Here is a 128,443-nt window from a genome sequence, read left to right on the forward strand (position 1 = left end):
GTGAATGCGGTGCGGGGGTCTCCGGCGCCGCAGCTCGGCCTCCTGCGCTGGCAGTAGATGCCGTGGTGCCTGCAGGCCGCCGGGTGAGGTGTGTCTGCCGCTCGCCTTCCCTCGGCTGAGGGGCCGTGGGAATCTTACGTAATTTTTAACTAGGTTTTCAGGGTTTTCGAGCCCCCTCCCTCGCAAGTGTTCCTCACTTTCGAGAAGAAGGCTTCCACGTGCTGTGCGGAATGAGCTAGATTGCTTTTCTTTTCCCGGGGAAGAAAGAAAACTCCTAGCTGTCTCAGGATTTTCTTGGTTTCCCTTCCTGTCAGTAAGGCGGGCTGAGATCCCTCAGCAATGCGGGAGCGTCATGTCCCAGGGCTCACAGATTCCTTGGCATTCGAGCCGCATCTGACCTCGCAGCACCTTCTCCACGCAGTCCCTTGGCAGCCGGACACCTCGGCCTTTCCCCTCGCCCCGCCCGCGGGAGCGTTGCAGCCCGCGGGCTGCGCGCCTTGCGAAAGCTGCTGGGCAGGCTTGCTGGCCGGGGGAGGTGGTGTGTCACCGCCTCCCCTTCTCCAGCTGTATCTACTTAAAAATCTTCAGCCTTTTTTTTTTCAGGGCCTTTTTCTAGAAAAAGGAAGCTCTCACCAAAGCTGGATGCCCTTCTAAGATTTAGCTTCAGCTCAATTTATCTGTGTACTCTTGTCTGCAGCTAACTATACCATGACTAAACATATCTTTTAAATTTGCTTGTACAGGATACAACAAACAAGTATTTTTTTAGCGGTGGAATTTTACAGATTGCATTTCCTGAGGTCACAGATCTTTATAAAGCAGCGAGGAAAATGCAGTTCAGCACACAGCAGACCCCTGAAAAGCGTTGCTTTATTGCTGCACTGTACAAAAACCACTTGTGTTAGAGTGTGTCTACAGGATGTTGATGATTCATTTACGATCTAAATAGTCTGATATGCTATTACATAAGTACAGCCCCTGCCAAATCCAGGGGGAGGAAATAATCCAAACTATAAATTGTGATCAGATTCCAAGTAAAGCTTTAACTCGAGCAGTTTCTACTTGAAGCTTTAATTTACTCAATTTCTTATGTTTAGACTCAAAGTATTTAAAATTGTTTCATTAAATCATGTAATTCACTATTTTAATATTTTTAATTGATACTTAGAAATGCTAGTGCCCTGAGAAGCCAGTCAGGTCTGTGAACTTGTTGCTCTGGACATTGGTGCCAGATGACAGAATCCTTTGTTTTTTCAAAGCCTTTCAGTGGAAAATTGTACGTACTAGCAAGATGGGAATTGCTGACACCGTAACAGATAACATTTTTCCCCTATTGTGAATGCACATCGCGTTTGCCATCTTTCTTTGATGATCCCATTGCTTCTGGTACTCCAGGAAAAATGATTCAAACACTGGGACTTCTTTCCTGTTTAAAACATCAAATAGATACTAAACTGAAGAACATTGGAAGTAAAATTTTAAATCAGATTATTATGCAAAAAATGTTTTCCAAATCATCCAGAAAGAAAGGAGGAAAAGCACATACTGAAAGATGTAATTAAAGTATGTACCGCAATTTAAAAGCTGTACAGTAGATTCTAAATGCTGCAAGGGCTATCTCTTATTTTGGTGTAGTGGTTTGTATGGTGGAGCGTGAATCCTGGTTTGGCGTGTCTGTTGTTCAGTAATCACTCAGAGCCAAGGAGTCAGGCAGAGCCTGCTTCTGTGGATGTCTGACTTCTAATTAACCTGCTTTGTATTGTGTAGCCCCTCTGTGTTGCCCAAATGCAGATAAGCTGACAACACAGGTTAGGCAACATCTGACTCTTGCTAAATTCTCTACAGTTCCACTGTAAGGCGTACAACAAACAATTACAGCAATACAAATCTGCTCCATGTTTTTGCTTCTATTTAGTATGAGCACATGGCCTGCAGACGGTTCCCAGGACGCTGATACTGCAGCGAGCTCCCAGAGTTAGTATATGTCTCATTAAAAATAAAGAAGATAACTCTAATCAACTCAGTGTTGTGGAGCTCAAGCTTTCTGAACTGCTGCCAGAGTGAAATTTAAGGATTCATTAACTAGAGCACTTTGAAGTTGAAATATACTGCATAAGCGGTATTTGTTAGACTAGATTATCAGAAGACTCTTAGAGTGCCTGTTTTATGGTGTTCTTGGTTCCCCTCGGGGGTGATACTGCTGTTGTGAATGTGTTGGCTATTTTACTAAATGTTGAAACTGTCAGTGATGTCTAGTATCTGCTGACAATTTAATAGTCACCTACAAAGATGTCCACACCTAACAAAAAGCAGAACCTCTGCGTTCACTCAAGAAAACAAAGGGGCGTGTCTGAACGTTCCTTAGGACTCGCTCTATAAATGAGGCAACTCAGAACCTTTATTTGAAATAGTAAATTAGATTAATTTGCTGGAAAGAAAGCAAAGGATGAAAAATACCAGCATAAGTCACAACCCATATGTGTTCGGAGGAGAAAGGGTATTGGTAACTGGAACTCGGTGAGTAATCAAGGAAACGCTTGACACAGGGTTGAGGACAGCACTGCCAGAAACAGCTTCACTCCACAATGTACTGAGAAAGATAGCTGTAGACTGAAAATAGTTACTCTCTTCATGCATAGAGTATCCCCTATACATAATGTATAACTTCCTAAACCACATAAAATCTGCTCTGTCCTGGGAGCTTCTTTCTAAGCCCCTCCTGATACGGAGCATCTGCTGCACAATACTTTGCTCAGCAGAGAAAGAATGACAGAAGTGCTCCAGGTCCAGCTGGAGTTCACTTCAGCGGCTTTACCAGTGGGAGCAGCACTCTGTGCTTGGAGGCTATCGGCAGAATGAGGCAGGTACCCACAAGCTTTATATGAATTGGTTTTTGGAAAACTCAGAATATGAGTTCTTTCGAATTATAAGTGAGCCAAAGGAAAAGTGCTTTTCTGACCACCTGGAAGGAAACAAAATGTATTGACAATTACTAGGACAGCAGTGAAGTGGTCAGCTATATGAAGTCACTTCCTTCTGTGGGTGGTTGGATAGAATGTTTTAATTTTACCACATTGAAAGAGCAGTCTTCCCACAGCACAGAAACTTGTATTTGCTTCTTTTTTAAATCATGCCTAGATGGACTGATAGAGCACATGTCACATGGCTGAGTCATTGACACTGCCCATGCTTTGTAGACTGAGTCATGCTAATTGTCAGCAAGAGGAAGGAGGAAGAGACACAGAGGGATCCTACTCCTCAGAGCTTCTAGCTGAAAATTATCGAAAATGGGAGCATTAATCAATCAGTCATACATATAATTTCTTTATAAGTGCGGATTTAGAACCCTTTTCTCCTGCTTTCCCTTATTATTGTCTTCTTTCTGACCACCACACAGAAAACTGCATTGTTTTAACATTCTTATTTTATATAAATATGGCAAGAAATTACTCTGTTACAACTAGCAGTTTAAACTTTAGAATAAAACAGCTGATTTTGCTGTGCACAGAACAGGGAGCTATTTTGCTGGCATCACAGAGAGGGAGTAGCTTGCAAAAAAGTTGTAACAAAACTGAAAGGCAGATGACTCCAGAGCTCACCTCCCTGCCTGAGACCATTCCCAGGACGGTGATGGAGGGCCCAGCTGTCATATTTAGCTGGGCAACCTACCAGGTTCAGAGTGCTTGCTATTGCCCATGCCCCCTTGTAAGCCATCGCAGAGCCTGAACGCTGTTCCAACAGAAACGCGTGCAGAGAATGTGTGATAGGTCCCATCATTCCTTACATTTCTTGAAAAGGACTTGGCATACGTGCTTTCTTCCTGCTACTTCCTCCCAGGCCTGGCTAGGATTGGGGTGGACAAAGCCTGAAGCTTATGAGCACTCAGCCTATCGCCTCCGGTTGGTTTTGAGTCTGTCATGGCTCAGCGATGGTGCCAAGTTGTCTCTCATCATGGGTGCTTGGTGTTGCATGCCGAGGTGATAGTGACTTCCCAAACACAACAGTAATCCCAACGAAAGAGAAAGTACGTTGCTTGAACCAGTTCAGAAAGGAAGGTAGCCAGTCACCTTGCTCTTGGAGCGCAGATGCGGAAAGAAGCTGGCCAAGAGTCTGATACAGTTATTTGGAGGTAGCTACAAGAGGTCTGTAGTGCAGCAGTACATACACGCAGTACCCAGGCATCTGATGGAGTAAGACTGTCTTTTCAAAAGTTTTGAATGAAATTATACTGGCAGATCCATTTTAAATCAACAAAGGAATTTATATTCTGTGGCAGATGCATTGTTTTATTCCACCTTTGCTTTAAAAAAAGATTTACAGTCCTGTGAAACCTGTACCTGGGGTGTAAGCATTAACCAGTGGAATTACACCATTGTAATTCTCCAAGTTGTGCAGATGTTCTTGTTATATTAAAGATCTTTTCTCATGTTCACTGATAGCACTTGGGAAGGAAATCAACAAAATCCAATATACAACTACACTGATGTAACTGGTAAACTAATCCAAAGTGCACATGGCCTTAGTGATTTTTTTAACTTTTATTTAACCAACTTCAGCAAATTTGTTTAAAGATACCATCAGTATGGTATATGGGCATTGTTCCAAGAAGTTGGCAGTAATGTAACTAAAGCATGCCTACATTAATTATAGCTATATAGATGTTTATATATGGTTCATATATAAACAAGCTTTAACAGAGTTGAAATCGAGTCCACTTGTTCTCCTAAGTACGATTTTGCTGGAGTACAATTAAAAATGCTTGAGTACTGTGTAAAATAAGCAATACCTGTCAGAAATTAAACCTCTTAACATTTCTTTGCTGTCATTCCATCAAAATTCTAATTTAAAATTAAAAAGAACACCTATGTTCTTTGCAAGGAATGGGGTTTATTTATTTTGATGAGCTCATATTTCCATTAGTTATGATAAAAGAATTTGAGGGTGTAACTGGTAAATAAGGATCTGTACAGAAGACAAGTTAGGATGGAATGCACTGATTAAAATGAATAGAAAAATGTCACCAACAAGTGAGATAAATAGAAATAAGCACGTATTTGTAGCTGGATGGCTCTGTTTGTATGAATGAAGGATGAGAAATATCTTGGAGGCAGAAGGAGAGTTAATGAAAGCTTTTATTTATAGAAGTCCGTGCTCAAGGACAGAAGCTGAAAAATGAATTAAACAGCAAGTGAGAGCAAAACTTGTAAGCATTAAAATGAGTTGAATCTAAAGTCAGGAATCATAAATGTTCAGATTCATTTCTCTCCTGGTATTTTTTATGGAAGGTATGTTTCTGAACTCCTCTTGTCAGTTTTATGTACAAGTGTACATTTCATGTACATAGTGTACATATGTATATACAGTACATGTACACAGATGTACACAATGCAAACTTTTAATAGTATGTACCTATTTTCATTACTGCTTTATTAATTAGAAACACAGTAAAATAGATAGCTATGATGTTTCTATCCCAAAAGGTAAAATAAAAGGTGGAATCTTCAGTTCTGATGCAGCTCTCGTTCGTAATTAATAGTTCATAGATCACCTTAAATAACCAGCTACTTTTTTTTTTTTTTTTTGCTATTGCATGCGCCAATGGTATGCATGAAATAGGGAAAGAAGCTTCTGGTTAGTCTGCTCATATCCTATATTTCGATGCAAGAAGATGCAAATTAAAGGTTATTTTGTCTGTCTGCAAATTAGGAATGAACATACGCTGTAATAAGCTTGTGCCATCCCAACTTAAGGGTCATGAAAGCTCCATCAGGTTCCCTAAATGTAGTACCGACCTCCAGAGGCCTTACTTCTGATTCTTCCTCGCCACCGCAGACTCAGGAAGCACTTTCTCTAAAAAGCCAAAGCTCTTATTAAAAATACCTGGAAAAGAGGGAGTTCTCATCACAGTGCAGGGAATCTCAAGTGTCTTCCTGACAGAAATAACCTACTGTTTTTAACAGGAAGAGAGTTGAACAACTCCACCTCACTCTGTCGATTACCTCATCCCAACTCTTAGGCTAGCCTACAGCATCTGTGTTCTGGGAATGGGCTTGGGCAGAAAATGTGTTAAGAGTCCAGCCAATGTCAGCTCTTTTAAGACAAGTAGCAAGGGAAATAAAAATATTTCCAAAGCAAGAAAATCTTCCTCGGACTTTACTCTTGCTCAGCGTCTCCTTCTCCAAAGGTCTCTGCAGGCACCTGTAAAGCACAGCACCACCCACATGTAACAGAGCACAGTGCTGTAGGGGGAGGCCAGCATGAGCAGCAGGTCCAAATGGTGGACAGATGAAAGGGAGGCAGCGCAGGAGGAGAGTGAGTATGTGGAGCTGCAAGGAGAGTACTTGCTTGACTCAGAAACAGCTGTGCAAGACTTCAGCCATGAGCGATTGTCCACAGTTGAGGTACTTATGATCTGGCATTTATTACTTGTGATAACTATCACATTTGTAAGTTTCCCTGTGGAGAATGTATATGCCCTTATTCTGGGATACACCCATTAGTTGTGATTCATATTTAATACTAGGTTAGGGTTAAATGTAATGATCAAATTTATACCCTGTCTGCAGCTGAGTTTATACTAACGTAGCTGAAAATTCAAATATTCCTTCTAAGAAGAAATATGTACCTTCAAGGACTCCTTCTAATTTGTAGCAGTGAGGTAGCTGGACTTACTTTCTGCAGGGCAAAAGTTCCCAAATCCAAGTTATTCCATGCTGATAAAAACACTACCTTTGATCTGATCAAAGACCCATTTTGATTTCTGTTTAGATGCCATTATATACTTTTCAGACTGTTTTTTACAGACCCTGCCTCTAGAAATGCCGAACTGGAGTTTCAGCTCAATTAAACTGAGATTTAGGATATATATATATTGGGATGTTGGCAGAAGTTTCTGTCTTCTGGTTCTTGTTCGTGGGCACACACATTTCAAGAGGGAGGGGGCAAATAGGGAACCTACAGAGGGACCTTTGATCTCACTGAATATTACTCTTTCTGTAGTTCTTTTTGCTGGTTTATTCTTTGTTGGACTAGTTCCTGAACTGCCTCACTGTACAGCCACAGAGTTGTTCAAGAGTAATACTGGGAGTGATATACTGGTGGGAAAAAAACTGAAATGGAGATTTCCAGTGCCCATTTAAACAGCCTGCGTCTGAGGCTTATTCTATCCAGTCTCAACTTCATCATTCACTGTCACCTTTTTGTGGGCCATGTCAGTGTCCCCGATGTAACCACATCGCAGTGTCCTGCCGTATGGGCCCGTAACATGCCTTATCTGGGAAACTGGGGGTTCATGTGAAGGTAATTCACAGAGGTTGTTAGTCTGGACAGCCAGCTGCAGGGCACCTCCCAGTACTGAACACATGCTGGGGTGTGTACCTTTGACAGCATCTAATGTGCTGGAGTAATGACAGAAATCAATGCTGCAGAGTGCAATCAGGTGCTTTTAATCTGCGTTTTCCACTATCCTCACAAAAGCCCAAGCGGAGCCACGTGCTGTAACTCACCAAGACCTGAGTGATCTCCTTTTGCTGCCAGGTTCTTAAAAAGTAGGCAAGGGGTCAGATCATTCTAACTGTCTATTGGTGTTGCCCTTCTGCATTTTGCTTTCTCGCTGTAAGAAGGCTAAGCAGGTTACGCTAGGATAAAGAAAGCTTCCTTTTATTCTAATTTGCCCTGATTTGAGCTCCTAGCTCTGTCCCCTAATGCTAAGGAGGAAGCTAGAGGAGAAAATGTGTTTATAAAAAACAATTTAATCTAACAAGATACAAAGCAGATAGTAAACACTGTGAAAGACAAAAAATGATAATTTGTTGAGATCCGAACAGAAACCAGTTCATCTTCCTCATTTATTCTACAGCTCTCTTGGAACGTGGTCTTTACACAACACGCCACTTGGTCACCTGAACTGGGTTACCAGCAGAAAGGGTATGTCAACAGCCCATTGCCTAATGGTATTGCAGAGTCAAATGGTTAAATTATCAGTGATCATCTTCCGTGTCACGCTTTTGAGTGCAGTTTTAATCATCCTTTGGTGTTAAGCGGTAAACGCATTTTGCTTGGAAAAGGAGGAACAAATCAGCAGTACAGGCACATAGTTCTGAAAAACAGCCCAATAAAGCATAAAATTAACATTTGCTTCAGTGTTAGGAAGGATTTGCATGTCTTCTCATTAATTACCTAAATAACAGAATGACCTTAAGCAGTGTGACCCAGATAATGGCAACCATGCCTGGCAAAGGAGAAATTATAAAGACCGAGCTTTTCAGAAATGCTGAGTATCTGACTTCTGACCTCAGCTTCTCTGAAATTCAGGCTTAGAATGTCTCAGTGTAGCACAATGTTGTATGACACTGTGTTCCTAGAGTTTTGTGTTCTGGGAATACATTTCTCTCTTACCTACATAACTTGGTAAACAATGTTACGTCACGCAGCGGGGGCAGAGTTCTTGTCTAATGGCAGAAGCAGCCTGTTTGTATGACACAAGGCCTTACACACCATACTGGGTAGTGCTGTGAGTGGCAGGGGCACTAGTTTACTCATCCTTCTTCCAACCCTAATGAAATCATCAGCTTGAAGTTCTGCTGCTTTTAGTGTTGCCTCTGAATCTGTTCTCATCACCAATGTACCCGCAGGTCATAGCAGGTTGGATGGTCAAAGGCATTCACTGCTCATGCTCTGAGAGAGACTTGTTTTCATTGCTGAAGAGGATGGTTGCAGAGCCGTTAACCTGGAAAATAAGCATGTACTCATGTGGGATAAGAGAGTCATACAAACGCAGAGGGTCTTTCTCCTGCTCACAGCGGGCCATTTCTCACATCATTGATGCACAACATAGAGTGATCAAAAATGGCTGAAATTAGAGGCAGTGCCCCTGTTGAGGAGTGAAAGTGGATGACCTCAGAGTCTGTCAGAAAGCACCTCCTGTACGGGAATACTGCAGGGGAATGGTGTGGTCAGGTAGCTGCAAGTTTATTCTGCTGTTTGTCCCAATTTGCACTGGAAACGTGAATGAAGATTTTTGAAATTAAATGCACCTTACTTTTCAAGAATTAATAATTTTCAGATTTTAATAGCCTGACCAGCAGTTATTCACAGTCGTCGATGAACTGCTGGCTGGTGGCCAGCAGGCAGAAGACTGCAGGTTAGTTGATCCTTTGCTTTATTTCTAGGTGTTGCTCAAGGGTCTCAGAAGATCTGAAGAGGTCAGTCTCTACTTTCATTGAGAATTTCTTCTATCTTAGAGGAGGAAGAGAGGAAAAATCAGGGATCTTTGGAAGTGGAGACCAGACAGACAAAGATTGGGGAAAAAATTACGTAGTGCTTAGACATATGACTAAGGAAGAAAATGTCGAACAACAATTCTGATGGAGAAAGGAAGATGAAGTTCAAGTGTGTTCAGGTAATATGGGAGTGTAAAACAGATTGTTGAAGAAAGTAGGATAAGAAAAAAGGAAAAGTAGGAAAACACACTATTACTTTATTTAAAAAAAAAAAAAAGGCAAAACTTCCCATGGAAAAGTTTAGAACTCCTAAATGTTTCCAATACTGTAAGGAGTCCCTGCAACCTTCAGATAAATTGCATGAATTGCATTTGAGATTAGGAGGGGAAAGTTAATAGGATTATCTTTTTTCCCCTGTTATGACGTGTTTCACCATTCACAATTTAAGGACACATGGCCTAATCAGAATATGTGCAAATGTCATGCTGTATTTTCTTCTGGTTTGCTTTTCCTGTGAGATAGAATGTGTATGCAGTGAGAGTGCCCAGGATTTCTCCTGATAGGGCCTCTAAGGTCTCAGTTTTTCCAGAAAGTAACCATTTATAATGAATGGGCCCATAACCGGTCCACAAGGAACAAACCTTTCATCCTTGTCCTTGCTATATGGAACCACACACATAGTTTTTAAGAAATATATTCAGGTCATCATTAAACTGGTATTCTGCAATGGAAAATAATTAATATTCAGAGCAACGTCAAAAGAGTCAGGATGTGTTTAATTGAAACATTTTAGAAAAGCTGCCAGCATTCTGAGAAATGAATTGCTGTACATGTATTCCTATGGGAAATTACTAAATTAATTGGAAAAGCTATAATATGACTGATAGCACTTACTATCGTAATAAATGAGCATCACAGTTGTTAATCAGGATTAGAGATTAAATGGGGATGGTCTGATAAGTGTAGCCTTTGCACCTAAGGCAGTTCTGTGAAGGAAACCTCTTCTTTTCAGTCTTCAACGTTATTCACCCAGTCCTAGACAAGTTTCCTGTCAAACAGCTTAGCTGAATGCAGAAATCCAGAGCTACAAATAAGGAAATTTGCGCACATTTTCTGCTGCATACAATAACAGTTCCTTTTTGCCTGTGGATAGACTAGAGGATCAGGTTTTTTACCCTGCTTCCTGCAACAAAATAGGCTAAAACCAATGACAGCAGAGAAGAAATGTCAGATGCTTGTGTAAGACATTATTAATTGATTTGATGTAATAATTTCTGAATAAGCAAAGCTAATACAGAGAAAACAAAAGGAATCCACAGGAAGACTGGTAACTGGTTTTATAAGAACTAATAAAAGCTGGTATACCATTATTCTGTAGAAATCATTATTGTAGCTGAACCAGCATGTTTGCTTTTTTCAGGTGGAATTACTTGCTGTACTGGTGTACTGGTACAGTTTCGTGCAAATACTTTAATAACTTTCAGTTTGATTTAGCTGTAGCAATTCATTATTTTATCTTGTCAACCCAGCAGAAACATGAATGAAAATTCATTTCACATTCTGAAATGAGAAGTCCTGCTCAGGAAAGGCCAGGAGTGGAACAGCAGAATGCTGGCAAGCAGGAACCAAGGTGTACGAGGAGTGCTCAGGGAGAAGCTGACACAGCTTTTTGTTATCCGGAGAACATTATGTTGTCCTGCATGCATCATTCACCTGCCTTCAAAAGGTGAAATGAGGGGCAAATGTTTTCCACTTCATTACTTCACAAAACACATGGAAAAAACACGGAGTCTTGTTCAGCCAAAGACATGTGCACTGGCAGTATGGTTCTCATGTTTCCACACACATTCCCTGACTTGCTCTTGCAGCTACTGGAATTGGCATGCAGCAGTCATGAGGTGGTTTTGTCCCACAGGCCAGGCTAATGGAGCTAATTTTAATCTAGTTCTTGGCTAGCAAGAGCCTGGAAGCCACAGGAGTACAAATTCCTGGGCCGGCTCTGTACTAGCTCAGCTAGCCCCGGTCAGAGATAACGCTAATACATCTGGGCTGCTGCTTGTGCAGAAGCTAACGAAGATAAAGCAGTGTGTCCTATGTGTGTGTATGTCACAGGCAGATACCCAGCTGTGGCACGTACACACCCCAGGGCACCCACCTATCATTCCACGTGAACAGTTAGTGGTGCACCAGTGGTTATCAAGACACACAGACATGTGCCCGCAGGTAGAGTATAAAGTTGAATAGTACCAATTTCATCCCTTGTTTTAATAGCTGTATTCCCTTAGCGATTTACATACAGGTCAGAATGGTCCTATGTTTACCCTTCCTCAGCATTATAACTGCTTTTGTTAAATAAGAAAATACTAGCATTTAAAACAATATAACCCAGAAAATGTAACAGAAAACATATTCATCTGATTTGGACAGCAATACCGAATTGTAAAGACTTGCAAAAATAAACACTATGAGTCACCTAATAAAAGTGCTAGGCAGGTAACATCTAAAATGCAAGTAAAAGAATGAGATGAAAAGAATTTGGTCTTACAACACAAGAATGTATTTTTAATACATTCAAATTCTGATATTTATCTTTGCTCTATCTAGGAAATACACATCTCCACACTTTTCAACCCTGATTTTGTTATTTTTGACTCTTACCATAAGCAGCTATCTAAGGCTTATGATCTATAGAGCTATTTCTAATAGAAAAGTAATTTGGTGAAGGAGTAAGGTACTTTTATGGAATCCTATTTATTTAAAAAATGTGTAACAAAAGTTGCGCTTCACTTAGTGTAGCAGGAATCAAGCCGAAAGGGGTAATATGTTTCTTTTAGTATTCTAAGTAAACTTTCCAGCTAATTTGCTGCTCACAAACTCTGTATCTAATCTTAGTTTTTCTCCCAGTCAGCTGTAAGCACTTCCCTGCTTGCCTCTGGGTATTTCTTTGATGCCTTTATTATGCTTCCTCTCAAACAGAGACTTCACCAAGCAACAGTCAGTCTCCTTTTTTTGCAGCCAGACCCAAAGAAATGCACTTGGCTGCGTAACTCTGGTTCTTCACCTGCCTTGCGTGGGGCCTCTGCTTTTAACACAGTTCCAATTATTTCAGCTACACGTTTCATAAAGGAACCAAACTGGTTTTTGCATTTTTTCCTACATAAAAGGCTTCTTTTCTATCTGCCTGCTTCCCCTGTATTATGCAGAAATCTGGTAACTGTACTCTCCATGTACTTTACTTTTCTAAAAGAAAAAATGTTTACATATCAAACAGGGAAGGGAGTAGAGATAATGTACTAAATTGCTTGGCCTAAATTTTAATCTTAAAATTTTGGCACAGAATGGATTTTTAGGGTTATCTGTTTGGCATTGGACAACTGTCATCTTGAACTAGCTATTTATGAAAATTAAACAGGAAAGTTTTAAAAGGTTCAGTCTTTTATTTAAAGATAAACTCTTATACAGTATGTTGACTTAGTAGTATACATAACTGTCTCCTCAAGTTTAGAAAGGCCAGAGGGAAAGGTAGATCTGAAAAGCTAGAATAGTAAGAAAAAGAAATATTGTACCATGCCAGCAAAACCAAAAAGTGTTTTCTTTTTTATAATAAATGTATAATAAATCCCAAATGTGCAGTTAAGACTGTGGTCATCACTAGAGGTCAATCATATTTACTGATTTCTCATCCTTGGATGAATGTTACCACGGCCATTTGATGTCATTCATGTTGCAGAATAGTCATAACAGACTTCTTGACCAACTTCATCCCTTTTACCCCTACCTCTTCTCATATACCTTCTTTTCCTGTATCACTGCCTTCTTTTCCACTTCCGATATTCTTTCCCTCTCTTTTTTCCTTTTGTTGCCTCCATATTCTTTTTCTTTCCTCTCTCATCTACATCTCACTGCTACCGGTGACATCCATGCCGCTCACCGTCTGTGGAACACTGCATAGTGTAAATACCTACTGGCAATTGAAGGAAACGGAGCTCCCCAGCGTACTGGCTTGGGGTGTCACCTCACAGCAGTATTAGGAACTGATGGCCAGAGGTGTGGGCAGCCCTGAGCATACCGGAGGGTCTTCACCGCGGCTGTGACCACCCCTGGCTGCCTCAGCCTCCACTGCTTCCAGGACTCCAGAACTGCTCCAAAGGCGATCGTGCCTGCTGCTGAGGAGCCATGGTGCCACGCTTTCTCAACGCAGATGCGTTACGGAGGGAACTGCGTAGAGTTGTACAGACTGGAATGAGTTAATAAATAGAATGCTACATTACTAGATTACTAAGATTCTTAATGCGTGTATGTAGTTCCTTGCAAATGAAAAGCTTTTCCTAAGTGAGAATTTATTCCGGGTGAATTTTTAATACAATAAAATCCTAGTCCTGTTCTACTGTACTCATAGCTAGTTAATCAGTTTAAATGCAAACAGGATATGATTGTAAAGACTAAAATTATTCTAAATAGGACTAACTTGCACTCTGTCCTATTAAATAGAAAGAAACATTATACTTAGATAAATGGACATATAGCCTGCATAAGTCTCATTTGAACACACATGTAACAATACAACTAAAGTTATAGCTTAAATATACGTTTTTACTCCTAGGAAGCTTTAAAAATTTTTGCCTGTTCCCCAGCCTGAACATCTTCACAGCTATTTCTGAATAATTTCAGCTTATTGCTGCATCTTGGCTGTAAAAACTGCATTAGAAAGCTTGTGTTTTAAAAAATCAGCGTCTGCTTGAACACTGCTAAATCATGGATGCACATCCCCTATACTTAGATTTTCTATAAATTTGCTTCCTCAAAATTTAAAGTCCACATTACATTTGATCCACAGGTGTCAATTTTAGGAACAGTCATAAAAAATGAGATGAGCTTGGGGTCCTACTTAAGAAACGATAAGGAAAGGGCAGTCTTGTTTTCTTGCAAAAATAAAATAAAACCATGCCCATAATGCGTATAAAGAGAAAACATTCTTGGAGAACACAGTGATCACAGTCATTATTCTGAGGGTATGTTGTATTCGCTTGCAGCAATTCTGTCTTCTTCAGTGCTAGTTTTCATTTCACAATAATATAGCACATTCCGTTTGCTGCACTCGCCACTTCTGTGGTTGGGCAAGTGAATTAAATACATGAAAAAAACATAAAGTGTTAGTGCCATCTTGGTGCTGCAAGTACCAGTTACTATCCCCTGCTTATCTCTCCAGGGTGTCACAGATCCACCGTTCCGCAGCTTTGTAAATTTGGCGTTTTCCCTAAAGGCCATGAAATTCACTGTTTTTGCGCACAAAATTCACCTTTTCCTAGTGTCTGACATTCACTGTCTCTATCTATGTGCCACTGAGGTTTATTTGAAACTACCTCTTTCTGTTTCATTTTCCCTGCATGAAGCAACGTACATTTTCGCACAGTTTGGCAGAGGGTAGAATTACAGAGCTGGAGAGGACTCCGTATCACAAGAAGGGAAAGCTAAAAGCATAGATGCACGTACAGATAAACAGGGCAGAAAACAACACATGAGGGAGGAGGAGGTAAAATTGTGGTAGCTATAGGCACTGCTGCTCCACGGCCTGTCGCGCACAGCCTGAAGCAGGTTCTGGGCTGGGTTAGCTGGTCTGCCGCATCGCGGAAACTGAGCAGATACATCTCACTTGAAAGCGAACAGCAAAAACCAAACCATTGTGCAGTTTATGATCACATCATCTCTCCCAACATCCTGTACAGTACTGGCAATTCAACTTTTATGCTTTATTAGAGCCCTAATCTTGTCTGTTTGACTGAAGCTCCGAAATGGCATCCAGTCTCAGACAGAAGAGAGACAGAGTACTGATTACTGCCACGGAATTTGTTCCAGTGATTCTTTAATTTAATTTGTTATGCATCTGATCCTGTTGCACATTTCTTCACTAAAGAGCTGTTCAGTACCCAGGATTTTCTTCTTGAGGACATACTGTTGCTCTTTTTTCACAGCTTGCTGTGCACAGTTAACTGTTAAAAGTAAGAATTGATGAGGGAGTGCTGCAACTTTTAAGAGATGTTTATAAAAAACACAGTTGTAAGTCCAGTTTTTCTGAAGTCAGAAGAATCATATATCAGAATTGAGGGTTTTGTGGGTTTTTTGTTGTTGTTGTGGGGTTTTTTTGTGTGTGTGTGTGTTTTTAAATAAACCATTGGTCCAAAAGCTCTATAAAAGCTCTATCTCCTTGGCATTTAATCAGGACCTTAATATCATCGGCTCTATTGGTGACTGTTTCTTTGCTGCTTCATTTCTGTTCATTTCTATTCCTGCTGTTCCGCTTGCATCCACTTCCACCAGCTAATGGCTGAATCTTGTTTTCAGCCTCTGTCCCCTGGGAAACCTGTTTGAACATGGGGTTTAGCATCTGCTCAAGCCTTGCCATCTGGGTGGAGGGGGTGGGGGTGGCTTGTGCCTTTCTTTGGTGGGGTGGAGCGACTATTGAGCTCATGGCTACATAAAAGAGCTTAGTGGCTTCTTTATATCCATCCTGAACAAAATTTCAGCAAAGTTTACCTTAGGGGTGAAGTCACCTCCCAGCTGACTGCAGCACAGGATGGGCAGGCTGTGGCATCCTACTCTCTTGGCTAGAGCCAGCCTCGGAGCAGGGACTCCGTAGGGAACCTCCCTTACGCTGCCCACCACATCTGCTTAATTTACTCATTATAGTAGTGACATAATCAAGACTCATCACAACTTTTGTCTTAAACCTAACTCAAGACATTTCAAATAATAGTTCTCAACACAGGTGGAGATTAAACTCCTCATCTCAAATAACTTTTTTGGCTATTTATATAATCCAGTTTCTAAATAATTAAAAAACATAAAAGCTGTTCCCTGGCAATGATGTAGCATCTGTCCAGCACCAGATCGAGGGAGGGACAAATCACTTCCCCACTCCCCATTTTCAGTCCTGTTTTCAGCTCAAAGATTGTACTAAGTCTTTTGCCACAACATCCTGCTGGAGCCCATGTCGACCTGCGTGCCCATGGTATCCTTGACAATCCTTTCAGCCTGCAGAAACCTGCCTGCATTTTCTGTTCTTAAATGTGTAACTTCACATTTGGCTGCATTAAAGCACATTTCTGTTTGTTCAGGTTACCAGCTTGTCCCATCCCTATAGGACTGTTTGCTCATGTCATCCTCACAACGCTCTGCAGTGATTTTTGCATTTATTTCAAAACTGCTCAAAGTATCAAATAGCAAAGAGTCAGCTAGTGGTATCAGTAGAAATCTAATAGAAACCGGTCCCTTAAATAATCACTCTCCGCTTACCAACTTTCTACCAAGAATGGCAATTTAGCCAGTCCTCAATCCCCTCAATGTGTGCTCAGGGTTATAGCCTGCTATGGTATGTTAAAGCAAAGATTACTATTCTGAACCATTTTCCCAGCCAAACTAGAGAACTCCTCAAAGAATTAATCCCCTTTGTTTGACAATTTTACACCAAATCATGTTACTATCATCAGTTTCATTTTGTAGTTCTGTATCTGAAACTCATTTGGGCTTTTTCTTTTACGGCTAGTAGTAATAGTTTTTTGCAAACTTTGCATACGGGCACACTGTGCATACTTTTTCCTAGCTTCGGGTGCTGGCAATTCATTCACTCATTCCATGTCCAAACTCCCTTTGGATTTGTAGGATGGGTAGGTACCTTCACATGCAAGCATTTTTTTTCCAAATCCCAGGTTGATATTTTGAATGCTGTTGATGCTGGAGTACGCTTTCTTTGCATAGCTGGAGTCAGTTTGGCTGCTGTCAAATCTGTTCCAGCACAGAACAGCTGACAGCAGCATTTATCACTTACTGTATTCTTTTGGAATATGTAGATGGCATAAAAATGTATGCAAATTTTTTTTAGAGAGATATGGTGAAAGCACCCAAACTTGACAAGGTGTAAGAAGAACTTTCGATAGCTGTGCTCCCTTTATATGCAATTTTTGGCTTCTAGCTTTTCATTTACTGTGAAGAGAATGGCACCTCAGAAAGGCATACATGTTAAGCAGTGCTCTGCAGCCAGCTCCAAGGGAGTATACTACTTTATTAAAGCTGACAAATACTGTCTTCATTATTGTTCCAGCTTTTCAGGGGAAATACACATGACTGACTGCTAAACCCAAGACAGTCTATGAGAGTATGTATATCTTCAGAAGTAATTGTGACCAATCTGTATCCAGTGTTTGAAGCCTGGGCAATCCCACATCTGCCTTTTATGAAATAATTTGAGAAGCTCAGCTCTCCCATAGCAGCCCGAGGTTGTCTGTAAGTATTCATACACAACAGAGAACATTATTGGGCAGCTAATCTCTGCAGCATGTATACATTTTTTTCTGTTTTGAGACCAAGAATTTGATGAGGCTTGTCTGGCTAAGGGACACATTTCTTTCCAACGTTAACTCTTGTGATCTGACATGTGACTTAAAAATTAAATTGTTACATAAACTCATCTGTTGAATCTTGAAAGATATTTATGTATGCTTTGGTAGGATATTTTTTGCCTCCTCTGCTAAACAGTTTTGGCCAAAGTCCTCACTAGTTGCTCTGCTGTGATGGCTAGGCTTTAAGTCTCTTTTGTCTCCTGCTAATACTGTTGAAAGAAAGTATCTGACAAAAGCAGGTACATTTATTTAATCCTGACAAAATTTCAGTGTTCAAGTTGCCACAGTTCACCAGTCCCTTGTACTTTGATGTCAGTTGTCATCTGTCAGGTTGCTCCAGTCAAACTGCTAGTATGCCTGTTTCCTTTGATCTATACTGTTTCATCTCCCTCTAACACTAAACTACCTGTGGCAAATGTAATCCAGCAACAAATTGTTCAGATCTGTGATAAATTAATTCTTTTTTAAGCTCATGGACGTTTCTTCTTAAAGCTGATGTGCAGTGTATACAGAATGTCCATCTTGACTGAATCTTGCATTTATTATTTTCTGTGAATCATTTATGCAACTACTCCTGCTGTGAGTTTAGCTATTGTTATTATTTCTGGGCAAACAAAGATGCAAATGCAAACATGCTTGTGAATGCAAGCATTCCTTGACATACAAGGTTTCCTTTTCCAGAGCACTTGGGACTCTGGACAATTGCTTACACGTTCCTCTGCATAACTTTTTTTTTTTTGACTCCTTACTTTTGTATAGAAATGGTAACAGCTCTGGCGATAAGCTTCTTCAGCCACAGCACCTCTGCTGACAATGGTTTGCATCCCGTTGTGCTTTTCTTTGCAGCATTTCACATCTGTATATCTGACAAAGAGTATTATGTATAACCAGCACATCATGAGCCCTTTGTCCTCTGAAGTAGTTATTTTTCTTTTTAGAGAAGATATATTCTGTTTCATAAGTTGTTGGATCAGCTTAGCTGATCTACGTTCTCTATGGTTAGAGGTGTTATTGCTTTGCTCCTTTGATACAAAGAGCACTGAGGTTTGATCTTGTTATCTGTCCTGCGACACAAAAACACGGAAAAGACTTTGTCTAGCATTTTTTAATGGTATTGAATCTACAGTATTTCACCTTTTTTTTACATTTTGGGCAACATCTAGAGTTGGAGTGTGACTGCAGATCTGGGCAAGAACATGCTATGACATCACATCCTGAAATGATGCTACATTGCCACTTGGGTCTTCTGGGTCCGTATGTCTCCTGGGCTTATCTAGAAAGTCAGGCATTCGTTGCTGCTTTCCAGTTTAGTTCTTTAAATGAGGCACTCATTTTTATGCTTGCAACAAACATTACAAAAGCCCTATAGTGTAAATCACAGGTTTTAGCATTAAGTAAAAAACTCCCAAAACTCACCAACAAACCAGTAGCAAGAGAAACAGAGAAATCTGGTTTTCAGTCCAGCAGCAATCATGGAAAAGTTACTTATTTGGAAAATGTATATACACACCCAAGTCAGTTAGGTTGTTTCATATATGAGAAGCCACTCTAGATAAACCTGCCGAGGGCAGATTTTGCCAGCTGAGGTGGTACTGGTTAGCCTGCCTTAGGGAAGGTGGTGGGATGGTGGCCAGCTCAGAGAGGACGGACTTAGAAACCAAGCAGGCTCCATCCAGGTTACGCAGTGGTAATGCCACGCAGACTGCATGTATGGGGAATGTCTGCAAGGCCACTAGCACAGCAAAAGTGTGGTAATCAAGTTTTAATGTGGCATTTCCTGAAGCTTTAAGTTAACTAGTAAGGAGATAGTGTCCTTGATCAATTTTCTAAACAGTATCACTTTAGATTTGTTATTTTCTGTATGTACGTGCATTTCTGCTTTTCTATTTGATATGCAGTTTCTTTATTAATGTGCCTTCATGTCAGGGTTCTTACAGGATGGGCTGCTTGTGAAACTTTTTCTTGGTTGTTTTACCTGAGAGTTCAATGAATTCCTCTCACAGGAATGACTCAAAATTTCAAGTCCATCCCTGCATGTCACCCCCCAAACGAAGCCACAACAGTGAATGCCCCTACATGCGATCCATTAAATATTACAAATCACAATGCACCTACTTTATAAATAGCGTTGCTTATTTTACCGCGGCTACTCACATGAAGCGCAGTTACTTCCGAAATGCCTCACGGCTTGTAGGATGAAACCTGCAGAAGCGACTTAGGACCAGCCCAAGAAGCCCGACGCCTGACTTCGTGACCGAGCCTGCTGCCCCTGTCAGCGACAGCTGCGCTAACGTTGATTGTCTGTCACATTCCTGAAACATCTTCGGGAATTCCCACCCCCCGCAAACCAGCAGAACCAAACGCTGGCTTTTCCAAAAAGCCAGAGACCTGTTCGCAGCCTGCGCCCACCGCAAGGCAAAGCGCTTCCAAGGGACCCGCTCCTCCCTCACCGGCCAGCCGAGCCGCGGCGAAGGCGGGAAGCGTAAAGCGCGCGGCGCTCCCGCCACAACCGGGCCCCGCTGCATCTGAAGGCGGCGGCAGAGCGCGGCGCGCGGCCCAGGCAGCACCTGACGTGAGGCGGCGGCGCCCCGTAGGCCCTGCCCGCGGCCGGGCATCAGCCCCCGCGCCGGGGGAACAGCAAGCGGCGCAGCCCGCTCCCTCCCGCCCTGCGCTGCGCTGGGCTGCGCCGCGCCGCGCTCCCCTCAGGCGCGGAGGCGGCGGCGCCGCCGGCCTACAAGCGCGCCCGCCGCTTCGGCCCGGCCCGGCTCGGCTCGGCCCGGCGGGCGCCGGACTACAGGTCCCGTGGCGCCCCGCGGCGCGGGGGGCGGGGCGGGCCGGCGGAAGGGGCGCCGCTCCCTGGTGGCGGCGGGGGGCAGCTCTATCCGGGCCTTTGGCGCTCTCCCTTCCTTTCGCGCCGGCGGCCGCTGCGAGGCGGCGGGTCCATGTGCGCACGGCGCGGCGCGGCCCCGGCCCCGGCCCCTGCCCTCCGCCTCCTCCTCGTCCCGCCGCCGCCATGGACCCCAACACCATCATCGAGGCCCTGCGGGGCACCATGGACCCGGCGCTGCGGGAAGCCGCCGAGAGGCAGCTCAACGAGGTGAGGGCGCCGGCGGGGCCTGGGCCGGGGCCGCGGCCGCCGCCGTTCCGGGGAGCGGGGGGTGCGTGTGAGGGGAGGCGGTGGGGTCGGGGCGGGTCCGTGCGGGGGACGGCGAGGCGGCTTTCCCCGCGCCCCCGGCCCCTTCCCGCCGGCGGGCCCTGCCTGGTGTCACGGTGGCGGCAGGCCGGGCTCGGCCGCCCGGCGCGCATTGTCCCCGGCACATGGCAGCGGGGCCTCCGGCCGGGCCGGGCGGGGCGGGGGTTTCGCGGCAGAAACCGGCCGGCGCTGCGGAGGGGGCCCCCGCCGCCGTTCCTGTCGGTCGCCGATTATCTCCATTGTCTTCCAGCTCGGCCGGGGAAAGGCTGATCCGCGGGGGGATGTCCGGAGCGGCCGGGGCGCGGGCCCCAGTAGCCCCGCGGCTGCAGCCGGCCCAGGGGCAGCCCCGCTGTCAGCCGGGAGGGAGGCGGCCGGGCCCCGCCGCCGCGAGCAGCGCAGGCTGCGGTGCGAGCGTGGCCTGGGCCAGCCGAGGGACGGCGCTGACAGCCCGGCCTCGGTGCCGAGCGGAGCGCTGGGGCTGCGGGCCGGGCAGCGCCACCGGGGCCGGGGTCGGGGCCGGCTGCTCGGCGTGTGGCGCCGCCCGGGGCCGGGGGCTCCCAGCCGCCCCCCCAGCCCTGCCGGGCCCCGCTGGGATCGCAGCGCCCGCCGGCCCCGGCGCCGCGGGTTTCGGTTGCAGAAGAAGGGTATATTTTTGTTCCACTTGGCTCCACGCGGCAGGTGATAACTTTTCCCTATTGATGAGACACAGCCACGGGACTTCTAGACATTTTGGAGTTTGGGGAAAAAAAAAAAAAAAGAAAACGTGTTCTAGTGTTTGACTCGGAGAAGAGGTGGTAGGGGAAGATTTTGACTCGGAGAAGGAAGGATGAGCCCGTGGGGCAGCTCTGGTGGTGCCTGTAGTCGGCCTTGGCTACAGACGTTTCTCTTTGTTGCTCTGAAGCAGACTTTAGGCCGGGCAAAATACGTTTAATGCAACAGATGTTCAGCAGAGCTTAGATAAGGTGGGCCAAGTGTTCTGCTGGTGGTAGAGAAACTTTCAAAAACTAAAGGTATGGTTTCTCATTATAAAAGAGTGTAATTAAGCTGAATTCTCACCCCTCATGTAATAAGTGAACGGCAAATGAGTATTAGGTACAAATATATGAAATAGCTGTAAAACTACGTAATGTTTAGTTGAGGTTTGCATAAAGTAATTGGCTGTCTTTTCCATGTGCTTTGGTAAAAAGTATTTTAGCAGTTCTTATTTAAACGAAAAATTTTAAAATAATGTACTTGCCTATAAAGACAGTAATATATACTAATTTTGAGCTGGCCGTAAAATGCAATTTTTTTTTTTTGTTCTATGCATGTCAATATCTAAATATAGTAACTTGCTTGAAATCTCTTATAATTTTTTCTGCAGGTATTGAGTAGTTGAACGTGCAGGAAATTATGTTCTCTGCCAGTCGGGGTCTTCAGCAAATGGCTAACTCTGTTGCATGAAGGATCATGCTCACTGGCAACTGGCTTTTGTTAACACTTTTGAATCAGATCATCATGGTCCTTCATGTGCTGCAGAAGTATTAAACGGGTGTAAAATCCAAATACCTGTGCCCCTTTAAAAACACCAGACATTATTGGACCAGTGCATAAGAGTTCTTTGCAGTTGGAAACATAGCATCACTGATCTGTCACAGACGTTTTGTGATAAAAATACTTGTTAAACCCTAAATCTCCAAGCACTTGTACATATACATAGTTTTAGTCATATGCACGATCTTGGTTTAGCATGTGTTTATTGATGTCAGTTATGCGTTTACTTGCAAGGTACTGGTCTAAATTTGTTAACTGTTAGGGCAATTGTGTTACCAGTTAATGTTTTATTTCATTACAAATATGTGGGGGCCTCTTTCTCTGTAAAGATGAAATCATACAGCAGTGAACACTGTTCTTGCATGTGGCCAGGCGCACGCATGTTTTTATAATTTAAGTTTAATAGTTGTCCTTGGTTGACCTTTTAGCTTAACTTTAATTTGTCTGAAGTGGCTCTGTTGAGCTGATGAGACTGGTTTTCAGTGAAATGGTCGTTTTACCTTGTCAGAAAAGAATGTGTTTTAATCAGTAATTGATATTCCTAATTAATGGAGGAGTTAAGTATCTAGGTCTGCCTTCATCATACCCTATCAATCAACAAAGTTTCCACTGAACGGAGGAGGGAACCAGGGTGTATGATTCTTGATTTGTCCAGGCTTGGTTATTTTTCCTTTGACCTTGGCTCAGTCATGCATTGTTCTATGCTTTATTTCTTCTGTGACTAAATTCTATCAGGTTATATTGCCTGCACATAAATGTCTCTGAAAAATGTTAGAGTTGAGATATGCTTTAAAAAAAAAAAAAAAAAAGGCAGGTATTTCAGTCTCTTTGACTTTACTTTCCTTAGTGTGAAAATAAGTTGCAGGGAATGGTACCCCTAGGTCTCGTGTCCGACAGTTTCTCTTGTAATTTCCAGTTGATGATGTTTGCCCATCTCTGTCCCTGTCTTACAGAAGAAAGCTGTGTTTACCACAACAGAATCAGGATCTTCAAGTAAGCTACTGGAAAGCAGCAAGATGTTGTTGCCTTTTGAAACTGTCTTTGTACTGCGTGTATAAAGTGTTTCCCAGAAATGGTGATGAAAATAGATATTTTTAACTATGCAGCTATGGAATGACACTCTGAAAATAATACACAGTGTTGTTTCATCTTTTAATATCAACATATTTATAAAGGCACAGTTGCCAGATAATACTTTACTTTCAGGTTTCTTTGTAATTTCAGGAAATTTTTAACTTAACTGTTAAATATGTCTTGTGAGTTAAGTATCAGATTAACCACAGTGTGTATGATGTATTAAGACACCTTTTAGACTAACAACCCATTTTTTTTGTCTAAGAAAGTTTTAAAAAAAAAAGCAATCCCCAATAACTTATAATTTTTAAAAGTCAAAGCTTAACAGAGCTTGTTTAGGAAAATGTTATCCTGTTGCTGTACTGAAAAGTGCCTTTCAGAAGTTATGTTTAAGCTTTTTCACGTTCTAAGATAAGTGACAGGGAAAGGAAAAATGCTTTAACTTGTTGACTAGTCACCATAGCACGCCATTAGTTTAGCAGAATGCAGTAGGGCCTAGTTCAGTGCCTTTCATTGCCTACTGAATAGATAAAAATGTCAGAACGATGGAATGATTAAATGAAATGATTAGACTCTGACTACCCGGAGTTTTGGAGTGAAAGTTTGTCAAAGGGGAAAAAGCAAGCTGCTCATTATGTGGTGCCTTTCACCCAGGAATTTCCAAACACTGAAATGCTATGTTTTGGATATTTTGGGGCAGGTGTTTATAGTGTTTAATTTTTTTTCCACCTTTTTCTAATATGGTCTTCATGTATACACCTACGGCTATATACTGTAGCGTGAGTAAGAACAAGAACAGAGCATGAGTTTCCTGGCTCTGACTATCAGATCATGGGTTCTCTTTTTAAGTCGTTAGTGTGATATTTTACGGAAAGTACTCAATTATTTTCACTTCTCTTATCGTCCTATGTATTCTGGGGTGTGTATGCTAGATGAGATTCTTTGGGAAAGGATGGTTTTAAACTGTATTAAGCCTGGTCCAACACCAGAAATCCCCTTGGGGGCAGTAAGGAACCAAGGGAGCTTTGTCAGCGTTAGGAAGAAGTTACATTCTTGGTGCCTGTTAACCAGTACGAGGTAATGCATCCCAGGAGGCAGGGTGACTTGCCACTTTCTCATGACTTAGCAAATAGTTGCTGTCCATGCTTAGCTAGCCTTTGCTGAGACCACGTTACTTTTTCCTCATTGAACGGCAGAGCAAATAGGCTTCAGAACTTGCAGACAGTGTTCTGATCAAATGAGCATCAGGGATGCTTGCACAATCTGGTAGCGTGTATGTATTTTTTTGTGGGCCTTCAGCTGGATTTACATATTCATTGTAGCTGGGTAAGAGGGGGCAGCACTAGCTTGCAAAAACCTGAGGTCAGAATGACTTCCACACCTGCTGAGTTCTTAAAAAAGAATTGAAAGAGTGCTACAGGGCAGTTTGCTGATTCAGCCTGGCCTTACAGTTCCTGACCTTACCTTTCTATAAAAAAACCAAACTGTTTCACCTCACTCTAATAGTTGCATTTGTCTAGTCCTATTAAGGTCTAGATCAAAAATTGCATGCAGATTATTTTCAAAATTGGAATGGGGGAGGATATGCGTTGAATTCATATTTTTCCATCTTCTTTCAAAATAAACTGTAGCCTTTATTTAAATATGTGCTACTTTGAGTAATTATGTAAGTAACCTGGGGTTCTAGTTAAGCAACATATAGTAAGTATTACCCTCCTGTTTTGCTTTCTTGGTGACAGTAAAGGAGATACCTATAGTAGCGTGTTTGTTATGGTAGGTTAAGTTCTTAATGTCTAAGAAGAATGCATGGAGGTCTCTTTACTTGGCATGAAGCTTCTTGTTTTTATCATTTGGTGGCATGCAGACTTTGTGTGGGGTAGGAATAAATCTAGTGTTTAAGATGAATGTAACTGACTTGAGTGAGCATCATTACTGGTGGAAAAAGTGCTTTTCTGTATCATAATTAACTGTTGGTAGTTAATAAGCCATGAACTGGTCTCTTTAATGTTAACTTCAGATTTAATTTATATTTCAGAATTACGTAGCTGGCGTGACGCTTTCTCAGAAGCATGTTTTAGCATATGGCTAACAAACCAACTCTGCTAGGAAAAACTGCAATGAAATACACCAAAAAAAAAAAGTATGTTCTGGAACAGTGATTGATATTAACAGACAGTGGTGCAACGTTTGTGGTCTGATAGAATACATTCCTCAGCTAGTGAGGCTGCATAGCAAAGATTGCTCTTGGGAAAAGTCCCTGAATTCTTTGGCTCTCAGACAACAAAGTCATACCAGTGACACGGCATGTTGGAGGATTTGTAAGGGGGAAGGACTTGAGATGATTGTGGTGGTTTTTTTGTTTTTAAATGTTGAGTTACATGTTGGGAAACAGACTTTGATGGTGACAGAACCGTATTTTTTTGGTATCGTTTTAGTTCTCTAAATTTAGTATTTATTTTAAAAGGATATTTGTAAACAAGGAGCAAGAGAATCAAAGACAGAGTTTTACCGATAGCAGAATTTTAAAAGTCATAGAAATTGTTTCTATTCTCCATGCAGTTCAGAGTATGTAGTAGCAACCATTGTGAAATCCTGGTTTTTAAACCTTGCACACTGGAGCTGTGGAACTTCTGTGTAGAATAACGCTACTTGCTGGTGGTTTTCACTGAAGCGGCATAACTGCATCTCTGATTCTTCTGGAGATGGGGGTGCGTGTGGGCCAGCAGAATCCTCTACATTTGGATAGTTCCCTGATAGAGCTTTAACAAATCTTCATTTGCAGCTCACCTGTTCTGTAGTAAAGTTTTCTGCCTAATGGCGTGCACTAAGCCCAAAAGCTAGCGTTTGTATAGATAGTTGGGTTTTTGTTTGGTTGGGTGTTTTTGGCAGTGCTGTCAGTGAAGAGGAGCATCATGTCCTGAGAGGCAGCCATCTTTGGAGAGTGAAAATACTAAAGATTAAAATAACGAGTGGATGTGTGTTCAGTATTTTTTAATGCTGTAGATACAAAATCGGCACCTATGTGGTGTCTTACTGCAAGTTCAGTTGTTTTTTCCAGGTGACAATAAAAGATTGCATGTTATTTAAATAGTAAATCAAAACAAGGGAGCAAGTGACAGGTCACTGTAGTACCTGGGGTTTTATTTGGCCATTCAGTATGCACTGAACAAGTACCTTCATGTAGCTGCCCTTAGTTCTCCCGGCATCTTGGTTTCTTGGAAGTTACCTTCCTTCCAGTGGCATGGGAAGGGAGTCATTGTGAAAGAGTTTGTAAGTCCTTCATGTTCCTTATAGAATGCATAGAAGTGTTAATGTAGCTCTGTGTGAATTTAGTTATGAACTGAATGGATTAATAGGAGGTTTTGCTTGGAAAAGCACAAATTGTTTTTAGTCTGAATCTCTGCTTTGAACCACTAAGGGTGACGAAGTAGCTCATCCTCATGGTTGATTGGTGTCGGATGCTTCAGATGTTAGTAAGAATGGCACTTGTAAGATTTAGAAAAAACAAAATAATGGTATACATGTTTTGGTCCTATCTTTAAAACTTGTTACAGTTCAAAGAATCCAGTGAAAATACATTAATCCCACATAGTAATATAACTGACATTTATAGGGAGCTTCTGTAGCTTGCTATAGGCATAGGCTCAGTCCTGTGGTTTTTTTTAATGAAGGAAAGATTACTCTTTGGTATTTTTTTAAATTTCATTGTGTGGCAGTTTTTGTGCACTGCTGTCTATTTTTTTGTTGCTTTTTGCTTTTAAGGACAACATTTTTATTTTCATTTCATTTTGTTATTCCCATTAGTTCCTTGATAGTTCCACAGCAATTTCTGTCTTTTTTATTGAAATTGATAGCTTTTATTAAAAGAATAGTTGTCATTTACCATGAAAAAGGGAGAGTAATCCTTTGTTTTTAAAAACAGAGGATGAAATGCTTTTCAGTTTCCAAATGTAAAATACATTGCAAATGTTCATTATTGAAAATGTAGCTGTTAAGTTTATCATAGTCATTGTAGAAGGATGTCATTTGCACTTTTAAGTCTGTTTTATGCAGACTGTAATGTGACCTTATTCATAGGTGAGTTAAAGGTTGTTGAAACTGAAAGCTTTCTTCAGCAAGTTCATAATAACGTATATAAGTACAGGTGTACTTCCGTTGACGTTAATGTTAGGCATATAATTGAATATTGTGCTGAATTAGGGTCTAATATCATTTGGTATGTGTTGCAGGAGAAGTGTACCTATTAACGTTACGTAAGAAAAGAAGGAATTTAACAGACCTGGAGCTGTAGTAGAAATTAATAGCAGCAAGTAAATTGTATTTTCAATATACTTATTCAACCACTACTTGGCAATTGGAAGCAAATACACTTTCAAATGAATAAAAGTATTTGCTTCTTCACGACTTTGGGGTTACCAGAGGGTCGTGGGTCAGAAAGATGCATGCTCATATTGCAGTATCAGTTACTCCCAATTCATCAGGAGGCACTCTACAAATAAACTTCTTGGTTGGACCAGATGCGAGTGTTGCTTCTGTGGTTTTTCTGAAGCCTGTAGATTTTCAGTGCACAGGATGAATGTGTACAATAATGTTTTAACATTTTGGGGAGATTTGTAAGTCAAGTCCATTCTTCATTTAAAATATTTTTAAATAACAGGGGATAAAAAGCAAGCAACAATCATCAAGCCTTAGTCCAAATGCATGGGCAAATGTCATGTCCCAGGCTGTCCATTTTACACTTGTTTATACTAGAATGTATAGGAGATACTTGCTAGGGAAAGCTAATGTTGGCGGGAAGATCCTAGTGCTGTAGGAGTGAGCTGGGCAGTGTTACACACTTAGGAGGAACGTTCTCATCATTTCTTACCATCCAAAGAGCTTTTGGTCCTACTGAAAGAATAGAAAGCTATTTTCTGATAATTTTCTTTTTGATACTTATTTGCTTTGCTGGACTAACTGAGGCAATCATTTGTTTTTGATAAATGGATAGTGTAATTTCAGTGGTTTTCAAAGTATTAATATATTTGCTTTATATGGGGAGTAATAAACTGAGTAACAAGTAGGTAAGAGGTGTTTCCCTAAGAGTTTAACAGGTTAAGTTATGTAGATCTGTGCCGTTGTCTTTGACAGAAGTGCTACAAGGAACGTATGAAATAATACTGACATGTAAGTGAAGGTAAAGCAGAAATGTGTCTTGGCAATTTGAATCATGGAGTAATTAGAAGGGCCCCCTGCAGATCATCATCTAGTCCAGCCCCCTGAAGCAAAGCTGTTTCGAAGTTAGATGAAGTAGATCAGGAACTGAGTTATGAACATCTCAAAAGATGAGGTCCCACAGCCTTTGTGGACCGACTGTTCTAGACCTTGGCCACCGTTGTGAATTCTTTTTGTCCTTTTGTGAAATAGGTATTTCCCTTGCTGCAGCTCATGTCCATTGACTCTTGACCTTGAGGAAAATTAGGTTGTTTTCCAGTTGTAAAAAGTAGAGTTATTTTTTAAGGATTCCTTTTCCCAGCAAAATTAATGTCTCAAGCTTCTGATGCTTAGTAAAGGTGGGTGAAAGATTCTACAGTAATGTTAAGGTTAGTTTCCTTGCGTTGAAATTAACAATACAGTATTTAGTGTATCAATGACATTTCCCTTTTTTTGAAGAAAAAACATGTTTTGTTTTCCAAGTGAACTCTTGCAAACCCTTGCAAAGTTGCTACTCTGCAGATGTCACTCCACTTAGGTCTCCATACTGTTGGTTTGCGGTTGTGTAGTTACACTGACAGATGCTGCAGTAGTGCATAAATGGTCACTTGGAGCTGTTTTTTCAGAAAAATGAATTATGAGTTGGAAGGTCGGGCTTAGCTTTAAAACATAGTTGCCATCTGTTTTTTAGATTATTATATAATGAATTCATACCTTGTTAAAGGTCACTGTAAACTTGCTGCGCTTGGGGTTTTCTGGCTATTCAGATCTTTTCTCAAGTAAGTATTTGTTCTGAATGAACAATGTGTGTGTTGACTGTAAAATGCTGATTCCTGAAGCATGTTTAATGATTTCTTCAACTTTATTACCTTAAACGGTAGGATTTTTGCTTTCCCATGCTGTCTTTAAAATACAGTGAGCATGAAACTTTGGAATGCTTTGGTTGATTAGCTGACTACTGTGAAACTGTCGGGATTGCTGGTATTCTATTGATTGCATTACATCATTATAAAGATATTGTAATACTAACGGGAGTGTTCTAAAATGTAATAAACTATGACTAAATAATATGTGGGATTTTTTTCCTCTCTACAGGCTCATAAGTCAGGGAACTTTGTTTCAACTCTGCTTCAGATCACTATGTCCGAGCAACTGGATTTACCAGTGAGACAGGCAGGCAAGTTTTCAAATCTTTTTTCGTTGTATCTACTTTAATGGTGCAGACACACAAGTACATATGCAGATACTGTTGAAGAATTCTAATGGTTTTAGTCTTAAATACTCAAAAGTTGGGAGTTGCTGCAATTACAGTCATGAACTGTACTTAGCACCATACCCTGAATAGGGAAGACAGAAAGAAAAGGTGCTGGCTCTTCAGTGATTGGTTCCCTTCATTTCTAGTGAATAACAGTCTTTGGGGAAACAGAATGCTTTATGATGCTAGTACGCTGGGTCCGAGGGGGTAATTGAACTAGTAATGCTAATGTTTCTAAACATTTCAGGTGGAAGAAAACAAATCATGGCTTGTGCAAATCAGCAGGGTTCCAAAATACATCAGCAGTGTTGAATATTAGCAACTCCAGACATCACTTTAAGGCTGCCATGATTACTTGTTAGAGGCTTCTAATATGATACTTCAGTGGTTTTTCTGACAGTTCTGGCAGTGTGATCTTGATCGCTGAGATCTCCCACACAGTAGGCCATCCTAAGTTGTAGCATAAGCCTAAGTTGCATTTTTATGTTACTGCTTGGTGGTACCATTCAGATGATGGCTCACCAAAGTTACTGCTATACACGTATAAAGTGCAAGAAAAAGGGGAGGTTTGAAAAGAACCTCCAAAAATTCACCCTCTGTGTAAGCCACTTAAAAACCAAAGCAGTCTGTAGAAGAGTGGCAACAACTCATACAATGCATAGCTTACAAACAGCGCGTGTTTTGCAGAGCGATTAATGGCATGATAAATCCTGCTGAGGACAGTTTGGAGTCTGCATCACTTCAGTCGTGTAATAGCACATATCTGCTGAGTGTTTCTTACCTTTTGCAGACCCTTTCAGAAACCCTTTAGTTTCTGAATCTTCAGAAGATGCATATGAAATCTGGGAAGAGAAGTTGTTTTACGGTTTTCTACATAGATTAATAGTGACTTTGTTATTAGTTTGTCATTTGAGATTTCCTGTTGTATTTTGTAAGCCCTTTTCTTTCCAAGTGCTGTAATCTATATTCTGTCACTTTAGCAGTTTGGATTTGGTTGTCAATGGTACATGCAGGCATTTGTGCCAGCAGCCTGATTGCTACAAAGTGCTGTGGCCCATAACCTTGGTGTAAAGGAGCTCTGTTTCTCTTTAGCATTCACTCCTGTATCACAAACTTAGATCATTTTTTTTTGTGTACAAAGGATGTTTTAGATACTCATTGGTATTGTTTAGCTCTGTTTTAATGAAAATACTGAGAAACTAAGTGTAAAGGATTTTTTAGTGTGTTGCTAAAATGTTCCGCAACTACTTCTGTAGCACAAGGAAAAGCAATACATTTAGTATTTTTATATGAAAAAACATTCTTTACAGAACTAAAAATACAGACATCACAATAAATGGGCAGAAGAGTGTCAACCTAGTAAATTATTAGGTTATTAATTTGCATGGTTTATGTATTTTGGTTTTTCTACTCGGAAATGGTTAAAGAATTAGTCACTTCAGTTTTGTTCTAGAACAGATTTGTTTGCAAAGTGTGTGTTTTGTACTTCGAATGATTATCAGCTGATTTGCCACTTTTGTTTCACAGGGGTTATCTACTTGAAAAATATGATAACCCAGTATTGGCCAGATCGTGAAACTGCACCAGGAGAGATTCCACCTTACTCCATCCCAGAAGAAGATAGACACTGTATTCGTGAAAATATTGTAGAAGCCATTATTCACTCTCCTGAGTTGATTAGGTATGCACTTTTAGCTTGTTTATGAATTGGCTGTGGTTTCTGACTGTCGGGTTTCTTTCTTTTTCTTTTAACAACTAAGATCACCTGCACACTAAGCATCATTGTCATATGCTATATATCCTAAGCGTAGCATCAATGTAGATGGAAAACCAATTTTCAGCTTGTGCAGCATGTAGAAATGTAAAGTTCTTCAAATGGATAATATTAAGCAGAAAGTACAGAATCTAAACCACCTAAACAAAACGGAAATAAGTCTGTTTGGGCAATATTGGCTGTTTCAACACCGCAAGAATATTATTAAAATAACACTAGTAACTTATTTACTTATTTAGATAGTAATCATTGTGCATTTATTTCTAGAGTACAGCTTACTACTTGCATTCACCATATTATCAAGCATGATTATCCTAGTCGCTGGACTGCAGTTGTGGAGAAAATTGGATTTTATCTTCAGTCTGACAACAGTGCTTGTTGGCTTGGAATTCTTCTTTGTCTTTATCAACTTGTGAAAAACTATGAGTAAGTTTTTTCTATTGTATAAAACAGCAGAATTAATATTGATGTGTATTTTTTGTATTCTGTATGTATATTGTAACCATGTATAATTGCATGTGGGACTGTGCAAGGGTGGCAGAAATCTAATTTTAAAAAATATTTAGAAAATCTTATACGAGGTAACAACCGCATAGATTATCTTTGCGAAGAAATTAGAGGAAAAACTGCCTTCATTAAAGGTTTGAAATCAGAAAAAAGGTGTTTTAAAGTCTTAATTTGGTAGTTTTTTATGGATTGATAAAGTAAGAAGTATTAAAGAAGTAATGATTTAAGCAAAAAAATACTATTTATTTAAACCAGGTTTAGACTGTTAAACAAGTTGTGCTCTAGGTATCAGTGACTGTAATCATATAAAGGTTTTGAAGCGTGAAATCTTGAATGTTAGGAAGTTCAGAATTAGTTGACTGCCTTTGGTATGATCATTTTGATAGCCTCATCCAGCCCCTCAGGCAATTTTTATCAAAGCCCACTGTTCTCCTATATGCAAGGCATGGATTGCGTTAGGGTACACGTAAATGTTCTTTGCTCTGTGCCTGGTATTGTGCTCAGAGCTTTAAAGTTGAGGCTGCACTTTGAGAAATTACGCGGAGCTTTGCTGCTGCTGGGTGGCATGTGGGAAGCTCATTTAAGCTGGGTCAGAGAAAAGTGCAGTCCTGGAGTCAGGGAATTGTAGTAGTGGGACTAATGAAATCCACAACTTCATCTTTTAAGGCATTGTCATGCATAATGTTTTTGTTTCAGGTACTTGATTTAGTGTTGCATTGAAAAATTGCACTAATTCCATTAATTTTGTCTAAATTAGTGTAAAACAGGTGAATATCAGTTTCTTAAAAATCCTTTTTTACAGGAATGCTATAAAGACCTTTGTAGTCTCATGTTGGAGTTTTTTGGTGGCTGAAAAAATTGCAAGTCCTGCTAGGAAAGGAAATAAACTAATTTTTCACTTGATTTTCAATTTAAATGTCTTTAACCAAATATATAGCAGAGATCTGTGAGATATAAAGCATGAGTCATTCACTGGTAGTGTATTATCGTTATACCAATCCTTGTTTAGGGAAGAGTTTTGTTATGAGCACAGTCACAGTGTGATTAACTATAAGGTAGCAGGTGTATTCATAATCTTGGTTGATCAGTGTAGCTGAGGCCAGCAACTGCTCATACTTGTTTAGCTTTTTGGTGAAGTCAGCATGGGTCAGTTTAACAAATCCTTTAGGAATAGGTACATTTAATTGTGTAACAATATGGATACAAGCAGGTTTCTCAAATTTCTGAAATCGGTTATGTCTGTTTTTGAGGGGGGAAATCTGCATAATGTTATGACTTGAATCAAGTTTTTACTGCTTGAGTTGTAGGAATATTTAGCTATTGAATTTTTTTTTCCTTCAATGTGGAAGGTAAGTATCTTGGGGCTTTTCAACAGTTTGATTTTATTAATTTTTTCCCCACTCCCAATCTAGCCAGCAAGATTGAATGGCTGCTCTTTGCATAGGTGGTTTTTTTTTTCAACTGTTTCTTACTAAGTTTTCTTGAGCAATATTTAATCCATTTATTTAGTTTTCTTTTCAGAAAATACATGGAAACTATATTATTGAATGGGATTTTGGAGCTCAGTGTTCTGTAGTAGTTTTACAGAACATGCCATCTGGCAGCAGATTGAGTAGACGTTATCTTATATTCCTGTAAATTTGGTACTGTTTAAGAGTCTGAGCATTGATATTTAATACTAGTGAAAAGTCTACCAAAAATGTATTAAAACCCCAAATCCCAAACCCAATCCTTCTACCCAGAAATCTCCCACAAGAGTCCAAGAGTATTACAGTATTAATTACTTAATCAAAAAATAAAGCTGTGCAGTCTTAAAGTGATATTTTTCTTTGCTCTTATTGTCATCACCAGCATGGGTAAGATCCTGTTCTGCTGTCATAACTGTTGAGTCAATAAGGACTTTCTTCTTCGTAAGTTAAAAGTTGGGGGAAAGATTTGAAAATGCGGCTTCATTTCCTTTCAGGAATTTTGAGATGTTTTGAGAAAGGAAATGGAGCCTTGTTTTTAGCCTAGGCAAACTAGTGGACTGTCACCAGCATGGGCACTATTTCAAGGGGTGTTGCAGCTGAAGCCTGCTCAGTCTGGCACATAGCCTTGAAACCTACATTCTCTATCAAATCATTAATGGTAAGACGTGAGAGACTGCAGTGGTAAACTGCGGAGAATTCAGTTTACTACTTCAGTGTCAGTGAAGTAGACTAGCTTCTGGAAGTATTTTGGTAAATTGTGAACTCTGGTAAGTGCCTTAATGGAATTTTAGTGACTAGCTGAGCACCTGCCATTCTTGGCATTAAAGTGTGTGTACCTGTTGCTTGCAGTTTTTGTAGTGCTCTGATTGCTTTTCACTATAGTAATAGCGTGACCGAACACGATGTGGTATTCTAAGTGAGTAAGTTGGCAGAAGTGCATTACCAGCGGAAAACTGATGTGGATAGTTAGGGGAGTAATGGATGCTCGGTGGTTTTCTAATGCCTTTTACCTGTAATGAAGTCTGGCTATAGCTTTATTTCAAATTTTGTAACAAGAAAAGGCTAGGGTTCTTTTAATCATGTTGTTATGAACTGTAATATAACCTACTCGTGTGTACACTGGAGTAAGGTGGACTTTTAAAATTCAAAAGCTATCTGAAAGATCTACAAAATGGTTTTGTCTTACCTAAAGGTACAAGAAACCAGAGGAGCGGAGTCCTTTGATAGCCGCAATGCAACATTTTCTGCCAGTTCTGAAGGATAGATTCATTCAGCTCCTGAGTGATCCATCTGATCAGTCTGTCCTCATCCAGAAGCAGATCTTCAAAATATTTTATGCCCTTGTCCAGGTAAAAAATAAACTTGGGATATACTTGATCAGTAATTTCATTTAAAGCATTACGCTTCTCCTTAAAATAGTAAATGACAGAAATATTATGATAGTGGACATGATTCAGCTGCAATCTACTACTACTCAACTGTGGTTTGAATCACAGATTTTTGGTATGCTTGATTGTGCCGTACTTTTACTTTTGTACGGTGTTAATTCCTGGTTGGTGTTACATAGAAGTTATGCATGCCATCCTCTAAGGCAGAGCATTCGCTAGACAACAGATTAGAAGGTCAATTTTCTAATGACAGATGGTAGAGGCCAGCCTGTGTAGAATTACCAGTGTAAATGCAGTGGTTTTGAATGAAACTGTTAATATGCTGTTAATTGCTTCAGAAATTAGTGTCGCATTCATTTAAGTGGTGTCTTAGCATTGCATAAGCAGAATGACTTGGAGTAAAGATCTCTAGCACCTTTGAGGATATTGAGGATATAGACTACATTGTGTTATTTTCTTCAGACTGTTTTTCAGAATAATTTTCTAATTTTTCATGGTAGCTAAGTGTAGACAAATATTTGAAAGGGCTAAAATTCAAAGTGGAAGTGACTACTTTCAGATTGCTTTATCACAAATTTATTTTCTCTTTTTTGTTTGTTTTTTTTTTTTTAATAAGTACACGTTACCTTTGGAGTTGATAAATCAGCAAAACCTGACTGAATGGGTAGAAATCCTGAAGACTGTTGTTGATAGGGATGTACCGGCTGTAAGTGGATTTTGGCTATTTATGTCTTTAAGCTTAAATATTTTTCATTCATTAGAATGCTTAAAAGTTTAACTTCTTATTTCTGCATTCATTTCTGTCAATGCAAGAAAATAATTTTAAGCTAAATATGCTTTAGACAGACTAGATAAATTTTGAAAATACGTAGTTTGCGTGAGTTCTGTTGTTTTCAAATTATAGCATAACTTGTTTTGGCTTTTGTTGCAAGAATTTGTTGACCATTATGCAGCATATATCATGGCATTTATTTTAGATATGCTGTACTTTAGACTTCTGTGAAGCTAGAAGTGCAAATAGGTTAAAAGCAAAATAGGCTATATAGTGTTCAAAATACATGTATTTTGAACTTTTTGTGAATAGTTGGTAAATAATCTTTTTTTCTTTTTTCTTCCCCTCTAAAGGAAACCCTTCAAGTTGATGAAGATGATAGACCTGAGTTGCCTTGGTGGAAATGCAAGAAGTGGGCTTTGCATATCTTAGCTAGACTTTTTGAGAGGTATTTTCTCTTCCATTAGTATTTAAAAAAAAACCAAACGTCCAATTCAGTAATATTGTTGCACTCTTGAATTTGCATACTTGCTTCTGATTCTAGGTATGGAAGCCCTGGTAATGTTTCCAAGGAGTACAATGAGTTTGCTGAAGTGTTCCTGAAGGCCTTTGCTGTTGGTGTTCAGCAAGTAAGAAACTGAATGTGGGGGATGTTAGGATAGAGTTAGTGATTTCTTATTTGTTTTCTGAAAAGGCTTCTTACTCATCTTCACTCATACCAACGTTCTTACTCATCTTCACTCATGCCAACATTGGTATGGAAAGCACTGATGTCTGTGGGTTAAAAGAAAAGAATGATAAAGAATAATTTATTTGCCACATAGGACAATCCGCTGAAAATACCCTATGCAGCCCTGATAATCTGTAAATAGAGTAAATGCTTTCATATAACAGGCCCTCAGATGAACTTTGGATAAATGTTACCAATTTTTCTCTTTCTGGAAGAGGTAGGTATAATATTCATGTGGTTTGTTGACGTTCTTACCTTTTAACTCTGATGTAGTTCTTTGGCTCAAATCAGTAATACCAAGCCTTTCTAGCTTTCTGCCAAAGCCTGATCAAGCAGAGACTTGATTACAAACAGGCAAGTCTGATGGTCACTTTCCACTCATCTCCTGGTCTGGGGGTTGCCACTTCTGCAGGGTCTGTTACACACAAAGCATCTTCTGGTCTCTGGCAGTTTCTGAACTGATGTATTAATGTTATGCCAAACTAGCCCTGATTTACCTTTATTGCAGTAACTTAGATTCAGATTGTCCTACCACATGGCAGCAACCTACAGGTTTTCTTGAAGGCACAGAATGGATGGGTGGGGTAGGAATTGTCATCTGCCTCTCTTATAGTGCTTGTGTTTAAAATCAGTAATTTGAACTTTTTGAATTAGCAAGAAAACTGCTATGAATATTAGGAAACTTCTTTGATCTTCTCGCTGAACTGTGGACTTAGGTCCTTTTGAAACAAGTTTATTTACAAAATCTAGTTGAAGTTTTTTTATAAAATTTCCTTTTATTGGCTCATAAATCTGTTTACATTAAGGTGATTAAGTTGTAAATATAGACTCAGTTTATGATAATCTCAGGGAGAGGAATGTTGTCTTCAAAGCCTTTACTTTAATCAGAACAGGTCATAATTCAGTTTTTCTTAGTTTTTATTCCTAATGAAATTATAATGAATTACAGGGCTTCAAAAGAGGAAAAGTAGGGAAAGTATCTCCTAAATACATGGTTTTTGAAGGTCATCCAAGGTATTGCAAAGGAAAAGAACTTTTGTCACATTGAGTGTTAGGAAATACGTCCCAACATTCAGCTCGGTCAAGTAGAGTCAGCATCATCTTCTGAGGTGCTCATCTCGCGTATGGATGACATCAGACAGATAATTATTACGTGTTCTTTGGTTGCTTTGCACTTGCAAAATAAAATGAAGTTCTGACAAAAAAACTGTATGGGCAAAAGAAGTCTTTGAAAACAAATATAGAAAGTTCAACAAAATACTTTGTTTTTTCTTTAGAATTCTTTGAAGCACGTTTGATTCTTACTGTTATTACATCTTGATGCCAAAATAGCATAGAGTAACTGCTCAGTAATTAATTTTTGTGTTTAAGCAGAAGAGGTAATTATTTCATGCAACGTTGGGGAGGCTAGCCGGTTTGCACTGAACAAACTAGCTCCAAAGTTTTCAGTGAAAAGTCAGGTAATTTATACAGTTTTTGTGAGAGGTTACAACATGTTAACATACATATTCATGTAATTTTGACATCTAATCATCGTATTCATAATAGGCGGGGTTTAGGCAGAGCTTGAGGCGGAGTCTTCTGAATTAGTCTTTTGGGGAGACTTTGGGTGGTCGTTCTGTTCTTCAGCTGGAGCTTGCAAAATCTCCTGACTCGTGGCCTTCTCATCTCCTTCAAATGCCCACCCTACCTTTATTTATGACTGCTAGATTGCTCAGAGTATGTTCCTCTTCAATCTTACTTCAGTACCATCAGCGGAATAGAACAGGCAGTGCCGTCTGTGTTAAGAGCATCGCCCAGAGCGTGGTACCAAACCCATCCTGACTAATCCTTTAAGGCCTTGCTCTGTTTCAGTCTAGGAAACACCAAGAATTCAAGTCTTTAAAGAAAACAGCTGAAAAGCAAGACTTTAAAATGCTTACAGTTTCTTATACAGATTATTTTTAAGGTGCTGTTCTCTGTTTATAAGCAGAAGATAAATCTTGGATGTATGCTCAAGAAATGGAATCCTTTGGATAAAAATTATAGAAGATTTTTGAACAGGAGGTATCTCTTTAAAAAAGTTGGAAATCTGTGTAATACTGAAGAATAGAAATTCTGGTAATATGCTTCACTGAGTTCTCCTTAACTCTCCAAAGTGTACACACCCTTTCACTAAAGGACTAATAGATAGTACATGGTATGAGATTACAGATCATCCAAGTATAAACTGGAAGCATACTGCTAATATTATTCTGATACTTAATTCTCATGTATTATTCTTTTTATCTACTCTGTATATCTTCTTGTCACATGCATTACACACCGGCGTGCGCACACCACCCCCACCCCAAAAAAAACCACTAATCCGGTACATTCAGCATTAGTTCTAGCTAAACTTTAAGCTTGGCCAGAACAGGCTGAGCTGCATTACCTTGATTCTTACCCCCTGTGTTAGCAGCTGTTTTGCTCAAGACATTTTTCATTTTGAGAGACCCGATGAGACAGAACTGTGTCCTGGTCAAACACTACTGCCTGGTTGTTCCTTGATACAGCTGCAGAACTTACTTTATTTGTCCTGGAGCCTCTATCCTGCATCCTGCTTTCCCTCACTGCAATTCTTAAACCTGTTCTTAATCTTTTATTTTTTACTTGGTACATCTGATTCGTGAAACTGCTTCGGATTGTAAAAAGAGAAGACTAAAACACTTGTCCTGAGTAGCACGGCTGCAGTGGCCATTTGTTAGGCTTTGTCCTCATTTCCAAAGACTATTCCCCATACCTTCATTAACTGTTGATGAATTTAGGCTTTTCTGTGTGCTGTCCTGTTACTGTGAAGAATGTCTCTGTCTCAAAAAGGCCCTCAGATCCTTCTATAAGTCAAATAGACCAGCAAACTGGACCTTCTTGTATAACCTTTTTCTGCAGAGAAGCTGGTATTGCTATATGCTAACTTCTAGTTTGCTGCAGGACCTAGGACTGCTACTTCTGCCTAGAACAAAGAACTCCTGGTTTACTTTTTTTTTAAAGTATTTCTTGAGCTACCACCATGGAATTCCTTTTCAAAATAATGCATCTCATTTTCCCAAAATGTTTTCTTAGTGATATTACAGATTGATAGATATCTCTTCAGTTCCTTCAGTTCTGGATTTTTTAAAACTATTGCTTTATGTTGAAGAATTAAATGAAACCATGGAAATGGGATTTGTAATTTCTCTCTAGTTGATGCTGCTACTCTTGAAGACGCACTGTTGCCACTGGCCTAGATTGGGCTACAAGGAAACCCCCTTGCATTGCCAATACCAAACTTCCCAGTGACCTGGAATTTAATTCCTAGTAATGGTCCCATGTCCATTTCATGCCCTTATTCACAGAGAGCCAAGGACTTTTAACAAATATAAATCCCTGTGAATGGTTCTGAATGCCACCTCAGGAGAAGAATTGACGCCAGAAAGCCAAGGGGAGAGGCTAGGTCATTATTCTTCATACACATACATTCTTTGTACAGCATCATTGGTGTGAGGCTGCATGTAGGCAAGAATCAGTAGACTGCGTGAGTGTGTTTTACCAATCTAGTGTTCGGACATGAACTTCTGCTCCCGGAGCGTGGCAAGATGGAATAATAAACTTGGGAGGGAAGGGCCCTCTGGGCTATGTTGGTGATGAATTAGCATGTCTAAAGGACTGTATTTTTAAAAGATGTGCAGCACCTGACATGAGCTGCGAATTGCCTTATAAAATTAACAGGGACATTTAGTAGAAAGATTAGTCAGTACTCATTTTAGTCTAATGAATAAACAGGGGGGTTTTGTTGGATTTAAAGGGGCTTTTATGTAGGATTTTGAGGGAGGGTAGAATTCTTCTGGTTAAAGTGGGTATTTTATTATAAGCTATTGATGAGATCTGATTTTTCTAGGTGTTGTTGAAAGTGTTGTATCAATACAAGGAAAAGCAGTACATGGCTCCTAGAGTTCTACAGCAAACACTGAATTACATCAACCAAGGAGTGTCACATGCAGTCACCTGGAAGAATCTGAAACCTCACATTCAAGTAAACCATTTTTCAGGTTTATTACTTAGATGACTCAGTAGTACATTAGTCAGTCTGTTGTACAGTGTTTCTAGCCTTGTTTGAATTTGTTTTTTAGAGACCTCTATTATAAATGGCTGGTGGAAGGAGTTTAAGCCTTTTTGGTGAAGGTTACCATGATACACAAGCAAAGCTAGCTAATGGCTTTTTTTGCTGTCAGTCCTCTGTGCTTTAATACATTAAGGATTACAGTGTAACACAGCAACAGAAAAAAATTGGAGATGGTGTTAATTACTGAATTTATGGCATTAAATCTTCTTCACATACCTTTATCCAAAGCAAAACTAGTAACTTGCGCTGTATGTAGCTGTACCTTAGGTTAAAAGATTCTTTTTTTTTTTTTGTAAGATAGCACATAAAATCCACTATGTCCATATAGTTTTAGGATGTTACCATTTTATATGAGAAATGCAGGATGGATAAAATCTGTGAGATACAGGACAGAATACAGAGATTGATTTAGTAGTGCTAGTCTGTTTTCAATTATTTTTTTTTTATTGCAGGGAATTATCCAAGATGTTATTTTTCCATTGATGTGCTATACAGATGCTGATGAAGAGCTTTGGCAGGAAGATCCGTATGAGTATATTCGCATGAAATTCGGTGAGAATTTGAAATCTACTTGTGTTAAAATGTGACTTCACACAAAGATCGGGGGTTTACATCTTTTTTTATAAAAGTATTGGTGGCTTTAATCTTGATGAGAAAATGAAAAGAGAAAACCAGTTTACATTATCGAAATAATATAACTTCATATGGTTAACTTTTGGATATACTGGTAGAAATGACAGGTAACATGACAGTCAACAATAACACAGGTGTTTCTGCACTTGAATAAGGAGTTATTTTTGACAGTTATTCTTGTAAGTCAAACAGTCCAGGTCTTGCTAACAGTAATTACATAAGGTGAATGTTATTACAAGTTTATGTATTATTTCAGGCCCTGGAGTTTTTTTTATAGTCTGAAGGAATTTCACACATGGCACAGGTCAGAACAGATTTACCGTAACAGTAAATGAAACACTATGAAGTAAGCCTACAGACATCTAATTTCACCTCCTGTGGCTTGTTACTTTGTTGTTGTGGTTGACTGCGATTCTGTGCAGTCCTTTCAGGCTGGGGAAGAAAGAAGATACTTCAGACTTCCTGAACAGATTTGTCCCTTTACTGGGACTTTTATGTGCCTAGAACAAGGGATCCTGATGGGTTTGAGAGTTTCTTATCCCTCAGGTCAGAGGCAGACCTGTAACCAGTGCAGGTATTATACAAGGCTCTGATAATCCTTTTCTGCAGAGGAATAAGAAACTGACCATTTTTAACTCAATCAGTTATGTGTCCCTGTAAAGCAAATAACATACATGTAAAAATTCGACCTCTCTGTTTCTACCGTTGAAAAAGATTTATCTTAAAAATAAGGAAGACTTACAATTTCAAATTAGACATGTAGAGCCAGTGATCATGAAAAAGGTGAACCACATGTATCTGCGTATTTCCAACCATGTGTTACTGTTTTTTGGTCTTTGGAATACCTGTAGTAAGAAAGTGTGATTGACCACCAGAGAAAGGAAAACTGTTGCTCTTTAGTTTCATATTAAGTCACTGGATTGCGTTAGGATCATGAACCTTAAGGACCAAGATTTATAGCTGTTAATATATTTACTCTAATAGATGTATTTGAAGACTTCATTTCTCCAACAACTGCTGCTCAGACGTTATTGTTTACATCATGTAGTAAAAGGAAAGAGGTAAGCTATTAAAGGATTTTACTCAAATACATTTGCTAGATTTATAGTCCCCATTTGCTGAAAGAACTACTAATAGGTTTTACTTTTCTGTTCTCTGTCATGTCATACATGTCATGCACTAGTCTGTGTATTTCTTCATTTCCCAATTCCCCTATGACCTGTCTATTAAACATCTTCTGTGTTTATAACACATAAAACATTATCCAAATTCCAGACTTGGAGCAGATTATTAAGCATTTCTGGGCACTGAGAATGGTACCTGAGATGATTGACTGAAATACTTAGACTAACCTTGTCAACGTGTAATCTAGGTCTTGCAGAAGACGATGGGCTTCTGTTATCAGATTCTTACGGAGCCAAATGCTGACCCTCGTAAGAAAGATGGTGCTTTACATATGATCGGTTCTTTGGCTGAAATTCTCCTAAAAGTAAGCATAACAAATCTGGTGGGGTTCTGATTATTTTTTTAGTTTTCTTTCACATGCAGTGTCTTAGAAGAAAGGTGGATAGTTTTTTGGGTTTACGTGTTTTTGAATCACTACTAGTTTTTTTAAAGCTGTTGATCTTGAATTGTTTTGGTTTTGTTGTCAGCTTGATTACACTGTTTTTATTAGGTCATGCTTGAGTTAAAAAGGAACTTAAAACAATAATTTTAAGTTCTCCGCTTCTAGTAAGCGTTGCTACACCGTTTCCTGTGCTATACTTAACTACATTCCCTTTTTTGAGGAAGGAAGGAAGGAAAAAAAAAAATCCATCCAGTGAGAGTCTGTTGATTTAATTAGGTCTTCTCTGTGTATAGAAGAAAAGAAATAAAGTGAAATTAGGAAACTTGCTTAATTAGAATGGCACCAAAGAAAATGCAGAGCATGGACTTGTATCTGGACCATGGATCTGAGAAGTTTCCCTGACCACTTTTGCCTTTGATGCCAGAGTAGTGTACTGCCAAGCAAAAGGTATCTCTAGGAGTCAAAAAATGACAGGAAATACCACGTCACTATTTTGACTGAAAAGTATAAAGGCCCATGTAGAATCCAAGTTTAATTACTAATACAGGATTTCAGTGTTGCTTTAATGGGCTTTAATAAAGGGGAAGTTATGTCTGAGGGTTTTGTTTTGCTGTTTACACTTCTATATGTGAGATTTTTTTTACTGGATTAGAAATGCATTTTTATATGAAGTTCTTAACTGATGTGTTTCTATTCATATTCTGGCAGAAGAAGATCTATAAAGATCAGATGGAATACATGTTGCAGAATCACGTGTTCCCTCTCTTCAGCAGTGAGCTGGGTTACATGAGAGCACGGGTAAGAAAGCATAAGGTTTAGTGTTGAGATACACTGTCTAACTGAAGAGTTCAGGAATATTCTTTAAATTTTTCCCTCTAACAAATGCACTCCCTTTTGCACCTTTCCTGTAATAAATTGTATGCTTATTTGAGAGATCAGTATCAGTCTTCATGTATGATTGTAGATGGTTACTGTGTAGTTTTAAAATGGCTGCAGAATTGTGTGCATAGTTTACCATCTGTGTCTGGTGGTATGGTCTGTTTGTGTTTTGCATTTAGACTGTACTGCTCACGCAAAACCTGTGGCCAAAGATGAACTTGAGATCATAGTACTGGTCGAGTGATGTCTGACAGACAAGCCTCCCACTGGCCAGCCTCCATACTCTCAAACATCTTCATCTATTAAAAGTTTTACAGTATCTTCAGACTTCATAATTTTTGTAGGTTGGGTATACATGTCGATAATCCCGTTTGTAGGTTTTGTAACTCTGAATTTGTTCAATGTCTCTTTTTCAGGCTTGTTGGGTTCTTCATTATTTCTGTGAAGTCAAATTTAAGAGTGACCAGAACCTCCAGACAGCCTTAGAACTTACAAGACGGTGTCTGATAGATGATAGGGAAATGCCTGTGAAAGTGGAAGCTGCAATAGCACTTCAAGTTCTGATCAGTAATCAGGAGAAAGGTAGCCCTCTTTTCTTAAAGCTACAGCAAGGAGTAGGCATTAATGGAACAGGCGATGATTCTGATAATGGAATATTGCAACGTTCAGGGAGACTTGTTCTCTTCTTTCTTAATGTTAATTTACTTTGTGTAGTTGTAATCTGTAATGATTTATTGTAATTTTCTAGCTGATTTTTTTAATATATTTTTTAATAAATAGCATCACAATTTCATGGTACAATAAATCCAGTTTTCCATCACCTAATCATTAACTCATAAACACAGTGGCAATAAAAGCATATCTGTCTCAGTTTCATTCATATTAAATTTTTTTTAAAAAAAAAGTTGTCTTTATCCTGGCAGGCTTAACATTGCTTAGTATTCTTGAAGCGGGTATAAAATCCCCAAAATGAACATAAATTTCAAATTAAATACCTTGGCTAATGCACATGTACTCATTCATGTGCAATTAAAATTTGCGGTGATAAGTAATCTTGCATTCAATAAAGACTGTAGAACTCTGGTTATCATACTTAAGTTGTCATCCTTCTGGTATATATTTTAATTAAAAAAAGCTCAGAAAGTTAGTATTGCTATAATGATTTATACTACCCATAGTTTTGGCAGATTAATTTTCAAACAGTAAATATTAATTGATTACATGTTGGCTTTCTTATCATGATGCTGTAGTTCTGTAAGAATGTCAATTCAAATATTTCCACTTGCTTTACAGCGAAAGAATATATTACTCCATTCATTAGACCTGTAATGCAAGCTTTACTTCATATTATAAGAGAGACTGAAAACGATGATCTTACTAATGTGATTCAGAAGATGATCTGTGAATATAGTGAAGAAGTTACCCCAATTGCAGTAGAAATGACGCAGCATTTGGTAAGACTTTCTGGTGACTGAGGAAGATGTTTAATATGTGAAGGATTGGTATTTAAAATTAAGATAGGTATCCATTGATCAATAGGTGTTGTTACACTAGACTGCTTAAGTGGAATGGTATAAGGAATTTTTTTCTACATTTAGACTTTTTTCTCAGAAGTGGTTTAACAACTTTAAATGGAAATTTCTAAACAATTTTAGAAATGTTTGAGAAACCTTTGTATGTATTTTCTCCTGATGGTGTAATAATGAATTTTGGTAGCACATTTTAGGTAGCCTCTACAATGTGACATAGGTTTTCTGTTTTGAAATGGGAAAGAAAAAGAGCAGGCTTGTAAATAAGAAAATTAGTGTGAAAGTAACGTTATATTGTATGTAATGTGAAAGTTAAATTGAATCTCCAGGAGAAATTCCAAGCTTGAATGACCGTATCTAGCAAGCTGTACTAATGGTTTCAAAAGCAGAGGTCAGCTCAGTGCTTCCCTGTTAAAGGCCCTTGCCTCAGAGTTAAAACTAAATTGTTTGCATGTCCTCTCTGGAATGCCTGCAAAGTGGTCAGTCTAGTTCAGCTACCAGTTCAAGCCAGTGTCAGAAAAACTTGTAGAAAATGTGTTCTTTTACATAGAAAGTATTGTCATTTGTACCTTTTTATTCATGAATGGGTAAAGGATGACAGCTCAAATGGCTTAATGCTCAAATTTTATAAATCCTCAATACAGACCCTGGAATGGAGCAGTCTCCTCCTAAGATTCATGCATGTTTTCTTAGCAGAAGTCCTCCTTAAATTGTGTAGAAAACCAGACTTGCACTATTATCTTAATCTCCAAGCACATCCTCATTAACTGACATATTTATGGGTGGTTTTGCTGTTACATGCAGGCAATGACATTCAACCAGGTGATCCAGACTGGACCAGATGAGGAAGGCAGTGATGACAAAGCAGTGACAGCAATGGGGATCTTGAATACTATTGATACGCTTCTTAGTGTAGTTGAAGATCACAAGGAAGTAAGTAAAAATTACTTTAAAGCTGGTATGTATTGTCTAAGGCACTGAAAGTCTTTGGTAGTTCCAGTGTTTGTGACACTGTTATCTGAAAAAACTGTCCTTTCAGCCAAAAATGTCTTAAACCAGAAAATAATCAACACAAACAAGTTGTAGCAGAGTGGCTCACATTTCTAACACAACATGTAGTAATAGAGCATAAATGCCACAAGAATCCAGGTTCCTGTTCAGATAGGTGGAAGCAGCTTGCCTCTCACAGATGGAAGGGTTGGCTCAGCTGGAAAAACCCATCTGATTTGATGAGGTGTGCCCTTCAAAGAAAATAGGTAAAACTTTAGTTAGCTGTGAACGTCAACTCTGGCTGAATTGGTTTGCTCTCTGCAACAGAATCAATGTCTGTAAACACAGCTCTTGTGGCTGTGCTGAATGAGGGGGGTTTTTACCTGCCTAATCGGCACTGTAGAATTCTCCAATGTGATGAAAACTTCCATTATTTAGTTTTGTTGTACTGAATGGACTAACTTCTGTCCAGAGTACAGCTTGTTCAAAAGATGCTGTTGCTGATTAAAATCTTTCTTGACTTATTCAGTTACTGTTTTTTGATAAATACATGATAGTTTTTTGGTGATTAGACAGTTCAGTAATAATTTGGACTCTCAGGGCTCTGAAGACTTTACTATGGAAGCAGCGTAATACAAACTTTGAATGCCCAAGGGTGGAATCCGGTGCTGCCATGCAATAAACCAAGGACCAGTTTGGTTCATTTACTTGTTGCTAAAGCTGCTCAGCAAGCTTTTCCTGTGCTTATTTTTGTCAGCAAATTCTTCCTATCTAAGTGAAAAGTTTGTGTACCAATATGCTCGTCTTGAGGTACTCAACTCTAAAATGTTGATCAGTAAATGTTTATATTTAGAGACATGTCACGCAGGATGACCACTATTGCAAGAGTTAAATTATTTAGCTGGTTAGTCTCAAATCTTGGTCTGCATAGCTAAGACCAGAAACCCAACCCTTACTTGTCCATATGCAAGGTGAGTGCCCTAAATAGGTTAATGTCTGTTTTGTTAGCTGTTCCGTGAACTTAATAAATACTAATTGGGAAGAGTGTCTGAATCTGTAGACCAGTATTTAAACTGTCCACATACTTTATGAATATCCCAGGCTAGGTTTGGGAGGCGGTTTGATACTTGTTTGGTTTTGTGTGTGTTGTGTTTTGGTTGTTTTTGGTTTTTTTTTAAATTCACTTTTCTGGAACAGCAGATATTTCCTGCAACTTCTGTTGCTTACCCTTTTGATATATAAATTTACTTAATGTGTTTTAATGGGACTGAACTGTTGCGTAGGGTTACTGTCAGGCTTTTCTTTTTAAAGGAAACTGTATGATGAGATTCTGCAATAGTCAAAGAATATTCCCAAACCACCTTGTATTAGAAGTTATCTTACAAAACCTTAACTAAGAGTGCGGCTCCTTTTGCATTTAGTGCGCTAGAATATGAGAAATTTGGAATTGTTTTGAGAAGACTATATTGGATAACTAGAAACTGCTTTGAGGAATTTTATTTTAAAACGTGTTTCAACTCCAAAGTATTGAAAATAGTAACAAATTTTCTTTCAGATTACCCAGCAGCTGGAAGGGATCTGTTTGCAAGTGATTGGAACAGTTCTGCAGCAGCATGTATTAGGTATCTGTGTTTTTGTTGGTTTATTTTTTTAGGTGTATGGGATTGGCATTAAATTTACCTAGGTTATCTTTGTTTTAGAGTTCTACGAGGAGATCTTTTCCTTGGCTCATAGTCTGACCTGTCAGCAAGTTTCTGCGCAAATGTGGCAGCTTCTTCCTCTTGTTTTTGAAGTCTTTCAGCAGGATGGCTTTGATTATTTTACCGGTAAGTAATACAAATAAATCAGAAAGCCAAATGGTTTCATATATGTGATTTCCACCATACAGTGAACTGCATCTTGATTGAAATGTTAGGAGAGCACTGAAGTGAGCTTAGGCTTGAAGTATTTTATTCTGCTGTTGCTGCAACCAGACCTGTTTGGCTAAAGCATCTATGAGTAGATATGCACTTATCTTGGCAAACATTAAGCAAGAACTGTAATTAACTTTTAATACGTAGATGTCAACCTGATTTTAACAGCTCGTCTAATAAAACATGCAAACAATATCTAACTGATCATTCTTCTCTTGATGCAGACATGATGCCTCTCTTGCATAATTATGTTACTGTTGATACAGATACACTTCTGTCAGACACCAAATATCTTGAAATGATCTACAGTATGTGCAAGAAGGTAAGTAGATTCCTTTGTGATAAAGAAAACCTGTGATCTCTCAAGTAATACAGCTAAACTGGGTACTCTTCCACATCAGACTGTGAAACTGAAGAATTTTGATGTCTGCTCTTAAAGCATTATGCTTTAACATCCTCTGTGATTCTCTGCAAGTTGTTGCAGAGAAATTTAAAGAGATTGCACCACATTTCGGATAGATGCTTTTGCTGAAAGGGAAGAATAAATGATGCACAATAAAAGCAGATTAAACAACACAGGGTTTTGTGTATATGGGCATGCAAAACATACACGTATTGCAAAAGGTAGATGGTTTCTTTTATTTGAGATGTGTAGCCTCACTATGGCTAGGGTACCACATACTGTATTATGCTAAAGGTCTTAAATCTATTGGCTAAAACAAGTGAGGGAGGAAAGTAGAAGGATAGGAATAGGAAGTTATTTTCCCAAGTTCATCCCAAGTCAGTGATGAAAGCTGGGAGCAGAATGCAGTCATTCTGACTTGTTCCAGTCTCTTTTGGGCAGTGTTTCTGGTTTTAACTTAGCTTCTCAGCTCCTTGTGTGTTATAGGTAGCTGCCAACTGGGCTTTCATAATCCAATCAATATGTAGAATACAAAGCTTTCCAAAATGTTAGCCTGATGTGAGGAAATGAATGCTTCTTTATGATGGTGTTAATATTTTATAATCTCTAGTCGTCATCTGTGGGGATATCATGTGTTGTCTCTACGTAAGAACAATGGTGAACTGTTAGATACCCTGCCCTTGGTATTTCCCGAGTAATTCCTTTGAAGATGTTTAAATATTAAAGTGAATAATTCTTGCCAGCCTTTATTTGAAACCTGGGCTGATTGGCTGATTGTAAATACTTGAATGTTTTATTTATATGAAAAAGAAAATTAGTCTGTTATAACATCTTAGTGATTAGTGTTTTAATAGCTGAGCACAGTGAATTTTTAACACAGAAATTTTAGGTATTGTGTGGTCTCCCACTGGATATCCCAAATTTGTAACTATGATTTTTTACAAAATTCAGTACACGAATGCATAAGAAAATTTTGTTTTGTGTATTGAAGTAAACATTTGCAAAATGGCAGGTGATGCTTATACCATTACTCTTATAAGCTCTGCGTCCATGAAGTTATTGAGTATTTGTACATGTAAATTAGTTTCACCCGCATGCAGCAGTGTTTCAGTCTCTAGTCATGACACTGAGGCACTGCTATCGATTTGGCTGCTTCACTGATGGAAGCTTATTTTAGCATTGCATCAGGGTGGGTAGACTTAGATCAGCTTTTCAAAGCAAAGCCACTATATAAAAAATAGTTCTTGAAGGGATATCATCAACAGTAATTGTTATTTTTCAGGTCCTCACAGGAGTTGCTGGAGAAGATGCAGAATGTCATGCAGCAAAGCTGTTAGAAGTAATTATTCTTCAGTGTAAAGGGCGTGGCATTGATCAGGTTGGTAATAACTTTGGTTGCTATAACTAGTAATTAGTTTTTAAAAGGTTTTATTCTCCAATACAGATTGATTATGTGTTAATGTGAGTCCCATTCTGAGAAGTTTGTGTAGCGTGACTAATCATCCTGTCTTGTACTTCAGTGTTACTCAGTTGACAGCACTGCAGAGATACTGCACACTTTGTCTCCAGAGTTTAGGACTCTGTGCAACTCAAGTGTTTTCTTGAATCTTCAAGAGGACTGGTTTAGGAGCATCTTGATTTTAAAAAATAGATTAATTATATTCTAAGTAATTCTAGTGGATATTCATTAAAATTTTTCAATCTGTCAAGTTAATAGCCTTGAAATAAATAAGAATAAAAATGCAGTTCCTAGAATCCCAGTTAATGTCGTAGAGGAACCGGGGACTTAGTTGAAATTTGGGAGATTATTCTGCGTGCTTCTGCTGTGTACGTGACAAGCACTTCCTAATAGCTATTTAAACATTTTTTGCATGCTTTTAAATACTTGTGGATATGGTCCCTGGAAACTTTAATTTATGTGAAAGAAAAATCTTTTATAACAATTTTTTTCCAGTGTGGCATCTCTAAAGAGACGACTTCTTTGAATAGCTGTTTTCTTGGAATGTTAGTCGTATCTCTTGATTTTGTTGTGGATATCAAAAAAATGACTAAGTTGATTTTTCTGGACTCCATAGCGTACACATTTTCTCTATTTTTTTCATTTTTTTTAAACACAAGATTATAGAACCAGGATGTTCTATAGTGCATCTACACAATCTACAGTGCATGATGTCACAAAATCCATGTGCTCAGAGCAGATTGAATTTTTCACTTTTTTATTTCATTTTTGTATATGACTTCTGCTAGCAATCAAAAACTATTCCCGTTTTATGCCACCTGTATTTATATGCCAGACTGATTTTATGCTCTTTCTCAACTTCACTGTGACATAGAGAACAAAACACTATTTTTGACCACTAAATTTGCAACTGTTCTTGCTCTTCAGTGCATACCCTTATTTGTGGAAGCTGCATTAGAAAGATTGACCAGAGAAGTGAAAACCAGTGAACTGCGAACAATGTGCCTCCAGGTTGCCATAGCTGCTTTGTATTACAATCCTCATTTACTATTAAATACATTGGAAAATCTTCGTTTTCCCAATAATGTGGAGCCTGTCACTAATCACTTCATAACACAGTGGCTTAATGATGTGGACTGTTTCTTGGGGTAAGCATTTCTACTTGTGAAGATTTTGCTCTGTAATACACCTCTATATTACCTGGTTGTGAATCGTAACAAAACTTGCAACTTTTGTGCTCTTTTGTTTTGTAGACTTCATGACAGAAAGATGTGTGTGCTTGGCTTGTGTGCTCTTATTGATCTGGAGCAAATACCACAGGTTTTAAATCAAGTTGCTGGCCAGATCCTGCCAGCTTTTATCCTTTTATTTAATGGATTGAAAAGAGCATATGCCTGTCATGCAGAGCATGAAAATGACAGCGATGATGATGACGAAGCTGAAGAAGATGAGGAAACAGGTACGAAAACTGAAACACCACTGTTGCTTTGTAGTTTTCATTTTTTCTGATGGAGATGCAGAGTTCCTTTGTGGAATTCTTCAGAGTTCCCCAATTCCAAAAATCAAAAGCTGCAGTAGAACACTGGACATCTCTTAATGACTTTCAAGTATATCTGGCTTACTTTCCAGTCCCTCTTAAAAAAAACTAACTTCCTAGGCTGAGTTGCTGCAAAGTTACATCAAGCTAGCTTTTGTGTGAGGATGCTGTCATTGCTGAAAGGAGTTGTTACTGGGGCATGTTTCCCATTTGAGTGATGGTAAGAGTCAGTAGAAGGAGTTCCCAGGAATCCTTCTAATCCGTCGTACAGTTTGGACTACGCATTACGAACAGTCACATGAGCTACTGCTGTTTAGCTGTGTATTGAAGATTAAGGTTCTTGTGATTCCTCCCCCTGCCCCGGGCACCCCAAACCAAGATAGTCTCAACTTCATCAGCCTTTATCAACTTTCTTCTTCATACAGTTATTTCACAAACTGTCACATCTTTTGCCGTCTTCTTTATATGAAGTTCAGTATTACCTGCAACTTCCCCATACTTCTTTCTTCCACCTTGCCTATACTCTGCTTAAGCTTTGAGCTCTTGATCCCTCTTTCTATCTTCCTGTTATCAGCCTGGTGTCTTTGCTGAGTGATTGTTTGGAACAGTTTTCCACACTCAATACCTTTTGGCTTTCATCTATCTGCTTAAAACCCGGGTACTCTTTGATCACTGCTGTTGAATTCTGGACTCTCCAGACCGTTGTCATGGTACATTATTTGTACTGTTACATTTTCTATTTATCAAGCATTCTTTTCAACAGCCCTTTTGAATGTACCTTTAAAAATGCTTTCATCAAATTATTTCAAACTTTCTGTAGAGCATGAATATTGCTTTACTTAAAGTTTTATCAAGTGCTGTTCCAAACTATCTGTAAATACGTTTTTCTATACACGTTTTTATGACAATGAAATTTTCCTTTCCCACTTAACACAGTTGGCATAAGTGAGGGAAGAGGGTCTTGGGGGGGAGCCATGACACTAGGAGAGGAGTTGAATGAGCTTCCCCCTTTGCACTCTGCGTTACACTGTTACCAGTTCCAATGCCTGTTTTTCATAATTAGCCATCTTCCTAAAGAGTTGTTCTTCATATTCTTGAAACTTTTTTTGTGTATGATATTTAACTCAGAGGAATTGGGGAGTGATGAAGATGACATTGATGAAGATGGTCAAGAATATCTAGAAATTCTAGCAAAACAGGCAGGTGAAGATGGAGATGATGAAGACTGGGAAGAAGATGATGCTGAAGAGACTGCTTTAGAAGGCTATTCCACAATTATTGATGATGAAGACAACCCTATTGATGAATATCAGATATTTAAAACAATTTTTCAGAGTAAGTAACTATTTCCTTTTCTGGCCAGCAAGTTAAAATATAACTTAATTTTAGTGTATACTGTTGTCGGTTAGAACCTTTTGAAAGCTTCTGAATGAGCTTTCCAATATGCGCTTCAAACAAGTTCTTGCTTTGGGAAGGGGAAACATGGTTAAACTTACAGAGTAAGGGGGGACACCTGAATGAATTTATGGTGGGAGGGAAGAGGTCAGACCTTGTCTTAGTGTTTCTAAACATCTTGAATTATGTAACCCTAGCAGAATATTATTTGGATTAAAATGGCAGTGAGTTAGTAAGCTTTGAGTTACAGCATGTTTTAAAAAATGCTTTTTTGCTTATGTTTTCTTTTGCAGCAATTCAGAATCGTAACCCTGTATGGTACCAAGCTTTGACACAGGGTCTTAGTGAAGAACAAAGAAAACAATTGCAGGACATAGCAACTCTGGCAGATCAGAGGCGGGCAGCACATGGTATTTTCCCCCCTTTATACCATTAATTGCTTCTTTTGCTGTTTGAATGCTGTTTATAGACTCAAGAAGCATAATACAGAAAATGCGTATAATTCAAGCCTGATAATGTCTTCATCAAAGCAGGGTTGTTCTGCATTCCAGAGGTGTTTGAAAGCTCTTGAGATTGTCAGGTCACAAAGCCTCAATGCACAAATTGTATGACATACTGCAGATGTAAGGAATGATAGAAATGTCTTAAGTGGCCAAGTAAATAAAAGAATATTTGTCATAATTGTTTGGATTTGAAAACAATGGAATTGATAACCTGAAGGTGGATGGACTCTAGGTATGGTGACATACACATGAAGTGGCTGATAAATTATTTCCTGATATGACTTAGTCCACCTGGGATGGACCATGATTTTGTGGGTGGGGGAATGCCATTTATGGAAGTAGTATCCATCTGTAAAGCTACATCATTAAGCCTAGTAAATATTTCAGATTGTTTTTCTTTAATACAGATTTAAAAATATAGGAAGTGGGCAGTTCCTCAGTTTTTCTTTCGTTGTGCAAGTTTTCGCAGGTGTTTGAGAGTAAGTCAATATATGTCACTTGCTAAAGTCAAGGCTGATTGTTGAGTGACCAGTCCAGTCTCATATCCTGCATCTTGTTGAGCAATTACTACAAAATGTTTCAAAACAGAAGTTCAGAAATCTTTAAATAGAAAGATTGGTAGTAAGAATGTATGTTTTGTAAGTAGTTTTATGTCAGAAAACAGCCTAAATTACCTCACAAAGCTTGTAAGTGTCCAGAATGATCCACTTATAATGGGTATAAAATAGAGTTTCACTGTGACCCCTGTCAAGCACTAGATGTCATAGTGATGAGATTATATATGCGTGCATTTTATGAAAAAGAAGGGGGTTGGTGGTTGGGGTTTTTTTTGGTTTTTTTAGCTGCTTATTCATAGAGCAAGCTAGGTTCAAATTATGAAGTCTAACTTCAGCAACTAGATGCTTAGGAAATTAACGTGTGCTGTCCCAGCATACTGATACTCTGTTTAGGCTACCTAGCAAGCATGGAGACGTCCTGTTAGAAGGGTTTGGAATGTAATTATTTCATTAATGTAGCTAAGAAGAATTTCCATAAGCTAAGAGATAATGTCTTTTGTGTGCTGCGGAGCTGGGAAGGAACAAACGGATGCTCCCCAGGTCACGTTCTCCCCCTGTTCGCCATGAGCTATGGCAACATTTTCCTGGCCTGTTTCCAAAGAAACAGAGACAAAATGCAGATCCTCTAGATAATGAGCTGTCCTGTGTTCCCAGAAAGAGAGACTGTAGCTATTTTGAGGTAGAAGAAAGCTCTTAGACAAGAAGTAAGACTTGAGTAAGCATTGTTGTCTTGACCTGGGAATAATACAAACCTTTTTCTGCATTATCTAGATTGTAGTAAAGGTACAACCTAAATTACCAACCTAATTTTTAGTTGTTCATATATTAGAGCTTGTAAAAAGCAGTCTTACAGTACTCTGTGAAGGATGGGCTATGCAGCTAGTAAAACCAAATAGCTTAAGTATCACTGTAAGTTATAGGGATGGGTATGTGGACCTCAGATGCCTAAAGATCTTACTTAAGGTATAGTTGAAAATGAAAAATGATAAACTTAGTAGTTTTCTCTTAGAGTTACGTTATTTGATCTAGTAACCTAAACTCCCAATTACCTGCTTGCGTATGGGTGAGGAAATGCTTGTGTGATTCAGCTGGTATCTCTGTACTGCTTTTTTGTACATGTGCGCTGTTACTGATTTGACTAAAAAGTCTGTTAGTGTTAATCGGAAAGAATTAGGTGCCTGTTAGCAAGTTTAGAAGTCCAGCATTCATTCAGGTCCTGTTTCTGAAATACAAAAATTACATACCTGAGTCCAAAAGCTAGAGTGTGGGCTTTTTAAAATATAAATTCACTTAAGCATAGCTGTAACAATATTGAGAGATTAAAATAAAAAAGAAAACCAATCCGTCTGTTGTTTGGGGCCTGGCACATTTCCACTTTGTGGGTGCTGATTACTTTGTTGGGTAATCCCAGGTTAAACCTGCATCTCTGAAGACTCAGAATGGTCAGTCACGATCCTAATCTGTCTTCCCCCCTACACACACACTAAAATATCTTCCTTCTGTTTTTTTGTTTTGTTTTAGAATCCAAAATGATTGAAAAGCATGGAGGATACAAATTCAATGCTCCAGTTGTGCCAACTTCATTTAATTTTGGAGGCCCTGCCCCAGGAATGAATTGAATTATCACTTTTCCTGCTACTGTGTGATTGTAGTGAAGAGCTTGTGTTCCTCCCAATAGTGGTTCCAGAACTGGTTCATGTTATCTACAACTCACTCTAAACTAATTGATAAATAGATTGGACAAAAGCCCCAGAAGTGGGACCTGATCATGCAACCTAATACTGGAAAGCAAACCAGAGGTTTTTTTGAAGATAGGAAGAATCTGAATTTAAAGCTTCAAATGACACACTTTGGAAATCGGAAATCAAGAGGAGATGTCATGAACACAGCTTTTCTTTTTCTGAGGAAAAAAAATTAGGCATGGGCTGCAGGACTATTTAAAATGTCTCATTTACAGTACAAGCTAGAAGGCAGACTTAATTTTTACACCTGTGGCGGTATGAGTATTTGCCCGATTTATTTCCCTTTTCTCCCTTCCTATTGGGTGTCTATTCTTTTAATGTAAATAAGATAAGGTAATCAGATAGCCTTACTTAATCTTCATCATTTCCATATATCAAGATTGTTCATATGTAGAATATTGGACACTTAATGTAGCACTACATAACTGATAAATCTGTAAATGAATTAGCACTTTCATATTGAAACAAGCCTGCTAGCCTATGTACAAAAATAGCAAAATGTTTGCTGTTTATAAAAAATAAAAATAAAAAATAAGGGATGTATTGGGGAAAATAATTTCGAGTTATTAATTTAAAATGAACTAGCAGTTTTGTACCTGGTGACTTTGTGGTGCAGTCACCTCTGGTTGTGACTTGAATTCGGTTATGTAAAAAGGGGTTAGTGATATTTCATTGCTGCTAAAAAAAAAAATAGCAACACCCTCTGTGTCCTTTGTTTTTCTTAAAGATCTCACTGTACAAGGTGAAATTTGGATACAAATGTGTACTGTAAAAACTGAGGAATAAGTTACCTGAAGCAGGTAAATAAGGTGTGAAGTTCTGCTCTTGAGTCGACTGAAGTGTGTGGATGAAACATCTATATATATGCAACCTGTTAAAAACACAGTTTGATTTGGCTAATCTGGGCTATGACGTATGAATAGTTTCCCACACCTAATTTTGCAAAATAATCTTTCCAGCACGTGGTAGTGCAGGTGCACTACCCTGCATTTCATTGTCCCTCTTTTTGCACTCCCAGCATTAGTGTGTGCTGTTGTCTGCCTGATCCAGACTGTATTTGAAGTTTTGCCAATCTTTCATTTTTGAAGCCACAATTTTCTTCCTTCAAAGTTGCTATAGTAACTAGTATTTTAGCTAGAGAGGCAAAATACAGTTCCCTCTGGGACCACTATCAAAACCACTGTATGAAGAAGCCAGCAGGGAGATGCTGTGAACGGGTTGGCTTAAATGCCCCCTTTTTCTTTTCTAAAAGCAAAAATTCAAAGGTTTTTGATCTTGCCTTGAGATCATTGGTGTCAGGTCTTTTAAATCAAATGTTTGGTTTGTTGTATTTTGGGGTTTTTTTTTTCTTTTGGCTGTTTTTATATAAAAATGTCACCTGCTGTTACAATTGATATTAAACATCCTACCTTAATTTAATGTAAGCCTCCAAAATTTAAATACAGGTTAAAAATAAACTGAGTTTATATCTGTAAAAATGAAATGCACATATATATATATTATGATACTCAAAATGCAGTCTTGAGAAAATTGGTTTGTGTGGTGTGGTTTTTTTGCATCAGCAGAGTAGCAGGAGTTGGTGGTTTGGGGTTTCATTGATGAGCTGACCAGCACCATGCTCTGCTTTCCATTTGCTGCACACCCGCTAGCGCTTCTCTGGGCAGGTGTGTCATGGGCTTTTCCAGTCACTCCTCTCTGGTCTGCCTTCCTTCGGCAAAGAATTCCCTGCACACAGAGTGCTAATGTGAGAGACTGAGCCAGGACTGTAATGCCATGTTGCCCTAGCCAAATACCAAAGGGATACTTTAAAAGCAAATTGTGGATTTAAAAGGATGGATATTGCGCCTGATGTGAAAAAGCCTAAAAAAATTAAGCCTTGAATCAGAGTATCCATTATAGTAGTGGTATGAGAACCACGGTAGTAGTTTTGAATCTTTAACTGACTGGCCAAGTACATATAGCAGAACTGGGTTTTTTGTAAATGTGTAATTCATGAGCACGTACAGGTGTACTCCGGCCTCAAAGTAATCTCTAGACAAGGTTTTATTTTTATAGAAAAAGGTGACAGACATAATTACAGCATGCCTTTTCCTGTGCATTCCTTGACCTTGAAAAATGCCCAGTTTGACATAATTTTTTAACATCTGCTTGTTGGATATCTGCTCATCTTGTTATACATACCCCAAAAATGTAAGAGAACCTTTTAGTACAGATGAGACACTCCTGCCTCATGGCAGAAGATGTGATAGCAGCAGTGAGAAGGCTCTTACAGACAAAGCAGATGAAAAAAAGAGGGGAAAATCACCAACTGTAGTGCTGTTGTCATTTCTGGAACAGTTACATTTTTCAAGTCACAAGTCAAGGGAATAATTTTATCTTGGTGTGAGGAATACAGTCTTGCTTCAAGGGTGCTTTTATGTGTCGCTAGACTGGTTAGCAAGGAGCATCTTTTTTAAGAATGGATCTAGAACTTTGCTTTCCTTTGCTCCAAGAAATGTATTTATATAAATTGCAAAACAATTTTGCATTGTTGTTGGTGGTGATAGTGCATTTTGTGATGCAATATATCAATTTCAGTGATACACTCATGTCAAATTTAAAATTGATCTTCCTCCTAGAACTTGCACTTATCCGTTCCATTTTCAAGGATAATGCAACTCTAAAGGAAGAGCTGGGAAATTTAAAAGCCTCTGTTTTTTCTATTATGGAAGATCTCCTTGGATTAATAAACATCTAAAGCAAATCCTTATCTTCACTTATTTCAGTGTGGTGTTTTGAATGTAGCTGTATTCTTACAGTACTTTGGAGTCCTGTTGTAGTAGCTCTAAGGTTTGTACTTGCCTCCCTAGAATATTTCTTCCAGCAAATGTTAGGCATGACCACAGTTCTCTTAACTGCGTGAAAACATAAAAGGCTTATGTCATAGACTATTTTTTAACGTGTTGACATATTGGATAAATTTAATGCCCTTTTTTCCTAAATTGGTACATGAAAAGAATTATTAATAGGTGTCAGCGTAGTACAGCAGAGCTCTATTCAAATCTCTTGTAGCCTAGAATTACTACTGCAAGATTCAAGAAGGCTGCAATGGATTAATTACTGAATACCTGACAATAAACATGCAGATGATTTTACTTGTGCCTAGTAATTGATACCTGCTAAGTTTTATGGGTTGATTTTTTTCTAAGGGAAATTTTTTTCCTGTTGTTATCTTGATGATAAAAACATGAAGCTTCTCAGCATGTTTTATGTTTCCATGTTTCTGTCAGGTTCCCTTTCAGTCCTTGTAAGTAGTATCTCTTACTAACCATTTTCATTTCCTGCATCTGCATTTGTGCCCCTGTAACTCCCTTGGGATACTGCTCAAACTGTAAGCACTTTGTACTTAAGCAGTTCCTACCATAGGCAGCCACGCGCCTGCTGATGCTCCCTGTGTGCTTATTCAACTCCCAGCATTGTTTACCTGTAGGCTTTGATTTAAATAAATGTGGCCAAGTTCAGGTAACGCTGGTCCAAACTTTCTACGTGATTTAAGACTTTACCAGTCTTCCATGACTTGGGCTACCTAGTTTATATCTTTGGTGTAGGATCAGCAGTGGATGAATACTGCTTCTGAAAATGTGTGCAGAAGTGGGCATTTGGTTTATTTCAAGAAATGTAGTTGGGAAGAGTACTCGCTACACTTCCACATTTCTTTTCAATACACTATGCAAATTTTAACCTCAGTTTGTCAAAATGTGAGGAAACCTTGGAATGTCCAAGGTGCTCTATTAATGTTGTTGTGCACTATAAAAGCAAGAGCCAAGTTCTTCTCTTCCCTGTGCTCTGCAGGACCTTCCACATGCCCAGAACTAGGAGTGTGGAAAAGGTTGGGCTGGAGGTATGGTGCTGATTATTAGTTACTTTGTAATCAGCATGTACCTTATTTATCTTAAATGGCATGTCATTGCTTTGCACTTCAGAATGGGAAATACCAAGTTGTAGGATTTGACAGAGAGGGTAACAAGTAAACTATTGTAAAGGAGTTGGTAAAGGCAAAGCAGTTTTATCTTGGCTATTTCGCTGTTACTATACTTAAAATCAAAATGATGGCTGGAATTTGTATTTTGGGTGAAAGTTTCCAATTACAAAACAGGAAGGGAAACTATTAGGCCTGTTCAGGGAATACGCAATTTTTGGCTGTTTGTACAACTGCAAGAATTCACAACTATTATTCTGGAGTTTGAGCTAAAAATTCTTACATGCTTTTATATCAGCCATGATCAGAGAGGTCAAGTAAGCCCTACAGAGCTGGGCATGTTGTCCTGTCATGGTGATGGCTCATGTTAACAGCACGGGGGGTTTCTTGAAAAATCACCTACCAAAATAGCTGTAACGGCCTTTAATTGCCTGTGGAGCTGGTGTTGGACTGCTACACGTTGCGATACCTAAAACTCACGGAAGGATAAATATTCTCGGGCACAGCTCTAAGATCAGTCCTTAGCCGCAGGAGCTGGGCTGGAACGGCAGCCGCAGATACCGCGCCCGGCGGCTGGAGAGGGGCAGGGCGGCCGCCCCGCCGCGGGCAGCCCCTCCGCGGCCTCCGCGGCGTCTGGTCCGGGCTCAGCCCGAAGCCCCGGGGCCGCCCCTGGGGGCCGCGCCGGCGGGGCCGGAGCCTGCGGACAACTCGCGGCCGAGCCGGGAGGCCCTCCCCGCCGGCGCCCCAGCTCCAGACGGCCGCCTCCCCCGGGCCGCGCCGCTCCGTCCCCGCCGCAGGGGGCCGGCTGCACTGCCGGGGGCAGGCGCCTCGGGTCGCGTCCAGTCCCCCACCCTCGCTTCCTCCCTCCCCGCAGCCCCCGCCAAGGCACCGGTGGCGTGCCCGAGCGCCCCGCGGCCAGGCACCCTCCCCGGGGAAGGAAATGGCGCCCAGCTCTCTCGCTCCCCCGCTGACGCACTAACGCCTCACTCCCCGCGGTACAAAATGGCGGCGGCGGCGGCCCCGAACCCAGCATAACTGAGACGCCATGAAGCCGCGGGGCGGAGCCGCGGGCGCCTAGCCAATGGGCATTGGCGCGGGGCCTGGAGGCGCCCAATGGCGAGCGGAGGCGGTGACGCACGGCGCGGCGCGCCCAATAGGAGCGGAGGTAGCGCTGCGCGCCAGACCCGCCCGCACGGCTCGGGGCGGCGCTGAGGCGGGCGGGCGCTGAGGCGGCCGTTTCCTGTCCTGGTGCATGGTGGTCGGACGGAGGAATTGTTGGAAAATTTCTCGGCGAGGTTAGTATATAAATGTGTTTTTACCCAGTGTGCCTTATTCTAACCACCGCCATCTCCGGCTGGGGCCGCCGCGCCGGGCCGGGCCGCCGCGCCGGGCCTCGCCCGCCCAGCCGCGCGCAGGCAGGCGGTGCGGGGCAGCGAGCGGGGGCAGCCGGGCAGCGCCGGCACCGACCCACACGAATAAAGCCGCGGCTCCGCCGCCGCCCGCTCCGCGCCGCCCGGCCCCTCCCCCCGCGCCGGGCCTGCCCGCCGGCATGCCGGGCCGGGCCCCCGCCGCCCCCCGGGCCTCGGCCGCTTCACCCCCACCCCCACCCCCACTCTGGCCGCCCCCTCGCGGGCCCGGGCCCGTTAGCCGCTGCGTCACGGGCGGGGGCTGCCGGCGGCGGGCGGTGCGGCGAGGGGGCACTGGCATGCGCCCTGTCCCGCTCCCGCCCCGCCGCGGATCTGGGGTCTTGATTCATTTTTGGATTTTCTTCTTTTCCCTTTGAACGTGGGACTTAAGCCCTGGCGGCGGGTGGGCTTGCGGGGCGGCCTTAGAACAATTGCCCGCAGAGCTGCCGGGCCCGGCGCGCCCGCCGCTGGAGGAGCAGAGCGCCGGCCTGGCGCGGAGCCGCTGCTGCCGGCGGTGCTGAGCTCCGGTGCGGGCCTCGCCCCCGGCCGCTGGAATCGCCTGGTTTCGTTCGCCTCCTCTCTGCTCACCAGCATACCTTGCAGAGGCATTTTAAGCGGTTTATAGCCTGCTCTGATCGTTTCCTTCAGCTTTTCTTGGCTAGAACTTGTCTAGAACAGGATAGCGAGAAGCTGCTCTAGAAAAATCTGCAATAACGCAAAGTTCTTTTATTTTCTGTTAAGGTCTTATTTGCGGTGCTCGTTCATCAAGAAAAAAATGGGACTTCCATGCAACTTAAATTTTCTGTTAAAACAAGCCTATGGTTGAGCAGCTCAGGTTATGTATAAAATCTTTTAAGGGTTTATTTCAAACTGGCAAAGAAATACGTTTGACATTATATGCAGAGCGATACCAGTACATTTAAGGAATGCTATTCGTGTTTCTACTTCAACCTCACAATCTTTCAAAGAAAACATTTTCCCTTGTCATACTGTTTCCTCAGGGTTCTGCTTTGGGTGTTGTAAATCTGTTACAGCTTAGGGGACTATATAACAGATATTTCTGTCATAGCTTCAAGGTGATTGTACCTGAAAAATTAAATTTGTTTGTCCTTAAACCAGTAGCTTTTTCAGGGATGCAGTGTGTGCAGTAGTGTATTTTAGCTTCTGTCTGTGAGCATATTGCCATACAGCTTTATAATGGCACAGTACAATATAACCATATTTTCATGGCTTGTTTCTTTGTATTTCATGCATTAAAGATGTGAGCTTTTAAGCTGTATGTATGTCAGAAGCTATTCATCTGAATCACTGCAGAAAATGAAACTCGGGAATATGTAGTCAAGTAGTAGATCATTGTTTTGGTAATAATTGCAGCTTGAATGAGATGTAAAAATAAACATCTGAACAGCTTTGAGAAATTATTTCACATTGCATAATTTACATAAACCGCTGTCATTACTGTAACGAAATAATGTTTCATTTCTAGTATCCTATCTGAGGAAGAGTTATTTTGCCTTACATTAAAGGCTCAAATAAAGCAGATGCTTGAGCAAGTGTAAAAGTTTCCGTAGCTGGAAAGTCATGCAGGCTTTGCTCTGTCTTCATGCCTGTGTAGCATTTGATGCTTAAACATCAAAATACTTCTGTCATGAGCTGGCAGTCCCTTTTCTTGGAGGAGATGGGAGCAGCAGTAATAAAATGATGAATAGTCCCTGGTAACGGGTGCCAAAATTAGTCTGTAAATTTGTTTTTGTCTCTAGAGTATCTCAAATTATGTACTGCTTCAGCTCAGCAGCCTGCTGCTGGCGCGTGTTTTGCTGTCCAGGAGAAGGGAGTTGGTAGGAGTTTGGGCAGTGGACAGGTCTAAGCAGCAGCAGGCTGTTGCTTCTCTGCCTACTCACAGCCGTGCTGGCGGCACGGGGGCTGCCGGCTGGCCCACAGATCTGTGGGGTGTGCGGAGGGGTTAGGCTTGAGGGTTCCTCAGTTTAAGTTTGGTGGTGGTAATGGTCTCTCCTTGGACACCATCTTTTTCGGGCATTCCTTAAAACATTGTGTGTGTGTGCACCACTTACGTATTGGCCTCTATAAAATGTGTAGATTGTGTTGAAAAGATAACAGTTTTGGACTGGGTTGCTTCTCTTAACAGTGTACTTGGGATTCCTTTAGAGTGCAGGATTTTGAGCTTTCCTTGCTGTTGCATTAAGTCTTGGCCTTAAGAGTTTTGGGTTAAAACATGCTCAACATAGGTGGAGTCTTTGAGAAACACTGTTACTAAATTCTGAGGAGTCCTTAGTTGGCAAGTGTGAAACGATTTGTTTTCCAAAGCGTAGGGCTTAGCTGAATTTGGCCGAGTTTCCACACACAAAGCAAACAGCATACTCCTTATAATCGGGGCAATTCTTCCAGCTTCAGGCATTGTGATGGACGGAATGAAAATACTCACCAGGAAGATCTGACTTGTCTCAGTGCTTTTGTAGTCCAGCTCCTTCATTAGTCTTTCCTGCCTGCATTTTGACTTGTACCGTCTTCTTTGATCATCTCCGTGATTTCTGCTTCCCACGCCGTCTTTTGTAACTCCTGCTGCCTCTGACGTGTATGTACATACCATAGCATCCTAAGCCAACCTTTGTTTGCCTTTCCTTGCCACTGGCTTCTTTCCTGTGTTGTCACATCTCTTGCACATTTCTACAGCTTAACAGCATGCTTTCTGCTCTTTCTGCATTAATAGGTGGGCAGATTGTTTTTTCATATCTTCTGTGCTCCAAGGAAATTGGTGCACCTGGTAAACAGAGCATGAATTGGGTAGTCTATTCCTGTGCGTTTTGTCAGAAAAGATTCCAAAAAATTGAAGGAAAGTTTCTGCTTAGCTTATGGACCCCTCAGATGGATTGTGATCAGAAGAGTATCCACCTGTTCAGGAATTCGAGAATTCAGCTCTGAAATGCAAGTTCCTGTAAGTAGAGGTGTGCATAGGTATTGCGGAGTGAGGAATATGACGGGGGTGCCTGTCCATGGACACCGCATTTCTGGGGCAGGAGGAGAAGGAAGCCTTGCAAGCCATCTTGGCACAGTGGGGTTTATGGGGTTCTGCCTGTACCTTAAGGCTGTAATTTGACCTGCTCTTCATTGTATTTACTTAAGGGAATATGGTTTTGGTCCTCTCACTGTGCACCAGGAATTGTTGATCAGTTACCAAAAATGGAATTGGAGTAAATTGGTGAATGCTTTCAGTGGCTCAGTCTGCTAAAATTTTCTGGGTTACGCTGCTTTTTTAATTGTACGGTGGGATTGTACTTTGCTCCACCAAGATAACACTTGTTAAATAAACGTTCTCAGTTTTGAAGGGAATTTACAGTTCCAGCAATTTCTGTGACACTGAAAGTTGATGTCAGAGTTACACTTACAACTGCTTAGTGCTTCCCTTAGTTTATATTTTATTGTCCGCTGAATGTTTTTCTCTGTATATGCTTCATGAGTGGAAAATTGTGTTAGCTGCTTAATTCTCTTGGACTTCATTTCTGATGACAGACTTCTCTAGAGTTGGAAGATGGGTCTGTATTTGCAAGTTCGTTAGTGTTGTCCATATCTTAAGTATATTCCTAGTGAGCTAACTTAGTATTACGGTTTCTTAGAATATATGTCGATGTACAGTTTTTCAATTCACATTTGTAATTGGTTTATTTTTTAATTATTTTTTTTCTAATTCAGGGTGTAGTTTAGCAATTCAGTAGATTATGCGTTTAGTTCCTGAAATACAAGCATAGACTAAAACACTGTTGTTAACTGTCATGGCTAATACTGATACATCTGTAATGTAGTTATCAGCTTACTAATTAACTCATAACCACACAGAACAACCTACTCAAAATTCCCAGTTTTATTGGCAGTCTCAGTGGATTTGCAGGTTTTGAAGGGGCACAGCCAGGATTAATTGTTTTGGTGATGTACATGAGATACTTTTGTGATTTCTGACAATTAAAAGAGAAGTCTGTTTGACACGAAAGTAAAACATTGATAGAAATAGTTGGTCTCAATTTCCTTCAGTTTTTTAGCCCTTAAGTGTTCACCTGTTCACTATGTATACCTTGTTTTATTTTAAACGTTCAGCAATATAACCAGAGGTTTGATGATTTGAGGATTAAGCAGCCACCTGCAGTGCTTCAGAAGTTAACTGTCTCTTTTTTAAAAAATTTTGTTTTTACTGCAGATAGGCATTACTGCTCACTTCTAGGAGTAATTTGTTTAAAATTCTGACATGCATCATGTGGATGCCTCCTTTATATAGCCAGTATTTTGTGTTTATATACTTGATGGTAAAAAACAAACCCCAGAATTCAGTAGTTTTAAAAACACATAGGTTCATTGGTTAAGTGCTTTAAGTCTGTTTCTCACTTTGTGACTTCCAGGGAGAAAGTCCACTTTGAATGAAATCTAGTACTTTATCTCACTAATGTGTGCTGAAAAATTATTTAAAGTTGGTTGTTTTTTTTTCACCTTTGTTAAGTGTTCTAAATTTTTCAAGTATATAATAATAAATAAATTAAATAAAGCACAAAATCAGATGACCTGTCCTAGGTTCAGTTTTTTTCTGGTCTCAGGCCTAACATTCAGTTTCTGAGCACGCACATTATAATTATTTATTCTTAATTCTTTGGCTGTTAAACCAGGAATAACTTATTACCAGTCAGTCTGCAATAAAGAAGTGGCATTTGTTAGAGCAAAGAAGGTATGCCTGACCATTGATAATCCAAGTTTGGCTGAGAGAGAAGAAAAGTCTCTTAACTTTGAGCAAGGAATTCCATCTGAGCTGAGAGAAAGGTGCTGGCTTGTTTTGGTAGGTGAGTTCCATTGTTCCTGTTGTGGCATGCCTGCAGGCCATTCCAGGCACACACATGAGTATTCTGACTGATGCATGGGTGTTTTCGGTCATACTTGAATTTGATGTTTTGGTACAGATCATGTGGCCCTTTCTCATGCACAACCTGTATGACAGAAAAACTGTCTCATTAGTACCTTGATCCTTGACCAGGTGTATTAGTACACCTTTTTGTACCTTAATAAAACTTTTCAGAATCTTGGGTGTCTGTACACCTGTGTGGGTCTCAGTTGCTTGTTACCTTCTGTGCAGGATTTTTGAAATTGGATCTCTTGAAAGACTCCCAAATTGGTTTCAAATCTCTGGCTCAGGAAGCTGTGCTCATCGTTGGGGTGGTTGGTTAGAAGCAGCACTGCCCCAGGCAAATGTGATCATTGATGGGTGAGGTGCTTGTCCCAGAGATGTAGCATGAGTTTAATTAGCATATACTGATGGAGCTACTCTTTGTATGTAGAGCTCCATTGATAATATGTTCAAGAAACTTGTGAAGTGAGCAGTCATATTTGGCATCAACCTGAGTCTTCTCCACATATGTAGGACTTGGTGGGTGGCTTTCTGATCTGCCTGCATTTTGTAAAGTGCCATACATTTGAAAATCATAGCATCCTTAGCACTCCCGCTGTGCGAAATTGCACACGTGCATAATCTCATAATATTAGTTAGAGTAAGAATTTGTAAGCATTCTTTATTTGCATTGGTTAATTTTTTTTTAATAAAATGCAAGCATTGATCTTGGACAATACTTTCAACGTTCACAATTTGTAGATGGGATTCACAATGTAAACTGAATGTTATGATGACGACTTTGGGGGAAAAGACTGTCGGAACATAAAGTAATTATGTGAGGCTAAATTTGGTTCTCACTGCTCACACAGAAGTCAAAGAGTTGTACTTGGTTATGGCAGTGATAAATTTGGTCTTGCATTTATATGTTATTTCTGAAGAGATACCAAACTTTGTGGCAGTGAATTAGTCTTCAACTGCATTATGATCAGAATGTATCTCTGGTGGCGCAGAAAGGTTGAAATATGGCAAAAAGAGTAAAAAGGAGCCTTGAGTCTGACTGCAAACCTCTTCTTTGGGCAACATGAGTCTCTGCAAGTTAGCTGTGCTGCCACTCAGAGTGTATATGTCATGCTTACGCAGTTGACGGTGCTGTCAGTCTTGATCAGGTTCTTCTCCAGAACCAGGGTTTAGAGCCCGTGGTTCATAATTCACCACACTTCTTTTCTATCTAGACAAATACTTGTGTAATTTGCTATTAAACTGCATATATTATCCCTCTGTTTGAATCCAACAGTTGTTACCAGATTCTTTAGTAGAGGTTTATGTGTTCTGTATTTCAGCCTTGTTTCCATTTTATACGGTGCACGATTAATGTGGTGGAAATTACTGTTTAATTATGTTTTGCTTCCCTTTACAAGAGACTGGAAAAACAGTAAAATAAGTTAAGGTTATAGGAGAAAGCATGTAGAAGTGTGTAACATTTAGTTTATGTTTATTCACTCAAAGTCAGTGTGGATTATAGCATGAAATCAATGTTTAAATACAATGCTAAAATACTGGAAAGGGTAGGGGCTGTTGATGAAGAAAGAAATCCATGTCTTGTCTATTTGAAGCATTTGATCAAGCATCCACAGGATCTAGATTTCGTTTCTGACCCAGCAACAGATTTCTGGTGTATTAGTAGAAAAGTTTGTTACACAGGTACATGTGGGAACAGAAGTAAGGTTTAGAGAGCCTTAGTTCTGCTATGTTTTTATTTCTCAGCTTACAACTGTCAAATGACTTCATGTAATCGGTAAGCTATATGCTTGTGTCCTTTAAAAAAAACTTTATCTGGACTAGTCAGTTTTTCAGTCTGTCAGTTATGGTTTGCATGGAGACTGTAATGCATATTCATTTTCAGTTGAGGTATATTTAACCAGAATGTTAATTATACGTACTAATTTTGATTTTTCACGTATGTTTGCTAATAAGGCTAGTTTGGGGAAATTACTGGCATTTGCCGTCATATCAGTTGTTAAGCACACTAATGCAGCTCGTATTTAATTCAGGAAGACCTTAGTTATGTTACTGTGCTACACACTTGAACTGATTTTTGGGCTCCAGCTTTGTTAAACATGAGAATGCCGTTTCCTGGAATTCCTTAATGAAAGTTTCATTGTTGCAGGGTTATGTGTCATTTGCTGTTTTACTCTGCTTGACGAGTTTTTATATGTTGTTTTTATGAAGTTTATAAAATTACAATGGTTTTGTACATTATTTAGAAGTTAAAAATAAAAGTGGTGTTTATTTTCAAATGAAATAAATGGGTATTATTTCAACCTTCTCAGAGCTGTCTGTGCAAGGAAGGCGAACAATCATAAGGTTGCTGAATGTGTGGAGCAGCTTTTTTCCTGCCTGTCGTTCCCAGTTCTTCTGCTCATGCTAGATTGCATTTTATAAATGCCAATTTTCTTCCATGTCTGCTCTCACAAACTTTATTCCATTTCCATTCCATCCTCTAAGCATCATCTCTTTCTCGAAGGAGTTTCTGCCGTAGCTGCTGGAGGTTTTTCCTTCCCTCTGCCCAGCGATGCGGTGGCGTGTCAGCCTGGGGCTGGGCAATGCTGGCCTCTTCTCGGCTGCTGCTTCACTCCTCCATGGCCAGAATCCCACCTGCTCTTCCCCTTGGTCGATTCCTCGTTTTCAGCGGAGACTCCATTTTCCAGTTGCTAGAGTGGGCTTACATAAAACTTTTCTTCTAACGGTGCATCTTTTCTCCAAAACAAGTGACAGCATCCAAAAGATTCTGTTACTGGAGGGGAGAATACAGGAGGTCCTCTCTGTACAGGCAACTTGATGAAGTCTTCATGAAAAATCCTCTCTTTTTAACCAACTCCCCCCTGCCCCCCACCACCTGCATCCTTCTAGTTTGAGTGTTGAAAACTCAAAGCATACTTGAGTTCACAGGTTTTTCTCTTCAGAGAATGGGGGTGGGGAGGGTGGTTTGGTTTTGTTTTTTTAAAAAATAAAAAAAATTGCACCGATGTACCCTGCTGGATGGCATATTTTATCTATCAGTGTTGTACTGGGGCTTTACATTGGTGGTGCAGCTTTTGTCAAAAAGCGTAATAGAGTCAGCAATGCGCATCACTAACTGCTTTTGCTTTGCCACTAGCAGTGCGAGACTTGTTTCAGCATCACTTCTTGCAAATGGCTGTTGCTTTCTTCTGCTACTGTTTTCAGTTCAGAGGTTTTCCAGTCTAAGCATGTTCTGTCTCAGGCTGATTTTATTATGGGAAGTATTTTAACCATCTTAATGGCAAGATTTTCTCTGCATGAATATACCATGGGATTATTTCAGTGACTAATAATTTCAGGAATGCAATATGCATTACCGTCCTTGTGAAAGTCTTCCCAATTATCATCATTAACGTGCCTTTGAAAATTGCAACGTGTGTGTGATCTATGAAGATTTGCAAGAGTTCACAAAGTCAAGTGTCAAGTTTCCACTTTAGTGAGTACCTCATGACTAAGCCTGTACTTGTCTTTTCTGTAGGACGGCTCTTGAGATAAAGCAGAATATATGTGTGTCAATCTTGCTGAGTAGCCATGCAGGCCCCGCCCCAGGGTTCATGGATTTTCCTAAAAATGGATGCATTCAGCTGCTTTTTAACTGATGAGGTGCAATGTTTGGAGTGGGTCAAAGAAATCTTTCTCTCCCAGGTTCTTGCTGACAAACTTCCTGGCAGACAGGAGGTTTAAAGAAGAAGCGCAGTGATGCAAATGCATGGAAATAAAAGCAATGAGGTGGATTAGGGGAAGAAGCTGGTGAGATTCAGATTGGAAGAACGATGAAGACTTAATTTGCTGGAAGCTGAGGAGAAAGCAGTATGTAAGCCAGTTAGCAGAAAAGGGGTGGAAGCGGGTCACTAAAGCTAAGTGAGGGAGGAGACTTGAGTTTGATGAAAATAGCCTGATTTTAAAAAAAACAAGGCAATGAAAAAAGTACGATAGAACTAGATTTGCAGGTTGAATGATGTACCAGCAGCACGGCGATCCTGTTTGAAATGTATGCAACATAAAAATGATTAGGTATCATAGCACAGTTTAAATTGGGAGGGACCTCCAGAGGTTACCTAGTCCTGCCCATATCAAGGCAGGTCTGATTAGACCAGGTTGACCAGGGCTGTATCAAGTGGAGTTTTGAACACTTATGAGGATGGAGAATCCATAACCTTTCTTGGCGATCTGTTCCTGTATTTCACCTTTCTTACGGGGGGTGGGGGGGGAAGGAAAGAAAGTAACACCTTAGCAGCAATATCTGTGTGATAGCCTGAGCCATTTGTGTATAGCATGGGCCAGCTTCATGTCCTCGTTAACCTCTTTCCCCATCCTCTTCTTCAGAGCTTTCAGCCCTCTCTGGTTAGCCTGTCTTCTCCATTAGGGAGGAAGAAGAGAGGTGGAAAGCAAGCAGCACATCTGCTTTTGGCTGAGGGTACTCCTCCCTGAATAGTGGAGTAGCAGAGGAAAACTGCTGTATGGCCAAAGAGGGAGTGAAAGCTGGGGTTTTGCTGCTGGAGAGGGTGCCAGCGCTACCACCTCCCGCACAGAGGGTGTACCTCTAAGGTGGGTCAGAACATGAACAGTCTTGAGACAAAGATGCAGGAAGGTGATTGGCAGTGGTGTGATGGACACGTAGAGCAGACCAGGGGGGACCTGAGGACTAGTTGCAGAAGGAGTTGGTGTGGACATCGGAGTGTTTTAGGTTATTTTGACAAGAAGGATGGGATTGTATTTGGGAAGATGGATGTGTTGGAGAGTTGGTGTCATGATAGGACTGGCTGAAGGAGGAAACTGGTAATTCAAGGAGGAGGGATGGAGCTGGGGTTAAGAAGCTAGTGGAAGGACAGAAGATTGGGAAGAGGATTTATGGGAAGGGATAATTATAAACAAGTCAGAATTGGGAGAAAACATTAACACACTGTGTAAGTTACAGTACGATTGTCCAGATCATCTGGAATAGAGGAAAGCAGTGACTGTGTTTCTGCTGTATGCAGCAGTTCACTCTGATTATTATTTAAATGTGATAACTATTGATCAGCTACACTACAATAACAAACACTGTAAAATAATCTGAACACTTTTGGTCCTTTAGCCCTTGAATTTGTCTTACATTAGATTTCTTTTTTTTCCAAAATAGCCATCGACCCTTTCAGCAATTTGTTCTGCTCTGACTCTTTCAGGACTTTGCAGTTGTCTGCATCGACTGGCTGCTCTGGAGAAGGGACATCATTCTATTTTCAAGGCAGATAATGTATTAAAGATGCCGGGGGTTTCTTAGAAGATACTTTGTCTAAGAGAGGGAATACTCTGAAGTAGACCTGAGCTGAAAGGCCTTTGAGATGCAGTCCCTGCTGGAATTGTTTCAGAATATAGTTCTAGTCAAAACCAGTGGTTGTGTAGCCTTTCTTCTCCGATGTGTGAAATGGTCTGGCTCCTTTGCAGCTTACTTCCATGAGGTGTCCTGAAAACTGAGTGATGGAAAACACTGACAATACAGAGCACTGTTAGAAGTTAAGAAGACAACCTCTGTGTACCACTAGCATCTGATACCATAGTTACTTAATTTAACTTTCTACAAGCTGGCAGTACCTCAGAGAAGCAGTCCTTTCAAACTGGTGTGCAATAAAACTCTTCTGGTGCTAGTTTATTTTTTTTTAACTGCATCAGTTTTCTGATCTTTGCTGCCCAGTATATGACTGCTGAGGGTAGGGCCACTTAACTCGCTTCAATGCTTGTTTAAGCCAATCCTGTAGCTACTGCATGTTTTCCCATTTTTGGTTTACAAGCAAAGTGCTTTCTAAGTAAGTGTTTTATCACTGTTTTGTGATAGAGGGGATAAATGAGTAATTGTGAAAGAAGTTAACTAGTCCGAAGTTACTAACGTGGAAATGGCAGAGGAAGGAGTTGAACTCAGGATCTCTTAGGTCCTTAGGCAATTCCTTGTCCTTTAGATAATAGCATTAAAAAAATCCGTAGGTGTTTCATTTTCTTCAGAAATATATAAATGCAATCTAGTCTGGATGGCTTCTCTGCACGGTATCTTTTTCTGTTGTATTACATCTCTTTTAGAGATTTCACTTTATAGAAAAGCTTCTTTTCTTGAGAAGGATGCTGGGAACAATTATTTCCCATCTTCCCTTAGATGTTAAAAAATCATACCTCTTTTGAATTATATTTTGGCTTCTGTAATAACTGTATCTTCTTTCTGATGCTCAGAGTTTTTCATGGTTTAAATTCTGTATTGCAAGCCTATATTTTCATCTCCTCAATGTTCCAGATAGATATGTAGGATTTTAATCTTGGAAGACATATTTGTTACTGAATTGTGAACTGATCATTAGTAGTAATTTTTTTTTTCTTATTTGATTTTCAGTGTAGTGCATGAAAAAACTTGCTGTTTTTTACAGGAGGCTTAAAACCTTCTTAAAGCCGCCCCTTCCGCTTTCTTTATTAAACTGTGTCTATTCTATTAATGGGGCTCTTAACCAAACTGATATTCTCACAGATGCCAACCTGATTTAGACTCCAGGTTCAATTTCAGGAGGTAATGTTGGGTACTTGGTATAACACCACATTAAAAATGAGCGGGCCTTGGACCACAGTGACATGTTTGCTTTGTGCGTAGCACCCGGGTTAAAGCTTTTCAGATGGCAAAAGCAGCAGGGCTGCAGCAGCTGGGGGCGGCTTGGCTTTTTTTCTGCTGAGGCTAAGAAACTTAGGTAGCTGCCTGCCTCTCTAGGAAATAGTCTGGTTCAAGGCCACTTGAATGTATTTGGAAAATATTACTCGGGTATAATTTTCAACTACTGAATTAGTGTACTAAACCTTTGAAATACTGCAAGCATGCTGGAATACCGAAATGGTCTAATTTTGCTTTTGTTACTCTTTAGTTTTGATGTATGCATGAGTTTCTCAGTGGTCTTTGAGACCATTGGTGAGTTGCTCATTCAAGGGCAGATTTCTGGATTGTAGGGGTAAAAACAGTTTAATTATTTAGAAATGTAATCATAAGTAAATTAAAAAGCCTAGATTGTTCTTGTCAGCCTTGAATTAGAAAACAGCAGGTCACAGAACCATACTAAGATTAAAAGCTTTGATTGTTTATCTGTAACCTTTTTGAGAGATTATCTAACTGCCTCTTTTTGTAAGGAGAACTCTTTGACTATCAAGAGATCGGGGTGATGGGAAAGTTGCTTTAATGCTGTGTAGCCTAGATTGCAGTACCATGTGACATTTTTTTCTTTTTTTTTTTTTTTTTCCCCCTTTCACCTGCGTCAAGGTGTATGTTGCATTAACTAAACAGTCTGCAGAACTGTGACTTTTTGGTTGGTTTTTGTGTGTTTTGTTTTGTTATGTTGGTTGTGGGTTGGGTTTTTTCTGTGGTAAAAGCCAGCATCTGAGTAGAATGCAGTGTTATGTATTTCCTTTATAGCTTTTTAATCTAGTAATACTAAAAAATATTAATAGCCTTTCAGATTCCATAGATTTCTTAATCTCCCATATTGAAACATTCCTGGGTAAAAAAAATCCGTGTGCCAAAGGGATGGTTATTTCTGGTTCTATAAGATATATGCAGTTGCTCATTAATCACTGTCTTGTTGTCTTATTAATACATTTTATTACGAGATACTTTATTATTTTCATGGAGGGATTTTTTTTTTTAAGTTTTGGTTTTTTTGGTTTTTTTTAATAGAAACCTTCCTGGAAAGTTTGGGGAAATAGTTGGATCATTCAGTCAGACTTTTGCTAATGCAGCGTGTATTTCCCAGTGTGTGATTGATTCTAAATCTCTTACTGGCACCAGAGAGATGTTTATAGTTAAAGCCCTGCTGTTGTCATGGGTGACCATGGGTGAATTGTCAGCTTTATTTTAATTCTGAGGACAAAAAGTTATCATTACTTATACCACCATTAATTACCACTGTTATCCTTTTTACATTGGTTGAGTAATTCATATTTAACTGAAATCTGAATGTGGTTGATGCACTTCAATTTAGTAACTGCTGCCTGAAGTTCTTAATGGCTTAGGGTAATCGAGGTAGTAATATTTACTTATTTCAGGTAACTGGGATTTTTTTCCTCTGAAGTATTGTTCAGGTGAGACAATCATTTGTTGCATCTTTATACAGAAGGTAACATAGAATTTTTGTGGCAGCTATATAAAAAACCAATTAAACTTGGATTGTCTTAAACTAGTTCTGGTTCTGTATCTAAATTTTCTATCTGTGTTTTGTGAATACTTTCTTTCTAGGTAGACAATGTTATTAGCTCAGATAAATCGAGACTCTCAGGGAATGACTGAATTTTCTGGAGGAGGAATGGAGGCCCAGCATGTGACACTTTGTCTAACAGAAGCTGTAGCTGTGCAAGGTGAACCTTCAGGTTAAAATATGTTTACATTATTGTGTCTTTCCTGTTTTAAATGCAGATAAAACTCTCAAACTCACATTGTGTATTCTAAATGAAAAATCTAACAGAAATTATTCTTAGTTAACTGAGATTTATTATGGTCACTTATTTAATTCTGAAAGGAAATGATCTCTTAATTAAGGTAATAGGAGTGTAAATATGCCAAGATTGGAGATATAAAATCCGAGTTTATTCTCACTATGGTTTTAATGTTTTATACTTTGTAGTATCAGTTTATATCTAAGTATGTATTAAACAAGTTGAGTTTTAGAGTAGGCTGGTGATCTAGGACTGTTTTAAACTTGGTATTTTCAGACAGCTTCATTATGATTTTACATGGTTAAAAACTTTTTCCAATATCTGTGCTTTACTTTAAACAGATTTGAGCATCTTATTGACAAATGGTAGTGTACAAAACAAAATAATCAATACAAGTATATATGTATCATTATTTCACTGTTGACATTCATGACCTAATTGATATTTCTCGTAAAGCCTGGGCTTTGTAGTTATTTATTCAGTGGCATTGTAAGTTTTTTCGTTAAGGAAAGTAACATTCTAGCTGTCACGTTTACAGAGCAAAATCTTGAACATGCGACCCTAGTATATGTTCAAGGTTCAAAAATCAGAAAGCAAGTAAAAATTATTTCCTATTATTATTTCTGAAGTCATTATGCATTAAGGACATATAATCTTTTATGGAGGTGGTTAAGTTGTGATTTTTAGGGTTTGATGCTGGTAATATTGAATATGAAATTTTTTTCCTTGCTAGATGGCGACAACATCGAAAACATGGAAGGTGTAAGTTTGCAAGCAGTTACACTTGCTGATGGCTCCACTGCTTACATACAGCACAATTCTAAAGGTGACTAGAAGTTTCTTGGTATTTAATTCATATTCCCCTTTTTAACCCTGCTTCTGGATTGTAAACCCCTTTGGATTATAAAGTCGGGAAAAATCCATACAGTGTTTATGAAGTTCCAGTTCCAGCTGGGAATTACAAGTATTACAGTAATACTATAAAATACGTATTTCTGCTGCTAATAAAGATACAGGTATCACATGCAGAACACAAGTCAAACAAAAGTGAGATGACCTTTACACTTCAAACCTGAATATCAACATTCAGCCTGCTGGATAGGACATCAACCCTTTTTCATTTTTTTTATCCCAGAATTTCAAAATGTCTGTATGGTCATACTGTGCTTACTCTTAACCAAACATCATTTCTCAGTGATAATTTATTGATATTTTGATCCAGAAAGTTATCAGCTGTGTGTTTAAACTGTGATGTGTCATACAGAACATATTTTAAGAATTCTAACTCGTGTATTTCAGATGGTAAATTAATGGATGGCCAAGTGATTCAATTAGAGGATGGTTCTGCTGCTTATGTTCAACATGTACCCATGTCTAAAAGCAGTAAGTGTAATAATACAAGTAATATATTCTAAAATAATATTTTACTGATAAATAATGATAGAAAGTAATTAAGAGTCATTAGAATAGCTTGATTCCTTATTTTAATGGAAACAGTTGTGAAGAGATCTTAGGTATTTTGTAATGCCAGGTATTCAGTATTTAATCTTTCCAGCTAATGGGTTTTTCAAACTGTTGTTGCAGCATTGTAATTCTTTTTTCCAAACAGGGGACAGCTTGCGTCTCGAAGATGGACAAGCAGTTCAGCTGGAAGATGGAACTACGGCATTTATTCATCACACCTCAAAAGGTAATTTTTTTTTTTTAAGTGTGATTTATTACGTTGTAATTCAACAGAACTTCGGCAGTATAACATGCGGTACTCTCTTTAGACTATGACATCATTTAGTGTGATTCCCAATGGAGTACTTGTTGCTTTAACTTTTTCATCTGGAAATGGTTGAAATTAGACTGGTTCTGTTCCTTATCTGGGCCTCATGTAACAGCTACAAGCAGAATCAAAACCAGAATGTTTCACCTTTTTTTTTAGTGCAGGGTCACATTAAAGTAAGTATATGTCATGTTAGTAGAGAATGTAAGTGCTTATAGAGATTTCAGCAATAATTACATGTGAAAATGAGAAGAAAAAGCAGGTAAGAATCAGTCAGTCCCTCTTGAACTGAAGAATGTAGAGCTTTTTTGTTATTTTTAAAAATTTTTTAATAATTATTTATAATATTTATTATATTATGACAATTTTAGAGATCGTGCTATTGATGATTTTGCCATTAGGTAGTTAGCTGACAGTCAAGAATGCAAGCATATTTATTTTAAATGATTACTTTGATTTCTGCAGAAGATGATTACAGTAGTCTTGGAAATAGTACTATTTCTCTCCAAAAACTGAACAAGTAGATATCTTAAGTCTGTTTAAACTGTCATGACGAGAATTACATTCTACAATCAGCAATAGTAGAGGAGACAATATAATAAAGAATGTCTTCCTTAAACGTAATCCTATATTTTATGTGTTTCTTTTGCATATTTCTATGAATCTGTTCTTGAAATGATCAGATTTATGAATTCTAAAATCTGAAGTATTGACATCAGCACACTAGTTACATTATTTTCATTTTATTACGAGTGGATATGAAATAGAAGGCATATTTGTGTTCCTGGTTTCCTTTGTAAATAAAAGTAGACCAATATAATATTGGGTTTGCACTTTTGTAAGTGTGCAGAAATAAAGCTATGGGAGATGTTGTCCTGAAAAAAAAATCATCAGTGCTATTCATGGTAATTTAAGTGTTTGTTTTTCTTATATATGAGGGCTATAGCCACTAATATATCTCATACATACAAGTGACTTTAGGAGACGTTTCCTAAACAGCAGTAGTTTCTTGTGTAACATGCAGACTTTGCTATTCCTTTTCTTTCACAACACTTTGTAATACTTTTTTCAGACAGTTATGACCAGAGTGCATTACAAGCCGTCCAGCTGGAGGATGGAACTACTGCCTATATTCACCACACAGTGCAAATGCCACAGTCAGATACGATTTTAGCCATTCAAGCTGATGGCACAGTGGCAGGCCTTCATACAGGAGATGCTGCCATTGATCCAGATACCATCAGTGCTTTGGAGCAATATGCAGCCAAGGTATGTTGAAAGACATTTTCTCTATCTGCAGTGGTTTAATGTCAATATTTGGCAGCAAAAGCCAATTGTGATCTAAGAATTAAAATGATAATTAAGAGAGTCTTCAGACTCTTAAAAGAGAGAACATCAAATGTAATGATAGTGCTTCACTATCATGAGCAGCTCCAGTGGGTATTGTTGCATAAAAAGAACAAAAGATTGAACACTGAAATGATGTGGAGTCAAACTAAATCACTTTGGAAAGTGATTTAGACAACTAAACAATAATTTTCTCTCAAATATAGAATTGGAAAGGAGCCTCTTGAGACGACACTTTTTGGAAAGAAGGACAAAAATAAATTATTCTTGTTCAGGCACTGTTGCTGGATTTTTATTTTTTAATTTCTTTTCTTGCATTGGGAAGAGTAGGGCCTGGTGTATTGGGCAAGGACAACATCTGGTATGAACTGTAGAACAGACCATTAGTTACTAAGTTTGGAAAAAACTTCTTTGATCATACTTTCAATAGTAAAATGTAGCATGATGCTCAAAATTCATGATGTCTACTTTACTAGACTTCCGTAAAGCATGATGTAAGTATAATAATGGGCGGTGCAACTTCCACGACTTTATAGTTTAGCATTGTCCCAGTTGCTGGATGATTACCATCAGTGCTTGTGTTGCTCTGCAAAAAGAGTAGAATAAATTTTAAAATCTGTCCTCTAGTGTCACTAAGAGTTGTCAGATTTTGAGAGAAGGTCAATTAGGATAATTAAATGGCTTATACACTGCTCTTTTCATTATGCTTCTGTCTATTGTAATTGAGAGATCCTAAGAGAGCCAGTCAGATTGTGTTGTGTTTGGCTATGCCTTAATATTTCATGAAATGAAAGGTAATTCAAGGTTAGTTGGCCTGTAGTGACAAACTTTTACCTGTCCCCTAGCTACTGTTTAATTCCTGTTTAAATCAATCATAACTTTGTCCTTTTTAACAAGGAGCTATATTAAGCATAGTTTCTAATAAGTTTCTGTTTTGAGGTGAAGAAACAGAAGAAATGTCAATAAATTTACATTTTTGTCTTGTTTATTTCGACTTGTGTTTTTTAATTCTGTAATGTGAATTTGTTTACTGTAGTGTACTTGTGTGTGTGTGTGTGTGTCTAGGAAAAATTCTATTTATTTAAGCTTTTATCTCAGAACTTTATTTGTAAAGGTACTGCTGGAACCTCTCAGGTAACATCAGTAGAAATGAGTTTCCAAGTGGTGCACCTGCCTGAGGTACAAAAGCAAATAATAGCTCAATTGTCACAATCCTGTCTTTCTCTTAAAAGGAGAAATGTGGTTTTGTGATTCTGCTCCATGTCCATGTACACTTCATAGTGAGTCAATGTATACTTTTCATAGCAGCTGGTGTAGAACATTGAAAAAGGTACAGGAAGGGGCAACAATGATGACCAAACATATGAAATACAAGAGGTGAGTATATGATAGTTCTATAAAATGTTAAGTGGCACCAAGAGTAGTGACTTGCCATTGTCTTTGCCAGTATAAGAACAGGGAAGCATCAGATGAAGCTCAGGTGACAGGTTCAAGAAAAACAAGGCAAGAATGCTTTTTCAAAGAGTGCAAAGTTAAGCCGTGGCACTGCTTGTAGGATATTGTAGATGCTAATTAGGCCCTGGATTCCAAGAGTAATAGATACATTCATAGAGGAAAAATATATCATATCCAAGGCTATTGGGTAGAAACATGTGACTTCTAGTTCAGGAATTTACTAAGCCACAAATCGGTTGGATGTTGGGAGAATTTTTGGGAATGTGTCACTATATGCTTGACCTGTTCCTTCAGTCTTCTCTTGCATCTGCTGCTGGCTGCTGTTGGAAACCAAATGTTGCACTAGATTGACTTTTAGTTTGGCTCAGTATAGGTGTTCTTATGTTCTTAATTGAAGGCAGACTAAGTCTTACTTTAGAATCTAAGACAGTCTTTTAGGTGGAACTCCAAGATCTTCCTTGGAATCCTTCCAGAATTCTCCCAGCACTCCAAAAAAAAAAAAGTTTAAAATTGGGTGTCTTGATTTTTTTGGTTAACTTTGAAGGTTTTCTCTTCAAAACTTAGAAGAGTGAAGAAAATTTTAAAGGCAGATTTGGAGAATAGTGGTTCTTCTCTCTTCCTCTGTCCTATATAACAGGCAGAAATAGCAAACATCAGTAGGCTGCGTAGAAACTGTAAGAGAGCTCACGCAGAGAGATCAGAGAAGACTATAGAGAAGCTCACTGGAAGTGGTGGAACATGTACATTTTTCGTTGTCCCTTGCTTCTCCTTTAGGCATAGTACTACTTTACCACATCTTCTAGAACACACGGAAAGACTTAACTAGAGTCCTCTTAATTTTGGGCTAGGTCAATGCCACCTTCTTCCCAAAGTAACCAAGGAAAAGAGAGATTGTTGCTCACAGTGAACATCAAGTCAGAAGATAAATGGAATTGTGAAGAGGTTGGGACACATACTTTTCATCCGTAACCTGTTTTCCTGCAACATCCCAGCTGCTGACAAAGTACCATGCCTGGGATTTGTGCGTGTCTGCACACATGCATGCACATCCTGTTTGGATCATTTGTTTCCAGTGGCGTTGGTGAACTTTTAATTTCATGTCAGCAGTTCCTTTCTCAACTAACAACAGGAAGCTCATGATGAGGTGATTCGGGTCTCCTTTCTGTGCGGGTTCTCCTGCCTTCCTTCAAAAATTCTGCAGAAGGTCCCAGAATGGCTATTGTTTTCTTTAAAAAAAAAAATAATCCAACAAACCAAACACCTGAGAATTATCTGTAATGTAAACTTGTCCCTATTTGGCCACGTTCTTCTTTGTTGTTTTAACTCAGAGTTGCTGAGTATATTGCTCATGATCTTTTAATTTAGTAAGAACAATTTGAAAACCTCTTAGGGGGCAAGTTTATCTTCAGTCACCAAGTTGGTAGCCCATGGTTTGAGCAAGATACTTTACACAGCCAGTGACATTCTCATGAGCCTGCTGTGACCTCAGTGAAAGGCCATAAGCATACCAGCTGAGGCAGGATTTCTGCCAAACTATCAGACTAGATTTAGATGCATCAGGCTCAGCCTTGAGTGGAATGGATGCAGAGAGTATTGTGAATGCTTGTGCTCAATACAAAGGCAATTAAGGAATGGGAAACTACATAAAGTATACTTCAAATTAGTTTTTTCTACAGTGACTAGTAAGATGCTGTTCTTTGAGTTGACATATGTCAGAGAGGTTGTGGTTTTTTTTTTTAACTGAGCAATTTTTATTTAAATAAGAATTTCAAATTAATATCTAATACTCTTTCAAATATTTTTATAAGCTCTGTGGAAAGCAGCAATACCTTTCTCCTCCAGTAGACTGTTTTTAAAAATAAACCTATGGAGCAATACACGAGTCTTTGGTTAGCTTTTGCAATTTAATTTTGTTTCAAATTGAGATGTAACATGTTGTCTTAGGTATTTTGATTCCAAAGGAGTTGTGCTGTTTGAAACAAGTGAATTCTGCTTAACAGGGAGTGAGAGATATACCCCTATTATAAAAGTAAACTTTTTTGTTGGTTTTTCTTTTCTGTCAGAACTCAGTGTTAAATTTATCAGTTTAATAGTTTTGTCAGTCTATTAATTTAACATACTTGGTTCTTGCAGTCTTTCCTGTGTTGTTCTAAGGCAACTTTGAGATGCTCACTTGACCTATCCTATAGTGCAGGTGGTGTACGTGGTGATTTTCATACGTGAATGTCTGTACTATTGGATAACCATGTTTCAAGAGGGAGCTAGAGAACTATGAAATAATAAGCCTTCAGGTGCTGCCTGCAACCCTCTACTTTTCAGATGAATAAAAATAACTTGTAAATGTTTTTCCCATTTCAACTTCATTTTTCAGGTTTCTATTGATGGAAATGACAGTGTTAGTGGCACAGGAATGATAGGTGAAAATGAACAAGATAAAAAAATGCAGGTATGTAGCCCAATACAAAATAATTAAATACATCTGTTTCTTCTGTCTTCTCTGCCCAGCAGTGTGCATGACAGGTAGTCCTGTGCAGCCATGAACTAGGGTCTGCTGTTAGTCTTCAGGAAATTTAGATCTCAAACCTAATGCAGATAGGTCATATTTCTCACATTGTACAAGATTCTTTCACAGGACTTTAAAAAGAACTTCTAATACTTAATGTTGGGGGGTGGGTGGGTGCGGGGAAGGCTTCTCTTAAAAAATAATTTAAGATTATGTTGGATTTCTAAGATTTTTCAAGCTGACCTGAGTATTTAATCAGTAAGAGTATAAGTATTTCATAAGTTCTTTTCCAGAGAATGAACTGACTTTTTATAGTCCTTAAAGCCGAAGGAATGCTGACTCAATTAATGAATTATTTTCTTCGCAAGAGAGGCAATTCCAGGCAAATGTCTGGAACTGTTTTCTCTTTGGTGACTTGTTTTGATTCCACTTGCCCTGTTAGAGTCCCTGACTTTTATTGAGGGTTTTAAGCTTTTTTTGGATAGAACTCCAAATGCAAAATTCAAGGAAGGTAAGATCTTGGTTGGTTTTATCTGGAAGTAAGAGCCTATTAAGCAAGATGACTGTAATCGGTATTGATTTCAGCCTCAGCCCCAAAACAAAGTGAATTTGGAGGTTGTTTCATCTTACATATAAGCCATATAAAAATGTGCCAATCTTATGGAGCATTATATGTTCCAAACAAAAAAAAAATCTGGTATTTCAAATGGTATTGAGGCTTAGTCTCAAATTCTCACCCCTATAAGGTGACTTCAGTTGGCCAACTGAAGGGTCCCAAAGCTATCAATTATGTATGAAAATCTTAATCATGTTTATATTGTGGTTTAAGTAGATACCTACTTGTAACGCATTCTGAAATAATATACTACTTGGGACAAAATAGTCTCATATTTAGATATAGTAAGTCCACAGGTAAGACAAGAACAGAACAGATGTCATGCTGCTAAGTCATCATTCAAACTTGCATGTGGTTAGGTTTTTCACCAAAGAAAAAAGCATAAAACCTCTTTGTGATTTCTACGTGGGGAAACAAAAAGCTACATGTGCCCAAATGGGTATCACGCACTATTTCCTTTGTCCTGGTTTCAGTTGGGATAGAGTTAATTATTTTTTTTAGTAGCTGGTGCAGTGCTGTGTTTTGGATTTAGCGTGAAAATAAAGTTGATAACGTGCTGATGTTTTAGTTGTTGCTAAGTAGTGCTTATCCTAAGTCAAGGGCTTTCCAGTTTCCCATGCTCTGCCAGTGAGTAGGTGCACAAGAAGCTGGGAGGGAGCAGAGCCAGGACAGCTGACCCCAACCAGCCAAAGGGATATTCTACACCACAGGGCATCATGCTCAGTACATAAACTGGGGGGAATTGGCCAGGGCCTGCTGATTGCTGCTCAGGCACCCGCTGGGTATCTGTTGGTGGATGGTGAGCAATTGTACTGTGCCTCACTTGGTTGTTTTTTTTTTCTTTCCCTTTGGATTTTATTCCTTTCCCCTTCCCTATTACTATTATTATATTTTATTTCAATTATTAGATTGTTCTTATCTCAAACCATCAGTTTTACCTTTTTCCCAATTCTCTTCCTGATCCCACTGGGGAAGGGGGGAGTGAGCGAGCAGCTGTGTGGGGCTTAGTTGCTCCTGCCGTTAAACCACAACACCTTTCAAACCTGTCATACCCATCTGTTCATAATAAAAGCAGAATCATAACTAAAGTTTGTATGTATACAATATAAAAATTTTAGCTGAGATCTTTGCTACCTTATTTGTTCTCCTGTGTTACCTGTCTGAACGCAGGATGCATTTGTGATTTCCATTAAAATTAGGGGGGGGTGTAAATTTTCTCTATTTAAACATACTTTGAAGTACAATATTCCTCCCAACAAGTTTCATGTTATTATAAAGGTGCTTTATTTGCTATGTTCTTCTGATGTTGTACCTCCTAACATCTGAATTTTTTAGTTTCTTTAGAGTGTGTTATCTTCTACGAACAGTAATTTTAATACTCTTGTCTGTCCTTGTCAAATGGTAATGCTAACTGAATTCTTAATAATCCTCAAGTCATACCAACTGATGTATTGTGAAGAAACACATACTTCTGCAGACAGTTTGAACAAAGAAAAGCTTGTGATGTTAAACTGATCTCTTTGCTGTTCTATTTGTTTTATTCCCCCGCCCCCTCTGTTTGTATTAATTTTAATATTGGTAAAATTATGTCTGGTTATTTCCTTACGTATAGTATAGCACATTGATTATGGAACTGTTTTACTTTTAAACTTTGGTATACTCCAGCTTTATAGTGGATCTTAGCAACTGTATACATATTTCTAGATGCTGAAACAACAAAGAAATACTAGCAGGTTTACTGATAGAAAAAACAAATCTATGTTTAAGCACATGTGCTCAGCCAAACATCATCTTCATCATCCTTAATGTATTAAAGTGACTTTGGATTAATGATATCATAGGTTAAACCATAGTAATAGTAATGGATTTCTGGATTCATGAGGTTATGGTTTTTTCCGTGGTTCCAGAGAAACTTTTCTGAAGTGGTGGTGGTGCACATTTCACTTGCTTAAAAATTTCATGTATGCAACTTTGCATGTTTAGTCTTAAGAGCAGTCTGAAGGTAATGGGGCATCCTCCCTGATGAATCCATAGGAAGGGTATTCTCAATCAAATTTCTGACCTGTCTGAGTGAGCGATTAGATGTCTATGTGCAGTTCAGGGTGACAGTCTCGCTGGGATGAGGGAGATGTGGTGGGATAGCTCAGATGACTGGAGTGCTTGCGATGGATGGATACAGGCACTTTAATAAGGCCATGTGGGGAAGGAGAAGAGGGGGAGCTGCCCTCCACATGAGAGCAGCAGGACTGCACAGGACTCTGCTTTGGGATGGGTGATGAGCCAGTACAAGCCAATGGGTCCCAGTTAGCTGGCAGATCAGTGTGGATGGTGGTGTGGTGGCTGTCTGCTGTGAGTGCCTGATCAGGAAGATGATGAGGCCTTCTTCAGACAACTGGAAGAAGCCTGATGTTCACAGGCTCAGGTCCTCATGGGGAACTGTAACCACCTCCGTATCTGTCGGGAGAGCATCACAACAGGGCACATGAAATCCAGGACATTTCTGGAGTTCAGGGATGGCAACTGGCAACCTAAAGCAGGTTACTGAGTAGCTGGTGAGGTAAGCCACTTTGCTGGACCTCATACTTACCAAGAAGAAATAGTTGGAAATGTAAAGGCTGTGGCCAGCCTTCAGGAATCTGTCCTTAGAAATACTCAGAACCCATCTGGATACTGCTGTGAGCAACCTGCTGCAGCTGACCCTCCTTTGAGCAGGGGGCGTTAGACTGAAGATGTTCAGAGTTGCCTGCTCACCTCATCCATTCTGTGAAATGTTCATTTGACATTCCAGAATAGAATTGGATCCATAAGAAATAGGGGCTAGTTTAAAAGAAAGACTTTTTAAAATAGTCTCGATTACTTTGCATAGTTGTATCAAAATGTTTACTTTTGGGCTTCTGCTTCTTTCTTCAGTCTGTATGAATGTTTCTTGCATGTTGGTGTATAAAGAAGCCTTTAAAAGAGGTTTAAGTTGTATTACAAAGCTATTCTGTGTATTTTCCTGTTGTGTCATGACAGAAAGGAGACTGGAATGTAGCTCAAATTGCTTCAATTAGTTTGATCGAAACACATGCATCACTGACAAAGTACAAAATGCTTTCCTTCATTTTCAAAAAGTGCTCATTATAAGTGCATTTAATTATTGTTTGGCCTTTGCGTGAACTTATCGTTGAAGATGGTGTGATTTATGGCTTATGTCCCTTAGGAACAGATCTAGCGCTTTAAATGTAATCTAAGCCTCTTCTGCCTACTGATTTGGTCATCTTGCTGCTGGGCTTATATTTCAAATTATTTTGTCATTGTTTTTCTAATTGATGCATGCATTTGATTTTGCTAGCTACAAGTTATGTTTTACATTTTCTTTCATCAGAATTTACGCTTTTTTGTTAATTTTTAGTTTATTGAGGACTTATGAAATACATGGCAGAGCAAAGAGACAAAAGAAACCTGTCCGTATCAGCTCTGACTTGATAGCAAAATAGTGTGTAACTTTTTCTGATCCACTGTGGGGGAGTTTTTTAATGGCGATTTTTTTTTTTTTTTTTTTTTTTTTTAACTTAAGATTGTCTTGCAAGGACATGGAACAAGAGTGACCGCTAAAACTCAACAGAGTGGAGAGAAAGCCTTTCGCTGTGATTACGATGGCTGTGGAAAACTGTACACAACAGCTCACCATCTGAAGGTGATGAGATGTAAAATCAGTGCTGTTAGTTAACAGGCATGATTTTTTTGACAGATTATGTGGCTTAAAGTAACAGATTAATAGAGACAGTTGCAATGGTGCTGTTTGATTTTACAATAATTCATTGCCCTAGGTGCTCAGGTGATTTTGCTTGGTGTTCTGGATAGATTCAGATGTGGGATCCTATATATGGGATGGTTAGGTTCCTATATTGCTGGCATGTAAGAAACCTCCTGTTGAGATAGTTTCTACCAATAGTGTCACAGAAATTCTGAAATCTAGTGTTCACTTTATCTACTTCACGTGTTTGCATGATGATGGAAAAATTCCAATTTTTGAAAGATTTTGCCATCATAAGAAAAAGTCTTGACGCTTCAAAACAATCCAACATTCAAAGTGAAAAGCTGGAGCATCTTTTCTTTACAGGTGGCAACTCTTTAATTCTCTTCCTCTCTTAAATTAAGTGAAGAGATTACTGAAACAGCAAGGGTGTAGAGCTGTTCACATTCCCGCTTAGGCTGAGATAATCACTTGCTGATGAGGTAAACTCCTTGCAGGGCTGCCCTGTCTCCTGAGTCAGTGAGTAATTGACTCTCTGGATTGTGTGTTAAAATGGTGTCCTTGCTGCAGAGGCTTCGTGCAATACAAGAGGATCATAACAAGTGCTCAGTGGAGTCAAAAATCTGAGAGAGTGAGCTCTGAACACACTGGTATACTGTCTTTAATGTAGGTCCATGATGGCAACTGTGTGTGTATTTACAGAAATGTTTTTTGCAAAACCGAATGAAAGGATCAGGTTAGACCTTGGAAAGAGACATCTTTAGTTTTAGGGAACACATCGTTACCATATTTCATTTTTTTTTTATCACCGATTTAAAAATAAGACACTTGAATGTGAATCTTAGGAAGATAAATAAAATGTTGTCTTTGAGAATGAACTGTTTCTGTGTTGAAGTGATCAGTAAGTCAGTGTACTGGATGTCTTGACAGGTGCATGAAAGGTCACACACAGGAGACAGACCCTATCAGTGTGAGCATCCTGGATGCGGCAAAGCCTTTGCAACAGGTAATCTGTAGATGGGCTCCTCCTGCTTCTTAGTGTTTCTCCCTGTATAAAGTAAGCTTTTAATATTGCCTTTTTTGAACTGCGAAGTAAAGAACTTGGTTGGGAGAACTGAAAAAGAATACTCATTTCAGCTAGTGTAGCATATAGAAATGAGGGAGGATTTAACTCTTAGGTACTGAAGGAGGAATAAGTGAAACACTTGGCACTTCCCCTTACTCTTTACCTGTCGTGATTTACCTGTCAGATTTTATGTTGGAAAAAAACCAGCCCTTCTTAACATGAAACTAGCAAGTTAAATGAGGCGGATAATAAGAAGCTGAACCTGTTCACTAGAGGTAGATACCTGAGCTAGTCTAAATTTGAAAGGAAGCTTGATGGAAGATGCTGTTTTAAGTGTTGTTTATTGGATTTGTATCAGAGTGATGTTTCTCATGAGTGAACTCTACATTTGGACAGACTACTCTGTTCATAAATGATGCTCTCCCTGAGATTGAATTTGACTGTGCAAAATGGAATTATGAAGAATGAAACGTGGAAGAAAGTGAAAGAGCAAAACTTGTTTCAAATTCTTTTTTTTTTACTTTGTATGTAAATAAGTATGATACTTGGAAAAGTTAAGCTCTATTAATTAAAAAAAAAAAAGGTGTTTTAAAATAATCTGGTCTAATACATTTAATACTGTTTCTTTGAATAGAAACAAGCAAAAGAAGTGCTAGTGAGAAAGGTCAAAAGGGAAACAACCATACTTAAAAGTTTTGTACCTAAACTTAATTGCATAGTTTGTTAAGGGATTTCAAAACTACATAATGTAATATTCTCCTCCCTTGGAACAGACTGCTGTAACAGCCGTTTGTCTATTAATACCATATTTTTGGTCAGAGCCGTTGTGTAGTTCAGCAATATTTGCCTTTGATAAGTAAGATTCATTTTAAGTACTGAATGCTCTCAGTTTAAATACTAAGAGCTCTCCTGGGTAGGACTGTGAAATTGAGTTCATTTTAGAAGAATGAATTAATGCTTAGCTTGGTAGACATGCTTTGTGTTTTTAAAAACATCAGGAATAGGAATTTCAGCTGTTTTGGAGAGAACACACTGAAACTAAAGCAGGCGCCACCTTCTTACAGACTTACTTTATTTTTTAGAAATATATACATCACTTGTGGACACAAGTAAAATTCAAGGTCATTTTCTAAAATGTCTGTTTCAGGGCTCTTTAGTCATGATCTTTTCAGGGAACTGCAGAAAGGAATATCTTGGTAAAATGCTCTTTGAAAATATTTTGTGGAGGGCCTGACCCAAGCTTCCTTTAGACTGGTAGAGTTAATCTTAAAGGGAATGAGCATCCATGACTGCTATCAGTTGGCACCTGTGTATGTGATGATGTTTGTAATATGGTTTAAAATAATCAGGAGTTTAGAGCCTGGATAGCAATAGAGCTTTTACTGCTGACTTCATTAATGGTACTGATTTTTGTGTGAATGAATAATTAAATGTCATTCTGATGACAGTAGTGGTAAGAGATAAAAAGTAGATGGACTACAGAGCATACAGCTTTCTCAGAAGACAATACTTGCCCACATTATAATCATTACAGTTTATCCTTTTGAAGGGAAGGAGAAGCATTATGGAAGTGTACTTTCTTCACAAATGAAGGATGAAAGAATTTCTAAACTGTATCTAGAGTTCTCCTGCTCTGTATGGTAGAACAAAGAGTTTGCAAAGAGTGAAAGAGCAAATTTTACTCATCAGGTAGCTTCCTGATTGGAATGGCAAGCACAGCTGTTGATGGTGATGGTTTACAAGTATCCTAATTTTAGTTTTATACTATTATAACATCTTCTCTGGTCTTCAGGGTATGGGTTAAAGAGTCATGTCCGAACACACACTGGTGAAAAGCCTTACCGGTGCACAGAAGAAAATTGCACCAAATCATTCAAAACTTCAGGAGACTTGCAGAAACATATCCGAACCCACACAGGTACTATTATCACCCCCCCTTCTTTTTTTTTTTTTTTTTTTTTTTTTTTTTGTTAATTCACTTAAGTGGATTTTTTCTTCTTCTCTTTGATCTTTCTGTGACTTTATACTTATGAAATCAGCCTGTGTATATTCTTTTTCTGAAGCCCAGTGAGCTCAACAGCATTTTAGCATGGTAAGCATTTACTGCAAATCCAGCATGCTTTTCTTGGAAAAAGCGCTTGAGCATTCACACTGCTATTGCAAATGCAGTAACTTTTAGCAGTGCATCACTTACACTGTCACTGAGTCACTTGATGCCTTTACAGTTTCATTTGCGGCTGTAACAGAACAAGGAACTTTTCCTCAATAATATGGCTTGCCTTATAGAAATGGATCAGTGTTGTTAAGTTTTGGTGCTTTAAGATAACTTGCATGCAAGCTTCATGAAGGTTGATGGCTCTGAGCTTGTTACCATGATTACCTTCCTTTCTTGCAGCAGAAAAATGAACAAAAGTATTATAGAAAACCACTGTTATTAAAACTTCCAAATGCATTAAAAAAGTATCTTAGGTTTTGTCTAAAAAAAAGATTCATTTGAAAGCCAAAACACAAATACGTTCTAGACAGTGTACACTACACTCTGCAAAACTCTATGGGTGCATGCACACACGTGTAAAGAAGTTTGCACAAGGTCTCCTTTGCTCCTGAGAGCTCAAGAAGAAAAAAAACTTAGATGTAGGAAGAATAATCTGTCATTTACTAATATGTTCCATTAAGTATATTTCCTTGCCTGCTAGAACGCCAACAAGTTTTTCCACTGAACTTTCTGAATCTTAGAGAGTAAAAAAGAACGAAGGAAATAGATTTTTCTCAGATTAAAAAGAACAGTGCTGAGGGGAGGGGGAAATAAAAGCAGGCAATAAAAATTATTGAAACTCGAGTACATTGAGATAATTCTGCTTTCCTGGACTTACATATTCAAAGACAGTCTGTTGGGATTAGTGCTATCTTCATGTTAAATTGGTCATCAGGATGAAGACATAAAAGTGTCATCTGATTTCAGTTCTAGTAGAGAACTGTTTGATGTTACATAGTACATCAAGTACAGCCTATGAACAGAAATACTTCTGTAGTACTGACAGCAACTTCATTAGCAGTAGACTGTTTTCTTTACGTCTTTATGGCCATAGAAGTTGTACGGTAATCTAATCGCTTTAATCTAATTTAGCAGTTGAGACAAAAGACTTGAGCCAGCCCTATGTAACCATTTACACATTTGAAGTATATTAATAACAAAATCATAAACTCCCAGCAGTCCAGGGACCGAAGTTCAGGGGTGTCTTTTTTTAGATTTATGAGTAGTTGCAGGAAGCCAAAGAATGAGAAGAAAATTGCACTAAGTCCTTTGTGTGGATGGATGGAGTAGCGTATTCTCATACCCAATGCAAGCTGCAACAGTGCACCCGATGGAGGCAAGTCTGGGCTCTGCTCGATCTCCTGTGGCTCTGAAACCTTTTCAGTCATTTTTCATGTAGAGCAGGGTTAGCGCTTGCTTTCTTCTTTCGTTCTGTTTGGTTTAGCCAAAAGTTATTTTTCCTCTCTTTTTCAGTTGGCAGTCCAGTCTTGCTTTCTGTTGCCATCAAATGCTTGCCTTGGGTTGCTCCGTGACTTCCCTAGACACGCTATGCTGGTGTCAAAAAAGCTGGTGTGGGTGGTTCCTCATACCTGCTGTGGTGTAGAGCTTGAAGGCTTCTGACTTGCTTTGCATTTCTAGTGCTAGAAATCTCAGTCACCTGGAAACAGATCGCTTTTCTAGCAAATTAGAAACTTAAAAGTCTGGCTTCCTCAACCCGTGGGATGACATTCTTGCCAGCATTCTTTAAGAGCAATCTGGTTTGGTTTCTAATGCAGGGTTTGTTGTTGGGCGGGGTTGACTGAGCAATCCTCCTCCTTTCAGGCATGAGTTGAGGTCCTGTGCTAAAGCCAGGATTAGGGGAGCCATGGTAACACAACACTGAGGAGGTTAGCTTAGTACACACACACTGCCTTGGCTGGAAAAACCTTCCCAAAACAGCTGCCCGAAGGACTGAATTACAGTTTCCGCTGCCAAGGAGCTAACAGCTTGGAGTTTCGTGGTATTAATGTCTCTATCAGGGTTTGGGTTTGTTTTTTTTTTCCTAGCTCTTAAGTACTTAATGTTGTATCTGTAGCAGTAATCTGCCCTCTCTTGCTCTTTGGTAAACTGTAGAGTGGGTGGAATGCTTTTAGCTCTAGAAGTGTGAAATTACAACTGGAAGGCTCATCAGGTGGCTCGAGTTAACCCCCTTCGCTGTCCCCTTGTGTGTGCTTTGTTAGATCCAAAAGGTCAGGAGTACTGGGGTATTAGACAGGGGTTGGCCTTATCTAGTCTTCCTGGTGAAATGTTTTGGTGCAATGATACAAATGATTGTGCTCAAATTTGTATTACATGAATAGACAATTTTAAAAAAAAAACTGTGTTTGTGATTGTATTGGTTTTGCGGATTGAAATTCGAGTTCCAGGGCTGTCTCTTTAAAAAGTTGGTGGTTCTTCTGTAAGGTTAAGTGCTTTCTATAATGAGTTTTACTAATCCATTTGTATCTTAGTTGTATGCTAAACCATGAAGATATTTTTTTCATTTTATGCATTACAATTGACAAATGTGCAAATAGTATGATACGCTTGTTTTGGATAATGTATGGATGAGTTCGGGGGGGGGGGCGGATGTTAAATACATGTTAGAACATGAACAATGTGGAAACTATTCCAACCAACTGAGTCTAGTTTTATACATCATAAAGTACTAATCTCAATGCTTTATAATTTAGCTTACAAATTGTATGATTTTCCTGAATTCTGCCAGTTTGAGCTAAACAGTAGAACACTCCGCTGTGGCATGTTGATGGCATTCCTGACTGAAAGTCTCAAAGAGAGAATTAGGTAGCTTTAGATCTCTACATTCAGTCTAAGTCTAATTTAGAGGTTTTGTTCTTTTGTAACTTTTGCATGTGTACCTTTTCTCTTTTTTTCAGGTGAAAGGCCCTTTAAGTGTCCATTTGAAGGATGTGGCAGGTCATTCACAACATCTAATATTAGAAAGGTTCACATCAGGACACATACAGGCGAAAGACCTTATTACTGTACAGAGCCAGGATGTGGGAGAGCTTTTGCCAGTGCAACTAATTATAAGAATCATGTGAGAATACATACAGGTATATGAGTGATGTTTTGTGTTTTGAAGTGGAATCTGCTTGGGAGAGGCTGTGTCATTCTCCTTGTGAACACTGTTTTGGTGCACTGTAATTAGGTATAGTCATGTTTATACCATCTGGCTTGGTACTTCTGTTTGGGCCTCATCTCCCCTCAGCTGAGGATAGTTCAGCAGTTAGGTTTCCCACCTTGCTGTCAATTGTGGTTTGGATACAGAGTTCTTTAAAACAAATCCAAACCTTTGTCTTCAGTGGGCATTGGGCTAAATCCTAAATATTGTTCTGGGGCTTGCCTCTGTTGTGAGCTATTTCTTAAATAAACAACAGTAAAGCATAAGTCTGAGCTTGACGTTAGCTCACCGTTGTGAGTCACCCTTTCATCCCAGCTATAGTGTCCTCGCTGCTGGAGCAGTGGTCAAAACCTTCCTTTTATAGACTGGAGGTAAAAATTCTTACCCAACTTGATTGTCAGAGTTAGTCAGCAGAAATAATTGGCACAAATTCAAAGGTTCTAAAATGTAAAAGCCAGTAACAGCCATATCCTGTTGGTATCCTTATATATTGTATAGAAGCACAGACAAGTTTCATAGAAATAAGTTTTGTATCTCAGGTTATCTTTTTAGTTTATAATATAATTCGGACATTTGTTTCATTGATTTTTAAATGAAAGGTGGTTTTATATATGAAACCGTAACTGTTTAAACATATGTTTCCTATAGATTCCTTCAGAGCTTACAGACTCAGAAGTGACGTTGTACTAGTGTATTAACATACCTGATTATTGAGGAAAATATGGGGCTTCTAGTAATAAAAGAACAAAATTCTCAATGTGATGCTAAACTGACATCACAGCTTTCAGCCTGTATCATTCTGTCTTCATCAGAAGGATGTTGTAGATGGAATGATAGGGAAAAAAGAGGGCCCAACTTCTACTGGCAGTATTTTTTTAAAAAAAGACACTGAGAGGCTGCCTTGATAAACTTTTGAGCCTGAGCTTCCTTTTGCCTTTGAAATTGAAGTATGGTTGGTAATGAAGGTGTGTCACTAAATATAATTTGTTGACAATTTTTTCTGTGCATCCTGGATAAAGTTCTCTTTATCCCTTTTGTTTTTCCATACAGGGGAGAAGCCCTACGTCTGTACAGTTCCTGGTTGTGATAAACGTTTTACAGAGTATTCCAGTTTATACAAACATCATGTTGTACATACTCATTCCAAACCATATAACTGTAATCATTGTGGGAAAACATATAAGCAGATTTCTACACTTGCCATGCACAAGCGGACAGCACACAATGATACAGAGCCCATTGAAGAAGAACAAGAGGCATTTTTTGAGCCACCTCCAGGTTAGTTTCAGTCTCTGGATCTCTTGTCAAAAAAAAAAAAATTAAAAAAAAATCGGCTGGATACTATTTTGCAGGGTTTTTTTCGTATAACTGAAGAAAGAAAAGCAAAGATAAAAATGTGCAGTACTTAATAAAGTTATTTAACTTCTTTGTAGGACTGTTTAGTGTGGTAGGCAACTTGTAAACAGAAACTGAGAGAGTAATTGACCAGATCATAAACTCATTTACAGCAGTCCTGGGGATAAGAGAGAAATTTGAGTTGCAGTCCCAGCAAAACTGCTATAAACATGAATGAGGGAAGGGACCTGAGAGAATCTAAAATGTTTGGTTGCAGCCTACTGGATTTTTGTCAGGGATTTTTGAAAGACTATGTATAATATAACGCCGTGGCTGGTGACAGGGTCTTGTGCAGGAGTAAAGGCACTGCCTTGAGAAAAGGAAAATCTGTCTTTGTAGCACACTGATACTGTACTGGTTTTGCTGTGGTTAATAGTGGTTTCTGTAAACTGTCCTGGAGGCAAAGACAAGCTCATGTGCTGCAGTATTCCTTAGAATATGTTGAATCCTATGACTATAAAAGATCAGACTGAAGAAAGTACTGTGATAGGACAAATATTACTTGTCATATTGTGATTTTTAGATGTGACTGAAGATAGGAAATACATGCACAAACTGTTTTGCTCAGAAAAGTTGTTTTACTACATATATGTGGGAAACTGCACTGAATGCCTCAAGTAGATTTGCTATAGTCTTTCCTAATTTCTGCTTTTAAGGGAATTGTAAGATTCATTTGCTGAGGTTAAATATTTATTAAGATAACGAACTTAATTCTTCACACAAAGGCATCACTGTTCTTCTGTATGTTAATAACTTCTAAAAAGCTGCCAGTTGTGTTTGCATGGAGAGTTTAGGTTAACATTTAATGAATTAGAAATGTTTGTCACCATTTTCGTATTTGCTTATAAAGGATGTATATTTTCTTTATGTGTAGTATTTATGTGTGGTAAAATTCATTGCTGAGAGATTATATCCCATGTTCCCAAGACAACAGACTTTCTGACTTGCTTTTGGTATCTTTCCTTCTTTTATTCTCATCTTTCCACTAATATTTTTCCAATGGAGTATTTAAAATCTTCAAACCAGGCTGGCACTTAATCCTCCTCATTTGCTTTCCTGGCAACATTTAGAGTATGTAAACTATCCTCTTCTCTTCTTTGTATCAAACAGGTCAAGGCGAAGATGTTCTCAAAGGCTCCCAGATAACCTATGTGACAGGTGTTGAGGGAGAAGATGTAATTTCTGCACAGGTTGCTACAGTTACTCAGTCAGGATTAGGTCAACAAGTAGCACTAATATCCCAGGATGGAACCCAACATGTAAGTGTCCACAGTGTTAAAGAGCTGGCAAAAACATGTTGAGTGTTGAGGGAGGTGTTTGCACATACTTCATGTGCTTTCTAAAACCAGTTTGGATTCTTGATAAATATGTACATGGGTTTCTTAAGGAAAGAAGCTTCTTTAGAGCTGGGTCAGGATATGTTTATAGTTGGGCCTCCTGTGGAATACTAAATCAAACCACATATCCTGACATCTGAAACTATGTTAATACAAAGCTAGCTTTTTTGGCTGGCTTTGTCACACTTAAAAGCAGGTATGGATTATTTTAACATTTGTTATATATACAGCCAAGTTTCTGAGGTTTCTCAGAATGCCCCAAGTATTCTGTTAATATCTGATGGTCATCTTCACTGTCGTCTTGTCTGCACACACTTCGGCAGGGTGGGAAATCTTTCTAGTCCAGGTGCCTGCTTTGGTACTTTGCAGTTCTTACCATTTCTAACATAAACAAGAGAATAAGGAATGCTTTGGTAGTACCTCCACTTAAAAATTCCTGTGGATATTTTTTTTCAGGATTCTTACAGATATTTTTTTTAAGGGTTCCCATGGTTTTGTGTTTTTTTTTAAGGATTTCATCTGAAATTTCATTGGGAGGGGATTTCAACACAGCTGTTTTGTTTAGCTATGGCAATATATTGAAGGCATATGGGAAAAGTTTATATCTCACCTGGAAAGATAGCTGAAATGTGAGTAGCATTTGGAAGATATCTTCTAAATTCAAATTGGAAGTTAAATATTAAAGGGGGCTGTTATATTGCCATTCTGAACATTGCAGCAATACTAAGTAGCTGTCATTTTTACCCTCTAGAATGAAGGCCTGCCGAAGCCTTGACATGAAGTTCTCACATTTATTTAAATCATCCTTCAGCTTGACTTTAGTTCTGGGATGTCTTATTACCTTGTAATTCAGACATCAAGTCACTTATCTGATGCCATAATGCATTTATACTGGAGGCATGAGTAATATCTGTCTTTTTTTGTTTATTATTAATTGCTTATTTGTGGTTTAAATCCTAATCCCTCATAGGCCTCTTTAGTATTTCCCTTAAGATCGAAGTATGTCAGGTGGTACTACCTGGAATCACGCTGTCCATTGTGTAAGACACATGCATAGATAATCTATCATGCGGTTATTTGGGATATGATCTGATTAACATGGAGTTGTAGACTCTGGGGGCAAGTGTGCATCCTTTTTCTAATTACTAAGAGCCATAATTTTATTTCTGTAAACAGGTAAATTTGTCTGAAAGGTCATAGATTATTAAGTCCCAGTGAGTAAGGTGAATGTGATGAGGACTCTGTCCCAGATGAGGACTTGACCAAAGAATGATGGTGATTCTCAAGGAATGCATGAGCATGCTGGTCAGGAAGTAGAATAATGGCTATGAGATCTTTTGGCCAGCACGTTACTTGTGATCATGGATTAAAATATTTTTTCCCTGCTATTATGAACAAGTTGCCTTTTTGTTCTGAATTGCTACAAATATTGTTTCAAATGAAGAAACGGAACTAGCAGGGAGTATTCCTGCTGAACAATGGATTTGTTTTCAAACCTTACTTAAAAACATGTTATGTTGCCAAAAGCTAAGACTTGGGTATGACTTAGGCAGCAATCAAAACTTCTGGTTTTTACTTCAGGAATTATTTTGTGTTTCAGGTCAACATATCCCAGGCAGATATGCAGGCCATTGGCAATACTATCACTATGGTAACACAAGATGGCACCACCATCACAGTCCCTGCCCACGATGCTGTCATCTCTTCTGCAGGAACACATTCTGTAGCAATGGTTACTGCAGAAGGCACTGAAGGACAACAGGTAGGATATTATCCTGTGTACATGTGCATTGTTCCTTTATAAGATGACATAAAATAGGCATCTAAGCCATCACAGTTCTATCATTCACATAGATTTATCCAAGTAAAGTAGTTTTCAGCACCTGGCTGTGGCATTCCCCTCATAAGAATACCATGTGTTCTACTCTAGTGCTATACATCAACATAGAGCGGAATGTTTTTAAAACAGTTGGGCACCAAGAAAAAATTCTGGGGTACCAGTCTGGTAATTCATTTAGATGTATGTAAAATAAGATGTAGAAATGCTAAGCGCTTTCCCCAGAGTCACAAAGTAAATGAGTGGCAGAGGTAAGAATAGAATCCAGTGTGAACTCTAACTTTATCACTTAATATCATAGGACTGTAAATTTGTAAATTTGTTTTTAATATGTAAATACAATAGCTAACTTTTAAAGTAGAAATACAGTGATACTTTTAATCTTTTAACTTACAATGCATTCCCTGTTCTAAAAATGTGCTACATGAAAATCTTTATTAATTACCATGTTCTGTATGTATAAATAATCACAGGCTTATAGGCACATTTATTGAACTTCTTTGCAGTTCCAAGGATATTTATATATCGAGAGCTAATAGATAACTTTGAGAACACAGTGATGGCAACCTTTCTTAAAAAAATGTATCTTATGCACAATAAAATTAAGCTTATGAATAATCACAGCTTTGATTTTAACTGCAACTTTGAAGATAACTCTTGTACAGGACCAGTAACGGTAACAGATCTGTCATCCAGTTGATTCTCTTCCTTTTGGTCTTGAAGGTTGCTATAGTGGCTCAAGACTTAGCAGCATTTCATAGTGCTTCATCAGAAATGGGGCATCAGCAACATGGGCACCATTTAGTGACTACAGAAACTAGACCTGTTACCTTGTTGGCTACATCCAATGGAACACAAATTGCAGTACAGGTAAGATGGTGATAAATGGCTTTTGGAATGTTTTTTACTTCTAGAGCTAGAAGCTCCTAGTCACGTAGCAAAATGATTCGAATAAGCTTGGCTCCCCTGAAAATATAGTCCATAACCGTAAGATCTCATATTTTAGATAATACATAGGGTTAGGACAAGCAATAATAGGCACCTGATTTTTCAAATCTACTTGTAGAACTTCCAAAAAACGGGGGTGTTAGGGGAAGGCCCAACTTCAGGTCAACTGAATCATTCATGGACTCAGTTTTCAGTGGGAAAGTGCTTTTATTCATCCTTCAGCATTACATATATAGCTGATACATATGAAGATAAAATTACTGAATTTATGTTATTTGAGCCTTGAAATGCTAATAGCAAAAAAGTTTAAACAAGTTATGTAGAAAGATTAATAATCAGAAATCTCTGGAAATAGTAACCTTCTGTTTGTGTCAAACCAGCACAGTACAAGCAACAGTCTCTGTAAATAGTTCCCAACATTGTTCAAGCACTGTAATGAAAGAGTAATTTCTAGGTATGAAAGAGTTTATTTTCAAATGGGCTAATTTAAAAGAAGGTGGAAATCAAGTACAAATTAAATTAACCTTTTAACTAGAAATTTACCAATACCAAAACCTAGACAAGTATTTTTGTGAATAGTTTATTCAGACAGAAGTTTGGCTTGACTAGAAGGTTGAATGAAACTTCCAGCAGAAACGATGGCCAATACGCTACCTTAATCAAACATTAAACTAACTGTGTGTATTTTTTTTTTGATACATAATCATATGATGATTGGTTAATAGAAGCTTTTGGCAATTTTAAATCTGAAAGATTTAGTATTTTAAAAATTGATCTCTTTAAATGACATTGCAGTCAAGGGTCAAATAAATGACTGAAGGTTCTTAGGGAAATTGCCACTCCAATGACAGAAGCCATATTTAAACTCAAAGTAAAACAGAAGAAGTTGAAATAGTTTAAGTTTTGGGTTGCATAGTAATAGCAGTCCTGCAAAGCGCCTAATACTTTTGATCTGCCTCATAGCCCTCTTGATTCTTTGCTTTATATGCATAAGTCCAGTGGGAATGTAATGAAGCTACTTTTGTATTCAAATTTACTGTGGAATTGGGACTCAGCACTTTGTGGGTTTGATGCTATTGTTGTCTGGTTGTCACCACAGATGTGCATTTTGTTCTAGAGGACATGGAAAATCATAGGAACCATATATCCTTAAACAGTATACAATTCGGAGGAGGATAAATATCATGGATGTGATACAACCTATGAATTTCAAAGGGAGCAGAGTATATGCAACTGTTTCAAGTATGATTCGCATGACGGGCCTTTGCCCTTGACAAGTGCCAGTAGAAAAGAACATCAGTGTGGCTATGCAGAGGGGAGATGCTCAGCAGTTTCTAAACAAATCAGTATTAAGCAGCATAAATTAATGTGTTCTTGGAAATAGTTTCAAATAGGAAAAGGAACGCAGACAATGCACTCCCAGATTTAATTTCCAAGGGGTAAAACTTTGCATGGGGAGTAACAGCAACTTCAGTCTGGTTCCTTCAGTCTCTTCATATTTGCTGAAACTAATAAGAGATCAAAACCTTTCAGTGTTTGTCTCAGGATGAAGGCTGCAGGCCATGTGTATGCATGCACGGTACTCTCTTAAGAGCTCAGATTGAAAGGAATTGTGTTAATATCTTCAAGCAGGAATAAGAGATTGTTATTTTCCCCTTTGTTAAGTGGAAAACAGCAAGTCAGGTGCTGATTGAAGAGCAATGAAATCAAGAATCTCCTAATTCTGAATTCCAGGCTTTTGAGCTAATTTGGCAGTAATCAAAACTGCACGTTAAAAGAAAGTATATCAGAAGGCAATTGTTTGCATGACAGGAAGAAAAAAACTATTAACCTGCACCCTCAGCAGTGTGTCTTTTGAGTGAAAGATAAACATAGGTACTCTCTACACATGCCCCTCTTTTGTTACCAGCAGTGAAGCTTTTGGTGAAGTAACTTTATATTAAGTGAACTTAAAATATAAAATACAAATAGAAGAGAGAGAATTCAAATTTTAAATACTATTAATTATTCCTGACATGTTGGTTGTTTTTCTTTTGTTCTTTGATACTAATAAATGAATCTACTGGCTCTATCAGTATTTAGAAACCAATGGCCTGACAGCCAGATTGAAGTGTTACAGAGGTGGTAACAGAGCTGCTCTTGATTTGAGTGGCTCCAGAACGTGATATCCAGTGACTGTGAAAACAAGTTATAAGCCACATTTAGAACTGTCCCATTAGGTCTATCCATCTGTCAAATAATCGGGTTTTACTTTTCACACTCTCATACATCTTTCTTCTGAGCCAATAGGTAACGACCAGTTTTACATTTTTGTTAGGTTAGGTTGAGGTTGTCTTTGGTATTCTCATCAGCATATATATATGTTCATGGTGTACATATTAGAAAACTCCATGGATTCTCTCCCAAAGTTGTGTCCAGTTCTCTTTATTCAGGGTTGGTTGATGTTGCTTCTGGCAGTGCCAGATACATTTATGGCATCGCAGTTGCAACTGCAAGAAAATTTCCTCTCTAAACTACTGTAGAATCAAACAGTATCATCATGACTGCTTTTTTTATAGTCAGGATTCTGCAGTAAACAGACACTTTTTTAATATATGTTAATGTCACTTGGTGGTCCAAAGAGCTGACTGTTCTGCAAGAGAGTTAAGAAAAATGAAGATGTGTTTGCTTTACCAGTGTTAAAATGTAATTCAGCAGCCACCATGACTTTTGAAAGCCTTATCTGAGCTTTGTTAAATCTGCCAAGTTGAAGCATCATCTACTATGTGTGTCATGAAAGGTGTTTACCGTGCAGCAGTTAGTTGAAGAAAATTTATTCGGTAGATACATAGAAACTCAGTTTAATCTGCTATCAGAAGCTATCTTAATTGTCATGCTGATTAGATAGCTGCTGGTATATATTACCGATCACACTTACTTGCACTAAAGTATTGATCCATATATAGATCTTTGGTTTCATCTTTAATTATTTTTTTTTTAACACATTTGTAGTCATATGTAACATTTTGGATTTATTGATGTTTAAATGCATTTGTTTCAGCTTGGAGAACAACAGTCTCTGGAAGAAGCCATTAGAATAGCCTCCAGAATACAACAGGGTGAAACACCAGGGATTGATGATTAACTTCTAAAACTGCTACCAGAACAATAGAGTGAAAGGTATTTTATTTTCAATCAACAAAGGTCCATGCCAGCAGCTACCCATAAAAACTTTGAAGTTCCCTACTCATTGATATTGTGTACACATTTTATGCAAGAGAGAACAACATTTTGTAAGTTTTGTGTACATAAGCCTTGGAATGGACTGACATCATCTACTTCCAACCATTGTATATTCAGGAATATGGAATTAGGTTTATATAGTAAATTTCCTTGTTATCCTTTCATCAGATTTCAGACTGGTCTACAAGCAAGTGAAAAATTGCATAGGAGTATTGAAATTAATTTTTAATGTTATGTACAAATAATGAAGGCATTGCTGAAGATTTCAAATGTTTAAAATACTATTAAAAAGTCATAATTTCAGGAAACCTTACAAGTAATAAAGACGACAAACCCTTTTAAATTGCATTCCATAAATGGAAAAGTCTTGGATTTTGAGCCTACTGTAAATCTTTGTATTTTGATTTGTTTCATACAGATTTGAATACTCTTTAGATTATCCACCCCACCTCATTCATTGTAAATACAGACTGTTAATGCCGGAAGCGCTAATTATATTATCTTTAAATTGGATTATGTACAAAGGAGAAACTTCGGTTGTTCAATATTAAAGGAAGTAAATCTAATGATTTTGTTTCTTTACATATTTTACTTAAGATGTTACTCTCAAATTATTATGCAATAAAATATAGCAAGATTGTATTGTCTAGATAGGATGATATTGTTGTGTGACGTATTGTTTTGCTTTTTAATGAGACTGAAGTTCAAATTATTTATTTATGGCCTTGTATAAATTTTTTCCAAAGTTTATTTATCATAAACCAGATTTTTTTGACATACTAATTGTCATCATAATCCACTATAGTGTATTAAGTCATTAGTGTTAATAGTTATTTTAAACCTTCTAAACCACTACAGGAATGATTAAAATAGTAATTAGTCAACCAATTTTGACTACCTGTTTTTAAGAGGAATATTTTCAAATGGTGCATTTGCGGCATTAGTACAAGTACTAATAGTCTATTTTCAACAGTTATGAGTGCCTGCTGCTACACCATTCAATACCTAGGATATGCTGATAATCAGTGCTTTTGAAAATCAGGACACAAGTTACTAGAAAAAAGGGATTAATTAATGACGATGTAAGTACAATGCTCCTCTCCGCCTATCATTCTGTAAAGGAAAAAAATCTGTTGTAGATATGTCTAACATACAGTAAAACATAACTTTAATTTTATTTTTTTTTATGAAAACTCTTGTCTTGTTAGTAAGCTTGTTAAGCAAGTTAAAATTTTTTGGCTTCATGTAAGGTTTAGTGCTTATTTTAGAGGAGTGTCAAGAGCGCTCTGAAACTGAAGCCTCACTTTTTACCTTCTCAAGGGAAGGATTAAACATCTTCTGGATGAAGTGTTAATCAAGTAATCATTTTATAAGTATTGTGAGGTACACATTTGACATGAAAAATGAAGTCCATAACTATGTACCTTGAGGTATTTGACCTCAAAAAGGCCAAGTTTGAATAGAGTGAAGCTGATTTATTGTGAATTACTCTATCAGTGTGGGTTGCAGCCTTTTATGTTTTTCATACAGATGGCCATCTGAAAAGTGCAATGAAAGAATACAGTACTGTGGGATAGAAGTGGACAAAGCAAAAACTATTCTCTGGATACATTACAAAGTCAAACCTGGAAACATTGAGGTTGTCTGTAACTTTTGTATAGGATTGAGGCTGCTTGCTCACTTAGGTGCCAGTTTTCCTGAAGTGTTGTAATTCTTTATATCCCATGGAGATAAATGTACTATGCAAGGAGGATTAATTGCCTGTCAACTAGATCAGTTTCTTAGTACTTATCACCTTTTAGAAATTAAAGATGTATCATTTGACATGAATGTTCAAGATTTTTTTTTTCTTAAATTTCATTGCTAATAGTTTCTGGAAACGGTGGCTGGAATGGTGGCTTTGACTTAGCAAAGAAATAACCAGTTCTTACTTCTTCTCGTTTCCCAGGATGTTTTCTGACCACTGTAAAAATGTGAGTATTCTTTCTTTTTCATACTAGCTGGTTTGCTGCAAGGCATTCAGAACGAGCTCAGTCAGGAAAAGCTGCAGTATTTTTAACATTACTTCTCTTGACAGTTATTCTTGCGAAACTCCCAAGTCAAAGGTTATGCTTCTCTGTTGTGCTAGCTACCCTTGTAAAGGAAAATATACTTACTGAATAAATAAGCCAGGCCTCTCAGCTATGAGGCCCGTGTTCATAACAGACTTGTTTTCAGAGTGGAGAGACCTGTATGATTTTCCTCGCTGCTTCCATGCAGACCGGCTTTGAAGGTGCTGTTCTGGCAACCTGATACTGCGTGTTGGTGAAGGACCTGTAGTGGAGATTAGACCTAAATGGGGTTAGGTAGGAGTAGTGGCAAAAAGGACTTCAAGAGCAGGAAACAAAGAATATGGCAAAAAGGACTGGGCATGTGGCAGTAGGAATCTCTGTCCTTTCCCCGTAGATTTCACTCCTCTCTTTGAAAGTTCTGTATCAAAGGGAATACTTTGGCACGCTAGAAGGAAATAAATTCTGAAAGAGGAATCCTGTAAAGTAAAGCAACTCAGTATATTGCTTCCTCTTACAAACTGGCTCCCACATTTCCATCATTCACAGTCACAACTTCTCTTTCAGATTTGAATTCCAGGCCTACACCAACTCCTCCCTTAAAGGAGTAAAACAAAAACCTCTCTAGAGTTTGCAGTCAACTTTACCCTTTTAAATGATTCTACAGTTTTTCACCACTTTGGGCTTTGCTTTTCTTTACTGTAGTTCAGTGCCTCTCCTGATAGTAAAAAGAGAGAAACCATTCTTTTTGGTGCTCAGGGCTGATGACCTGTTGTGCCAGACACACTACGCATAACAATAGGACAGTTTTTACCCTAAAGAGCTAATGCCAAAGCACACTTGAATAGGCTGACGCTGAAAGAGTGTGTTTTTATAAGAGAGAATCCTGAAGCCTGACGACAGAGTTGTAAACAGCCATAATCCCTGATGGTTTAATTAATCTCAGCAACCAGCTGACCGATACCAGAGGTACTCAGGCACAGTGCCGGAGACAAGGCACGTGGTGGCTTCTTAGATAGTCCAGATAAACAAAATGTCTGAGCTTGGACGGCAGTTCTTCCTGAACTTTACTCTAGTTCCTAACCCTCGTAACCCCTCAAATACTGCCAGGAGTAATTTGTTTGACTGGGTGCTCTGGTTTCTTTGATGGTCGTGCTATACTAGAACACAGAAAAAATCGCTTTGCATGCTGTGTACTTCTCACTAGTGCTGAGTCAGGGAGCCTTCCCCAGGGGCAGGAAGCTATTTAACCTGTATTTAGCCACCAGGAAAAGATGGTATGGAGTAAGGATGCGATGAAGAGGTTTTCTGAATCTGGCAGCTTCAGCACTACATCTGTTGAGGTTAGTGAGCTTGCACACCTTGGGTTGACCATAGCTTCTACTTACCAAGATGTGGAAGTGCCCTGTAACAAACCTATTTCAGTCACTCTTAGTTTGTCATTGAATGAAAACAATCAAATGCTCTTAAAATTTACTGTGTAATTTTCAAATGTAGCACAGATGAACTTTCACTAATGGGTGGTAAGCAAACTGATTTTCTTAAGCAGTAGGGCGTTAAGAGACTCGAAATGAAGGGTTCCTTTAGAACTTTAAAAATATATTTATTCAGCCTGCATATTTTTTGTCTTGAACAAGATAGAAATTAACACATGCCTTGTGTTTGCAGGTGCATAAATTCAAACTCCAGCTGGTCGTTGAAATTAATTTTTTAGATAGAAACTTTTTTCTTGCAGAGCAATATATATTTGAACACCAGATCCCCTAAAAGTATTTTATGCTCCATTGATAAAAACCTTCCAAAGTTTAGACCCCTATGACAAGAGATCAAAGAATGAAGGGCCACTTCCAGTTCATGTGTTGTAAATAAACTACACTCCAAGTAAGGCATTGAAACAAGTATTTTTTCCTCCTTGTGATAATGTAGCTTAAGTGTTGCCAGCAGTTTGATGCTGGTTTTCATTCTGCTAGTAAAGTTCACTTGGCCAAAGGAAAATGTAATCTAATTAGACCATCACCATTAGCAGTAAGTAGTTGACACCTAACCCTATCAGCAATGTGATACCAGACTTTTTCAACTGAGGGTTATATTCAAAGGAGACTTCAATTACCCCAATAAACATACAAGCTTATATCAACAAGAAAGGATTTTGTCCTACACATTTTGTCTGTATATTTATCTCTAATGGAAATGTGACCCCCTTAAATCCCATCCATCTCAGGTTCTGAAGTAGTAAGAAATTTTATTTGGATTATTTTTGTATTTTACTCTTAAGGAATGGCAGCAAGTGATTGTGCGGAACTTCTTCTGTAACAAAAAATGTCTTACATTACTGTCAAACCCCCAGCATTTTACTCTTTCCTTTGTTTAAACCCCTCACCAGCCTTTATGTTGACGGGCTGCTGTATTTTACTTATTTTTCTGGGGAGTTTTAGACTCTGTGGTGTTACTACTTGTTTCTGTAGTATTTGGCTGAGAGGCTTCTGAGCAGGTATCTTAGTCAAGACAAGGGAAAGAAGCCAGCTTCCTAACATCTGGCAGGTCTGCTGGCATAACAGAAACTACCACATGGCTGTAGAAAGCTCCTGGAGAAATGACAATGTTCCAAAGCTGCATCTCCAGGAGGCTTTTTGCTTTGGTGTAGAGCTAATTCCGATTTGCATATAGGTTGTAATGACTAAAAATCAGAGAGTACAAGAATGGTTTGCGGGACAGGCAGGATTAGCTGCTTTTTGGTTTTAAACTGATACATTCAAGACAATAAGAAACAGATTTTTCAATGTATGTAGGTTCCTGAGGTTTGGGAAGAACGTGGCTGAGCTTCTTGAAACTCTTTACTAGGCTTCTATCTGCATCTCTAAAAATGTTTGCAAAATGTCTGACCTTAAATGATATGCATAAGAGATTATTAAAATGAATAGGAGTAAATTTTTAAAAAATTACCTGTTTTATGGTTTTGCATGTTCCCTGAAGGAGAAAAAAGAAGGTGGTTAGTGATACTGGTGTATTAGTAGTGACTATTTAGTTTCTGTGCATTAGACGTTTTAAGGTTTTTAATTGCAGAATCGGTATCTTCTGCTCTATTCTGACATTTTAACTTCACATCAGCACATGGATGGGGCATTCTAATTGCATCTGTTTTCAGTCATGGCAATCATTCTGTCTCTTGAACTTTTAGGACAGTTGGAGGAAATTTCTGATCTGAATACAACTGTAGGGAACAGATTATTTTGCCGTTTTCTTTGTAAGCAGAGCTTTCAAGTGTTAAAAGGCAAGCATACAGGCAGAAAGACTCACTAAAAACTGATTAGAGTGTGTGCTGTCATAGTCATGGAGAAATACTGAATTGTACATGACTGCTTGACAAAACCTGTGCTTTTTAAATGGACCTTTACATTGTAACTTCTGAGTATCTTCAGGTCTTCCCTTAAATTCCCAGATTTTGGGTCCAGAAGCTGCTCTTTATTTTGGAAGGCATCCTAGGTGCTGTCAAAATTCCCATTCTGTTGTCCACCTTGTTCTCTTGTTCTTACTATTTACACTTCCTGGGTGAATACATCCTTGAGAAATGCTCTATCTGCATGCAGACTGTAGGCTAAAAAGAGTAAAAGGACTGGCAGCATCAGCTACAGGCATATCTTTGGACAAAAAGTCCACCTTTGATGGAGAACCCATTCAACTCTGGACCTTGTAATGAAACAAAAGAAGTTGCCAGCTAACATCAGCAGTTTAGCAGCACAATCCCAGGTAAAATAATCTTTAAACTGTTCATCTTTAAGCTGTCTGCCCTGTAGATAACACATCCCAGTTAGCACACTACCACTAAGACCTGTTAGCCCTGTATATGCCAAGTCTTGCATGAACACTGGAACTCCATCACCAGCACTGGTGAAAAGCACACTCACGCTGGTCCCTAAGTAGCTCCTGAAGTGCAAGAGTAAATCTGGGAGTAGCACAGATCTGTCCCTGCTCTCAGTTCTCCAGCAACAGCATTGGCACAGGTTGACTGTCGTGTTTCTGGTTTTCATGTAATTAACTTGACCTTCCTCCTCTTCTGCTTTTTCATTCTGTTGTTTACCCTTCTCAGAATATAAACTCATCGTGGTTTCACAGCTATGCTGGCTGATGTAGAATGGGTTTCATCTGCTTTTTGGCAGAACTCTTCCAATTTGGTCAAAGTGGTTTTGGGGGATTGCAGAAGAAAGAAGTGCAGGAAATCCTGACAAGGTGGCAGTGTATCCACTTCTGTGGCAGTTTCCTCTGACAGCTAGACAAATTGGCTATTGTTCCATTTCTTTCCCATTCATCATTATTTGGGTTCCCCTGCTACCTGCAAAAGAAGGAACAAGGGTTTTTCTTAAGCTTGAGCTTGAAAACTCCTCGTTAAAAGCAGCTGTTTGACAGTGAGTGCGTGCTGCCTCAGACATATTTCTGGTAGCAAAACCTTCAGTGCACTAGACTGATTTTTTTTTTTTTTTTTTTTTTAATTTAAAAACAAGCCAATTTTACAAATATCCTGAAAATTCTTAAACTACTCAAATTTGTAGGAATACCAGTCAGGCACTGCTTGGACATCAGGTTTTATGTGCTGTTACACCTATTTGGAGGATCAGGGCTTTAGTTTGCGAGATCTGTGGAGGCTCAAAGGTGCAATTTAATCAGCTTCAGAAAATTTGGGATGAATTTGCCTTGGAGAGTACAGTGTAGTGGAAGCCTGCAGAGCTGTTCCCCACTCACCACTCTTCCTCCCGTGATGATGTCCATTGCTAGTGTGATCTTTGTCTAAGGGAATTGGCTCTGTGGTGCTTTTTAGTCTGGCTGTTTGTAGGCCTCCTAATGATAATTATAGTGGACAGGTGCTGGACAGAATAGCCAAGTTGCAACACTCAGTCTAGGGGAAATTATTTTCTCTCCAACACAACCGTTTATGGTCCTGTCATACTACAGCAAAATAACAACTGATGCAAATTCAGAACAGCACTTATGTAGAGCCTATGAATGTGGTCTTTATATAGGAACTACGTGTTTTGTGATAGTTACACATTTATTCAGTACTTCCCTTTGTTAGTTGATCTCAGTTTGGAAATAAACTTTCTTTTAACACAATTGTGTTACTGCTGTTTCTTTCTTTCTCTGTTCTTTTTTTCCTTTTCTGTCCTATCTGTCTTCTCTTCAGTTCCTTCTCTGTAGGAACTCTGAATTGTTCCATTTGATTTTGTCCCAGTTAAACTGTTCCAGTGATTAGCAATTCATTTGTTAAAGTCTATACAATAGGGCTTCTGAATTTGTTTGTCACTTCACTAAATACCTGTGTCTGTAAGCTCCAGAGGGGAGTGCAGCACCAGTTATATTTAGGTTGAATTTGGGAAGGAAACTGCAGCTTTGACATTTCAGGGGGAAGGTTTTATTGAAAGCTTAAATTCTTTAATCTTTTTTAGACAAACGGAAACTTCATATATGACTGAAGCAAGCCACAGCTAGTGGCTGGGACATTTTGAGTCGCTTACTAGGAACTGCATTTGCATCTCCCTCTGTGGGCTGTTAACTGAGAGAAGAGATGGAGGTTGTATTTTTTTAATAGGCTTCTCTTACATCGTCTGTTTGAAACCTTGAATGCTTCAGTTAGTGCTTGCTACAGAGTGCATTTCAGTTTTTAAAAGTAGTGTTTTTAACTGGACATTATTGTGGTTCTAAATTATTGCATGCCAAGCATTGTTTACGGCACTTGGTTTGATGTAGCTGTATCTCAGTAAATGCTGCCCAGTCCTGTTTTCATAGGTTATGTTGGCTGCTTTCAGTTTTCTGAAACGTTTCAGGAGGCTTCCATAATCTGAAGAACTGTGTTCTTATGGCTCACCACTGCTTGTCCTGAAAACAAAAACTGTCTTAAGCTTTCAGGCCATTGAAAGTTGAGGAATGTGTAAGGACGTGATCTTTAAACATAAATGTTTCTATGTAGGCCTTAGAAGAGAGAAGGGTAGTGACCCACATGTCTTGAGGTGACTGTTCTCTGAGAAAAACCATTTCACTGCGCAGGCACAGGGTGCATGTGTGAGTACAGACTTACACTGATGGCTGCTCTGCTCAGTTTAAAACACTCTTACGCTCGTATGGTACTGGTGGCACAGGCGGTTGCTCTCACACTCTGCTGGTTCAGTCCCTGCAGGTACCAGTGAGAGCTGTTGGGGACAGTTGTGCTGCCCTGTGTGGCAGCTCTCCACAAAGAAACAGGGCGTGTTCAGGCAGAACAGGTTAAAAAAGAGGAGAAATCACTAGGAGGAGTATGGGATACTACCATTCCTGGCGTATTTCTATGTCCTAAAAACACACGTGGCATTGAAGAGCGTCAGTTGTTGGTGTGAAAAAGGGCGGGGAAATGATGCTGGTGTTTGTTGTTTGGGCCTCAGCAGAGGTAAAAATAATTTTCAGTTGGTGATGCAGGTGTCGCTTTCCAGCAGGCAGCAGCAAGGGGCCTGCGAGTCCGGCAGCAGCAGGCAGGTCTGTGCCCGGGCTGCAGCCCCGGGAGCTGGGGCCATGCCCAAAGTTGCTTCTGAGGCTTCTCCCCACAGACACGGGGGCCCAGCAGCCCTGCAGCAGGAGATCAGCAAACCACAGAATCACGGTTGTGTACAAATGTCTACGTTCTGTTGGCTGGGCCTAAGTTTAGATTGTTACCTGTGAAGCTTTCTGGGCTCCGGGTGAGGTCGTGCTGCCGTTTGCAACAGGTGAGGGGGCTGCCCTCCAGGCCAGGAGGGGTGGGCTTTGTTGGGGGGCATGGGCTGGCAGGCCGGGGCTGTGCTGCAGGGTCCGAGCATCCTGCGTGCCCCCAGCTCCCAGGGGAGCAAGCCCCCATGCTGGCTGTAGGCCCAGGGGACAGGCAACCTGCATGCCTCCCAGGGGAGCGAACCCCAGCGCTGGCCGCAGGCCCGGGGGCTGGTGTGCCCGCCTGGAGGGGCTGTCAGCAGGGACACACACCTGGCCTGGTTTGGGCTCCCGGGACTGTGGAAAAACCTGTTTTTTCCAGGACCTTTGTTACCCAAGGGGTTCATTTTAAGGTGGTTTGGTACAGGAGAGAGATGGGCAGCTGTGTTTGTTGGGCTGCACCTCATCGAGGAGGTACGAGACACGGAGTAAAGGCGAGAGACGAAACTGCGGCCCCACAGGGAGATGGCCGGCCCGGTGCATGGCGCCCGCTGTCAGTGACAGCGGTAGCCGTTAGCATCCGCAGCACGGGGCGCTGTGTTTGAGGCTCCGGTGTTTCTGACTGCGCTTTAAATCACGTGCATGGATTTATTTGGGTTGTACTGATATTTTTGGTTTAGCTACACCCAGCCCTCTTCAGCCGGCCTGGAAGTTGTTGTTAGTTCTCGGGCACATGGGATGTCTGCGCGCTCCCTCCGCGCCCCAGCGGGAGGCAGAACCACCCGGCTGGGCTCCGCGGTGCACCGCGGTCGTGCCGCGCCGCTCCGCGCTCCCCGGCGGTGCGGTGCGGTGGGGTGCAGCCCCGGCCGTGCCCCAGCTCCGCCGCGCTGGGCGGGGCCGCGCCCGCGGCTAAGATGGCGCCGCGCCCGCGCCTCACCGGGCGGACACGTTCGTGCGGCCGCCCGGGGGCTGGTGTCGGGTGGCGAGCCCCGCCCCCCCGCTCGCGGCGTTCGCGCCAAAGCGCCCCGTGACGCGGCCGTGTGTAGGGCCGCCCCCGCCCTCCGTGTTTTCAAACCGAGTGGGCGTGCGCGATTGGCTGGCGTGCGCGCCACGTGAGTAACGGTCGCGGGAAAGCCGCGGAGTCCGAACGGCGCGAGGCGAGCCGTGCCCGGGGCAGCGCCGCGCGGAGCCGCCAACCGCCGCCGGGACGCAGCGCAGCGCCGAGGGGAGCGGGGCAGCGTGGGCGGCCGGGCGCGGCCGGCAGCGGGACTCGCACCGAGCCGCCATGAGCTTCCTCAGCTTGCAGCAGGCGGCGCCGCCGCGGCGGGTCTCGGCCCGGCGGGCGGCCGCCCCGATCCGGCAGAAGCTGCTGTTCCTGAGCGGCCACAGCGACTGCGAGGAGGAGGAGGAGGACGAGGAGGAGGAAGGCGGCAGCAGCGGCAACAGCACCGGCGAGGACTCGGCCTTCCAGGAGGCGGACTCGCCGCTCTCGGCGGCTCGTACCCCGGCGCGGGGCGACCCGCCCCTGCTGGAGGAGAAGGAGGAGGAGGAAGAGGAGGAGGAGATGGAGTCCGCGGCGGCGCCGCTGCCGGACGAGGGGGACTCGTGGGAAGAAGAGGGGTTCGGCTCCTCGCCGGTGAAGTCGCCCGGAGCCTACTTCATGGCCGGCTCGCCCTCGCCGCCGCCCCCCCACAAGGGCCGCCGCTACTGCGGGCGCTCCCCCCCGCCCCCGGCGGCTGGCGGCTACCGGCTGCGGGGCGAGGAGTGCAGCTCGCCGCTGCCCGACTACCCCGGCACCCCCCCCCACAAGACCTTCCGCAAGCTGCGCCTCTTCGACACGCCGCACACCCCGAAGGTGAGGGGCCGCGGGAGGCGGCGTGCCCGGCCGTTGGAACGCGAGGGTTAGGTTAGGGGGCGGCGGGAGCCCCGCCCCGCCTGCCCGACGGTGGGCCCGGCCGTTACGGTTACGCAACCGGCGGGGGGCGAGCTCCGGGCGCCGGTGGGCCCGGGGGAGGGGGGCGGCTGCGGGCGCCGCGCCCCCGCGTGGCTGCCCGGCCCGGCCGAGTGCGCCCGCGGGGCACGGCGGGGGCACGGCGGGCCCTCCCGGTCGGGCTGCCGGCGGGGCGGCGGCCTGCACCGTGCCCCGCGGCGGGCGTGGGGCGAGCCCCTTACCCCAACACACCGAGACACGTATTTACACAGGTATTGTTCGTACCCAAAAAATATATCGGCACCCTGCTTTTTGCAATATTTTGTGGAACGAGATAGGCGAAAGTAAGATATTAAACTCTTCTAGTTAAGGGTTTTAGCGTCCTGTGTGTATTTTTACCTTTATAACCAGGAATTTAAACTTGAGCTGGGTTTTGCTCCTGCCAGCAGGGGCTGGGTACGTCCTGTTGGGGGCTGCTGCTGCTGTACCCTGCGCTCTTCTGCATCGGATGCCGATGCTGTTAAACTGAGGGATTTGAAAGCTTAAAGGGGTATGTAGCTCTTAACTCTGTCAATAACACACTTTAGGAAGGCGTTTCAACTTTTGAACTCGGCCCTCATGTAAAAACGCCGGATAGCGAATTTAAATCTAATGATAATAGGCTTGCTTTCTTCATTGCTTTTCCTATAGCCCTTTAGAAGTAATCCATGGATAATCCCTGTGGATAATCTCCCAGGGGTCTATAGACTGAAAACACTACTGATTTAAGGTGTGAGGAAGGCAGCCTTGTTAATTGGTTTTCTACAGCTTCTATCAAACGAGGTTTCACTGGTAGAAATCAGTGGTACGTGTTCGGAAGCCATAGAATTGGTGATGATCTTGTACCGAGTGAGGAGGAGACACTTCAGAGAAACGAGTCTTGTGGATTGTGACACCAAAAACCAAGGTCTTGACACTGCAGTTCAATGGGATTCTTAAAATTAGGTGCCCAAATTCTACATGAGTTATCTTGGGAAAGGTTATTTTTGGAATCTGGAAGAATCAGTTGGTTAAGGGGTCCAGTGGAAATACTGAAATGTGTGTTGAGATACACACACAGTATTAAAGGTCATCATCTAGTCTAGATTTGGGGAGTGCATGTTGAGATTCCCAACTACTGAGCTGTCTTCCCTATGGTAGTTTAGGCTTTAGTGAAGTCACATCTTTATTTTGAAAGGTGCTGCCAGGATAAGGCAGTACTCCTGCTTGTGATCCAGTAAGTCATTGCTTGGCATCCTCACCAGGATGTCTGAGACTCAGGTGCGAACTTCCCTGCCTAACTGGGAGAGGTTTCATCACTTGCCTGGAAAATGCCTGGTTGTGGCAAATTACCACCAGAAAGATCTGTTTCAGGTATTGAACTGACAGCGTGATGTCAGGTGCTGTCAATTTTTGATCATTTTTTTTGTAGATCCGTGAGAAGGTATTTTCTTTCATTAGCTCGCTTTTCCCCTCCCCCCCCCCCCCCCCCCCCCCCCGTTTGCCCCCTAAATTTGTAGTCACCAAAGGTAATTTCCTATGTCTGATGTACCTTATATATCTGAAAGTCATGGTGATAACAGCATGGGATGGTCCACCAGTTTCATCAGTTCTCATTTCATGGACAAAGAATTGTCCAAGAAGTTTTAAGTGATGACATGATTAAAGACAGAAAAATACTGCTGCCATCTTTCCTGTCTTTTTAAAAATTATTTTAACATTAAATGTTTCCTTTAACTGTTTTTGTGTAGAGTGTAAACCCTAATAGTTTATTTGGAATTCTTTATGATGGCAATGCAGGGATTTGAACAACTCATGCTAACGTTGATTAGACAATATTGTAATGATGGCTTTTGAGCATGACCTCACTGTTGTATGTCTAAAGCAATACTGAGGCCATAAATGTGTTGTCCTCCACAACCTTTTGGTTTGGTTTTTTTTTTCCCCTTACATAGAGTTTGCTTTCGAAAGCACAAGGAATGGGTTCCAGCTCAGTCAAACTTCGAGGAGGCTCTCTATTTATGAATGTTGGGAAATCAGAGAAGCAAGAAGAAGATATTAGACAAACGCCTCATGTGAACATCAATCCCTTCACTCCTGATTCCATGTTCCTTCACAACTCCGAAGGAAAGTGTCGCAGCAGGAAGAGAACGCACTGGAACGAGTGAGTAACTTGTGTCTTCCTTTGTTAAGCTTATCTTTAGAACTACTTTTAGCTGCAAAAGTCCTGTTAGAAATTGCTTCTGTGGAAGTATTTTTCCTTGCAAATTGTTAGTGATGCATAATACAGCTCTGCTTTGAGATGCACATTATGAAATAACCATTTAGCGTGAGATCTTTTGATTAGTATACAGGTCTCTTTTTACTTGACTGAATGAGCTATGGACAGAGTCTTTTCTTGAGGGGAAAAAAAGACATTAAATACTAGTATGAAACATGAAGACAGAAATTACAAAGATAGTAGCATGGTACCTTTATTTTACGAGTTTGTGCTTACAAATGTCTAGCATTTGGTTAAACAGGTGGAATGGGAGAATTAGAGCTCAAGAGCAATTAACAACTGCTAGACTTCAGTTTTAAGTTTGCTTAAGCCATATTACTTCTGCAAAAGTAACTGGTGTGAATTTCAGCTCTTGTGGAGAGGACATGGAAGCAAGTGATGGAGAGCCTCAAGATGAAATTATCAGACCTGCTAAGGTAATTAATTTTTAGAACTTAGTATCAAGTTTGGCAGCTTGTGGATCTGCAGGTCAAAGTATTTTCCTTCCTAATCTTTGCAGAGGATAACAATAACAGAAAGTAATATGAAGTCACGGTATGCAACTGAATTTCATGAGTTGGAGAAGATCGGATCTGGGGAATTTGGTTCTGTGTTTAAATGTGTGAAGAGGCTTGATGGCTGTATTTATGCAATAAAGCGATCCAAGAAACCTTTAGCTGGCTCAGTGGATGAGTGAGTATATCCTGCTATTAAAAGTTAAAAGTCACCTCTTGATGCTTCTTCCTCCCATGTCTCTTTGTATTGGTGTCTAAAGAAGGCATTTAAGAGAAAAGTATAAATATACTTTAATTAAATGTAAAACAGATAAAATTTTTAAGTCACTTTACATTGGGTTGTTTTTGTTTTTTTTTTTTTTTTAAATACTGTGCAGTACTGGGGAGGAAAGCCTTCTTGGCCTGCCTCTCTCCTAGCAGGTGACTTTTATCATCTGGAAGGTAAGAGTAATGCTTACATGCGTTAATAGCAGGAGGGACTATATGAATAAACTGGAGTGATGATGGTTTGAGAGATGAAAGAGAAGCAACATTCCCAACTAAGTTTCATCCTTGTCAACCTGAGTGACATGCAGATTACTTAAGTCTTTTTCGGGAGTATTTCTTGTCATTTGTGAATGAGCTTACAATTCATTACTCTTTTCCCCCCACTGTTGTAATAGTTATAATACAAAACTCCACAAGTTTGAGTTGCTCAAAATTGCAAACCAGACTGACACACAGGAAGTTAGGAATATTGAGTTTAATCATACTCCTGGCTTATGATGATCATTATTTTTTTTCCTAAAACTTCAGTGATGCTTCTCAAAGCTTGCTGCTGCTGCTGGTTGGAAAGTATGTAATTGAAGTGGCAGCTCGCTCAAGAATTACCTGCAACAAAACCTATTTTTTGATGTTCCCATATACTTAGTCTTTTAATACAATTTAAAACATTTTAGCTGTTTGGATGTAGACCCTAAGGTGCCATAGAACTGAATGTGAAGATTTTAAAATTGAAATCTGAGCTGGCAGAGGGGCATGATACTATAATAAGTGTTTCTATCAAGCTGAAATTGGACTTAATTTCCCCTCATGTTCTTGTGTGCTGTTATTTTTTGTGACTGTAACAGGCAAAATGCTTTAAGAGAGGTCTATGCACATGCAGTTCTGGGACAGCATTCTCATGTAGTAAGATACTACTCTGCATGGGCAGAAGATGATCACATGCTTATACAGAATGAATATTGCAATGGTAAGTAAAGTTTACTGCTTGTTCTGAATTTACTTTAAAAAAACCCCACCCTTATTTTTGAAGATACACAGGTATCGCTACAAATCCCTAGCACTGATCAGGAAATAACTGACCTACATGTAGCTCATGTCATTGCTGTCTCAAAAGTGTCTGGTGTTTCTTTCTGTTGGAAAAGGCGTTACCAGATACATGAAGCAAAAACTATACAAAATTGCAGACAAAAAGTCTTAAGTGTTCAAGAATATTGGAAATACAGTGAGGTATTTGCAAGCAGCAAAACTGTTCTTCTGTACAACAGTACAATTCGGAATAAGAGAAAATTAACAGAGGATTTCCTTTAAAAAGGGAGATGGACCTGATTTCCGAAGCTTTTTGCTACAGTTGGTATCCTGCCAGAGATATGGAAGAGGGATAGAGGTTTTTTTTTCCCTTGTGTTGTTATCATGTTTATTTGCACAGCAACTACAGCAGAAAAGAAATGTATTATTTAACGTGTCTATAAGGAGGGGAGTAGTACTGCACTGGATTTTACACTTAGTGTGTTTCACCAGCAAGTTCTTGGTGGTATATTTACTGTCAAATTTGGAAGCCAGTTGTACTTAACTTTTGGCAGCAGGTTGTCATTGCTTTCTCAACTGTTTGATGTAAAACAATATGTTGTTTTCTTTAATGTTTATTTAGGTGGCAGCTTAGCAGATGCCATAAGTGAAAATTACAGGAATATGCATTATTTTACTGAACCAGAACTGAAGGACCTGCTACTTCAGGTGGCTCGAGGCTTAAAGTACATTCATTCCATGTCACTGGTGCACATGGATATCAAACCTAGTAAGTTTGTAAACTGCTTTACTCTATATTGACAACTTCCTTAGTTAATTTAATCTGCTGTAGAAAAACAAGCAGTTTAGCCACACCTAACTAACTGTAAATTCTTCACTGAAGTTCTAAATAGCAGTACGAAGATGTCAGTTATAAAATTGGCTAGCAAACTCAAACTGTTGAGTTTATCTTGGGTCCTGTTTTTGCAATTGACTCCGCTTGCGTAATGCTTGGCTCCCCTCCCAGCAGAGGGCACAGAGTAAGTTACAATTTCTCACTGTACGAACTGGGTGTATATATACAACTAAAACTTCTGTGTGGGTAAAGCAAACTGTTGTGAAACTAGATGAAGTAGAAATTCGACAGAAATGTGGGGTTTTTTTAACAGTTCTGCTCTTTTTCAGGTAATATTTTCATATCAAGGACATCTGTCCCAAGTACAACTTCAGAAGAAGGTGATGATGATGACTGGTCATCTGATAGAGTCATATTTAAAATAGGTGAGAAGCAGCACACTTGCACTTGGAAGAATTGCATTGTCTATTTATCTTCTGAAAATTAACTTTCTTTTCTTTTTGCAGGTGACCTTGGTCATGTAACTCGAGTATCTAGTCCACAAGTCGAGGAGGGTGATAGCCGTTTTCTTGCAAATGAAGTCCTGCAAGAGGTAACTCTTCTGTTTGTGGAAAGCAGCGATGTTAGGTCTGCATGCGGTTCGGAGTAACCAGCTGCTGTCTGCTGCCTCCTCGGTGGAGGAGAAGCTTCCTAAATGGTATCCTCTTGAGCACTGGTAGTACTTAAAGGGGAATATAGTACCATGGATGAGTTCAGTGCTGAATAGTTGTCTGTTAGATTTCTTCTTCCACTGGGTAGTATGTCTAGTAAATTTATTTTTCTTTCTTTTTTCAAGAACTACACTCACTTGCCAAAAGCAGATATTTTTGCTCTTGCTCTGACTGTTGTTTGTGCTGCTGGGGCTGAACCACTTCCAACTAATGGGGATCAATGGCACGAAATTCGACAAGGAAAGCTACCTAGAATACCACAAGTGCTTTCTCAAGAATTAACAGACTTACTAAAAGTAAGAACTCTTGTACTAGAGGCTAACTGGGTTAGCGTAACTTTCTGTATCACTGGCCTTAACTAGAATGCCTTCCTTTCTTTTTCCCAAGGTTATGATTAATCCTGATCCAGAGAAAAGGCCTTCAGCTGTGGCACTAGTCAAACATTCAGTGCTTCTCTCTGCCGCAAAAAAGAGTGCAGAGCAGCTCCGGATAGAACTGAATGCTGAAAAATTCAAAAACTCGCTCTTGCAGAAGTAAGTAGTTCTCTGGGGTTCTTAAATGTATGAAAGCCCATTAGGAAATAAGTTACGATAGCGGAGTGGTGATAACACAGGACCCTCCGGTGTTTCTGCATGAGGCTCACGCATCTGTATGCGCATACACACCTGAGTACAAAGTAGGTTATGCAACTCTAAAAGGAACTTCTTGAACACTCTAAGGGAATCTCAACGACGCTATTAGTATTCAAGGCATACAAAACATTACAGTTTTTAAAAAAACATTTCAAGCATAACGTGTACTTTAGTGACGTGTATAGTGTAACTTATATTTCTGTTATTTGAGCCTCTGTTTTCCTAGGTCATCTGTACGTTGAAACATGTTGGAAAATGTAACATAAATGAGCTGTTTTGAACTTAAATTAAATGGCACGTCAGGAGTGGCGTCAGGAGTGGTGTTGCACTCGACGTGTAGGTTACCAGAGAATCATTTGTATCAGGAGGTCATCTTCTCCTACCCCTTGCTCAAACGCTCAACTCTGAATTAAAGCTTTGATGAAGAGATTCTTCTTAGGAAAGTCTGATATTTGCTTAAGTTTCAGAGAAAGAGTAAGTTAAGAAATCATCTGAGTCTTGCACTGCAGTTAACCTTGCACGTGTTATGCATAATAGGCAGGCTTTTATGAGAGAATATAGAACACCAATTAATTTCTGACTGGCTCATTTTGAATGAAGATGTTAACTTTGCGCTTGGCTTCTCTCCACTGCTTTCTGCTTATCTTGCCATTGCTACAGTCTGAATGTAGCCAGGCCTGCCATTTTAGATGGTTATCTTTTATAATCTCATGAATTACACTGACTGCAGAAAGACTAATTAGACAGCTTGTGCAGGTTATTTATTCAAGGACAGATTTGCTGAGGTTGCTTGCTTGCTTCTATAAAGACAACATGTTTTTGTGTTATGTCAAAGGGAAAGTTGGCAAAACTAATACTTTGTGAAGACTACTTATGGCCTGGCAACAAGTAGAGTACATCCTTATATAGTAACTGTAAATCCAAGTATGATTTAAAAAAGAACACTTATCCACAGTAATTTTTAATGTTGTGTTGGGGTAGTGTCCTATGAAATAGTTCAGGTAGGTATTTCTGGGTTATTTTGTTTTTTTTAAAACACTCCTGCATTTGACCCATTTAAGATAACCTTTGTGTATGTAAATAATCATCAGCGGAAGGAATCCTTGTGAGGAAACTCAGCTTTTCTACTGTCGTCTTCTTCAGAGGAAGGAAGAATTTGAGAATAGACTTCTAGGGAAGAATGGAAGAATATTGTAAAACTTCGCTTCCTGGTAACAGTGTCGGGGGTGGGTGTGCACATGTGTGCATTTGTGACAGATGTTAATTCTTCAGGGAAGATGACTAAAAATTGATCGTGTTCTGTTGCAGTAAACTGTAATGCTTTGTCTTACAAGAATGGGAGTAGCTTATTAAACTAAACCACGTAACTAAATACACCTACACCAATATGCAGCAAGCTTGTTAAATTTGATCTTGCTTTGGACTCCAGATGTGAAGTGAGATTACAAATACCAGTTTTTAATGGTACAGAAAATTCTTTGAGGGATAGTTTGGGATAGGAGAAGGAAAAGAGTATAGGGGTAATGCTTGCACTTAGCCGTATGTCAGCATTTAAGGAAAGGAGAAGGCGGCTGTGTGGGGAAACCCTTCGTTAAAGATAACTTCGCTTTTTAGTCAGACTATTTCATAGCTTTATCCTGAGTTTTCTTTAACTTTAGTCCTCAGACTGAGTATTGGTAATTCTCTGAAACAGGATAGTTGACTTGAGTGATGCACGGGGACAACGTCCTGTACTACCTCAGTGATTCAGACTTGCAGTTTTGGGCTCAGATTTTTGTTAGGCAAAAAAGGTTTAGGTGGTGAAAAGCTTTTGGTGTGGGTATGCAAAAGAAAAAGAATGCTTCCTGACTTGTCTGTTGCAGTTATTTTCATCTATCTATGTTCATCCAAGTGTGTGTGTGTGTCTGTCTGAATCTTCCACAGAAGTTCAGTTGTGGTCAAATGCTTCATTTGGGCAAACTCAGTAATTGGGTTTTCAGTGATTTATCATATGGCTTGTACTAGAAAGTAAACAGCATCCTATCGTGTTCTGGTAACGGAAGTATTTGGCTGCTTTATAAGACGCTAGATTTCAACATCTGAGTTGTGTGAATTTGTCATTTCCTTCTCTTGTTCAAAAGAAAGAACATCTAGGCAAGTAATGAACATCCCGCTTCTGTCCCCTGGGTTGTAAACCGGTGGATGCGAATGATAATGGTCTTAGTGTGACCTAAATTGATGGCAAGTCTTCAGGTTCTGAACTGCTGTAATGCATTTGAAATGCTTGTAGTCCTTACTGATACTGTTGCGTAAGTGTGACTGTCAATGTCTTGCAGAGAGCTGAAGAAGGCACAGATGGCAAAGGCTGCAGCTGAGGAGCGAGCACTGTTCACTGACAGAATGACAACTAGATCTACAACACAAAATAGACCATCTCGACTGATTGGAAAGAAAATGAACCGCTCAGTTAGCCTTACTATCTACTGAGTATGGAGGCTGAAAGAACTGCTGAGGATGGCTATAGCATCTCTGCCAATCTGAAGCCTAAGGAATTGAAGGAAGCATTCAGTTCCTGGCTTCTTGTTCTGTCTTTGATCAGTGTCACTAGTTCTACAGGAATTGCAAGTTTTTACTTTTATAATATGGCTTATTAGCTGTATTAACCATTTGAGTTAATGGACTCATTTCCTATGTTGTTTATAGAGGATCCTGGATGTTAATCCATAAGCCTTTCAGTTACACTGTTAGATGTTACATCGTCCCAGGGTTAACCACTATAGTGGTGTGCTGCTTTGTAGCGTTATGGCATTGTAATAAGTAATATCCCTGATGATCTTTAAGAGGGAGAGAGGGGGCCTTGCTTTGATAGTTACCAATTTTTGTTGTGGGTGTGTTTTTTGTTGTTATTGGTTTTTTTGGGTTTTTTTTTTTTTTTTGTGAGCAAAGGGGAATAAATTTTGAAAGGCAGGCTTTAAGGCCACCTGTACTCAATGTACCTGATGTCAGGTAGACTTTTATTGTGAATTTTATTTGTATATTCAACTGGGAGCACTTTGTAGGCATTGCATAAACCACAGCTTAGAAACCTGTGGAATTAAGTGCCATGTGGAACTGCTGCTATTTTTAGTTTGTTGTTCTTGCTGTAAAGTGTAGCATTAAAACAATCATTATTGTGTTAATAGGCTTCTTGTTAAAAACAATTACGTGAAACAAATCGAAGCTGCATTTTAGTAAAGGCAGCATTTTTTCTCTCAAAGCTAGTGCATTCTGAAATAATGCACCAATGTAATATTTGGACTCTGTATTAGTGTAGTGCAATTGTTAATGTCTTGGCTATTGATGTTTTGTAATTTTCCAATAACATTCTCTTAAATGTTGGTGTTCTCTTGAGTTGTCCATTCTTAAGACTATTGTATTTTTTTTTTTTTTATGTTGGAGTACTTGTAAATAATTGTTTAGTTTAAGTGTTTGGGTTGTTCTTCATCGTTTATGTACATAAAGTTTGATCGTGCTTATAGTATACGATACTGAAACTGCAGTCAGAGATGCCAACAGACAAAGCTTAACTATTGAGTTTTAAATTCTAAAATGAACAGAATGTGGCCGTCAGAGTCTGTTCCAGTGTTGGACCTAGGCTGACAGATGTTGCTAAAAAATAGAGCTGTTTCAATTACTGGCTTGTCTCTTCAATAATTATAGTTTAAACAATGTTTCCGATTTGTGCTCTATTCATACTAGTGTTGAATTTTAATATTAAAAAGTTTTGTTTAATATTGTCTAACACTTATTTAACTCCATAGTTGTGAAAATAAAATCATTGAGTCAGGAATATACTGTGGCAAGTTCTCATCAGATCTGCTTCTTGCTCCTGCATAGCGCTTGTGGAAGATTTTATGTGGAACTGTGTGACAATGGAGAACTGGATGAAACCATGTGAAGAAGACCTGGATCTGAGGTAAGGAGGAAAACCATGAATTGCTGAGAATGGGAAGAGAACTTATTTAGAAGGTGGGAAGAAAACTGGGAGAAATTGGAATAGTTCAGGGAACACAATAACAGCATGTTCTGTAGCATGGATGCAGAATACTTCTGCATTTCTATTCTGCCTCATGTAAAGAAGAGATACAGTAAAATTAATAAAGGCTTAATAGATTAGTCTGTTGGGGAGCTTTTACACTGCTGTATTGGAGTTGCAGGTGACTATCAGTACAATTCACGTACAGCTTCTCTGTCATAAAATTTAACTTCGCAATTAGAAAATGAAAACTTTAGTAGTATCTGTAAGATGTCTTAGTGCTGTTCATATATGACGGTGAAATCCAGAGGCTTGGTTTAGGTAACTTTATTCTCTGAATATGCAGTTCTCATCAGTAAAAGCTGGTAGACTGAAATACCTACAAGTTTTTACTCTGTATGATAGTCTTGTCTTGTTTGTGAGAGCAGTGTTTAATGCTCATCTATGCTAAATGAGATCTTTCTTAAAGCATACTTCTGAAGAGTCATAAATACCAGCTGGTGGGGATCAAAAAAGTTAATAAGCTTTTGTTGCTCTATAGTGTAAATAGATTTGATCTATCTGTGGTAATTATGTGCTCTTGTACCAGTTACTTTCAGAGGCTGGTAACATCAGCAGAGGTATTGCTGTGCAAACAAGCTGTACGCGGTAGCTCTGTAGGCTCTTCACTGGGTGAAAATCTGGCTGGATTTCCAGGCATGAAGAGCGGTGGTGGATGGAGTTAGATCCAGCTAGTGGCCAGTCACAAGTGGTGTTCCCCAGGGCTCAGTGCTGGGGCCAGTCCTGTTTAATATCTTTATTGATGATCTGGGTGAGGGGATTGAGTGCTCCCTCAGTAGGTTTGCAGATGACACCAAGCTGGGGGGGGAGTGTTGCTGTGCTGGAGAGCAGGAGGCTCTGCAGTGGGATCTGGGCAGGCTGGGTTGATGGGTTGTGTGAGGTTCAACAAGGAGAAGTGCCAGGTCCTGCCCTTGGGTCACACCAGCCCCACGCAGCGCTACAGGCTGGGGGCAGAGCAGTTGGAAAGCTGCCGGGTGGGAAAGGACCTGGGGGCATTGGTCAACAGCCAGCTGACCATGAGCCAGCAGTGTGTCCAGGTGGCCAAGAAGGCCAGCAGCATCCTGGCTTGTACCCAAAACAGTGTGGCCAGCAGGACCAGGGCAGTGACCATCCCCTGCACTGGGCACTGGTGAGGCCGCCCCTTGGCTCCAGTGTTCAGCTTTGGGCCCCTCGCTTCAGGAGAGATGTAGAGGGGCTGGAGCAGTGTCCAGAGATGGACAATGAGGCTGGGGAAGGGGCTGGAGCACAAATCTCCTGAGGAGCAGCTGAGGGAACTGGGGGTGTTTAGCCTGGAGAAAAAGGAGGCCTGGGGAGACCTCTGCTCTCTACCTGGAAGGAGGCTGTAGTGAGGTGGGTGTTTGTCTCTCTTTCCCAAGTAACAAGTGATAGGACAAGAGGAAATGGCCTCAGGTTGCACCAGGAGAGATTTAGGTTGGATATTAGGAAAAAATTTCTTCAGCAAAAGTGTTGTCAAGCACTGGAACAGGCTGCCCAGGGAAGCAGTTGAGTCATCATCCCTGAAGGTATTTAAAAGACGTGTAGCTGTGGTGCTTGGGGACATGGTTTAGTGGTGAACCTGGCAGTGTTAGGTCAATGGCTGGAGGTAATGATCTTAGGGGTCTTTGCCCACCTAAATGATTCCACAATTCCGGTCTGTTACTGGTCGTGGGCTTTGTGTCTGCCATGAAAGGGATGCCCAGCCTAAACCATGCAAACTGAAGTGCCTTTGGGTGTCTTAACTTTCTCCTGTGTGCTGAGGAGAATGTTTAAAAAGGAGATTTCTGGATTTTAACTAGTTTACGTGAGCAGTAAGGATGAGGAAGTTTTATCTCAAGTTTCCGTAAGCTTTCCTGAGGCAAACGGTGAGGCTGAGAACCCTGGCCCCAACAGTGGCCAGTGGGAAGAGGCAGGGAATTTGGAAAGTGTGTGTTCATGCTTTCCATGAATACTCCCAGCATCCAGTGATTCATAATTCAGATGCCTGCTGGGTGAGAAGTGGTATCTATTTGTACTGACGTTGAAGGGGTTTTACTTTTTTAATACAAACAATCGTACATAAATTTTGGTAGCTTAGCAACATTTGGGCAAAACTGGTATAGTTCAGCAAGCCACCTTTTCAGGTGGAGGAAGCTACTAGCCTCTCACAAAGTGCAATAAGTCAGATGTCAGTTGAAGAAATTCTGATGAGCATGGTGTAGCAAGATGAGCTTCAGCACTGCAAGAGAAAGCTTTGTCTCAATTTAAGAAGCAAGCATTAGAGTTGGGTGGCAAATGTGTTATTCTGAATAGTTAAGCTTAATATTTAACCATTTTTCTTGTGAATTTGTCTATAGTTTAATTTTCCAATATAGAGACAGCATATAACTTAACTTTTTTGATCAGAGTACCTGACTTGAAGAACTGCACAGAGAACCTAAAAGCAACTGAAGGCAGGTATTTCATATCCCCACCTCCTCTAGATATTTGTCTGCTGCTGTGTCTTTGAACTTAAATGCAGTGTCTGTATCATTAGGAGATGGATTACAGGACAACACTTACCTGCCTAGTCTTGCTGCATCTTGTGCCCAAGGAGTGGGTGGTGTGGTGGACTAAAGCTCTTCTGGAATTAGTTTCCTGTAAAGACATGACACCACTTAACGCTGGCAGATGCTGCTTTTCAAAAGAGTATACTGAAACTGTTCCTTCTAAATTATTTATTTGGATGGATGAATTGTCTTCCATTAGACTGTACAAAGCTAGTCCTTTTAGGAAACAAATGAAAAAAGTATTGATCACACACACACACTCTTAATGTGAATTTCAAGTATCAAAGATGTATTCACTTTCTGAATAATTCATCTTGTGAATCAAACCCTTCCATGGACTACCTGTAGAAATGCTGATCTTCCTTAGTTTTTCATTGTTTTGTAGTCTAAACCATTATAATTGAATCATAAATGCTATGCTTTTGAAAATACTGAGTCGCATATGGTGTTCAAATACTATATGAAATTTTATTTACACCATTTCTGTTGAAACACAGTTGGATTTACTTGGAGAACATTTTTTCTAGAAAACAATGCTGTGATAGTCATACATGGTGCTGGCCCATTATAGCCACGAAAGGCTAACAGATGGACAAGGAGTACCTGTGTCTGTGAAGAGAAGGTTTTTGTGGATTTTTTGTTGGTTTTGTAGGGTTTTGTTTTGGTTTTTGGAGTTTTGTTTTGGGTTTTTTGGGGGTTTTTTTGTGAAGCTATTGATACACAGCTACTACTAGACACAGCATTTGTCTAGTTTGGGGTTGTTTTTTATTTTGGTTTTCTTTCTTTTTTTTTTTTTTTTTTTTTTTTTTGTTTGGGTGTTGGTTGTTGTTTTTTTTCCGGTTTCAAAGTGTCCTGTTGGCTCACTTGTTAACTGCTTCCCCACCACCACCCCTGGATACAAGCTGTTGATTAGCACAGACCTAATAACATCTTTTCTTTTAATTGGGATAGATCTGAATTAGTAAGATGAAGAACCTGAAAAACTTTACTTGGCTTTTTTATGATGATATAGATGAGCTTTACCTCCACCTAGAAATGAAGGTAGGGACTGCTTGTATAGCTGAAAATAGGATTTCAGTTTCATAGATTGCATTACTTTAGACTATGTATGACATTGAAAAGTTTCATGAATAAAAGTATACTTAGTCACTGCCTCTTTCTTATGGAACTGGGGAAGCGGGGGGGAGTGCCATGTGTTGTTGGACCCCCCACCAAAAGCTGGCCAGCTTGACCTTGTCTTTAATGTGTTCTGTAGTCTCCAGCAACACCTGCTGGACAAAATAGTCAACTGTACAGTACATGTTTGTCTTTTGAAGTGTTTGTGTGCTAGTATGACACTTGACCCTGATGGTTAGAAATTGTTACTGTGTTCTGCAGCAGTGACTAAGCATTCTTGCCGGCAGTAGCTCAGGTAAGCGTTGACTTGTATTTTTTTCATCCACATCCAGCCCCTTGGTTCTGTTGGCTTGGAAAAGGCATCCTCATGATTTCAACGTATATGGATTTTGTATATAACATGTATGCATGCTTAACAATCTGTGCATCTGTGCTACCTATGAAAAACACTGCTGTAGCTGTGCTTGAGGACTCTGGTCTAAAGCAATGGCCATCAAGAGTCAAAAACAGGGCTGTTCCCTGCTCAAGCCTTACTTACCCTCTTCCAGTGAGCCCTGGAAACCATCAGAGAGAGCTGTGATCCCTCGGTTGGAGGCTGCTGAGCTGACACCCAGGTTCCCGTCTCAACAAACAGCACAGAGAGAAAGCAGCAGTGACTGAGCAGGACAGCACCCAGGAAATTAAGGTCCCACTTCTGTTTAAACAGTTGGAATTGGATGAAGATGCTATCTTCCCAGAGTATAATGGGATTGGGGTAGGGAAAAGGGAGGTATCCTGAGGAGAGAATATTGCTGTGTCTAATTGAACAGGAAGCCGTTTATTACTGTTCAACATGTTGTTCAGAGATCTGAGGTTGTATACCCTTCAGAATTATCTGAGATTCTAGGTAGTCTTGAAATATCTTAAGAATTGGTTTCATAGTTCTTCCTTTTGCTCCAGTAATTTGACTTCCCTCTAATATTCAGCATCAATATTTAGTGTGACATATGAGCAATCATGCTGATCCAAACTGATGTCTTTGTTTGACAAGTCTTAGAAGTGAATGGAAAATTAACTTTTTTCTTTTTTGGTAGGAGAGACTGAGCTGCCATTCTGATTCAGTATCTAATGCTGCTTCCTATTTTATATAAAATAATCTTCATGCTTTGTTTCTATATAGTTTCAATGAGAATCTTTGAGGTGCATGTATAAGGCCAGAGAGAAAACTTTTTAAAGTATTTAAAAATAATAAAAAAATCAAATTCCTCAAATGGCTTGAGGGACTGGGTTACGGTATAATTTTGAATATACTTACTTTTTTTCACACTGTCCCGCAATACTTCCTTAAGGTGTTTTATGGTGGGACTAATCTGTTCAGAAACTAACACGCTGATCACAAACACTGGCATTTGCTTTAGTTTTATTTCCCACTGAAACATCACTGTGAAATGGCAGGTAATGGAAACACAGTTTGCTACAAAGTTGGCTTACTGGTCTTGCTTTGTTTACTTCAATTTAGTTTTCCTGCAGAGGATGAAAATGACTGGTCTAGCCACAGTGGCTCAGGAAGATTTTCTCTGGGCTAACAATGAGCAGAAAACTCGAGTTGCTGATGTGTCTGGATTCTTTCCTTGATGGCAGTTTAACCGACTCTGTGGCATAAACCAAAATTAGTAATAGTTCAAATGCGTAATCTTTCCTCTGGTTGGAACCTCCCTGACAAATACTTACTATTTGGATAACAAGGAGTAATTAAGCTTCTGCAGGGAGGAGGAAGAGAAAAAAGTGACTCTTAAGGCTGAGCCCCAGCAGGGTCTAACTAAAGCTCCTTCCTGAGAGTGAGTCACTCGGAGACGGAGCCAGTTTTCCCTCGCTCATCTCCTCACCGCCTCCCTCACTCATCTCCTCACCGCCGTCAGTCAGGTTTTTAACTGTGGTGAGCAGGCAAGATTAGAATAAGCACAGATTTAAAATAAAGTTGCTGAGATCTCTGGTAGCTTTCAAGAAAAGTATGTTAAGTTGCATCAGAACTGACTTCTGTACTGTGCAAGCAATTCAGAGCTTATGTAGTGCTATCAAGGACTTTATGGTTCAGTGTGATCACTGTTAATTAATGTTCTATAGATTATACATCAATCTTATCTTTGAAGTTTTAGAATATAAAGTCTTTGATAAGCAAAGATCCAGAGTAGCATATTAAAACAGAAGGGTTGCTTAAAATAACTCGCGCTTTGGGTGTGGATGCAGTTAGTCCTGTAACTTTGTTAAAGCTATTTTGGGTAAGCATAAAAACCAAAGGTTTTGTTCAATAGCAAGTTTATGTCTGCATGTGAACTTCCAGTTTAACTGCTTTTGCTCAGTTATTCAGTCCTATAAAAACTACTTTAAATATGAGTATGTATATATAAAATCATGTACTAGTTTCATGCATAATTTGTAAGTATCCCTTTGGTTAACCTACCAAAAGCTGGAGCAGTTGAGCCTTATATAAACTTATAATTTTAATTTTTTTAATTTTAGTTTAAGCGTGAACTGTTAACCTATTGACTGAATGGAACTATTTATATTCTTAGTGGAAAACAAGTCCTGTTCTGGCAAAGGATTTTAGCATGTCATTTACATCAGGAATAACAAGCCAGCACAAATAATGAAGAGAAGCATACAGGGTTTTTTACAGTTCCTTTGTGGGGCATTTTGTTTTAATTTCATTTTTCCACTCTTGTTTTTATATAAAAATGAGCTGCCAAAAAATCCTTGAACTCTGTTCAAAACAGAAATTAAATCTCTGCTGTGAGGAGATTCACGTGTGAACTATATTAATTGCTTTTCCTCAGGTACATTTCACAGAACCTAACTATATTTTAATGCGTTTTAATAGGGATGTTCTGTATTTACTGGTGACCTTGTGGTTTCTCAGCTACCGAATAAAGTAAGTTTGTTAGTGTTTCTGCACATACAAAAGTTGTTTCCTTTCCTCTAAAGTG

General features: G+C 39.7%; 3 protein-coding genes and 1 non-coding gene across 13 annotated transcripts; all 4 read left to right on the plus strand.

Annotated features, from left to right (window-relative positions):
• The first annotated feature begins 20,465 nt into the window (after positions 1–20,465).
• IPO7 (importin 7) lies at positions 20,466–58,483 on the plus strand. 2 transcript variants are annotated; one of them, XM_037402130.1, is made up of 26 exons: positions 20,516–20,714; positions 23,297–23,336; positions 29,706–29,787; positions 31,393–31,546; positions 31,907–32,065; positions 34,808–34,964; positions 35,620–35,709; positions 36,129–36,223; positions 36,320–36,404; positions 40,401–40,535; positions 41,078–41,177; positions 42,243–42,319; positions 42,631–42,747; positions 43,534–43,623; positions 44,121–44,286; positions 44,998–45,158; positions 46,038–46,166; positions 47,779–47,845; positions 47,924–48,049; positions 48,361–48,458; positions 49,822–49,917; positions 50,926–51,146; positions 51,252–51,457; positions 52,664–52,870; positions 53,224–53,340; positions 55,512–58,483. In XM_037402130.1, the coding sequence occupies exons 1-26, from the start codon at positions 20,560–20,562 to the stop codon at positions 55,607–55,609; spliced, it is 3,228 nt and encodes a 1,075-aa protein (XP_037258027.1). In that variant the 5' UTR covers positions 20,516–20,559; the 3' UTR covers positions 55,610–58,483. The 2 variants fall into 2 exon arrangements, with proteins under 2 accessions (XP_037258028.1, XP_037258027.1); XM_037402131.1 differs by lacking the exon at positions 23,297–23,336 and having other exon boundaries at positions 20,466–20,714.
• Positions 43,818–43,999, plus strand: LOC119155185. Its single transcript, XR_005106634.1, has one exon. It is a non-coding gene; the product is annotated as a small nucleolar RNA SNORA23 (small nucleolar RNA).
• Positions 58,484–60,867: 2,384 nt separating the features above from the next.
• Positions 60,868–102,735, plus strand: ZNF143 (zinc finger protein 143). Of its 8 annotated transcripts, none has more exons than XM_037402135.1 (17): positions 60,868–60,985; positions 74,275–74,405; positions 75,205–75,297; positions 75,771–75,854; positions 76,081–76,161; positions 77,315–77,511; positions 81,416–81,490; positions 85,723–85,842; positions 86,833–86,908; positions 88,761–88,886; positions 91,919–92,098; positions 93,217–93,444; positions 94,672–94,820; positions 96,499–96,660; positions 97,459–97,605; positions 100,724–100,842; positions 101,879–102,735. In XM_037402135.1, exons 2-16 carry the CDS (start codon positions 74,282–74,284, stop codon positions 100,805–100,807), a joined length of 1,926 nt encoding a protein of 641 aa, XP_037258032.1. In that variant the 5' UTR covers positions 60,868–60,985; positions 74,275–74,281; the 3' UTR covers positions 100,808–100,842; positions 101,879–102,735. The 8 variants fall into 8 exon arrangements, with proteins under 8 accessions (XP_037258032.1, XP_037258031.1, XP_037258038.1 ...); XM_037402138.1 differs by lacking the exon at positions 101,879–102,735 and adding an exon at positions 61,838–61,931 and having other exon boundaries at positions 60,870–60,985; positions 100,724–101,561; XM_037402134.1 differs by lacking the exon at positions 101,879–102,735 and having other exon boundaries at positions 100,724–101,561.
• On the plus strand, positions 101,892–121,535 carry WEE1 (WEE1 G2 checkpoint kinase). Of its 2 annotated transcripts, XM_037402133.1 has the most exons (12): positions 101,892–101,987; positions 102,854–102,878; positions 113,499–113,707; positions 114,174–114,240; positions 114,324–114,496; positions 115,428–115,549; positions 116,231–116,377; positions 116,773–116,868; positions 116,950–117,035; positions 117,279–117,449; positions 117,541–117,686; positions 120,101–121,535. In XM_037402133.1, exons 1-12 carry the CDS (start codon positions 101,980–101,982, stop codon positions 120,249–120,251), a joined length of 1,401 nt encoding a protein of 466 aa, XP_037258030.1. In that variant the 5' UTR covers positions 101,892–101,979; the 3' UTR covers positions 120,252–121,535. The 2 variants fall into 2 exon arrangements, with proteins under 2 accessions (XP_037258030.1, XP_037258029.1); XM_037402132.1 differs by lacking the exons at positions 101,892–101,987; positions 102,854–102,878 and adding an exon at positions 110,690–111,450.
• The last annotated feature ends 6,908 nt before the right edge of the window (positions 121,536–128,443 follow it).

Source organism: Falco rusticolus, chromosome 10 (assembly GCF_015220075.1).
Source record: "Falco rusticolus isolate bFalRus1 chromosome 10, bFalRus1.pri, whole genome shotgun sequence".
Classification (NCBI taxonomy): Eukaryota; Metazoa; Chordata; class Aves; order Falconiformes; family Falconidae; genus Falco; species Falco rusticolus.

Excerpts from the sequence above, each read along its gene's own strand:
- IPO7 (XM_037402130.1), top strand. The coding sequence starts at position 20,560 with ATGTGCGCACGGCGCGGCGCGGCCCCGGCCCCGGCCCCTGCCCTCCGC. Across the intron at positions 23,337-29,705 it reads AACAGAATCAGGATCTTCAA|GCTCATAAGTCAGGGAACTT; the intron begins GTAAGCTACTGG and ends TCCTCTCTACAG. Across the intron at positions 42,320-42,630 it reads CATGTAGTAAAAGGAAAGAG|GTCTTGCAGAAGACGATGGG; the intron begins GTAAGCTATTAA and ends CGTGTAATCTAG.
- ZNF143 (XM_037402135.1), top strand. The coding sequence starts at position 74,282 with ATGTTATTAGCTCAGATAAATCGAGACTCTCAGGGAATGACTGAATTT. Across the intron at positions 76,162-77,314 it reads TATTCATCACACCTCAAAAG|ACAGTTATGACCAGAGTGCA; the intron begins GTAATTTTTTTT and ends TACTTTTTTCAG. Across the intron at positions 81,491-85,722 it reads AACAAGATAAAAAAATGCAG|ATTGTCTTGCAAGGACATGG; the intron begins GTATGTAGCCCA and ends TTTTAACTTAAG.
- WEE1 (XM_037402132.1), top strand. The coding sequence starts at position 110,881 with ATGAGCTTCCTCAGCTTGCAGCAGGCGGCGCCGCCGCGGCGGGTCTCG. Across the intron at positions 114,497-115,427 it reads TTAGCTGGCTCAGTGGATGA|GCAAAATGCTTTAAGAGAGG; the intron begins GTGAGTATATCC and ends TGACTGTAACAG. Across the intron at positions 117,036-117,278 it reads CAAATGAAGTCCTGCAAGAG|AACTACACTCACTTGCCAAA; the intron begins GTAACTCTTCTG and ends TCTTTTTTCAAG.